Source organism: Emydura macquarii, unplaced genomic scaffold (assembly GCF_026122565.2).
Source record: "Emydura macquarii macquarii isolate MOO-44397 ecotype Brisbane River unplaced genomic scaffold, CSIRO-AGI_Emac_v2 contig_746, whole genome shotgun sequence".
NCBI lineage: Eukaryota > Metazoa > Chordata > Testudines > Chelidae > Emydura > Emydura macquarii.
In genome coordinates this window covers 1,094,683-1,230,893 of record NW_027130883.1, presented here as the reverse complement: position 1 = coordinate 1,230,893, position 136,211 = coordinate 1,094,683, and the positions used below count along the sequence as shown (strand labels likewise).

Genomic DNA, 136,211 nt, shown 5'->3' with positions numbered 1-136,211 from the left:
AGAACGTGGCGAGCTCGCCGCACGGCCCAGCCTTTCCTCTGCCCGTATTCCCGCCCTGAGAGCTCGCCCAGCTGCCCTGCGTCCCGTGTTTCACCCCAGGTCACTGCCTGTCTCCGCCAGGCAGAGCTGCAGGAATCCGGCTCGTGGCCCGCCTGGCTGTGGCCGGATTCGAGGGTATCACAGACAGGTGATGACATTGCTGACACGTGTTGTTCATTCCCCCTCCTGGAGCTGGGAACAGACCCCAGGAGTCCTGACTCCCGCTCCCAGGCCCCCTTACACAGTCACAGCCCTTCACATGGGCTGAATCAGTCGCCCTTCTGCGGCCAGGCCGAGAGCTTCGTGGAGTTGGAGCAGCTCACCTGTCGTGTGTTTTTCTACTGTCAGTAGCACAGCCTCCCCTTGGGCACTCAGCTCCCAAATGATGGGCCAGGCAGGGCCACGCCCCACTGCACTGCTGGGGAAGGAGCCAGGAGCTGTCTCTACACAGAGATTGTGGGGAGCAGCTGAGGCAGCCCCTTATCAAATGGGGTGCCAGGGGATCCATCTGGGAGGGGGCTGCTCTGGAGGGGGAGGGAGGGCTTCACAGCTGGATGAAGGGCCAGACAGGGGCATTGTGTCAGGACACAGGGGAGGGGGGACGGTTCCTAGAGGGGAGGTTGAATGCCATGGGGGAGCGGGGGCGTGTGTCGCTGGGGTCAGGACGGGGGCAGCAGCAGGGGGATCTGTTACCTGGTGGGGCTAACACTGAACTGTGAAGTTACCCTCCCCCCCAGCCCATAAACAATCCACCCCTCCCCCTGGACAATGCCCCACTGAGCTGGCAGGACCTGTTCTCAGCACAGCCCAAGGGAATGCAATGCCAAAGGGCCAGGCTGGTGCCAGCAGTGGGATTTGACCCCTAGCTCCCCTGAGCTGGGCCAGCGGGTTTCAGGCCATAGGGAAAGCAGTGAATGTGGAAGGAAAGTGAGAAAACATCCGTCCAGCCCTGGTGATTCCAGCAGCAGCTGGTGGCGAAATCCCAGCTCCGGCGGCAGGGTTTGCAGGGGGTCCCCATGGCTGAGGCGGTGTCCCCGAAGCTGAGGGTCAAAGCAGGGCCGCTTTGTGCCAGGGTCACGCTCCCCTCGCAGAGCTGGGGCTGTTTGCAGCGGCTCCGCAGGGGCGTGTGTGTCTCTTTGTGCCACACTCCGTGTCTGTGGCTGTCCCAGCCTCCTGCCTCCCCACTGTCAGGGACAGTGAGTCTGGTAGTAGGGGCCCCGCCAGGATTCCTGGGTATGACTCAGTGGCAGGCCAAACCCCAGCATGGGTCCCCTGTCCCTAGGATGCAGGTCCCAAGCTCAGCAGCTCAGAGAGAAGCACCCTGGGAGCTTTCCCCACCACAGCAGAGTGGCGCAGCGGAAGCGTGCTGGGCCCATAACCCAGAGGTCGATGGATCGAAACCATCCTCTGCTAGTTTCCTTTTCTCAGCTGGAGATCAAAGAAATTCCCCCCCCAGCAGATCTTTTGTAGCTATCGCACAGCACGCGTTGCCTCCGCTTCCCCACGGGCTGGTTTTCCTTGGGGCAGCGACAGCCGGTCTCCCGAACTGCCCCCACTGCCAGCCCCACCTCCCTTCCCAACCCCCACCCCAGCGCTGTCCCACGCCTGGACCCAGCCGGGGCCGTGATGTACCGAGGGAGGGGGGAGCCCGGCCCGGCCCTTCAAGCCTCCTGCGCTTCCCCCCCCGCCCACGCGTCGGGAAAGGCCAGCCCGCCTCCGCCTGCATTTGCGCCCTCTCATGCCCCCCCCCCCTGCAGGTGCAGACCCCCCCTCCCCGGGGCAGCTGTGGAGCGGCACCTGGAGCCCTCCTGCCCTGCGCGGGGAGGGGGGGGGGCACAGATGCGGGCTTCCCTCCCCCCCTCTCCCCCCGGGCACCGGAGACCCACGGTATGCCACTGGCCAGGCGCTGAGGAAAGGGACATGGGGGGGGGGGCTGCGTGGCCCTGGCAATCTGGGGGGGAGGGGATCTGGGGGGCCCTAGCAGGCTGCAGGGGAGCGGATGGGGGGGGGGGGCGCCCTGCCAGATATGACTGGGATCGGGGCTGGAACGCTCTTTCCTCCCGGCACCTGCCCTGCACCGGGGGAGCCCCCTTGGTGTGGCTGCAGCTGCTGCCCTCACCCCAGACAGGACAGATCCCGCCTGGGGCTCGCCGCTCTTGGCCTCACATCTGGGGCGTCTGCAGCCCCTGTATGGAGGGGGGCTGGGGGGGGGGGGTTCCCATCCTGTTGAGAGGCAGCCAGATCCTGCCCCTCCCCCACATCCCACTGCCCCAGCTGCTTAACCAGCCCCTGTCCCTGCCCAGAGACCCCCAGGGCCCTGCCCCCCAGCCTGGCCCTGCCCCTCCCCATTGGATCATGGCTCGCTGGCTGCCCCATCAGGTCCTGGGCCATGCAGGTCCCTCGCCTCGGCAGGCCTGGGCGGGGCCAGCCCAGGTGCCCCTCACCCGAGGACGACCCCAGCAGTCAGAGCAGGGGGACAAGGACGTTCAGCATCTCGGAGCAGGAGAGTCAAACGGAGCCTGGATCCTACCCGGGAACTGCTGGTTTATAGGCAGCTGGGGCAGGGTGGGCCCAAGGCCTCAGCTTCCAGGGAAGTCCTGGTGACCCCAGCCTGGGGCCCCCTCCCATGGCAGCAGCTGGCAGCGCAGGGCTGGGAGACGATTAACCTGGCCAGGCAGGACCTGCTGCAGGGTGCCCAGAAGGGCTATAGGGTGTGTGTGTGTGTGAGCCCCCGTCCCAGCACAACGGGCCTGCACATTGCCCACCCCCACCCGTCACTGCTTCTGCCTGGCAGCCCCCACATAGCCTGCCGCGCCCAACAGCAGCTCCGGCCCCAGGCAGGGCTGGGGCGTGCGTATGAGGGCACCATTAGGGGGAAGCTCACAGCCCTGGCACTGCTGCGGAAAACGTGGGGCTAACCCAGGCTCATTCAGTAGCCAGGCAGAGGGTCAGATGTGAAAGGTCTGCGTGGCTGGGTCCCGACTCCCATGGCCCATGGTTTGACGGATGGAAGAGACAGGAGAGGGGTCGGGATGTCGGGGGAGAAGCCCCTGAGCCTGGGGAGCAGCTGGGGAATCACATGCATGGCTGGCAGGTCTCCCCACAGGGCCCGCGCCCTCCTGTGCCTTCTGCCCAGCTCTGGCCCTTTCCCCAGAGCACTGGGCGGGGTGGTCGGATTGATCACTGCCTGCCGGGGAAGGGCAGATCCTGCAGCACACATGCCCCCTCGGCTGGCAGCTGGCCCCATGCCTACCCAACCTCCAAGAGCAAGCAGCTGCTAGTACTTCCCAGCTGTGGTCCCCGCTGCTAACTGGGTGCCTCATTGGGACCCATGCGTGACACATCTCTGGGGCCAGGGACCCTGGGTCCTGCCTGATGGGCATAAATGACCAGGCCGGGGAGGGGACGGGGGGGGCTGCTCCTCCCTGGCAGACGCAGGAGGCTGGTGAGGGCTCCCACGTACCTTTGGCCGTTTCTTTCTCTGGGGAAGGCTCTGGAGAAGGGGAGCTGGGTGGGGTGTGGTGGGGGGGCCAGATCGCTCATTAACAGACAAGGAGGCGCTGCCCCAGTTTCTGTTGAGGGGCTAACGCTCACTTCCTTCACCGATGAGCCGGGCCCAGCAGAGCTTCCCGCATGGGGCACATGCTGCATTTCCAGAAAAGTTTCATTCCAAATCAGCCCCAAAAATCAAATTGCCCCCAGCCCGGCTGGTGTCAAACAAACCCGTGTCAAGCATTTGTGGCCAGATGGGCCCCTTGGATCATCCAGTGCGACCCCCTGGCCAGCGCAGCAGGGACCAGCACCAGCCACCCCTGCACCGAGTCCAAGCACTCGAGTTAGCCCAAGTGTTTCAGGCCTCGGGAGCTGGGCCACGTCCGCAGTACGGCTACTGCAGTGAGGGGACGGGCGCAGCCGGCGCTGGAGTTAATCCACCTCTCCGAGCTGTGGCGAGGGCGCTGGCCAAATCCTTCTCGCCCCCTGGGTGCAGCGACAGTGGGGGTCAGGGAAGCAGCAGCGGTGTGTGTTTGTGTGTGTCACAGAGCTGTCGAACTAACTGTTCAGTGTGGACCAGGCCTGGACTTGTGAGCCCCATGCAGAGAAGAGGCAGAAGCAGGTGCCCCGGCCAGCCCCTGGGGTGGCAGGGAATTGATCAGCTAAGGCCGACCCAGCTGACTCCAAGAAGTAAAATGACGCATTTCAAATGTTGCCAGACTGCCTGGCTCCGGGGCAAGCCCAGGTGGCAGGTTACATGGGAGCTTGAGGAGCCAGGGAGGTGGGTAGGGGGGCAGGTGCACCCCATTGGCTGGCAAGGGGGGCAGGTGCGCCTGCCTGGTCTCCATTGGAAGCGTTGACAGATCGCTTGCTTGGTCCCATTGGTGGTTTCTGAGCCCAGGGCGCTGACAGGAAACAGACCAGCAGCTCTAACAAACGCCCGCAGCGTGGGGACGCGTGCTCATCCATCACCCCCGGCCAGCCCAGCACCCAGCCCAAGCCAGCAGTGGCCACTCCTTTGTTTAGGGAGCCCTGCAAAAATCTGCCCCCGCCAGCCGCCGCACCCATGCTGCTCAGGCCTGGTCCCATCCAAGCCAGCAGGGACGCGGCCAGTACGCTGCAATGGGCTCAGACCTTGTGCCCCACTGCTGGGGGAGTCCTACAGCTCTGGGGTGGGAGCTGTGGGGCTAGGAACATGGGATAGGAGCCGCAATGTTTGGGTGAAGAGTCTCTAGGGCCAGGGAACACAGGATGGGACCCCCACTGCTGGGGGAGAGTCTGTGGGGCCAAGAGCTGTGGTAGTTGGGGGGGGCGGGGGTGTCTATGGGGCAGGGGAACTGACCAGTCCTTCGCTCCAACCCCGCCGAGACCAGGGGGCTGCTGCGCAGCATGTGGGGCCCTGCTGGGTCTGTGCCCGGCCTGGTGGGAGCTCTCCAGGCAGTGCTAGACCCTGGGGCAGGCCGGGCGGCAGGGACAGACACCAGCACTGCCAGCAGAGACGTGGGGTGGGAGAAGGGTTTATTGGGGGATTTCCAGCCTGCTCCACGCTCCCCCCGGGGCCTCTCATTTGTAGAACTCATGCTCCTGCTCGTCCTTCTTGATGACGGTCTTGTAGGCCTTCTCGAAGTCCTTGGCCAGCACGATGTAGCGGTTCTCCCGCACTGCCAGCATGCCGGCCTGCACACAACGGGCACACGTGTGAGAGGGCAACGCCGGGCACAGGGACCTCCCCCACCCTGCAAACAAGGGGCATGCGCATGGTGGGGGGGCGACCCGAGGCACAGAGGATCCTGTCATGTCAGAGCCAGGACTCCTTCAGGGAAGGGCTGCCATTCCAGGGCAGGGGGTCCCACCAGCTGGGGGGTCTTGGGGGAGTAGCAGGTCACCCCCGAGAAAGGAGCAGGTCACAACGCACAGGGAGCCACCCCCAGGCACCCAGCCCCACACTCACCTCCTGGCAGATGGAGTTGATGTCGGCACCCGAGATCTTATCCGGCCGGGCCACATCTGGACAGGAGTGAGGGAAACATCTGCACAGCAGCTGGGCTGGGTCGCGGGGAAAGGGTCCCTGGGAGCCCCCCATGCCCTGACTCCTCCCCATGCAGCTGGGGGCCAACGAGGCTGCCGGGGGCACCGAGGTGGGTGATCCTGCCGGACTCTTCACAGCCTCCCCTGCCCCCCGAGGGATACCACCGCCCCCCACCCTGGACAGCCCCCCAGACCTGCCGCTGTTCCCAGCAGGCTGGGGGGAGGGGACCAAGTCAATGGGCTTGTGAGGGTCGAGGGGGGGAAGCGGCAGCCTGGCGATGAGCCCAGAGCCCCGGACAGGCAGGGAGGACGCGTTGGGGGCTGGAGTTGCTGGACAGGTTTGCTTGGCAAGCGCCCCCCATCCCCACCCTGACCCATTCTGCACCCCATTCTGCACGCCCTTCTCCTGGCGCCCCCCATCTTGCCATGCGTCGGAGGGGACAGGACAGCTCCCTGGTGCCACGTCAGCCCCCGCGACCTGCCCCCGCCCCGGAGGCGGCCAGAGGATGCGCTCTCCAGCAGGGTCTGCCCAGGGAGAGGGGGGATTCTTGGGTGGGTGTGACCTGGGGAAAGTGGGGCAGGGCTGGGGATGGGACCACCAGCAGGTCCCAGCTTGGGACACCGGGCCCACCCCGCGCAGGGCAGCGCAGGGTTGACGGGTACCTTCCTCAGAGCTGGGACCAAGTCACCCCTACTACCCGGACATGACATCCTCCCCCATCCCCTGTGCCAGGCGCAGAGCAGGTCTAACCTCCCTGCTTTGTTTCCCCAGCTCTGTGCCCAGCAGCCTGCGGGATGCAGCCGCCCCATGCCCCCCACCCTGTGCCGGGCCCCCACCGTGACACAGCCTCCCCGCAGCACCCCCAGGCTAGGCTCTGGGCAGGATACAGTCCTCCAGGTCCACCTCCTCGGACAGGTTCATCTTGCTGGTGATGGTGGAGAAGATGAGGCGTTTCTGGCGCCGGTCGGGCAGGGGGAACTCAATCTTGCGGTCAAGGCGGCCGGGCCGCAGCAGGGCGGGGTCCAGCGTGTCCGCCCGGTTCGTGGCCATGATCACCTGGGGGGCGAGCGCACATGATCACCCCACCAGAGGGCCCACCTCCCGCTCCCAGTGGGGATTTCGGGCCCCCCCCCAGATGCTGCCCCCTCCAGAGAGCCCCCTGCCTGCCCTCCCCAGGTCCTGCCCCCTCTGACCTCACTGGGACAGCAATGCCCCTGCCCCCCAACTGGTGGGACAGCAGTGCCCTCAACCACCATTCAGCCCCCTCCCCCCCCGCTTTGCTCCCTCCAGCCTCAGAGAGAAATCTGGGGCTGGGACAGCAACGCCCCCCCCCCCGGCCTCCATCCCAGCCCCAGCCCCCCATCCGCACCTTGACATTGACGTTCTGGTCAAAGCCGTCCATCTGGTTGAGCAGCTCCAGCAGGATGCGCTGCACCTCCCTGTCAGCTGGGGAGAGGGGCATGGCCCATGAGTGGGTCGGCCAGAGAGCAACGCCCAGCATGCCCACCCCCACCTCTTCCCCCTCCCCTCCAGCCCCCCACTGCCACCTGTCCACCCCTTTTCCTCTCCTTTCAATCTCCACCATCGCCCCTGCCTACCCACCCTGACCCCCAGCCTGCCCCACAGTCCCCCGATGCCCCCATCCCACTGCCCACCATGGGCTCCCCCCAGCTCAGTACCCCCAGGCCAGCCAAGCCAGCAGGGAACAGAACCTGGGGAGCGAGGGGCTCGTCCAGATGTGACACTGACACCTGCAGGGGCTGCAGCTCTCTGCCCCCCCAACGGGGGCTCAGGTCCAGTGCCCTAGAGGGGAAAGGACCCCATATCTCATTCCCTTGTCCCAGCCTGTTCCCCCCTTCTGCCCCCCAAGGTCACATGGGATTTGGCATCCCTAAAAGGGAAAGACCCCACTGTCCATTCCCCACCCCTCTTCCCCCTGTGCCAGCCCTGGGGCTAGAGGGGCAAGCCCAAAGCCCCACCCCAACTCACCCCCGGTCTGGGCGTCGAAGCGTTTGGTGGCGATGGCGTCGATCTCGTCGATGAAGATGATGGCGGGCGCATTCTCCTTGGCCAGACGGAAGACGTCCCGCACCATGCGCGGCCCCTCGCCCAGGTACTTCTGCACGAACTCCGAGCCCACCACGCGGATGAAGGCGGCTGGACAGATGGACAGACAGTGTTAGCGCCCAGCTCCCCTGCTGGGCAGCGCCTCCCTCCAGCCCTGGCAGGGAGACACACTCCCCATGGGGCAGGAGCTCCATGGGGTGACCCAGAGATTCCCTGTGCCACACAATGCTGGCACTAGCCCCATCCCAGCTCCTGGCACCTTCAACACCAACCCTTCTGGGCACAAAGCTGGGGCCTTTCCAGACCCTGAGCTGGGGCCCCAGCTTGCCCGGCATCTTTGTGCCAGAGAACCCAGGCATCCTAGACAGGTTCCCACAGTACCAGCTGGGCACTGATGCTCCCCATCCCCTGTCCAGCACCCTGCTCACCCGTGGTGTGATGGGCCACAGCTTTGGCCAGCATGGTCTTCCCGCAGCCGGGGGGCCCATACATCAGGACGCCCCGAGGGGGATCAATGCCGATCTGAGGGGGACAGAAGGGATTACAGGGGGTTCCCGCATCCTCTGATCTGCGGGGCCCAGGAGTGGGCCGGGCACTGGTCACACCCGGTGCTGCCCAGAGTCAGGAGTTGTGTGCGTCTCCTGTTCTAACCGCGACTCGCCAGCCCAACTCCGAGCCCCCCCGGAGCCCGCTACAGCCCCCAGACAGTGACAGGAGCAGCTCTGCCCCTGGAACCCACGCTGGGCCTGCAGGGTTGGCACGGCCCCCTCACTCCGCCCTAGGGTTTCCTAGGCAGAGCTCAGCCCTAGCGCCAGGGCAGCTCCCCCAGGATGTAACCCCAGCCTGCCCCTGTCTCGCTCCCCGCCCCACTCACCTGTTTGTAGAGCTCGAAGTGGGTGAGGGGCAGCTCTACGGCCTCCCTCACCTCCTGCTTCTGGATGTCCATCCCGCCGATGTCGGCGTACATCACGTCCGGCTTCTGATCTGTGGGAATGTACCGGGACTCAGCACAGCCAGGCCTGGCAACTCGTGATCCCTGCCCGCTCAGCACGGCCGGGGGACCCTCGCCCTCCCTCCCCCCTCCACACCCTGGGGCAGGCGGCTCCCAGCCCCCCCAGCCCCACCAGCATGGGGCAGGCGGCTCGCTGTGCCACCAGCCGCCCCTAGGACTGGTGCAGGGAGCCCCCACCTGACGTCAGCATCATGATGCTGCTGTCGGCCTCGGGCGGCAGGACGTCCACCAACGCGTTGCTGTGCTTGTGCAGGGCCACCGAGGCATTGGGCTTGAGCAGCTCCCGGTCGATGGTGCTCAGGATCCGCACGTAGTAATTGGAGCCTGCAGGCAAGAGGCAGATGGGGGTGAGCCTGGCACAGCCGGGGCCCAGCCCCGCCATGCACAGCTCTCCTCCCCCGTGTTCCCCCTCTTCCTGGCCCACCCAGCAGCACCTGTGGTGGAGCCCACGATGGCCGTGTTCTGGTCCACGGCCTCCAAGAACTGGCCGATGACCAGCGGGATGCTCTGGATGCGCTTCACCTCCTCCTGCGCATGCAGGAACTCCTTCTTCAGGTTCTTCTGCTCGTCCTTGATGTACTCCTCCTGCACCTCTAGGAATTCCAGCTCCTGCTGCAACTTCTACAGAGACAGACAGTCAGACAGCGACTGCCACAGCCCCTCCTCTCTGCTCTGTTCAGGTGCCCACAGTAGCTGCTAGAGAAAGTGGTTCCCTGGCCACGTGATGGGCACCAGGCATCTCCCTGCTCAGCATTGCGGCTGGGCGCCCTGCAGGGAAGCGGGTTCTGGGGGATGCTGGAGCAGCAGAGGGGAATGGAACTGGAAGAACCAAACCCACAAAAAATTACTGGGGCCCAGATCTCCGGCCCAACTCCTGGCCATATGACCCTGGTCAGAGGTCTCATCAGGTCCCAGCTCCTGTCCAAGGGCACCACCTCCCCACCATCCCAGCCCCCAGCTCACCTTGTAGCGGCTGTAGAGATCCTCCAGGTCCTCTGGCTCGGGGGCCAAGAAGGACAGGCCGGTCTGGGGCCTCGAGATGGCCAGGGCAGGTAGCTCATCCTAGGAGAGCCACAGACAGGCAGGATGAGAGCCGGACCCCTCCCCCGAGGACCATGACCACAGCCTGGGTGTTGGGGGGAAGCCCCCTCTGACCAGTGAACGTCCCACACCCGATATGACCCCACCCAGCTGCCAGGGTGCCATGCGCTGGGGCCCTGAGCCCAGCTGGGCAACAAGATCTAGACACTGCCATCCCCCTTGTGCGATGGGGGGGGGGGGGGAACAAAGGGACTAGATAGACCAAATAGGGGAGAGAAATGGGAGTGGGGTCTAGTGGCTAGAGCAGGGGGGTTTGGGAGTCAGGACTCCTGGGTTCTATCCCTGGCTCTGGGATGGGAAGGGGGTCTAGTGGTTAAAGCAGGGGGGACTAGGAATCAGGCAGAGCAGATAAAAATTAGTTTTTCAAAATCTAAATTGGATTTTTTTAATTAAAAAAAAGGATTTAGAAAAACTAACCTATTTCAAAATAAATTTGAGATTGACAGTTTACACAAAATCCTAAATATACTATATTCTATTACAATACTTTCAATACAATTATGCAGAGTTAAGCAGTACACATTTGCTGATATATTCCATAGAAAATCCAGCCACCAAACCAATGAACGGCGCTGGCTGGAACCAGACTTTGGGGAAGGGCTAAACCAGTTTTGCCAGCAGTAGTCTCTCCTGCAGTGCAGAAGACATCGCTTTCACTGCCGTTTAACTAGTTCCCTTCACTGGCCAGTTTATTCCACGTTAAGAAACCCAGTGGGAGTTGAAAAAGTAGGGAAGCTTGTTTTTCTCTTCCAGTTGCTGAATTAAAACAGCCTGGGAGAGGATGAGATCTACTAGCTCTAAAATCTTGAACTAGTGCCGTGCGCAGGACTTTTTTAAATCCCACTCCTGCTCTTATGGCAGCAGGTCCTGCTGGACCCCAGCCCCGCTGCACGGCAAGATCTTGCAGGACACAGTGACCAGAAACAATCAGGAAGAAGATTATGTCACAGAGGTCACAGATTCCATGACTGCCGGAGACCTCGGTGTCATTTTCTGCTTCAGCCCTGGGGTGGCGGGGCCGGAGCTGTCAGCAAGTTAGGCCTCTGCCAGACACTCCAAGCCGCCTCGGGCGGCCAGGGACCCCCACGCTGCCAGCCGCAGCGGTGTGCTGGACCCCACCCGCCGTCTCATCCCCCCAGTCAAGCTCAGCCCCATTTTGTAATGGTTATTTTTCGTGAAAGTCAGGGACAGGTCACGGGCTTCCACGAATTTTTGTCTGGCCCGTAACCTCTCCCTGACTTTCACGAAGACCAACCCAGGACACAATCTGAAGCTGAACAAACCCCGCAAGTTCCTAGCCACACAGCAGCGGTTTCGCCAGCCGGCTCGACACCCCGGCCGGCTTTCAGGGCCAACCGTGTTTCGAGAACCTCGGCCCGTGTGCAGCCAGGCCGCTCGCAGGAGGTTTAGTCCATAAACACGCAGCTCCGACGCTGCTTTCCCACCTCCCCGCCGCATCTGACCTGCCGCCCAACGGGTGCAAACGCACGGACCAGCCCGCGCCTGCAAACCCGCCCCGGGCTCGCCCCTCGCTGGAGATGCAGAAACGAAGCGTCGGAATCAAGGCGAGTTCAGCGCCCTCGTGACTCCCGGGCCGGGTCCCTGCTCGGCGGGGGGGGGGGGGGGGGGGGAGCCCGGACTCCTGGGTTCTCTCTTTGTGCCGGGCCAGGCCCGCAGTGACTCGGCATCTCCGCCGGTGCGTGCCGGCCCACGGGGTCTCCCGGCCAGGGGGCGGGACTAATCCGAGCGGAGCCCCCCCCGGGCCAGGCCGGGCCGGGCCGGGCCGGGGGTCCCTGAGCCGTCCCTCCCCCGCCGGGTCCCCCCTGCCCGGCACCTGGGTTTTCTCCACCAAGATCCCGATTTCCTCCATCTTCCCTGCACCCGACTCTGAGCCTGAGAGAGGCACCGCAGGCTGCGCGGTGGCTGCTGGGAGTTAGAGTTCTTCCCCAGCGCAGGGGCTGCTGGGAGATGTAGTTCCCCCCCTTCCCGGCTCAAGGGCTGCTGGAAGCTGCAGTTTCCCCCGGCTCAGGGGCTTCTGGGAGTTGTAGTTCACCACCCGGCGCAGGGACTGCCGGGAGCTGTAGTCCTCCCCCTACTCCCATCTCCTTTTTGGGGATGCTGGGGTTTGTGGTTTTTATCCTTCCCTCAGCCCCTGTCCAGCAGTGCAACAGTTAACACAGAATGCTGGCCCCCAGCCATCACCCAGATGCATGATTAGCACCTGCATCTCCTGCAGGCCCTGGTTCATCTGTGAAAGACAGGATTTTCCGTCCCTCCCTCCTGGCATCCCCACAGAGCAATGGGAGAATGGGTAGTAGGGTGAAGCCGCAATATCCTTGGGGTTTTGTCCCTGCTTAGCAGTCCTGGTACACAGGGACGCTCCAGAGGCTCAGCAGAGCCCCTGCTGGGGCGCAGAGTTAAACTCCTACAGAATGGGGGAGGGAGTGGAATGGAGACAGGAAACAATCAGAAGCAACAAGTGAGGGATCCAGCCTCAGGAAAGACACAGACAGCAGGGCTAGGCGAACCCAGCAATGCATCCTGTGGGGTGATCCCTCTGGGGAGATCCATCCTACAGTGACACTGCAACCACCTGGGAGCCAGCAGCTACAGTGGAGAACCAGAGAGTAGCCGACACCTGCTGGAGTTGGCTGGTTGGCAGTCTGGGCTTGGCATCCAGCGACGTGAGTTCAGATCTCCCTACAACCAAGCACATTCTCTGCACAGACTCAGAGAGCCAAGGGACCCTTCTGGCCCTATTGTCTATGAATCTATCATGATGGGGAGTTAGAGATATAGCACTGGAGGGGTGGGACAGACCCCTGAGAGGGAGATTGCTGGCTTCTGTGAAAGGGGACAGCTGTGGGATTCATCAAGACCAGAAGGGACCCCTGTGATCATCTCATCTGACCTCTTGCATTACACAGGCCGTGGGACTGCTGTGAATTAATTTCTTTTTGAACTAGAGCAGAGCTTGTGTCCTCTGATGGCTGCTGTACTAAAGAACAATGAGCCCTGACGCACGTACCACAGGACAGATCAGCCGTCAGGCCGCTGTGGAAAGAGGTGGACCCAAGAATGGAAACTGCTTGGCTTCAGCAAGCAAACCTCAGCTGAAATGATAGCGTCGGTTATGTGCCTATGATGCCGGGTTTAGCTCTGCCACAAAGACTTGGAAGGCTGCAATGATCCCTCAGCGCTGATTTCACAAAGCTGGAAGTGCTGGCTTTACACCCAGACTAGAGCAGTGGCGTTCAGATCTGTCTGAGGCTTGGGCTGCACTTGAAATGCTGCTACAGCACTGCAATGTGGACACTCACTACAGTGACGGAAAGGGCTCTCCCATCAGCATAGTTATTCCGCCTCCCTGAGAGGCGGGAGCTGGGTCGATGGAAAAATTCTGTCTGCACCAGGGGTTAGGTTGGCATGGCGACATCTCCCAGGGCAGTGGAATTTTCCCTGAGACGTGCACCCCTGAGAGATGTAGCTATGCTGATGTCAGTTTTCAATATAGACTAGCCCTCGGTTAGCAGCAAAAGAAAGAATTTATCACTGTGCAGAGCAGTCATTTGAAGTCAAAGAAATTAGGACTGTTTCTCAATACATATGGATAAAGAATGCTGAGATAGCTCAAATAATGCCAGATTGATTTCAAGGCCACCTGACTTCTCCAGTCCCTTGTCCCCAGTTTCTTCCTATTTTGTATGTCTTTTTTATTATTATTTGTTACCATTGTTACCCCCTCCCAGCAGGTTCTGTCTGTGTAACAACGTCTGATTTTGTCTTGTCTGGCCTCTCAGTGTTGACAAGTTGTGAAGCTGCATAAGTGCACAATTTGATTGGTCAGCCAGTGACCCGTGCAGTATTTGGGTAACATACAAACTGCAAGTTGAGTATTTTGTATTATTTGTTTCTTTATGAAAATTGATTAAAAAATTAATCACCAGAAACAAATGAACAGAAAGAAAGAAAGAAAGAAAGAAAAAGAAATGCATCCAACCTTGTTTTCAAAATTGTCAGTGATGGAGAATCTCCCATGACCTTTGGTAAATTGCCCCAGTGGTTAATTACTCTCACTGTTCAGTTTACACTTTATTTCCAGTCTGAATTTGTCCAGCTTCAACTTTGTCACAGGGCCATGCCAGATCTTCCCCTGCTGCATTGCAGAGTCCATTATTAAATATTTGTTTCCAGTGTAGGTACTGATAGACTGGGATGAAGTCACCCCTTTACCTTCTCTTTGTTACACTAAACAGACTGAGCTCAAGTCTAGCATGCTAAGGCAGGTTTTCCAAGCCTTTCATCAGCCTTGTGGCTCTTCTCTGACCTCTCTCCAATGTATCACCATCCCCCTTGAACTGCAGGCACCAAAGCTGGACAGGGGATTCCAGCAGTTGCACCAGGGCCAGACACAGAGGTAAATAACCTCCCTGCTCCCCCGAGATTCTCCTGGGGACGTGGCTGGTGTGGCCCAAGTCTGGGCACCACCTCAAGAAAGGGACATCTCTCCCTGGCAAGCAAAGCTCTCACCATCACTGGCCTGCACTGGGTGGGCACTGCTGGCTCTCACAGTTCTCCTGACAGTGGGTGTTTGTCTTAAATCCTTAGCTCCTGGAGTCCTAGGAGTAGGGGGAACTGTGGCTTCCATCAAAAATGTTTCTAGCCCTGGCAGTTGTGGAGAACATGGTGCTGAGAGCAAAGGATGCCACACTGACCAGGGCCTGTCTGCGCTGGGGGTCAGGGAGCTGGGGTTATGGATATGGGATGGCCAGGGGGTCAGGGAAGGACCTGTCAGAAAGAGGCCAAGGAACTGGGTTACAGATGGGGGATGGGAAATGGATCAGGGAGGAGCCTTCTGGGTGGGACAGAGCAGGGGTACAAGTGGGGGAATGGGCAGGTGGTCAGGGAGGGGCTTGTCTGTGCTGGGGGGCAGGGAGCTGGGGGTATGGGTCTCAGAGAGCGAAGCTGTGCAGGCTGCATAAGTCCACTCAGACACCTGTAGAAATGCCTCCTGAGTCGGCACGGTCCCATGGCTCTGCGCCCCGTAGCTTGGCAGAAGCAGCTCTGCTCTGTCTCCACATGCTGAAGTCACCCGTGACTGCAGCATAGCCAGAGCCTGGGGCAGAGCAGGGGGGGGAGCTGCTCTGCCACAGATACGACGATGTGCTGAAAATTGTATCTTGCGGTTGGAGAAATAGCTCCCGCCTCGCACTGCCCTCGCAGCTGGCCCCACCCAGCTGGGTCTAGACTCTGCCAGGCCTTCCCACCCCAGCTGGCTGGTCTACCCTGGGGCCTCCCACCCCACCCGCATCAGTTCCACCTCACCCAGGATAAAGGTGAGACGTTACCCTGCCAGCAGAAACCCTCCCTAGTCAGCCACATCTCCAGCTCCTCTAGCCCTGGTGCCGCCCAGCAGCCCCCACACAGCACAGATGTGCTGAGCTCCCTGAAGAGCGCTTGCCCCTGCAACCAAGTCTGGCCTGGGCAGCCGCAGGTTCTCTGGCTGTGAAGCAAAGTGCACCATGACATGTCTCTGGCAGAACCCCAGGGGTCCCTGCCCCCATGCCCACCTCCCCCCAGCAATACTTTTCTGGCACAGGGAGCCAAGGGCATCCCTGGAAGGGAATCTGGTGCATTCTCCCACTCTACCATGCACCAGCGTGTTGCCGGGCAGGGGGAAGTGCATGTGGCTGGCTGATGTTTCAGTGGAGCATTCAGGGGCTCTGGAAGGGTGCAGGGGTCCATGCTACTCACTACAGGGGCCGTAGTTTGCAAACACCATTCAAAGCTCATTGTCGACGAGGCCTCGTGTTTTGTTCCTACTCGCGGCACTGCTGAATGGATCCCATTTTTACAACTTTTCTCACATTCAATGAGACACCCTGGCGGTGCTGCCGGAAGGGTTGCCCAGCCTCCCAGCTCACATAGTGTCCTGCTCCTTAGCTTTCAAAAACACAGTACTGAGAGACAATGAGAGGTGTCACTGCTTAACTCAGAAGGCTTGTGTGAGGACTTGGTGCCCAAGCAAGGGGTAGCATGGACGGGTGAGGAGTCCATGTAATTGCAGGGGGGGGAAGGCAACAGAGGACAATGCCCTCTACTGACTGTGCTTCAATCCCAGCCCCTACACCATTGGGTTCATCACTGCCAAGACCAGAAGGGTCGACTGTGATCAGTGATTCTGACCTGCAGCACAGCTCACGTCAGAGAAAGGCCCCGACACCATTCCTAGAGCAGAGTATTTAGAAAAACAACCCCTTGTAATTTAAAAATTGCCAGTGATGGAGGAGCCACCACGGCCCTTGGGAAACCGTTCCCTTGGTTCATTGCTCTCACGTTAAAAGTGACGTCTTATTTCCAGGCCTGCTTCAACTTTCCCTAGGATGGTGTTGGGCCTTTCTCGGCCAGCCTGCAGAACTCATTACTAAAGAGCTTTTCCCTACGTAGAACGTAGAGTTCAAGTCACCCCTGAACCTTCTCTGGCTTGAACTAACCGGACACAGGCACGTCTCCCCACTCCTGAAAGGTAGCCCAGCCAGAGGCTCCCTCCTGCAGCCAGTGGGGCTAGCGCTGGGCACCTGGGGCTGGGGGCCTCCCACCCCAGGAGGGTGCCCAGAAAAGCATGCTGGGTGCTGAGGCCCTGCCCTGCCATCCCCTGGGAGATCGGAATGAGCCACGGCGCACTCAGGACTCCCCGACACAGACACTTTCTCCCATTTGCAGACCCCGCATGTCCCCAGGCCCGGAGCTCTGCACATTGCTTTATTGAGACCAACCTGAGAAATGAAGGGGAAATAGAGGGCTTGGGGACGTTGTATCAAAAAGCTACTGGAGGAGGAAAGGCTCCTTGGAAAGTCCAGTGATGAGACGCCAACTGCACTGGCTCAGCGCAGGCCCTGCTGCATCCAGCTCCTAGCACCCCCAGGCAGCCGGCCCAGCGCCCCTCAGGTCCTGTCCAAAGCCTTGCTGCTGCAGGCACTGCTGCGAGTGTGGGCTCGATGCCAGTGGATCTGGGGAGGAGCAAGGCCCAGAGGGCTGAGCGGGAGGTCGTTACCTTCTGCCTGGTGCTGCCAATGCTGCTGCTAGACATCATGTGGGCTCCTCGGTGGTGGGCACTGGTCAGCTGCTCGCCAGGCACGTGGGCTTCAGGAGAGCTGCAGGGAAGGGCAGAGTGAGAACAGGAGTTGTCCAGTCCAGTTCAGCATGCCACGCCCCGGGCTGGACACTGGGGTCAGGTAACGAGCGCGTCCCCAGTCATCACGCTCAGAGCCCCGCATCCACCTGTCATTGAGCGCGTTTCTGGGCGGAACCAGTCTGTGCTGCTGGGGGTCTCCCTGGCAGAGGAAGTCAATAGCTCTTGGGATGGGACGGGAGAATTTTCTGCCTGAAGAAAAGTCTCTAGTTCCTTGGCAGCATGGGCTGGGCAGATGCCTAGTGGCTTTGGGAGCCTCCTGGGCCCCCTCAATGCGCCTGGAGGGGCGTGTTGCTGTGGCACCGCCATGGCCCTCTGAAGGACAGCATGCAGAAGGCTCCCCAGGCTGTGCAGTGGCTAGTGATGCTGTGGCCTAGAGTGGGAGCCCCGTGGCTGAGATGGGGGAGCTGAGGTCTAAGCCAAGACAGCAGTCTGTTCACCGCAGCGCCCTCTGCCAGGCTGACCCATGGCAGATCTGTGCAGCCTGACCTCTGGCAGCCTCACGCTCCAGAGCACTCCCTCCGGGCAGGGCACCAGAGTGGCTGTTTGTCTGAGCGGGCACTTACGTGTGTCTGGTGGGGCACGGCCATGCTGGGGCTCTCAGCTGCACCCCATGGCGGCTTGGTTGTCGGTGGCCTCCTCTCGTTCAGGATGTGTGAGATGGTGCCCAGGGCCTCGGCCAAGCCCTGCAGATGGGCGCCACTCAGACCGTACAGGGTGGAAGCTGCACAATAAATATGCTGCATGGATCACGCCCCGCAGCACGCAGCCCCCTACCTGCACCACCCAGACCCTGGGATTACAGTCCTCTACTGCTGCCTGCTGATGGGAACCAACAAAGCATCCTCCCAAGCCATTGGAATAACAGCCCACTACTGCCACCAGATGATGCTAACCAGCCCTTTCCCAGCCCAGCCCCTGGGATAACAGCTTGTTACTGACACCTACTGATGGGAACCAACACAGAGCCCACTATGCCCGGCCCAGCCACTGGGATAACTCCCTGATACTGCTGCTTGTTGATGGAGTTACTCCATTCGTGCATGTGCCAACTTGGGACAGTGATTCTGGGTCTCTACAGGCTACCCCAGTGATGCTCCCTGCCCCCAAGGAGAAAATCCCTGAGCTCAGGGACCCATGGCTGGGCCTTTGGCACTGATTCACTCCCTCACGCTGGCCACAGCACCAACTGGGGCCTGATCCACAGAGGTGCTGCCTCTCCCTAGCCAGGCCCAACAAATAGGCCTGCAGACGCTGAGCCCCTCTGGGATTTGTTTGCTGCCGTCAGGACCTGGCTGGTGACAGAGCAGCCCGATGGCAGCCTTGGACCCATGGGCCCCAAGCTGGCCAGAGCCTACCTTGGGTGATTCTCAGCTCCTCCCGCGCAGCATCCAGCTCAGCCCGCAGCACCGTGCAACCCAGGCAGCAAGGCCGTGCCCCCGGGCAGGCCGCGCCGCCCTCTGGTGCTCTGTCTGCACTGCCCTCTCCGTCCCACGGGGAGTCCAGGGATGTCTCCAGGGCATCATCAAGTGAGGGGCCGTCCAGCTCCGGGGACACATGGCCGACATTCCTGTGCTGGGGGCTGCAGGCCCTGTTACCCTTAGAGCCGGTGCGCTCTGGCGGCACGAGGCCAATGGGCATCTGCTGCTCACACGGGGCGTGGGTCACAGGCAGCTGTGTGGCCATTGGGGAGACCCCATTCTGAGCCTCTGAGACGCTGCTGCCCCCTTGCGTGGTGGCTCTAACCTGTGGCATGCCATCCGTCCCCATGTGCCCCCCCGGGCCAGCACCATATAACTCAGTCGTCTTTCCAGCTGCTGGACGTGGCACTGGGGCAGCATTCTCCTCCGCTCGCTGCAGGCCCCCGGTGCTCTTCAGTAGCTCTAAGCCATTCTCCACTTGCGCTCCCTGCGCACAGCCCTCTTTGTCGCACTGGGGCTGGGGCGCAGCCGGCTCAATTGCCCCCGAGCTTGGTCTCTCCATCAGCAGGGTGCATGGCGTGGCACCTCGGGGAATAAATCACCAAGAGTTACTGCTTGAGGGAGCCAGGGCCCCTTCTGGAGGTGAAGGGGCTGGGCACCAGGGAGTTGGGTTCATCCTGGCTGTGCCCAGATCTCCTGGGATTCTGGGCCAGTCATGGAGGGTCCCTGGCCTCGGCTCTGTAATGGGGATGAGAGCATGGCCCTGCCTCATGGAAGGGTAAATGCAGGAGCCCTTGGGACCTTAACACCAGACACGAGCTCGCTGGAAAGACGAGGCCCTGGCAGGCATAAAGTCACTCTCCTCTCCCCCAGCATGCTCCAGCCCCGTATGACCCACCTGTGCATGTGTCAGCTGTGGATGCCGAGCTGAACAGGACTTTCCTGCCATAGCTGCCACAGTTGCCATGGCTCCGGGCTCCAGAAGTGAGCGGGACCATATGCCCTCCCTGCCTACACTCCAGGGCCATCAGCATCAGCGCAGTAAGACCCGCTACTGGCTGTCCCGGGGCAGAGGGGCACTTTGGGTTCTGTGGGCACCGAGTCACCCCTTAAGGGACGGGTGTATCTTCCATTAGTCCCCCCCCGGAGCCTACCCTGGCTGACCCCCAGAAACCTGAGACCAGCCCCATGCTGCGGCCCACCCAAAGCTTCAGAGACAGCTGCATCTGATACTGGGAGAAGGAGGCCTCACCTAACAAGCTGCTGCTCCAGCCGTTTTCCTGCCTGCCGATCCTCTGGGGTGCCCTCTGCCGCTCGGCCAACAGGGCCCGCTGTGCCACACTGATGTCCCTGGCCCTTTCCTGGGCTGGCACCAGCGCCTGAAACAAGAAATGTCCCTGCTCAGTGCCCGCTGGTCCAAGCACTGTCCCTGGCGTTGCACAGGCCCATGCTGAAGGGCACAGCTGGCAGCAACAGGGGCCGCACAATGTAACCTGTGCTGTGGACTGGGCACAGGGCAAGTGTTCCACCTAGTACCATCACCCTTCAAAATCACTGTGCTCCCACGGGGCGATGCCAGGGCAATACACAGGATCCCACGTGCTCACCTGAGGCTGCCACCTGGGCTCCTGCGGGATGAGCTGGAAATCCTCTGCCAGGGCCACAGCATCCTGGCCGCTCTTCGGGCCACGCTCCCGCACCCAGCTCTGCATTTCTTCAGGCAGGAGGCTCAGGAACTGCTCCAGAACCAGCAGCTCTTGCATCTGCTCCTTGGTGCGGGTCTCTGGCTGCAGCCAGTGCTGGGAAAGTTCCCACAGGCGGCCGTAAACCTCCCGGGGACCCTTGGCCTCCTGGTAGCGGAAGGCCCTGAAGCACTGGCGCTGCGTCTCTGTTTCGTGGCGGTGCAGGATGGCTCCCTTCACCTTGGCACCATCACCAGCCTCACTGGCATACAGACTGGCCTGGGCCTGTTGAGCTTCCCCGCCGAGGGGGGGCAGGAGTCGGGCTCCCTTCAGACCTCTGGGCCCCTGGCAAGCATCAGTCACTCGTCTGGAGGAGGTGAGATCGTGCTCAATGCCCCCCCCTTCTCCATCTCCCCGTGGGGCAAGGGGCGGGTGGGGGCCTGGCAGCCCCTCCCGACACCGCTCCCCCCATGGCTGCTGTCCGTTCAGCGGCTGCTGTGGCACCAGCCAGCGCAGGATCTCGTCTGCCGTCCAGTACTGCACGGTGGGGGGCACTTTCCCCGCTCGCTCCAGGGCCCCCGGGGGGGCAGGGCCGGCTGCCTCAGCCTCCTGCCCCTTGGCCTGTGTTCGTACAGTCTGCTCCAGCAGAGCCTGGAACTGAAGCCCAGCTCCGGCTCCCTCCCGCGTCACCGGCTCTGGCTCCTGCAGGGTGGGTGGGGGCTGCACCAAGGCCCCCACCATCTCCAGCTGCTTCTGGAAGAGCTTCTCCAGGAGCTGGGCCTGGAACTCCCGGTCCTCACGTCGCATCTCCCGGTCATGCTGGATGAACTCAGCCAGGCTCTGCCTCTCCTCTGCCCGCCAGGCACCCGTTCGCCTTGCCCGCTTGAGCTCCAGCTGGCTGCGCCCATGCTTCTGGCTGGGAACCCGTGGCGTCTCCAGTGGCCCGTCCTCCCGTACCTTGCGCTTCCTGGCCCGGAGATGCACGAGCCGGTCCAGTGCCGAGACCAGCTTCCGAGAGGCCGGCTGGGGCTCCACTGACACTGACGGGGAAGGGTCTGGGAAGAACGACAGTGCAGAGGGAGGGCCTGTGGTGCGCTACACCTGGCCTGGCCCAACCCCTGCTGCTCCCTTTTCTGTACAGCTCCAAGCAGCAGGGGAGCTGGGCCCCTGATCTCAGTCAGGCTGGGGGAACTATAGGGATCATGCATGGAAATAGAGGCACAGAGATACCCTCAGCTGAAGACAATGGTGCCCAGCACAAGGAGAGGGAAATCCAGGAAAGCTTCTCCCGGTGGGCAGGCAGAGGAAGGCAGCACCAGACACCAGGCACAGTCTGGATGGGCCTTCCCCGAGGGCTGTGCACGTGAATCCTTTGCCAGGGCTAGTTCCCAAAGCGTGCCAGGCCCTGGAATGCTGAGTGACAATGGTTGGGGCAGGAGAGGCATGGCCAGGCTGGATCAGTGCCAACAGAAAGAGTCCCACAGGGAGTGAGCTCTGGGAGGAGGCTGGAACTGGACAGTAATTCAGCGGCATTGAAATGCCAAGGTTAATTGGTGCCAGGGTGATGAGTGGCTCTGTTCCGCTCATCCCCCCTTCAAGGCCTGTTCAAAGAGACTTTGGGGGAGCAAAAACATGGACCCCTGAGGATTTCCTAGGGAAAGGCTTCACCCCAGAGACTCTGCCCTCCACTGGTGTACCTCAGGGGTCCTCAGAGCAGCCCAGATCTCAGCATGCCCGTGGGGACATCTGAACAGCACTGCTGGACCTTGGACTGATAGAGCGCAGTGTCTTGTGTGTCTTCCCCTTGCTCGTATCTCTTCCCATCCCCCACTAGTCATACCCCTACTCTGCCTTGGATCCAATTCTGAGCCCAACCACACGCACGTCAGCCTGGCAGTGTGAGATGGCCCACCCAGCTCGGTCAGTCTACAAAGGATGGGGAAGGAGGGACCTGTTGAGAGCAGCCAGATGACATCCCACACCAGGGGCATGAGCCAGAGGCTGGAGAACAGCTGTGGTGGCTGGTCCACCCACCCAGCTCAGCCGTCTGCAACTGACCTGCTGCTGGTGTCACGAGCACATCAGCAAAAGCCGAATTCCCCCATCTTCGTCAGCTTAGATCCACCCCTCGCCCTGTGTCTATTTATCAGGGGGAGGGAAAGTAATTGCACAACTCCTGGCTGAGTTCCACAAGCCCCCAATGGCTGTCGGATGGGACAAGGGCCTCCCAAAAACACCCCCTCTTCGGGAAGGAGCCTTGGCCACAATTGGACACTGGTGGGTTCCAGGAGCTCCCCAAAGGGCTGCCTGATGGTCTAAGGGCCTCATGCCAACACCCCCTCTCCAAGATGAAGCCTTGGCAGAATTTGGATGCCAGTGGGTTTGCAGAACCAGTCCATTTAAATCTTCAGCTGCTCTAGGTTTTGTTCTGTGATCTCTCCCCCATGTCTCCCCACTGGTGTGAATTCCCTGGGCTGTTTGCCACTAGGCTCAGCAGAGCTCTGCACTGGGAACCCTGAACCACTACACGGCCGCTTGGCATTGGCTGGTGACAGGGCCATGTTATCAGTCCCACCACCCAAGCCCATTTGTTCCATCCAAATTAATATAACAGGGCCTCTCAGGGATCCTCTTTGGGAGGCCTGAGGCTTCCCTTCCCAGCCCCTGGCTGCAGGGGATTGAGTCCATCTCAGAGGACATGACCGAGCACTCTGGGGGAGGGCCCCTGTAGACAGCACCGCAAGAGAGTCAGGCTAGCCAATGGCAGTGAGGTTACCCCAACCCCCTGTATGGAGTCCCCTGGGCCGGGCGCCTCCAGGGCAGCAGGGCTCAGCTGCACCAGCCCATGACAGTTCGTGCTCCAGCTCATCTGCAGGCACAGGGCCAGCTAGAACAAGGACGTGTGCCCAGCACAGCAGCTGTCACTGTCTCCCTCCTTCCCCCCCCCCCTCCCCCCCCATGGAGCAGCCACAGCTGTGTCCCAACTGCTGCTTGCCATGGCAGCAAGATTCTGGGGTGGCTGTGACTCCAGGGGCCGGGCCAGGCTGGGTTCCCAGTGTGGCACTTCCCAACAACCCCTCACCAACCATGGGGGCTTACCAGGCTCAGGCGGTAGCTCGTCCGCAGATGCCTCCTCCTCCTTCACCTGCACCTGCACAGTCTGCACCTCGCCCAGCGGGGCCTGCGCCTCGGGGAGCACATAGCCCAGCTCCTCAGCCCCTTGGCTCTCTGAGGCAGCAGCCTGGGACCCCCAATGGTCAGAGGCTGAGGCCTGGGACTCCCAGTGCTCAAAGGCAGCAGTAGCCTGGGAATCCCAGGTCTCAAAGGCTGGTGCCCCCCAGCTCTCCGAGGCAGCTGTTCCCTCCTGCCTGTCCGCAGCACCGGGTCCCTCTCCGCTCTCTGCCAGGAGGCTGGAGCGGGTGCTATCACAGCGCTGCATGATCTGGTCCATCTCCTCGTAGAAGGGGCAGCGCATGGGTGGCCTCCCAGCCGCATTGTTCTCCTTGGCCTTGCGATAAGTCACCTTGAGGCCTTTCATCTTCTCCCGACACTGATCGCCGGTGCGGTAGATGCCCAGCTCGGCCAGGCGCTGGGAGATGCCGTCATAGACCACCCTGTTCCTGCCACGCGAGCTGAGGTCGTGCGTGGTGGCTGCCTCTGCCCACAAGGCAATCAGCACCTTGATGTGGTCGGCTGGCCAGCTGGCCGCCCGCTCCTGAGGCTTGTCCCGGCGCATTGCAGCAGAAGGGGACTGGACTAGTGGAGGATCTCCGGGAAAAGACTCCAGTGCCCAGCACCAGCCCAACACAGGGACCTCACTGCGTGACACACCACGATCTGGCCAAGCCAGGCTCCTGGGCCTGCACTCTCTGCCCTTCTTCCAGGTGTCACAAACTGTGCAGGTTGGTCCTGGGGTCCTCACGGCCCATGGCTAAGGGACTGGCACCGGGCACATCCTACCTCTCCTGACACCAGACACAGGAGATTCCCTGGGGAGGGGCTGGTGACTCCTGATCCACAGGGTGGTATCAGCCCTGGAGACGTTTCCATCGGTGTCAGCGCCGTGGAGAATGGATCGTGGCAGAAATGAGTGTCCTGTATGGAGCAAGAGATATGATCAGTGCAGCCACTGTCACTTGTGGGCTCCACTCGCCCAGCTACCTGCCCACCCCCTCAGGTACAGCCATTTGGGTCCCAGCACATCAGCCATATGTGGCAGGGAGGGGATAGTTTTTACTGGGCCATATGCTGCAGGGCAAGAAGCCAAGCTGGTGAGGTCCTCCGCAGGGCAGAAGCTTTGTGGGTTGGGGAGCTCAGGCAGCGCCCAGCTTGTCCTCTCACCTGCAGCAGCTGGGCCAAGAAAAGGTATGATCTCTCCTGCCCGTAACCCAGTGCCCTGTCCCCAGCCCAGACAGATCCATACCCGAAATCCCAGCTCCCAGAACAGCCTCAGGTGAGCATGCTCCAAATCCCATGGGGGGCTCCATCTTCCCAGTGCCATGGGTCCCCGCAGGACCATTGCTTTCCCCTCCTGCCCCCGGAGTTCCACCCTTTGCTCTGACACAGAGGAGCTGAGCTTTTTGCAGTGAGGTGGTGCCTGAGCACGGCTCCCTTGCTGGGTAAGGCTAAGCTGAGCCCAGGCCCTGGGGGCTCATAGCGCCAGGCAGCGAGGGGAGTTCTGCACGGTGCCAGGCAGCATGGCGAGGGGCTGTTCTCCGCAGGGAACGGGCCCAGCAGTGACTCCATTGCACCCCAGGTGGCTCTGGCTCCAGCCCCGAACTCGCTGGGAGGTCAGAGGCCTGACCCAACCCGAGAGGGGCAGAGGGAGCGCTGCCACATAGCCTCTGCCCGGCGCTGTCCATGGGCACTTGGGTAGGACTGAGCCCTGCCTGCCGGGCCTGCCCCACGGAGCCAGGGCGCCAGGCCCGCGCCAGGAGAAGGAGGCCGGGGTGCCTGCCCCAAGTGCAGAGCCCAGCAGCACCTCAGGGAGGGAGCCACAGGCAGAGCCGGCGCCAGGGAGCACAGAGCGGCCTAGGGCTGGGGGAGCCCATAGACCAAGCGGGACCTTCTCCAGTCCGGCCCGGGGGGACATTCAAAGAGATGGCGGGGGGGGGGGGGGGGGGGCGAACGGCCGGTCCCTGGTCGCGCAGGGGGGGGGGGGGGCGGCGAACGGCCGGTCCCTGTGGCTCGCGCAGGGCGGGGGGAGGGGGGCGAACGGCCGGTCCCTGTGGCTCGCGCAGGGCGGGGGGAGGGGGGGGGGAGGGGGGCGAACGGCCGGCCCCTGTGGCTCGCGCAGGGGGGGGAGCGAATAGCCCCTAGGGATCGGTACCAAGCCCCTCCCCCCCCCGATGCCCACCCGGAGCGCAAAGTGGGGGCAAGAAAGACCCACCTACCGTTGCCAGCCAGGGCCCCGCGTGGGGGGAGGAGGTCGCTTGGAGGCGGTGCCTTCTCAGGAAGTGCCCGGCAACAGCCGCCAAAGCCAGGAGGCCGCCCCTCCATTGCCTGGTCAGCCTGTCAGTCAGAGAGGAACTTGAGCGTCTATTGGCTGTACGGGCAGCCAATCGGGGAGGAAGGGACTAGCGAATGGCCATGACATCTGTCAATGTAAACTGGGGCTCAGTGATAGGCTGAACCTCGAGTGAAGTGCGGGTAGCGATTGGTTGATTCCCCCTCTTCGTCACGAGCGGTAATCCTATTTCCGATTGGCAGAAAGACCTGTCAATGAGCAATCTCTGGGAAGGGATTGGACAGGTTCCCCTGTCATGCAGTGGGTGGGCTGGCATTGCTTTTGTCCCGCGCCCTCACCTCCCACCAGCAGCCAATAGGCCTGCGACCCCCCTCCTCACCCCCCACCCCCCCCCGCTGCCGTGGGTTGGGCGAGCCCTGTCCCCGGCGTCTAGGGCACCCCCCACCACCCCTGCCGCCGCTGGGTACGGGCTGGTCCGGTTCGTGCAAGGAGCGGGGCTCATGGGTCGGGGTGGGGAGGGGGCGGCTTTGCATTGGGGCGGGGAAGTGGGGCTGCGGGGTGGGGGTGCGAGGGGTGTCAGGTGGGGGGGGTCTGCGGTGGGGGCAGGGGGTCGGAGGGGTGTCTGGTGGGGGACAGGGGTGGGGCTGTCTGTGGTGGGGGCAGGGGGTCGGAGGAGTGTGTGTGGTGGGGGGCAGGCAGTGGGGGAGGCACTGCCCCAGCCGTTCTAGCTATGCCCTGCGTGTCCCGTGCTGACCCCCGGGTGTTTCCGTCTCTTCTCTAGGAGGACGCAGCGTTGGGGGAGAGGAAGCGCTCCCTGCCCTTGGCCTGGGCTGCCGTCTCCTTGCCTGGCCCAGCAGGACGTGCCGTCGGTAGGGTTCCCTGAGCGCAGGCTGTGTGTCTGGGCGGGGAGCTGTGGCCTGGTTCCAGCTCCTCCTGCTTGGCTGAGGGCGCAGCTGGCGGGGTGCAGCCAAGCGCAGGCTCCCAGGTTTGCAGGCAGGACAGGGCTGGCTCAGGGTTCAAGTCTCCGCTTTCGCCTTCCCTGGCCTCGATCAGGGCAGCTTCATGGGTCGCCAGCAGGGCTGATAGGCCTCTGAGTTCTGTCCCTCAGTGCCACGGTGTCTGCAGACATTCCCCTGTGGTTGCCTGGTGGTGCCCAAGGTGGGTTGTCTGGAGCCCCCAGGTTACCAGCACATTTCCCCCATCCCTGGGCACGTGTCTGGCCCTGTACCCCCGGGTGTATGTGTTACCAGTATGTCCCCCTCGCCCCCACAGTGTATGCATTACCAGCACATACTGTCTTATCCCCCCCAGGTCTACGTGTTACTAGCACATACCCCTGCTTTTCCCTGGTGTGCATGTTACTAGCACAGACCCTCTTATCCCCGCTGGGTGCAAGCTGCTTCCATAGCAGCCAGCTCCGTGTGGTGCCAGCTGCTGAGTGATTCCCGCCCCACCTGGTGCGATGCGTAGGGACCGGCCCCCGGAGCGGGCAGCGAGCTGGCCGGCTGACCACGTCATGGTTCTCATCTCCTACTGGGCGGAGGCAGCTGCTGTGCACGACCTGGGTTCCCATGGCAGGAACAGGGTGGTCTATGACGGCATCTCTCAGCGCCTGTCCAAGCTGGGCATCTACCGCACTGGGGACCAGTGCCGGGAGAAGATGAAAGCTCTGAAGGTGGCTTATCGGAAGGCCAAGGAGAACAACGCAGCTGGGAGGCCACCCATGCGCTGCCCCTTCTACGATGAGATGGACCAGATCATGCAGCGTTGCATCAGCACTCGTTCCAGCCTCCTGGCAGAGGGTGGTGAGGGCTCTGGTGCTGTGGACCGGCAGGAGGGCATGGCTGCCTCGGAGAGCTGGGCGGCACCAGCCTCCGACCATTGGGGGACCCAGGCCTCTGAGAGCTGGGGATGTGATGAGCTCGGCTATGTGGTTCCTGAGGCACAGGACCAACTTGGCGAGGTGCAGGCTGTGCGGGTGCAGGTGAAGGAGGAGGAGGCATCTGCGGACGAGCTGCCGCCCCAGCCCGGTAAGCCCCTGTTGTTGGTGAATGGTCACTGGCTGTGGGGAGTCAGCAGAGACCCTTCTGCACTTCCATGGTAGTGCAGGGTCTCTGTGTGGGATCCTGGCCTGTTGCCTGGAGGAGTTCTAGTTTCTCTGGCAGACCTGCAGGGGGTGGGAAGTACCGGTGCAATGGGGGTTGTGCCAGGCCGCTGTGCCATAGGCCCTCACTCTGCATTGTTGTTCTCCCCAGACCCTTCACCATCAGCATCGGCGGAGCCTCAGCCGGCCTCCCGGAAGCTGGTCTCGGCACTGGACCGGCTCATGCATCTCCGGGCCAGGAAGCGCAAGGTACGGGAGGACGGGCCACTGGAGACGCCACGGGTTCCCAGCCAGAAGCACGGGCGCAGCCAGCTGGAGCTCAAGCGGGCACGGCGAACGGGTGCCTGGCGGGCAGAGGAGAGGCAGAGCCTGGCTGAGTTCATCCAGCATGACCGGGAGATGCGACGTGAGGACCGGGAGTTCCAGGCCCAGCTCCTGGAGAAGCTCTTCCAGAAGCAGCTGGAGATGGTGGGGGCCTTGGTGCAGCCCCCACCCACCCTGCAGGAGCCAGAGCCAGTGGCGCGGGAGGGAGCCGGAGCTGGGCTCCAGTTCCAGGCTCTGCTGGAGCAGGTCGTGCGAACACAGGCCAAGGGGCAGGAGGCTGAGGCGGCCGGCCCTGCCCCCCCGGGGGCCCTGGAGCGAGCGGGGAAAGCGCCCCCCGCCGTGCAATACTGGACGGCAGACGAGATCCTGCGCTGGCTGGTGCCACAGCAGCCGCTGAACGGGCAGCAGCCATGGGGGGAGCGGTGTCGGGAGGGGCTGCCAGGCCCCCACCTGCCCCTGCCCCCACGGGGAGATGGAGAAGAGGGGGGCATTGAGCACGATCTCACCTCCTCCAGACGAGTGACTGATGCCTGCCAGGGGCCCAGAGGGTTGGGAAGAGCTCGACTCCTGCCCCATGTCAGCGGGGAAACTCAACAGGCCCAGGCCAGCCTGGCTGCCAGTGAGGCTGGTGATGGTGCCAAGGTGAAGGGAGCCGTCCTGCACCGCCATGACACGGAGACCCAGCGCCAGCGCTTCAGGGCCTTCCACTACCAAGAGGCAGAGGGGCCCCGGGAGGTTTACGGCCGCCTGTGGGAACTTTCCCAGCACTGGCTGCAGCCAGAGACCCGCAGCAAGGAGCAGATGCAAGAGCTGCTGGTTCTGGAGCAGTTCCTGAGCCTCCTGCCTGAAGAAATGCAGAGCTGGGTGCGGGCGCGTGGCCCGAAGAGCGGCCAGGAGGCTGTGGCCCTGGCAGAGGATTTCCAGCTCATCCCGCAGGAGCCCAGGTGGCAGCCTCAGGTGAGCACGTGGGATCCTGTGTATTGCTCTGGCATCACCTCGTGGGAGCAGGGTGATTTGAAGGGTGATGGTACCAGGAGGAACACTTGCCCTGTGCCCAGTCCACAGCACAGGTGACATTGTGCGGCCCCTGTTGCTGCCAGCTGTGCCCTGCAGCATGGGCCTGTGTGATGCCAGGGACAGTGCTTGGACCAGCGGGCACTGAGCAGGGACACTTCTTGTTTCAGGCGCTGGTGCCAGCCCAGGAAAGGGCCAGGGACATTGGTGAGGCTCCACGGGCCTTGCTAGCCGGGCGGCCCAAGGCACCCCAGAGGGCCGGCGGGCTGGAGAACGGCTGGAGCGGCGGCTTATTGGGTGAGGGCTCCTTTCCCGGGCATCGGGTCTGGCTGTCTCTGAAGTGCCGGGTTGGCTCCAGCGCAGGGCTGATTTCTGGGGGCTCAGCTGGGTTAGGCACCAGGGAGGACTAACAGGAGATGCATTAGTTACCCTCCACGGGCTGGGCGTTTCCACAGCATCCAAAGTATTCCTCTGCTTCGGGACAGCCGGCAGCGGGTGTTGCTGTGCTGAGACTGATGTGTAGCCAGGGCCGGGGCAGTGAGGCTTGTGTCTGGCTGTCCTCACTCCCTATGGAGCTGAGTGTGCCGTGGACACCTCCCGAGAGGCGGGGGGGCTCTGTTTGTGCGCCCTTCATCCGGATATGTCGGGGCGAGCTCTCACCTGGTGCCTCCTCTTATCAACATGGGGGGAATGTCCAAGTGCCTGTTTGCTGTGACATCGGGGTGTCAGCTGAGGGTTCCTGTGTTCACCCGTCCATGAAGCAGGGGCATGCTCTCATCCCAGTTAAAGAGGTAAAGCCAGAGACCCTCCATGACTGGCCCTAGGTCCCAGGGAGTCTGGGTGCAGCCAGGATTAACTTGGCTCTCAGGTGCTCAGCTCAGCCCGTTTCCCCAAACTGGGCCCTGGTTCTCTCGAGCAGTAACTCTTGGTGATTTGTTCCCCCAGGTGCCACGCCATGTGCCCTGCTGGAGCAGAGACTGAGCCCAGGGACGATCGAACCATCTGCACCCCAACCCTGGTGCGACAAAGAGGCCTCCGCGCAGGGCCAGCAAGTGGAGAATGGCTTAGAGCCACTACAGAGCACCAGGGACTTGCAACGACCGGAAGAGAATCCTGCCCCAGCGCCACATCCAGCAGCTGGAAAGGCAACTCAGCCATGCGGTGCTGGCCCGGGAGGGCGCCTGGGGACAGATGGTGTGGCCCAGTACAGAGCCACCACAGAAGGGGGCAGTGGCATCTCAGAGGCTCAGAATGGGGCCACACAGCTGCCTGTGCCCCACCCCCCGTGTGAGCAGCAGGTGCCCACTGGCCTCGTGCCCCCAGAGTGCACCGTCTCTAAGGGTGACAGGGCCTGCAGCACCCAGCGCAGGAGTGTCAGCCGCGCATCCCCAGAGCTGGACGGCCCCTCACTTGGTGATGCCCTGGAGACGTCCCTGGACTCCCCGTGGGACGGAGAGGGCAGTGCAGACAGAGTGCTGGGGGGTGGCGTGGCCTGCCCGGGGGCCCGGCCCCGCTGCCTGGGCTGCACGGTGCTGCGGGCCGAGCTGGACGCTGCGCGGGAGGAGCTGAGAATCACCCAAGGTAGGCTCTGGCTGGCTGGGGGGAGCCATGGCTATGGGGGGAGGCCTTGGTGCTCGGTCCGTGAATCAGATGCTGCCATCAGGGGCTACATTGGCACAATCTATGGCCTGCTTGCTGCACCTGTGGGGCTGGTCCTATGGGGGCTGAGCAGAGGCTCCTTGGGCCAGGGGAGGAAAGGGGCAACACCTCTGGGGATTGGGCCCATGCTGGGACTGTGTCCTTGGGATGAATTGAGCCCCGTGCCTCCGTGCCAAAGTCAGTCACTGGCGCAGCCTGTAGAGACCTAGGGTCACTGCTGTTATCCCAGTGGGTGGGTGAGGGAAGGGCTAGTTCCCATCAGCAGACGGCAGTAGTGGGCTGCTATCCCAGGTGGTGGGTGGAGCAGGCGGGAGGCTGGGCGCTGTCCCCAGCTGCAGGGCGGCATTCATGCAGTGTGTTTGTTGCACAGCTTCCACCCTGTATGGGCTGAGCGGCGCCCACCTGCAGGCCTTGGCCGAGGCCCTGGGCACCATCTCGCGGATCCTGAACGAGAGGAGGCCACTGACAACCAAACTGCCCTGGGGCACCTCCGAGAGCCCTGGCATGGCCGTGCCCCGCCAGACACATGTAAGTGCCCGGCTGGATGAACAGCTGCCCTGGTGCCCTGCCCTGCCCTGCCCTGGTTGGTGGGAGTACACTGGGGCACGAGGTTGCCAAGGATCAGATGTGGAAGTTCCCGGTATCTACCCCGTTGACTTCCTGCCTGTCACAACTGAGTCAGTTCCTTGCCGTACCCTCTACCCCTTTGCCCAGTGTCTGGCTCATCGTGTCCCTCCTCTCCCAGAGTCCCTCTCTGCCTGGTGGCTGCGTATGCCCATCCCCATGGCACTTGGGCCCGACCCACCCACCGAGGGAGGGATGGGCAACGGCAGGCTCAGAGCTCCCCCTGCCCTCCTCCCCCTGGGTCTGTGCTAACCCTGCCCCCTCTCACTCCTGGCTGCTCGCCCTGCTGCTGGCAGGCATCATCCATGCTGGGAGGGACTGCGTGGTTTTTCTGGTGAGTTGGGACCATTCCTATCACCCAGTCTGACCCCTGGTACGACCTGGCCAGAGAGAGCCGGGGACTCCTGCCCAGCTCTCAGCGGAGATGCAGGTTTCCCTGCAGGACGAGGCTGTGATGGACTCTGGCCTTGGTCATTGGGTGCCTCTGTGGGGCCCGCTGAGCTGTGGGTGCTCAGCCCCTTTGTATGCGGGGCTGGGCCTGGTGGATATCAGAGACCTGTGGCTACTGCTAGCAAACAGGGCTGTCCCCTGGCTTGGGGGCTGGCTGTGGGGTGGGAGGTGAGGGCACAAGGGCCTGCCTCTGCCTCCCAGGGGCAAGTGCTGATGTTGCAGTGACTGGGCAGGTTTCCAGGCCCCCTCTTCTCTGCTTGGTCTGGGCAGGGCCCTGCCAAGTCAGGGGGTCGGAGGAATTTCCTGTGTCCCTAGCAGTGTATATTCACTTCCCCAAGGCCCTGACTGTGGCCTCCATCTCTGGGGTGAATGCTGCTCTCTGCTCAGTGCTGAGCTCTGGGGTGGGCCAAGCCCTGCCAGGGCCCATTCTGCCTTCTCCGCATTGGTGCTGGCGTCCAGGTGCAGATGCACCTGTGTGATGCCACAGGCAGCTGGAGGCCAGGCCAGCGCTCTGCCTGCTTGACTGCCTCCTCCGCTGCGTCTTCCCAGGGAAGAGTTGGTAGCACCCCCCCCCCGAGATGTGCTCAATGACAGGTGGATGCGGGGCTCTGAGCAGGATGAACAGGGACGTGCTCGTTACCTGACCCCAGTGCCCGGTGCGTGGGGTGACGGGCTGGACTGGATGACTCCTGTTCTCACTCTGCCCCTCCCTGCAGCTCTCCTGAAGCCCAAGTGCCTGGCGAGCAGCTGTCCATGGCCCACCGCCGAGGAGCCCACACGATGTTCAGCGGTAGCGTCGGCAGCACCAGGCAGAAGGTGACGACCTCCCGCTCAGCCCTCTGGGCCTCGCTCCTTCCCAGAGCCGCTGGCATTGAGCCCACGCTCGCAGCAGTGCCCCCAGCAGTGAGGCCTTGGACAGGACCTGAGGGGCGCTGGGCCGGCTGCCTGGGGGTGCTAGGAGCTGGATGCAGCAGGGCCTGCGCTGAGCCAGGGCAGCTGGCGTCTCATCACTGGACTTTCCAAGGAGTCTTTCCTCCTCCAATAGCTTTTTGATACAACGTCCCCAAGCCCTCTATTTCTCCTTCATTTCTCAGGTTGGTCTCAATAAAGCAATGCGCAGAGCTGCGGGCCCGGTGTGTGCGGAGCATGGGCAGAGAGAGCCCATGGGTCTGTGCTGGCTGTCGCTGTCGCTCTGGAACAAACTCTTCAGCTGTATCTCCGCTGGCCAAGCAGCAGCCTGCCGACCCTTAGTACTTAGCCTTGCTCTGCTGCCAGCATGGTGGTTGTCTCTGTGATGAGGCGGAGGACACCTCCACCAGAGCAGGTGGGCTTAAACTTGAATCCCAGCTCCCAGCAGTACAGGGCACTTGGGACAGTGCTGGCTTTGACCCTTAGGATGGCACACACCAGCCTGATCTTTGTTCCAATGGACCCACCTTCGTGGGAGATGGGCAAGGAGGCAGCTGGCACCCCAGGCTCTGTTGGTGCCCAGTGCCCTCATAGCAGACCCTGCAGTCTTCACCCTTCTCCAGCCAGAGGAACCTAATGCTTTCCTGTCTCTAGCCAACCCCAGCTGGCAGGGGTCAGAACTGCAGCAAGGGGAGAGAACGGGTTTGTGCTGAAGGGCTTTGTGATGCTCTCCTCAGGGAACCCAGAACCACAAGCCCCTGTGTTACTCCTCCACCTCAGCAAGAGAGAGCTTTGCTGGCACTTCAAGTACATGGCAGCTCCTTGCCATCCCAGTCTGTCTGCCTCACCCACAAATGCCTTGAGATTCTGCCAGTCTAAACCTTGCTTTGCAGGTATCCCACAGTGCCCCCCAGTCGCATATCTCTGCAGAGTCCAGTCCCTCTCACGGGATGCTCTCAGAAACTGTTGCTCCCTCCAAAGAGACAGAGCCCGCACCTACCTGTCAGCTCAGCTAAGGTCCCACACTTTACTGCACAGCACTGAGATGGTTTTGTAATAACAATCCGCTTATTAATAAAGAACAGATTGAAGTGATACCAGGCAGGAATAAGAGATAGAAAAGGGTTACAAACAAAATAAAAATAATATGCTTTCTAGTGCCTAAAACTGAATTCTAGCAAACCAGATCTTTGCCTAAAACAGTTCTTGGCTCCCAGAACCTGCTGCCCTTCAAGCCCAGAGGATCTACCATTCAGAAGCCCAGGGCATACTGTCCCTATGTTCCCTCGGTGATGGATAGCTGAGGGGGTTCTCTCCCTTACTTTTCATAGTTCAGTGAACATTTGCAGTGTTTTCCTTTGGTGTGAGGGCCACATAGAGATGTTCTTCCCTACTATGTGGGCAGAGACCATGCTGCCTCCCTCCTCCTCTGGTTAGTTTGCTTCTGCGGTTGGCTTCATTGCATTGTTTACCTTAGATGCAAATGTATTTCCGGCGTCTCTGGCATTACCTTGCTCAGTTTGCATTGGAGACACAGGCCAAACGACGCTCGTTTGTCTAAGGCAGTCTTGTGTGTCCGCTGCCTCCAAAACAGATTTTAAGGACCTATTTCCAGCGCCCGCCCATATACAACTCGTTATACACAATCCGGCTGTGCAGTATGCAGTGACAGTCGTGACCACCATGTCACCAGTTTTTATGAGAGACCCTCTGAGACACTGTGTGGCTAAATATTCTGACAATGGGCGGGGTTGGATGCCCTTTGCCTGTTGGCAACCAAGGGTCTCTTAGGGTCACACCTCCCCTCTTACTGTGCGGCTGAACTGGAGGTTGCGGGTCTGAACCCTTGTTCCTGGAGATGGCATCCGCTGCTGTGTTTTCTTTCCCTTTAATAGGCACAACTTCTGTGTCATGTATATGGAGTGTCATATTCCACCACAGCAGTTTGGAGCTGATGCCTTTGGTTCTGTGTAACCCATTAGACGGCCAATTAGAACCTGGAATTTTGTGTTGAGATAGAGCCTGAGTTGGTTGGTAGCCCATAAAATAACAATTTATGGGAAAGAGTCATTGACATCGCCGAACAGTTTTTGCTCAAGAAAGCAAGAGGATGCTTTGCTACTTTCCCCCTATTTGCATTGATACTACACTTAAACCACTGAGTGATGCAGCTGAATTGAGTTCAAACATTTTGTCAAAATCTTGACTGGCCAGACCAGTTCTTCTGCCAGGACTTTCTTTATCAGAATCTTCTTGATGAGCCTCTGTCCACGCAACTTTGGTTTTGTCATCTTACAGAAGCCTGCAATCATGGACACAACGTCCCTCAATCCATGCACAGATCATCAGGAACAGTTAACCAAGTCTGTGAAAGGCTGAACCTTCTTTTTGTCTAAAGCACAGGCCAGGTAACAATAGCTTCCACTTCTGAGGGAGCAGGAGAGAGTTGGTTGTCCTCTTCCCATTGTCCAAAATAAGGAACTGTTGCTGCTCCTCTCCATTCCCAGGTGCTCTGGTGAAGGACAGGTGTGGCTAACATTAGCTCCCCGCGAGGCATAACAGGCACCACCACTTTTGAGTACACTCCCTGTACTATCTTCCCTCCACCACCACAAGGCTTTCCCCATTTCCCTAGCCGGGGAAGCCTGGAGATGGCTCCCCTGGAGCTTTGTAGGGCTGGACCTGCTCTGCTGCGAATACCTGCTGGCTGCCAGCTCTGAGAGCTGCCTCCTGCACTGGGGCCATCTCCTCCCACCTTTGCTGTTTCTCGGCCTCCACGATTCCCTCCTTGCATCACAGAGCAATGTTCCTTTTTGCTGCAGATTGCTATGTTACCAGCCTTAGACGTGGCTCATATGTCAGTACCTGTGAGCATGCCTGCTGGAATGTATCCCAATGCACCAACTTCCAAAACACCTTCTAGCCCTTCCTGCTGCAGGTGCACATTAGCCAAAGGAAAAATGGTTTTAAATTTTCCCCAGGTCAGGAGTTCTGCCTTTCCCCCAGGTATCCTGTCTGTCTCCCTGACCATGCCCTCTCTGAGCAGAGATATCTGGGCACCAGCGTCCCTCCAACCTCAGCATTCTTTGCTATTCATTTGGCAACCCTAAAGTCAGTAGCAACCTCCAATGGGTCAGACCGTCCACAATTCATCAGGAACCTCTCTGGCACTTCTTCGGGTCCTGGGTTTACCACAGCTGCACTAACCTGGGCCGGACAGGGCGTGGGTTGGGCCAGGGTTCCTTTTGCTCAGGGCACTTGTCCCTCAGGTGTTCAGTGGAGTTACATATGAAACACCTTCGTGGACTGTCGTCTGTCGCAGAAGGGGGTCTGCCAATGTGATTACCAGGAGGGATTGATTCTGGGAAAGTGAGTGCCTGGGCTCCCAACCACCCTCTCTTTTCCCAGCGGTAAAACAGGGTCCCCTCTACACCTGGCTTCTGCCCTTCTCTTTGTGACTGACGTTCACTGGATGCTCTGGCTTGTACATAGGAAATAGCCAGATCTGCTGCTTCCTGTACAGAAGCCAGGGATTTATCCAAAATGGCTTCTCTGATCTCTTCAGAGCACGTGTTCAGGAAATGTTCCTGGGCAAAGAGATCAAATAATTCATCAGTCTCAGCTTCTTGCCTCTTTGCCCATTTTTTCATCAAGTCACACATCTTATTCTCTGTGGCTCACTTTATCACACAGTGTGATGTTTCTAAATCTTAACCTATGGACCTCAGGGATCATTTGAAACCTTTGCAATGCAGCCTTTTAAAATTCAGTGTATTTCAAAGCCTGGTCAATTTCCATTTCATTAAATACATTTAATGCTTTACCTGAGAGCTTTGCAACAAATGTGGAAACCCTCTCGTCTTCTGGAATTTTATGCAGTTTGCAGAGTCTTTCAAAAGTAGGAAGGTATCTCCGTACCTTCTGATTCTTTGGGGGTGAGCATAGCTTGTATTCCTTCGGGAGGACTGATGACTGCTTGAGGTTTTAGTTCCCATAGTTTGAGCTCCTGTTGGCATTGCTTCTCTTTCACCTCCATGGTTCACTGGTGGCTAGCTATTTCCACTTTCAGCATTCTCTGATGTGCTGCTGCTGGTTGTTTTTCTGTCTCCTGCTCTCTGGATCTCATTGCAGCTTCCCACTGCTGCTGTTCACATCCTTTGTCTTTCTGTTCAGGCTCCAGTCTGGCTAGTTCTGATTTCATAGATGTTTCGCTGTTGCTCATTTGTTCTGTTTCCTCACCTGAAATAAACAGAAAACACCAAATTCTAACCATTTCTCACTTTTCCTAGACCTCTTACTCAGAATCACTTAAGTCTAGTTTCCCAGTGCTTGACATGTAATGTCAGTCAACCAGCAAGCTGTGTGTAAATACTGCATTCAACTACACCACTGTGACACTCTCCTCAGGGAACCTAAAACCGTCAGCCCCTGTGTTACCCCTCTGCCTCAGCAAGAGGAAGCTTTCCTGGAGCTTAAACTATGTGATGGCTCCATGCTACACCAGTCCTTCTGCCTCATCAACAAACTCCTTGAGACTCTCCCTTTCTAAACCTTGCCTTGCAGGTTGAACTTCAGTTCCTGAGACATCTTTCTGCAGTGTCCAGTCCCTCTCACTGGTCACTAACAGAAGTTAAGTTTGCTCCCTCTCAGGAGACAGAGCAAACAGCAGCCTGTTAGCTCAGCTGGGATCCCACGCTTTAATGCACAGCACTGAGATGGTTTTGTAATAAAGCAAGGATGTGTACTAATAAAGAACACAGATTTAAGTGATACGAGGCAAAAATAAAAGAAACAGGATTACAAACCTCATTTGCGTTGCAAAAAACTCATTTTCTAGTGCCTAAATTTAATTCTAGTAAAACTCAATCTTTGCCTAAACCAGTTTCTGACTTACAGCAGGCTAGCAGCAGTGCTCCCCTTCAGGCCTAGAAGCTCTACCGTTCACAGGCTCAGACGGTGCTGCTACCTGTTTCCCTTAAGTGGTGGAGAACTGAGGGGTTCTCTCCCCTTTTTATAGTCCAGTGAATCTTGGAAATGAATTTTCCTTTGAAATGTAGCCCCAGGTAAAGATTTTCTCCCCTGCTGCGTGGGCAGACACTATGCTGTCTCCCTTCTCGGGTCAGTTTGCCTCTCTGGTTGGCGTAAATGCTTTGTTTCCCTTAGATGTAAATATATTTCCATTGTCTCTGGTGTAACCTTGCTCAGTTTGCATTGGAAGCACAGGCAAACAGGCCAGACAATGTTCATTTGTCCAGGGCAGCCTTGTGTATCCACTGCTTCCAAAAGAGATTTTAAGAACACATTTCCAGTGCATGAAAGGAAAAAGGGACAAGGAACTCCTTATCCTTTTTAAATATCTTCCCGTTCCATTTCACCGTGTGTGCACTTGTTCTTGTGTTAGGCGATGAGGTAGCTATTTAGGAGGCAGGTTACCATTCTCTGTGTCTCACATCTCTCATTCTTCTTTTTGAATGATGTCACTTTCTTTTTATCTCTGGCACAAGGAATCTCTTCCTTTATCCACCAACTCAAATAATTTTCATTGCCCTTTTCAGGGCGGTTGGTATTGCAGCTATCTTAACCTCAGCTGCATCCAAGTGAGGACATACCAAAAGTTTATAAAATAACGGCCCATGAGAGAAATTCTGTGCCTGAGGAATGTTCTCAAATGGTGGAGGAATTCCACGTTCTCATGCAGTCCTGTTGAGTCTCTCTGCAGTGCAAATACTGCTAAATATTTGGAACTTTTCATCCATAGATCTCAAAGTGCTTTCCAACGAACAGTGTCACTGTCCCCACGTTACTGATTGGAAAACTGAGGCACAGAAGGGACATGATTGTGTTCTTATGTATGAAGTTAGGATCTGATTCTGATGCTGCAGGGAGAATCCAGGGAAAGGGGGATCTACCTGCCCATGGCGCCTCTCCAAGGTCGGTGTGTTTGTCTGGAGAAGAGGAAAGACAGGGAAAGAGAAGAGAGTCTGCAGGAACAGGGAATGGAGAGAGAGAATACATGAGGATGGAGAAGGAATAGGGGAGTCAGAGAAAACAAAGATGGGGACAGCTTGGGGAAAAGTCTATACAAAGAATTCGGTGCTGTAAGGGGCCCTTAAATTAAATGAGTAATGGGAGACAAATGGCCGCCCAGTTCTCAATGCACCTCAGCTTTGTGCCCCCACAACTTGCCCCACAGTAGCATTTCTGAGGCCCCCCATGTGCCAAGCTCCTTTATAGTCCGCTTTCCATGGACACTAACACAGTGAAGGCCTCTGAAAGTGACTGACTGGCCTGGAGCATGGAGCCCTTTATGTGGTCAGTTCCTTTAAGAGATCTTGACTTCACCAATGACTCCAGAACCTCTGCCTTCTCTGTCTCTTCATCCAGCCCCCACCCTATTCATCTCTCCCTAGTAGGAATCCAGTGCAGCCCATCCCAGTGGCTAACCACAATTTCTCACCTCATTCAGATTCATTTTCCACAGTCTCTCAGTGCGTGGCTAGCATTGATTCATTGCCCAGACTACTGCGGCTCCTCCTAGACTCTGGAGTTGATTACACTGTCCCACTCCCCCACAATGCTCAGGGGGTAAATTTCCCAGCCTTGGCTCACTGAGTTCATGGCGCTGGATGGATGGAGTCACTCTCTGGCCTCTTTCAGGACAGAAGAATTTCCAGTCCAGAGGGTCACATGCACAAAGAGCTTGTCTACACGGTGGAGGAATGCGCTGCACAGGGGTGTCATTTCAAAAGTGCGCTAGCACGCTATGCATTAATTGGGCCTTGCAGGCCCTGGTGGCACACACTGTTTGAAACAGTGCTACATAAAAGCACACCAGGGAACCTTTAGTGTGCACTGGCAGGGTCTAAATGGACTAATTCATGCACATCTTAGTGCACTGTAGAATCACACCCCCATAGACTGCATTAGCCCACTGGGTAGACACGGCCAATAATCATCACACAGAGTTTGCAGTTCAGGCACTACTGCCACTAGCTAAAGGTGAAGGATGCTTTGTGATTCCTAAGTGCTCTTCGCCCCTCCTGTACACTTTGTTGTAGTGGAGTAAGGATGGGGTCATGCTTTGAAATGGTTGGAAGGTGAAGTTGCTGCCAGGGCAGGCAGAGAAATCAGAGGCCTGGGTTCTGCCCCCAAATCTTGTCCATTTTATTCCATGTTAGCTACAATGATGTTAAGCACATGAAGATTCTCTCCTCCATCTTCTCCCCCACAATATATAGCCCCCTGCCAGTATTCCCAGCTCCCCCTCCTCTTCCTGTCCCATTAATCCATTAGCACTTTAGACACCAAAAGCAGAAAAGGGCCTTTTCTCCCTAAAACAGAAGACAAAAAAACCTACCTTTTTTTTTTGCATTAGAAAGTCAAGTCCCGTCTTCCCTGGTTTCCTGACAGATCCATGGGGGAGTGGAGGTCTAAGCCCTGGTCTTGCAATGAGCTCCATGTTAGGTCAATTCTGTTGGGCTCCTTTGAAAATCTCATTATTAAAGCCCTACGTGACTGAGACCCACAGGATAGGGTCACAGTTCTCCTTGCTGCCTCTCTTTCTGCAATGCTCCTGGCACCTAGCGTACTTGCCACCAGCAGCCTGAAGAGGGTTTGACTGTGGGCTGAGAGCTGAACTCCACTGCACTGGCGGCCACTGAGTTAACACTAAAGGCTGAGTCATGTGACCTGAGACAAAGACAATCCTGCACGGGAAACAGATGTCCCACAGAGGGCTACAAATGGGACAAAAGGGCAGGGGGATCACAGAAGTGTGGGGCTGGAAGGGACTTGGAGAAGTTATCAAGTCCAGCCCCTTGTCACTGAAGGAGAAGCAAATAAGTCTAGACCAGCACTTTTCAAACTGGGGTATGTGTACTCCTAGAGGTACATGAGCTGTCATCTGGGAGTATGTGAGAGAAATCCTGCACAGGCAGACAATGCATTGTATTATCCCTTACAGGCTTCTTGTTTCTGTTTTCATAGGTATATTATGACCTATCTCAGAGGGGGGGACATGGTAGACTACAGTATTTGGAAAACCACTGACCTAGAACATCCCTGAGACATGTTCTTAAAAACCTTCAGTGACAGGCATTCCACAACCTCCCCTGGAAGCCTGTTCCAGAGCTTAACTACTCTTGTAGTTAGAAAGTTTTCCTCATATCTAACCTAAATCTTCCTTGCTGCTGATTAAGCCCATTACTCCTTGTCCTACCTTCAGTGGACATAGAGAACAATTGATCACTGTCCTCTTTATAACAGTCTGAACATTTCTGAAAACTGTTAACAGGTCCTCCTCAGTCTTCATTGCTTGAGACTTAACATGCGCAGTTTTTTTAAACCTGTCTTTATAGGTCAGTTTTTCAAAACCTTTGATCTTTTTTGTTGCTCTTCTCTGAGCTCTCTTAATTTTGTCCACATCTTTCCTAAAGTGTGGTGCCCAGAACTGGACACAATACTCCAACTGAGGTCTCACCAGTGCTAAATACAGTAGGACAATTACCTTGTCTTACCTACAATGCTTATTAATACACCCCTAGAACATTAGCCTTTTTAGCAACTGCATTTACATAGTGGATAACATATTGAATGAGTCAGCTATAACACCTAGATTCTTTTCAGCAGTGCAACCACATAGCCAATTCTCCTTTGTTTTGTAGTTGTAGTTCCTTCTTAAGTGAAGTACTTTGCATTTGTCTTTATTGAATTTCATCTCGTTGAATTCAGACCAATTCTCCAATTTGTCAGGGTTGTTTTGAATTCTAATCCTGTTCCCCAAAGTGCTAGCAACCCTACCCACGTCATCTGCAAAATTTACAAGGACACTCTCCACTCCATTATCCAAGTCAGTAATGAAAATATTGCATAGTACCAGACCCAGGATTGACCCCTACAGGACCCCACTAGGGGATGTGCCCTCCCAGTTTGACAGCAAACCATTGAGAACTACTCTTTGAGTATGGTCTTTCAACCACCTGTGCACCTACCTTATAGTAATTTCATCTAGACCATATTTCCCTAGTTTATGAAAATGTCATATGTGACTGTGTCAAAAGCCTTACTAAAATCAAGAGATATCCTGGCCACTGCTTCTCCCCATCCACTAGGCCAGTAACCCTGTCAAATAAGGAAATTAAATTGGTTTGGCATAAACTGTTCTTGACAAATCCATGTTGGCTATTCCTTATGACCCTATTATTCTTCAAGTGCTTACAAACTGATTGTTTAATAAGTTGTTCCAGTATCTTTCTAGATATCAAAGTTAGGCTGACTGTCTATAATTCCCTGGGTCCTCTTCGTTCTCCTTTTTAAACTATTATTGCCCTTCTCTAGTCCTCTGGGAGCTTATCAATTCCTCTGGGACCTCACCTGTACTCCAGCAGTTCTCAAAGATAATTGTTAATGGTTCCAAGACTGCTTCAGTTCCTTAAGTATGCTAGGTTAAATTTCATCAGGCCTTGCTGACTTGAATACATCTAACTTACCTTAATATTCATTAACCTGTTCTTTGCCTACTTTGGCTTGTTCCTTCCCCCTTCTTGTTAATGTTAATTGTGTTGAGCATCTGGTCACCATTAACCTTTTCAGTGAAGACTAGTGTCTGGTTTTTTTCAACCACCTCATCCCTCTTCATATAATCAGTTATTCTCTCCTTCTCCACTAAGTAGCGGAGCTACACTTTCCTTCGTTTTTCCTCGTGCTCCTAATGTATTTAAAGATCTTCTTGTTGCCTTTTATGTCCCTTGCTAGGCGTAACTCATTGTGTGCCTTAGCCTTTCTGATTTTGTCCCCGTGTGCTTGTGTGGTTTTGTATTCCTCCTTGTCCTTCTTCATTTTTAAGTCATTAAAGAGCTCCTGATGGAATCATATTGACTTCCTCCTATTCTTCCTTTCCTTCGCATTGGAATAGTTTGCCTTTAATATTGTCTCCTGGAGAAACTGGGTGCTCTCCTGTAGTCCCATTTTCCTTAGATTTTCTTCTCATGGAACCTTACCTTCCAGTTCTCTGAGTTTGTTAATGTCTGCTTTTTTGAAGTGCATTGTCCTTATTCTGCTGCTCTTACTCCTTCCTTTCCCTAGGATCATGAAGTCTATCATTTTATGAGTACTTTCACCCAAATTGCCTTCCAGTTTCGCAACCAATTCCTTCCTGTTGGTCAGAATCAAGTCTAAAATGGCTGATCCCTAGTTACTTCCTCCACTTTTTGAAACAAAAAGTTGTCCCCAGCACATTCCAAGAACTTATTGGCCATTTTGTATTTTGCTGTATTACTTTTCCAACAGATGTCAGGGTAGTTCAAATCCCCCATTACTACCAGGTCTTGTGTTTTGGATATTGCTGTTTTCTAGAAACATAACTCCAAAAGAAATAAAAACCCAGCCTCTCTTTTTTCTCCCCTCGTCTTTTTTCTTATTTATTATTAACGATGAGCCACAGCTTTGCCTCTCAAATTTATGGTCTTATATAAGTGAGAGTAAGGTAGGTGAAAGTCTGTGCTGTGTTGAATGAGTTGTGTTGATTTGTGCAGGTGGCAGATGAGGGCGTTTGTGCTGTTGTAAGGGGCTATCTGCATTTGGGGTTACTGTGTGTGCTGGGTTGTATTGTTGTGTGGGTGGATATGTTGATTTGTGGCTGAGTGATTGTGCTGGGGGATTTTGAGTTGATCTGTGCAAACAGCAAATGAGGGATGTGTGCTGCAGTGGGGCTGTGGGTGTTTGGGGCTATTGTTTGAGTGGTTGGGTTGACTCATATCTGTGTTCTCCTGGGAGATTTTGTGTTGAGTTGTACGGATGGCAAATCAATCTTTGAAGAACTGTAGCCTTCGGGCCATGTTATCCACCATGTGGCCAGTCTCCTACATATCTCTGACTCATTACAATCAATGAAATTGCTGCATGTAAATTAGCTGCAGAATAAGGGTGGTGACTGGTTCTCTCTGATGGACAATGGTCTAGGACTCTTGGCATGGTACAGATACATGCCTTGCCATTTTATTAGCTATAGCTTTGTACTGTGGTTTATCTAGGAGCCCCCGTTATGGCACAGTAGCCCAGTGTGATTCATAGATTCCAAACACCAAGATGGGACCATTGTGATCATCTTGTTTGACTTCCTGTGTAACACAGGCCAAACAACTTCCCCCAAATAATTCCTAAGCACATCTTGGTAAATTTTAAATCAAGATCAGATGTTTTTCTATTTATGGAGAATCCATCCCGACCCATGGTAAATTGTTCCAATAGTTAATTAGTCTCACCGTTAAATATTTATGCTTTATTTTCTGTTTGAATTTGCCGAGCTCCAACTTCCAGCCATTGGGTTGTGTTCTTTCTTTCCTGGTAGATTGAAAAGTCCTCTATTAAACAGACTATGATCAACCCTTTAATCCTCTCTTTGTTAAGCTCAATAGATTGAGCTCCTGGAGTCTCACAATAAGGCATGTTTTCCAAGCCATTATTCATGCTCATGGCTCTCTTTGGAACCCTCTCTAATCTATCTGTGTGTGTCTCTCCATATATCCAATTGATGGTGCTGGGTGCTCTACAGACACAAAACAATTTGTCTCATTATTTCCTTCTACTGTCCCATTGGTCTGTATCCACCTGTTGTCTCTCGTCTTATAAACTGAAAGTCCCTGCCACAAGGACCTGTCTTTATCTTAGATTTGTATAATGCCTGGCACAACGGAGGCTTGGTCCATGACTGGGGATCCTGGGCACTACGGTAATACAGAAAACAACAAAAGATGGTTCCTGGCTCCCATATCTTCCAGTGACACTCATCGTAGCTTCTGTAAACAATTAGCAGCTAGGATCTGGGAGAAGTAGATATGCACAGATCATAGTTATTTATTAACAGTGATGTTTCTTCTAGGCAGCCAAATCCCTTTGCTGGTAACTGTAGGACTGTGGCCACCACCCCACTCTATTTCCCCTTCATCAGGGCACGTCTAAGAACTCCGTTTCTAGTCGCCTTCGCAGCCCAAATCCTTTAGTTCACTCTTCTCCAAGCTGGCAACAGACTTGGTCTCACACAGAACTCAAAAGTCCCAAAACAAACACAAAGTCTTCCGTCAGCTCCGGCTTCACACAACCTCCTGCCTGGGCTTCTCTAGCTTTCTGCCAGTCCTCTGGCAGCATCAGCTACTTCACTCTCTCCCTGAAGCTGTCTGCTGCCTTTTCTATCTGAATCACCTCCTTCCACTCAGGTGGGCTCCTCTCCTACTCAGGGTCAGCTTAGCCCCAGCTCTCCAGCCCATGGGCAGACCACCCTTGAACAGTAACAGACAGAACCGTGGCAATAAAAAGGGACTTGGACACCTGATTCCCTGAGGTTGCTTTGTAAACTTCAGCTAAAGACTTGTAATTTGTCACCCTAATGTGAGCTGTAGCAGAGGGATGGTGTGCGAGGCTGACAGACGCCCTTGACAACCCAATCTTCAGCGCATGCTAGACAAAGGGCAATTTTGCCACAACTTGCCCTCCTTTGTGCCAACTTCGTTCCCCACTTTCCATCACTCATCCAATCTCTGTTCTCCACTTCTGTTATCAGCCAGTCCAGGCACTGGGGTTTTCCTTACTTCATCATCTCCCCCACTCAGCGGCCTCAGCATGGAGCAGGGCACTGGGGGAACCATCTGCCCCACTCCCGAGAGGAGCAGAGCAGTGGGAGAATGGCCTCCCCCGCAGCTTCCGTCCCAGGTGGAGTCTCTGATGCGACAGCAGGTGGTAGCTGCGACTGAAACGCTCCCCGCACTCTGCGCACTGGTAGGGCCGTTCCCCCGTGTGGATCCTCTGGTGCTGGGTGAGCGCCGAGTTCTGTTTGAAGCTCTTGCCACACTGGCGGCAGGGGAAGGGCCGCTCCCCCGTGTGCGTGCGCTGGTGCTGCACAAGGTTGTAGCGCTGCGTGAAGCTCTTCCCACACTCGGTGCAGGGGTAGGGCCGCTCCCCCGTGTGCGTGCGCTGGTGTTTGATGAGGGTCGAGCGCAGGCTGAAGCGCTTCTCACAGTCCCCGCAGGGGTAGGGCTTCTCCTGCGTGTGGACGCGCTGGTGTGTGATCAGGTCCGAATTGCGTCTGAAGCGCCTCCCGCACTCAGTGCACTTGAAGGGCCTCTCGCCCGTGTGGATGCGCTGGTGCATGATCAGCGTTGAACGCTGATTGAACGTCTTCCCGCACTCAGGGCACTGGTGGGGTCGAGTTCCTAAGTGGGCTCTTTGGTGTGCCAGCAGCTCTGCGCGCTCCTTGAATCGGCTCCCACACTGGGCACATTGGTAGTCTCTCTCTGGCGGGGGAGATCTCAGGGGCTGAGCGGGCTCTGAGCCAACACCTTCTTCTGGCATGCAAGGCTGCTCCCCTGAATGGACTCTCTGCTGCTCTGACCCAGCCCCACTGCCCTGCTCGCATCCTGCACCCAGACATGGTTTGCCCCCTGCATGCGTGCGCCGGTGCTGGGTGAGCGCAGAGTTCTGGCTGAAGCTTTTGCTGCAGTCCCTGCACAAGAAGGGCCCCTCCCCCGTCTGTGTGCACCGGTGCTGGGCCAGGTGCACACTCTGCATGAAGCTCTTGCCGCAATTCCCGCACCAGGAGGGCTTCTTGCCCATGTGGATGAGGCAGTGCTTGGTGAGCGTCGACCTCACAGTGAAGCACGTTCCGCACTGATAGGGCCACTCTCTCATGTGCGGGCACTGGGGCGTGGCCAGGTCTGAGGTGCGGGCGAACCGCTTCCCACACTCACCACACTGGTAGGGCTTCTGGCCAATGCAACACTGGTGCTGGGTGAGCTCCGAGCTGGTGCCAAAGACCTGCCCGCATTCAGTGCATGGGTGGATGCTCTCCCCAGTGCGGATGCACTGGTGCTGTGACAGGTGTGAGCTCTGGGCGGAGCACTCCCCGCATGGGCAGGGCCGCTTGCCCGTGTGGATGCGGCGGTGCTTGTTGAGGGTGGAGTGGACGCTGAAGCTCTTCCCGCATTCCCCACACGGGTAAGGCCGCTCCCCCGTGTGCGTGCGTCTGTGTGTGGCCAGGTCCGAGGTGCGGGCAAACCGCTTGCCACACTCCCCGCATTGGAAGGGGTGCTCCCCGGTGTGCACCCGCAGGTGCTGGGTGAGCGACGAGTTCTGGCTGAAGCTCTTGCCGCACTGGCGGCAGGGGAAGGGCCGCTCCCCCGTGTGCGTGCGCTGGTGCTGCAGGAGGTTGGAGCGCTGTGTGAAGCTCTTCCCGCACTGGGCGCAGGGGTAGGGCCGCTCCCCCGTGTGCGTGCGCTGGTGTTTGATGAGGGTTGAGCGCAGGCTGAAGCACTTCCCGCATTCCCCGCAGGAGTAGGGCTTCTCCCCGGTGTGAACGCGCTGGTGCTGGACGAGGTGGGAGCGCCGTGTGAGCTGCTTGCCGCACTCCCCACACTTGTGGGGCTTCTCCTCTGTGGGGCTCCTCTGGTGCACCACGAGGTCTGAGCTCTGGCTTAATCGCTTCCCGCAGCCGGTGTGCTTATAGCTTTTGTGATGCAGCGTGATGCGACCGTTCAAGTTCCCAGACCCTCTATCGCAGGGAGTGGATTCAACTGGTCTCTTCCCTGGAGCGTTTCTCTGTTGCCTCTCCGGCTCACACCGAGTGTCCCAGGCTTTTACCCCCGCAGGACTTGAGGAAATAACTCCTCCTGATGGGAGCCCATCTGATTCTGCACCTGCAGGACCTTCCTGCCAAGGATTCCTCTCCTTGCTTTCCGTCTTCACTGCACCACCTGCCAAAGCTAAGAGAGAATCCAGGTGAGAGTCACTCCCTGCACAGCGGGGAAGGGAAGAGACAGGAGTGCCAGAAATGAGCACCAATTGCCGAGACTCAAAACCCACCGCACCCAAGTCTTTCCACTGAGATTGGAGACCTCCTGCAAGGGTGAGGATGCAGCAGAGCAGAGATATGGGGAAGAGGGAGGTGGTTTTGTTTCTCTTCCAGACACTGGGGATGGAGGCAGAAGGTTGTAACTTTTAACCCATTCCTCACCTGTGCAGGGGCCTCCGGGGATCTCCATTTCCTCAGCGCTCTGGGGACCTGGGCTCTTCAGCTCCTTTTTTTGTTCCATCTGGGAAATGACGTCAGGAACGGGAAAATCTGTTCGCAGGAGAGAAAAGGAGAACGCGTTCAGCCAGGGAAGAAGGCTGCTCGAGTTGCTAAGGCCCAGCAGCCAGTTTCTGACGCTCACAGGTTTGTGGTGAGACCTTGCTGTAACCTGGCGCGGCTTCCCCCAGCCCCCAAGGGCACACGGCCATGCCCACAGTCTCTCTTCGGCACTTTCATTGTCCAAACTTAAACACAAACATTTGCTCAGCTCACCTTTGGCCACGTTCTCCAGGGGTTGTCCCCCAGTACCTGCCAGGTTCCCACTGCTTCGGCGCTTCGGCAGTCCTGCTGTTCCTGCTTCCTAGCGCTGACTCACTGGGCCTCCCACCCTCCCTCTTCTCCACAGCCAGGTGCCCTCTTTTAAAGCCTAATTTGGGTCAGCTGCTGAGGCACAGGTGTGCTGGTCCCGCTCCCTCTTAAAGGGCCAGTGTCACCCTGCAATATTTACATAAATCCACTTCTTAATGTCTGTGTGAACACACACCTGAAGATGGAGGATTAGCCCTGCTGACGTGTGTCTGCTGCTTATCCCTGGGAGATGTGGAGGGACAGTCCCTGACACAGGTCATGGGGACGGTAAGGGCTGATCCCCCACAAACCAAAGAGCCCCGAGTTTAGGTTGACCCAGCCAGGCCAGAGAGTGAACAGCAGCTAATACCTGCAGGGGATGAATCCTCATCCAGCAAGCCAATGTTCCTGTAATTCTCCTGCATGACATCCCTGTAGAGGTCCCTCTGCTGCTGGTCCAGCAGGGCCCACTCTGCCGGGGTGAAATACACGGCCACCTCCTCAAACGCCACCGGCGCCTGGAACAACAAGCATCCCCTGCTCAGCATCTACCGCTCCTGGGACAATGCCCCACCTGCCCACAAAGTGAGAACGTGGGGTGGAGGCATCGGCTGAGGCACATGGACGAGGTCCTCAGTGCCATGGCCACTCTCCGTGCCCTACGTTCCTCAAAAGCGTGGTGTGTTGGGACTGTGTGAAGAGGGAGCTAAGACGACGTGGGGAGGGAACGGAGAAAGACAGAAGCACTGAGGGGCAGCTTGTGAGGGATGGGGCAGCTGTGATGGAGAATTTACAATAAGATGAGCCGTGAGGGTCTGGGGAACTCCCCATCCTCTGTTCTGTCCCTGAGCCTCCCCCTGACCGGCACCTCACACATCCCCGGTTAGTGGCCTCTCTCTCTGCCTCCTCTGAATGGCAGCTACAGCCTGGCCTGAGCTGTGAGTCCCTTATGTAGCTGATTCCTGTGACTAACTTCTCTGTGTCACACGCTTGCTGATCCCCACCCCCTGTGCATACAGACAGTGAGCCCAACGCCCCTCTCTGCCCCATAGATCATTGCTTCTCCCGAAAAGCTCAGCACAGCCAGCTGCCAATAGTGACTCCTCCCACTCTACCCTTAGCTCTTCTTCCTCAACTGTGTGTTTGGATGGCAAGGATATTAGTCCCACCTGCCCTTTTTTACCTGAACCTGGCCTTCCCCACACAGTTCCCACTACAAGACAGGGCACCCCACAGCCAATCTCCTCACAATGCCCCGTGATGTAGGGCACTGCTATTATCCCCAACTGGAAAATGAGGAACTGAGGCAGACAGCAATGACCCAAATCACCTTGCAGAACCTAGAGACTCAGAGAGGAGATAAGTGATGGAAATCCCAGCCAGGTGCCCTTCGGAGGGACATGGAAGTGGAACCCACAGGGCAGCGTATGTTGCACATTCATCCCTTGCCTGACTCGCACACAGCTGGAGTCTGTTACAAGGCAAGCTACAGGCCCTAGTTCTTTACTTCAACCTGGAGATGTTCATGCTTTCAGCTTGCTGATCCCAACCGAGATGGCAAGTGTTACCCCAGAAACCACCAAGTTGCAGCTTATTCCACAACTGCCCCATAAGGGAAATTTCTCCTCAGGCCCTCTTTGTCAGTGATTGACCTCCATCCTGAAGCAGGAGGGATTATAGTCTGGTAACGGCACTCTTTCACGTCACTGCCAATCGATATTGCTGGTGAATTCTATTGGTTTGGCCGGGACTGATTTATACAGTGAGTCGATGGTGTTGGGAATTTCACCTTTTGTAGGTTTGTACAAGTGACTAGAGCAGATGGGAGAGATCAAATGAAACGGGACCAACTCAGAGGGAGAACAGGGATTTGGCCAAACGCAGAAATAAAAAATAGGTCAATGCAATATTGAGCTTCAAGGCAGAGGAGACTCTGTAGCTTCATTGCGACCCTGGTTACTGCGTATAAATGTGGGCACCATGCTGCCAGAAAGACACTGACAGGGAAGTAGAGCAACAAAAAGGATGAGGGATCTGACGTCAGTGGATTAACATTTGCCCAGGTGCAAGGAGCCACATCAATTTAAAAGCACATGGTCTTCCTATTCCAGACAAGGTACTGCTGCCCATTCCTGCCCAGGCTGACCTGTGAAGCCACAAAGACAGACAGGAGATGCAGCATCCAGGGGCATCTGACCTTAAAGTCTATGAGTCTGTCAGAAGGGACTATTATCATCATCTCATCTGACCTCCTGCACGTAGCAGGTCATCTGAGCGCCTCCAGAAGGACGCCAGTTTGGTACAGCACAGCAGGGGTGGGCACTGGTGCAAGCCAGGATTTAAATGTGACTACTTTTGGAGGGTCACTTTAAACACCAGCCCCCACCCAGTGCCCCCAGATCCTGTTGCCTCCCCCTCTCCATCCCCCCAAAGCCCCACTGCCTCCCCCACACCTTGTCCCGAGCTCCCTTCTGCACACACCAGGTGGACTCCAAACACTGGCTGGAGGCTGCACGCAAGGAAGGGATGGGACTCAGGAGGCTTCCCCGTGCCCCCACTGGCAGACCTACTGTGCTGCCAACCCGGCTTCCCTGCTCCGGGCGCCATCTAGTGGGACTCTAGCTAGCTGCAGCACCTTTCCCAGGCACATCCCTTCAGCCCTGCTCAGCCCAACTCCCACCCTGGCAGAAAGGGGGGAGGATGGGCTTGGGGGAGGAAATCCTGGGGCAGGTGGCCAGGGCAGAAGCTGGGTGCGGTGGCAGAGGCGGAGATGAATATTGAGGGGGGCCGTGCCTGTTTGCCCCCCCTTATGCATGCCCCTGGGTGCAAGGACAGGGCAAAGAAGATTGACACGCTTGTTATCCACTTGCCCCTCCTAAAAACTTGCCAGCTCTCATATTAGATTAGAGTGAGAGATGCTTAAGACCTTAAATAGATGCTTACTGAGCAATCTCCTTCACACATTTTCCCAGCTGCCCCTTCATGCCACATGACAATGGCCAGAGCTGACTCGTCTCACCTGGGGCTGCCGCTGCTCAGGCTCCTGGGGGATGAGCTGGAAATCCTCTGCCAGGGCCACGGCCTCCGCACCACTTTCCGGGCCACGCTCCCGCACCCAGCTCTGCATTACCTCAGGCAGGAGGCTCAAGAACTGCTCCAGAACCAGCAGGTCCAGCATCTGCTCCTTGGTGCGGGTCTCTGGCTGCAGCCAGTGCTGGGAAAGCTCCTGCAGGCAGCCGTAAACCTCCCGGGGCCCCTCGGCCTCCTGGTAGTGGAAGCCCCTGAAGCGCTGGCGCTGCGTCTCCGTGTCGTAGCGGTGCAGGACGGCTCCCTTCACCTTGGCACCATCACTGGCGTCCCCCAGTCGATGCCACTCAGTCACCGTCTGAAGCTGCGCCAGCCAGCTGGGGAACTCCCCGGTCACCCAGCACTGCTCTGCCATGGGACCTTTCTCTGTTTGATCCACTTTGTCCCATGGGTTAAGGACGGCTCCATCCGGCCTCTCCACCTTCAGGGTGGCTGGCACCTCCTGCCCTGGCACAGCTTGGGATTCGAGCCCGCAGCCAGCAGCCCCTCCCTGCTGGGTGGCCATCTCCAGCCTTAGGAGACTGGCCTTGGCACCAGCCTCCAGCCCGTGCTCCAGACCTGCCCCCCTCCGTATGCAACTACCCGGCCAGGGGCCAGGGCCAGCTCTGTGCGCTTCAGTCTCCAAGCCCTGGAGCAGCTCCTTGTCCAGCGCCAGCCTCTCTGGGGGCAGATGGGGAGAAGGCCCAGCGTGGGCTGCTGCAGAGCCAAAGGCCCTGGACTCAGCCCGAGGGTTCTCCTGGGAGAGGGGGAGTCATGGCTGGGGCGAGAGCAGCAAATGGATCAGAGAGAGACCCCTACACCCCAGGAGGGACAGGGCTCCCCTGCTCTATAGGGGCTGCCCCCTAGTACCCAAGGACGGACATGGCCCCCCACTCTATAGGTGCTGCCCCCCTCAGTGCCCCAGGAGGGGAAGGGCCCCCCACTCTATAGGGCCTGCTCCCTTAGTGCCCCAGGAAGGGACAGCCCCCCCGCCCCCAGCTCTATGGGGCAGCCCAGCCCAGCCCTCCCCACACCGCCCGCCCCCAGCACACAAGGCCGGCGGTCCGGCGGGTCCCCTAGCGGCGGGGGGAGGGAGGAAGTTGGGCTTGGTCAGAGAGCTCCCCCCCCCCGCCCCAGGCTCCGTGCCCTGCTGCTACTGGAGGCGCCATTGGCAGAGCGGCCTGTCCGCCCTCCGGGGGCGGATGACAGCTATTGGCCCGGTTGCATGTCCGTCAAGGCGGGCGGCAGCGATAGGTCGGGCGGGTCCGTCAGGGGCAGATGTCAGCCATTGGTCGGGCGGCCTATCCGTCAGGCGGGGCGCCTCTCCCCCAACAGCACTCGTTGCGTCACATGGCTGCCACAGGCCCCGCCCCCGCCCCGTTGAAAGCCCCGCCCATGAGGTGGGGAATGTCAGGGCAATGGGTGAATGGATGAGGAGTGAGCAACTGCTGGCTTTACCCCTGCAGCCCAGCTGAGGCTCTGCTCCCCCTGCAGGGGCTGAGCCCATGTGGGTCCCCTGGACCCTCTGCCATACCCAGCGCTGCAGGGAGCTGGTGTGGAGCCCCACACCTGGGTCCCATCCTGGTTCTGGGAGGGGAGTGGGGTGTAAGGGTCAGAGCAAGGGGGCTTGGCAGCCAGGACTCCTGGGTTCTATCCCTGACTCGTGGAGGGGCGTCAGGGTCTAGTGGTTAGAGCTGAGGCTCCTGGGTTTCAGATCCCAGCACCAGCTGGAGTGAGAATGGCCACGGGGCTATGTTCAGCCCCCCTAGTGCAGGCTTGAGGCAGTTGACCCGGGCTCCAAGACTTGCTGCTGCAGGATTTTGTTTTTGTTTTGCAGTGTAGACAGATCCTGTGGCTCTATGAGAAGAGGTGCTGGGGGAACCTGGGAGTTGAGCAGGGCTTTTCCTGGCACCAGCAGCAGTGACAGGGAGAGGCTCATGAGAGTGGAAACCCACAGCCACAAGGCCCCTTCCTCAGAGCAGCTGGCCCCCGCTACAGCTGTAGATACAGGAGTAAATCAGGGCCTTTCAGCCCCCTTCCTCCCCCAGATTCAGAGGAACCCCCTCAGCACTCTAGGCTCAGTGGCTACTCCTGGCTGCTCCAGGGACTTGGCCCTTTGGCTACATTGTTTGGCAAAAGGCCACCCCTTCTGTGGTATGTCAGTCCCCAGATGGCAAACAAACCCTGCAGTGTCTTCACCCCAGTCGGGCCCTGCCCTTCCTTCCTCACCTTAAATTTGGGCACAAACAGGCACTTCTGCCGGTTTCATTAGCAAAGAACAAAGTCAAATGCAGGTTAAGCTGAACGAATAGGACTTTATTAAACCCTGGGCACTGCTCTGCCCATGTGGCTGAGCTGCTCCCAGCCTAACGCCACCTCTTCCCCTGGAGTCCCGTCAATAACCCCCAGGCCACCAATCTGGTTACATCTTCTCTATTTTACAGACATTTTCATATAAACAAGTCATTGGGGCCCAGATGCCCACCTGTGTCCCCTCTGCCAGAAGTTGCCAGCACATAGCCAAGCTGTACCAGTGGGGCTATGCCAGCACAAACCGCAGCTGCTGGGTTTTTGTAACAGAAATAAACCAAACAGGTTGGAGCGGCCAATTAGCCTCACGCCTGCCATCACCTGATCACTGCCCACAGGTTGCATCCCTTCCCTCATCTTGCATCTGTCCGTGATTTTGCACTGGAAGCTCTTTGGGGCAGGAAATGTGTCTGTGCAAGACCCAGCACAATGGGGTCCTAATCCTGCCTGGGGCCTTGGGGAGCGACTGCATGTTAACAGCTTAGGTAATGTACTGATGATGCCCCAGTTAGGAGAGAATCTGGTTCCCTCTCCCACAGCTGTGGTCACTCCACGGCTAATGAGAATAAACAGTCGCTAAAGCCAGCTGCTCTGATGCCAATACCCACAGGGAGCAGTAAGAAGGGGCCATTACACAGAAGAACTACACCTGCCATCCGGATATCAGTGGGGAGGCAGACTGGGCGGGGTTGGCATACTTTCCTTTGGTAGCTGCCAACTTGTTTTCCAGGATCTAAGCTTCTGCTTGGAGCAGAATTAAGTCCGCAGCCTTCATAATGGTGAAGAAAACCTTCCAGACGTGACCTAACGTGTAAAACGACGTCTGCAGACAACCTGAAAAAACAGATGAGAGTTGGGAGAGCTGTGCCCAGTAACATCAGTTGGTCATTGGTGCTGATGTCTAAAGCTAGCTAAAGCCACGCTCTGAGATCCGGAGGTCCCAGGACCAATCTCCTCTGGAAGTCTTGTTACATCAACACGCTTAACAATTCCATGGCTGAGCGCTGCATGCTGGGAGTGGAGGGGGGATGAAAACCAGCACAGGTCTGCTGTGAGTGGCGTCCCTGACTGCGGCAGGCAGAGTCTGGCATAGCCCCAGCACTCTCCTCCCCCCACCCTGGCACCTGAGTGAAAGCTGCTGAGAACAGCCTCTGCCCCCCTTGTCCACGCATGTCTAGTCTGGCAGGAGAAGGGAAGAGGACAGTGAGCCATCCAGCTTGAAGAAATCCATTGATTTAAAAACATCTGAAGTTGAAAGTGATGCCGACACCCAGCTGCTGCATCTCAGCTGCACCCTCCACTGGTGAACACTGCCGTAGCTCTGCTAGCGTCCATGGAGCGAGGCCAGTTGGCACCAGCTGGTGTCTGGCCTCTTCTTGTTACACGGGATGCCGTTAGGTCACGTACTCTGACCTTGGACAGCACTAGCAGAAGGGGACCGTGATCCCACGAGGCCTCTGTACTATTGTACGTGACAATTAGCGATATCAGAGAGCACAACAACCCTGTGCTAGCCAAAGACCTGTTCACCAAATCTCCTGTCAAGTCAGCCACGAGTTCCAGCCACAGCACGTGGAATCCAGATGTATTAAAATCATACCCCTCTTGTCTAAAACTCTGTATACAGGAACCAGCACCAAAGCCACTAGGGAGCTCTGCTGTTATACAGAATCTGCTCTTCTTTGGGTTTGAAAGGTACATTTTAGTGATTTTTTCCCCTCTGATTTTTATTCTGGTTATGAACTTTAACATGCAGAATTAGTATCAAAAGATATTTTTGGGGGCTTTAAAACCAGTGCAGTGGGACAGCACCATAAAACCTGGAGCTGGCTCTGGGTGTCTGTTTGGAACCACACATGGGTGACAGAGACATGGGAAAGGCTGCGTCATTGAAGGTGGAAGGACCCTTCTGCCTGGCTTTTATTAGACTCCAAACACAAGAGCTAGATGTGACCCAGAGGGATGCAGGAGCTCACCAAGGGGAAGGGGCTGGGCTGCCCCCTCTGGCAGTGTGTGTCCAGCCCACCGCTCTGGGGCAGCCGCTCCAGTCTCACATGACTCTGGCATGTTCTCAGGCAGGCTCACTTTGCATATCATTTGAATTCAGCAGCAGAAGGGTCTAAGTGAGCCCTGGGCAGCAGAGCACAAGATCTCTAACAATGGGTGACTGCCTGCATAGATCACCTTGCAACTCCAGTATTTCTCTGCACCCAGCTGGCCTGTCTCAGGCTTTGTGTACCGAGAGGAGGCCCTTGAGAGCTGTCTCGAAGCCATGAAAGCTGGACCCGATCCCACTGCGGTTGAAGTCAATGGGATTCTTTCTGCTGGCTCCCGGGGGAGTTTGAGCAGGACCAAAACCTCCTTCCAGCTGAGATTTCCAATGCCACCACGAAGGTCTGGATGGATGAACAGGAGTCAGGCACCCAAATCCCTTAGGTAGCGCTGAAATGCTCTGTCTCCATGTTCGGTGAGATACTGGAAACCAAGTCAGTGCTTCATAGTGTCTCCAGTGCTCCACATACCAGTATCTTCTGGTTCTCTGCGTGCCCCTGGACTGATTCAATCCCTGGGACAGGAGAGAAAAGGAACTACTGAGGCCCAGTTGCTGGGAGATCCATGGCAGCAAAGACACAGGAGCACTCGGACTCTGCCCTAAAGCTGGATGGTCACCGAGGCAGGGAATACTTTCTGTGGGGTGGAAAGGACCAAGGGGGGCACAACTCCATGCTGGGGCTCCCCATCCCGCGGCTGAAAGCATCAGGCAGCCCCAGGCCAGGGGTGGAGCTGGGGGGTTTGTTGACAAAATATATCAGGGAAATGCCGATTTAGGGGAACCAAAACATTCGTTAGGAAGGATTTTTGGGGAGAGGGAATTTCTGGTCAAAGCCAGCGAGCCCCAGCATAGGCGACAGCTACAGCACTCGGCGGGCTGGGGGACACCCAGCCTCTGACTACGCTGACTCTATAGCACAGCCCCGCTGGGGGCTCTTGGCCAGTGGGTTGCAGAATCACGCTCTCTCCCTGCGGCCCCACCACACGGAACAGCTCCAAGAGGAAAAGACAAGAACTTGCCATATAGCCTGGTGCTCCGAACTCTCCCCACAGTCAGACAGAATAAGGGCTTGAACCCAGGTCTCCTCTCCCCCACGTAGGGGCCCTAACCACAGAGGTATTGGCTCAGCCGGTAGAGCCCTTTCTCTTGCAAAGTTTTGTGCAACATTTGGCAAGGCCCCATTTTCGCTCCCACACAGAATGCAAACCCGGGTCAGACCCCGCCAGGTTCCCTCGGCACCCTGGTTTCCCAGCCAGCCCTCGTTGTGATGCTGTTAAAGCTGCAGCTGCGCCTGGTGGACACAGCCGGGAATCCGGCGCGGTCTCCTCTCGGAATGAGACGCTGGGAAAGCTACAAGGCTGATCCCTGGAATGACTGATCTCCGCTGCCCATCACTCCCTATCCCTCATCCGTCCCCTTCGTGGTCCCCAAAACCCACCACCCAGATCCCTCCCATCCCTTCCACAATCCCCCCATGAACAACCCTCCTGCCCCTTTCTGCTTCCCATCCCCCGTACGACTGACCGCCTGCATGCACCGCTCCTACCCCTGCCCCCATACAACTAGCCACCCCAGCTCCCCCGCAGTGGGTCCTCTGCCTCCCTGTCATGGGCTCCAAAGGTCAGTCGCCCTGGGACTGGACCCTTCCTTACGACCTGCTCACAGCCAGACAATTATCACTGCCCAGAGCAGTGGCCACCCCAGGGACTCTCCCCGGCACGGATCCCTGGGGCACTGCCCTAGGGGGCCCTACTCCTCCTGGATCCCTGGGGCCCTCCCCACTGTGAATCCTCTGGAACCCTGCGCTGGTGCAATGGCCCGGGGGCCCCTGCCCCATATCAACGCCTGGCACAATGTCCCTCCTTCATGCATGTCCCGTGTGCTGCCTCAGGGGCCCCCTCCCCTCCGCAGGCCCCTGGCACGCTGCCCCGGCTCTCCCCCCTCCCCCCCCGCAGGCCTACCCCCCGTGGATTCTCTGGTGCGCGACGAGGTAGGAGCTGCGGCTGAAGCGACGGCTGCACCGGGCGCACTGGTAGGGGCGCTCGCCCATGTGGGTGCGCTGGTGCTGGAAGAGGGCGGAGCGGGCGCCGAAGCTCTTCCCGCAGGCGTGGCACTCGTAGGGGCGCTCGCCGGTGTGGGTGCGGTGGTGGGTGACGAGGGTGGCGTTCTGCGAGAAGCTCTTCCCGCACTCGGTGCAGCGGTAGGGCCGCTCCCCGGTGTGGGTGCGCAGGTGCTGGAGGAGGTTGGAGCTGCCGCTGAAGCGCTTGCCGCACTCCCCGCACGGGTAGGGCTTCTCGCCCGTGTGCACCCGCTGGTGCTTGTGCAGGTCCGAGCTCTCGATGAAGCGCTTGCCGCACTCCCCGCACGGGTAGGGCCGCTCGCCCGTGTGGATCTTCTGGTGCCGGATCAACGCCGAGCTCTCGCCGAAGCTCTTCCCGCACACCGGGCACTGGAAAGGCTTGTCCTCCTCACCTGCGCCCTGTGGCCGGGCGTGGCGCGAGCGCCGGGCCAGGCCGCCGTGCCGCTCCGGCCCCTGCCCCAGCTGCAGGATCTGCTGCACAATGAGGTCCTGCAGCTTCCTGATGCCCCCTCTCTCCTGCCGCCTCTTCCCCAGGGCGGCTCGCGGCAGCTGCTCCAGCCGGCGCTGGCCCTTGCAGGCCCGGCGGGGGGGAGGGTTCCCTTTGGGTCGTGCCGGTACCAGCCCAGGCAGATCACCCTTCTTGGGAGCCTGCTCCTGAGAATCGTCCTCCTTTGCCGCCTCCTCCTCGGTCTTGATCCCGTCAGCTGCTAGGAGAAAGAAATCCAGCCACGCTGTCCCCTCTGTGCAGTAAGCGTAACAACCCTCTCCCCCCTCTGCCTCACTGTCCGCTTACAGGGCGAGCTCTTCAGGGCAGGGAGAGACCCTCACAGTGTATCTGGGCAGTGCCCAGCACAACGGGGCCCTGATCTCAGCTGGGGCAGGGCCTGTCTCTGGCTGTGTCTGGGCAGCGCCCAGCACAATAATTGGGGCCTCTGTGCCTCTATGCGTGGGGAAGGGACACCCGGGGAGGAGAACCCGCCTACTGAACTGAGACGTCGCGTTGCTAGCCGATCTGCTGACGGCTCCGGCACCCACCAGGGATGGCTGGGCTTGTGGACAGGGCCAGGCCTGGCACTCAGGAGAGCAGCATTGGCTTCCCAGCTCTGCAGCACGCTCCCGGCCTGACCGTGGGCAACTCTGAATTGCCATGGGCCTCCGCTCCCCACGTGGCCAATGGGGTGATGATCCCTGGTGTCGGTGCAGCCCGAGTCCGGCAGGGCAGGGACTGTCTATGCCACACCCTGGCCAGTGGGACCCAGAGCCTGGCTGGGGTCTCTAGGCACTAGCTCACTACTAACCACTGGTCAGTCTCTGCTTGCTGGGCCTCTAGCCCCCTAGCTGAGTCCTCCCCCTGTGCAATGGGCAGCGAAGAGGTGAACTGGCCATGGCTCTTGCAGGGTTTCTTCTCGTCAGCTGTGACAGGCCAGGATGATGCCCTCTGGGCCCTGCCCTCTCTGCCGAGCAGGCTGTAGGGGAGGGGAGGTGCCCCCTCCCAAATTGCACCTCCTTAAAATAAAAGCCAGTGTGATGTTGCCTCCCTCCCTCCCCAAACCACGCCCTGCCCCATGCTCTGCACCTGCCTGGCAGAGCCGTCCCAGATCCCTTTTGCGAGAAGAACCGGGCCGCCTCTTGAGTGACAACCTTGGTGACCATCACAGGACAGAGCGTGGCTTGGTGCCAGGGGCCAAAGGGGCTGGATTTGGTTCCCAGTTCCCAATGGGCTGGCCAGACACCAAGGCAAGGACGGAAGGGCACTCAGCATCCCACTGGCCCTGCCTCCACCATGCTCGCTCTGCCCACGGGGGTCCCAGCCTTTCCCGACAGTCATGGCTGGCCACAGAGCGGGTCTCGCTCACTGCTCACCTCCACGGCCGCCACTTGGAGTCTCCATCTCGGGGCCCTGGGTGTCCGGGACATGCAGCTCAGCCCCTCCTTCCAGCCGGGAGATGGCATCTGGGCTGAGGGTGGGAAATCCTGCTTGATGGGAAGAGATTGGGGGAGCTCACAATGTGCCACTGAGAGCTGGTCCCACAGCGGGAAATACCTCACAGGGCGGGTCAGACCCCACAGGCTGGGAAATTTCCCCACGTGGAGGGACGGTGCACAGCAGTCCATAACTCCAGCAGGGCCCAGCCCCAGCTCCAGCACCAGAGCCGCCTTCCTCCCTTCCCTGGGGTCAGGCAAGGATCCGGGCTCCTCTCTGCCCCCAACACCGCAGACAGAACAGGGAGTGTGACTCCTCACCCAGCGAGCCAGGAACCACCGGCGTGGCGTTCCTCAGTGCATCCTCCTTCCTGGGCATCTCCTCAGAGGAACGCATGACCTCCGCCTTCAAGGTCTGTGGGGACTGGAGCAACACGCAACCCTCACTCAGTGCCCACTGCCCCGGGGACCATCCCCCACCCAGCATCTCCCGCTCCCGGGACAATCCCCTGACAGGCCACTCCTGCTCCTGGGACCATCCCCCACCTGGCACCCCCTCCTGGGGCTATCTCCCACCTGGTGTCCACCGCCCAGGATCATCCTCTGACCGGTGCCCCCTGCACCAGGACCATCCTGCCCAGCAACCCAGATTTCAAGACCATTCCTTGCCCTGTGTGTGCTGCCCTCAGGACCATCCCCTGCTGGCACCTGCTGCTCCTGAGATCATCCTCTGCTCAGCACCCACTGCCTCAGCATGATCTCCTGCCCAGCCCCTGCTGCTCCCAGGACAATTCCCTGCCTGCCCCCCAATACTCCCGGAACAATCACCTGCCTGGCCCCCAGAGTCCCCGGGATGATCCCACACATGGTGCTCGGTGCTCCCAGGACAAAGCGAAGCTAAGGGTTTGGGACATTTGTAATAGTTCCTCTCTCACCTGGGCTTCTCTTTGCCTCCCCACCTACATTCCCTCCAGATCAGGAACCTGTATGCTCACCTGGGGCTGCCATCTGGGCTCCTGCGGGATGAGTTGGAAATCCTCTGCCAGGGCCACGGCCCCCTGGCCGCTCTCCGGGCCACGCTCCCGCACCCAGCTCTGCATTTCCTCAGGCAGGAGGCTCAGGAACTGCTCCAGAACCAGCAGCTCCAGCATCTGCTCCTTGGTGCGGGTCTCCGGCTGCAGCCAGTGCTGGGAAAGTTCCCACAGGCGGCCGTAAACCTCCCGGGGCCCCTCGGCCTCCTGGTAGCGGAAGCCCCTGAAGCGCTGGCGCTGCGTCTCCGTGTCGTGGCGGTGCAGGACGGCTCCCTTCACCTTGGCACCATCACCGGCCTCACTGGCAGCCAGGCTGGCCTGGGCCTGTTGAGTTTCCCCGCCGAGGGGGGGCAGGAGTCGGGCTCCCCCCAGCCCTCTGGGCCTTTGGCAGGCATCAGCCATTCGTCTGGAGGCGGCGAGGTCGGGCTCAATCTCCCGCCCCTCCCCATTTCCCTGTGGGCCTAGGGGTGGCGGGGGGCCCGGCAGTCGCTCCCTATGAAGCTCTGGCATCTCCTGCAAATGTTGCTTATTCACCATCTCCTGCAGTCCCTGCCGCCCCCAGAGCTCATCACTCACCCAGGCCTGCCCCGAAAGGTGTGGGTTCCCCACTGACTCTGGCTCCTTCTTTGGGGCAGGCCCGGCTGGCTGGTCTTGCTCCTCAGCCTTCACCTGGAGCTGCACCACCTGCTCGGGCAAAGCCGCCCCCAGCTCTGTGCCCATTTTCTGTGCTGTGCTGGGCTACAAATCCAGCCCCGGCCTGTGCTCCAGCTCCTCCGGCCGCCTACGGCGCGCGATGTCCGGCTGCGCTCCTGAGCCTCCGGTGCCTCGCGCTGACGTCCGTGCTGCCCGCTCCTGAAAGGCGGGCGTGCGAGGCTGCGGCAGGAGGTCTCTGGGCCACGCCGCTCCGGCAGACGGCCTGCAGACAAACCACGTGTGATTGTGCCGCCAGGCTGCGACTAGCCCCCCTTGCCCCACATCTCGGTCCCTTTCCAAACCCAGGAACATCACCAGGCTGCAGGGAGCAGAGGCCCATGCCCCGGGCAGGGCAGGGTGGCTTGTGGAGCGAACGGAGCAGCGACAGCGGGGCTGTATGTGGCAGGGAGGGGAAATGGGGCAGGGAGCTGATGGAGGTCCCCCATCAACAAGGGACCAGTGTTAACCCCAGGGGAGACGCCTTTGAATCCCAGTAACCAGGCAGAGAACCACTCCACCAGCGTGGGTGAGCCGGGCAGACAGAACCAGCCGCCGGGGGCAGGGCGCGCACACCCGGGCATAACCCACAGCCAGCAGGGGCCAGATCTGCAGGGCCCCTGGCCTGTCCTGCAGGGGCCAGGCTTGGCCGGGCTCCCCCGCCGGCTCCTTGGCCCAGCAGAGGGAGGGGTGCGCGCCAGCGCCCCGCCAGCCCGTGCCCACCCTCTGCGCCCCGGCCCCGGCCCCGGCCCCGGCCCCATCTCCTCCGGGGCGGAGCTGGGCACGACGGAGGGGCGGCTGCGCGGCCATCCGAGCCCCGGCTCCGGCAGCGCCGACTCCCGCCCTCCCACTCACCGCGAACGCCCGGCGCCGAGCGGAGCGCGCAGCCCGGCCGGGGGCGCACGGGCCAACCCGGGGGAAACTTAAGGCTGGGCCGGCGAGCCCTGCCCGTCCCCTCCGGGAGCGCTTCCCCTGCAGAGGGCGCTGGGAAATGTAGTTTGCCGACCTCGGGTGGGGACCCGGCGAAGGGGGGGTCTCCCACTTCCTGCCTCGTCCGGGCCGGGAGTAGCGGCTGCAGGGCCAGCGGCAGGGTGGAGGGGTCCCCGCGGGTGGGGAGCCCACAGGCGGGGAAGGCAGCAGGAGGCTGGGGGAGCTTAGCAGAGGGTCCTGAGTGGGTGCGTGGAGATCCTGTGGGGACTGGCGCTGTGGGAGTGCCTGTGCCAGAGGTACCCAGACTAGAGGGAGGCTGCAGAGAGAAAAGGCTGGCTGGCTAGCGGGACAGCTAAAGACACAAACAGATTGATATGGGCGAGGGGGAGGTCAAGAGAGGTCGGGCCAGCTTCCTAAAGCTACTTAGGGGTTGCTGCGCTGTGGGCTGCGCCGCCAACTGATTTTGGAACCTAGATCTCATTTTCAGAAGTGGTTCGAGGCCCCTGGACTCACCAGGCGGGACAGAGCAGCACTGCCAAGCTGCCACCCTTATACGCCACAGGTTTAGCACGGCGCTATCCCCGCTCTCACTCTACAATTGCTCCAGTAGTAACCTCCTCAATGAGCAAAGCCCACAGGATTTTGGGGCACTCCGGGGATCGTTGGCTTTGGTAAAGGACATGTTGCTGCAGAGCAAGACGGAAGCCAAGAACATGAAGGAGTGAATGAAGTTTGGAGAGCGTTTGGCAACCAGCTTGATTATAAAAGTTGTTTTATTGCTACGTATATAAAACTTATGATATAGTACAAGGAGAGAAAAACAACCAAACACTTACAATATTACACGATTTCAATTGGGGTGTTGGGGAAATTTAGTCAAAATTTGATTACAAAAGTCAGGTTTAGAAAGTTATACCTGGAGAAAGACAGAGAGAGGGAGAGTTGGGGTCTCCCCACCCAGTGCGACTTGAACTGGTCGAAGGTTCCCAGGAGACAGGCTGTTCAGCTTAGGGTCTGGAGTGCTTGAGACAGGCAGAGCCCCCAACACAATCAGTCAGGAAAAGGTGAAGCCCCAGTGGAACTGATGCAGCTTTTGGATCCAGGCTTTTGGATCAGAACAGAGGTTTGAACTTGGGTAGGGGTTTTGTAGGGAAGAAGCAATGGTTCAGGGGAGAACACCAGGTTTGTTTATGGGTAAACAATGACTCAAGCGAGTATCCCAGAGTTGGTTTTTTTTTATGCTGGACAATAGGAACCGATCATTCCTGGCTAGGGGCAGTGTTCCTTCCAGGGAGCTCACAATGCAATCAGGCAGATTCAGTGTTTTGGATATCAATAAAGGATCTATGACTAGAATTGGTCTGATAACTGCTCAGCTGGGTGTGTGCAGGCATGGGTTCATTAACATCTGGAGCAGAGATCTCCCATCATGCCATGCTTCCTGCTTCGCTGATCCCAGAGTTCAATGCGGTCCCTGCCTTGAAGCGTGGTTCTCCGTTCGGTATGCTAATAGAGATGTTTCCTTGTTCCATCTTTGATGCAAATGAGTCTTTCTGTTTTCCATTTGATGTGCTAATCGAGATGCCTCCTTCTTACATCTTCAGTGTAGCTAAGGCTAGGGGAGTTGCCTTAATCCTGTCACCCTTGTTTGGAGGGGTTTAGGTGTGTCTCCCACTGCCTTTTCATTGCTTTTGGTAAATCGGTCTCTGATTGGTTCTGGTTCAAGCAGAGGCTGTGGGGGGCTCAGGTGAGTCAGACAGTTGGGGTTTTGTGCCTTGGTTCCCCAAGAACACAGAGCTGACAGGTAACACACCTGGTTGCCCCTCAGGCTTCTTTTCTCAAGACTAAACACACCTTGAGTGCTGGCTGGAAAGGGGATCAGAATAGTCAGTGAAAGCACCACCTCTTTCTATTTGATTCCTCCTCTAGTCAGACAAGCAGGACTTTGTATGTTCCTGGTAAACAAAGAGGACGGACTCAAAGAAAACACCAGGCTCCATCATCAATTTCTCCTCCGAGCCACTCAGGTTAAATGGGGGACAGCCTGCGCTGAATTGTGTCATGTTATGACAGTGAACAGCATTCACTAACATACTCTCGCTGGACTTGAGACACCCTGTTAGCAACACATCTCCCAGAGCTGGGAATGGAACCCAGGCATCCTGAGCCCCGCTCCTCCCCCACTCTAACCCACTAGACACCACTCCCCTCCTAGAGCCAGCAACAGAACCCAGGAGTCCTAGCTTCCGGTCTCCACCCCCTGACTCTAAACCACCCATCTGCAGAGCCCTTCCCCTGGATACTTGGGTCCCCTGCTGCTGCTCCAAGCCCTGAGACGACACGCTGTAGGATTGATCTTTTTTTTTAATTTAATATTTTAGGTATTTTGACAATTTTTGAGTCTTGGCTGGATTTTATTTAATTTTCTCCCACCCCAAACACTCCATAATATTCACACTCCTGGAATGCTCGTTCGCCTCAGTAAAAGGTTCCCCTGCACAGCCCAAAACACACGGCATCTGGAGTCTGCAGAAGAGTGTGGCGGTGAGTCAGGGATTCATGCTCTGTTCCCCAGCAGTACCCCCTAAACAGCCCCCCTCCAGCTCTGTCAGTCCCCCTCAATCCCAACCCACAGCCCCCTGCTAGCTCAGAGAATGGCTGCTCTAAGGAGGTGTTGGGGACTCCCTCTGAGATTCCACTACCCAGTATAACACTGGGGGTGGGGAGCAGACCTGAATGGCCAGACTCCACACCCCCTCCACAATCCCATGGGACCCCCTAGGTCTGGACCCGGGTGGGGGATAGAGCAGCTAGGGCGGACTCTGCACCCCAGCTTGTCTGGGTTTGATGGAGCAAAGTAGTCTCTGGGTACCCCTGTCCTAGGGGAGAGGTGGTGCTGGGGGCTTATCTCCCCTAGTGGGGGATGGGAGAGGGGTCCCCAATGCTAATCCTGTCCCCCAGCAGCCATGTGAAGGGGCAGTGCCCTGCTGCACCTCAATATGCTATAGAGGGGAATATGACCCTTGCACTCCGGTAGCTGGGAGAGGCATCAGTCTCCTCTGCACCCCAATACCCAGGAAAGGGGGCAATGGCCCCATCACCGCAACAGCTAGGAGAGATGACAGTTCCCTCTGCACCCCAATACCCAGGAGATGGGGCAATGGCCCCTGCACCCCCATATCTAGAAGAGGCATTATTCCTTCCTATACCCCAATACCCAGGAGACAGGGCACTGCCCCCTGCATCCCATGAGCCAGGAGAAGGGGTCATGCCCCCGCTGGTCCCCAAACCCAGGAGAAAGGCTGAGGGTGATGGGGCAGGATCTGGGCTTGGGGGGGCAGGAGGGGAGTTCTCAGGGGTCTAGTTGGGGGTGAGACTCAGGTAATTTTTGGTTTGGGGGGAGCCTGTTCAGCTCCTGCCTCCCAGCAATGGTGCAACCGGCCTCCCAGTAATCGTCGTCGTGGAGGTCTTCATCTTCCTCATCCTCCAACTCCATCTCGTGGTCATACTCCTCCAGATGGCCCCTCAGGCAGCGGTAGCAGAACTCCATCCAGCACTCCGGGCACTCCACCATGGAGCAGCCTTGCCCAGTGTGGCTCACCAGGGCGTGGCACTCAGGACAGGCCCGCAGCGAGGGGCAGCCATGGACAGACGACCCTGGGGCCTGGATCTCGGGGGAGTCGTACAGCGCGGCCTGTAGGGAGCACTGGGGGTTGGAGCACGAATCGCCTTGGGGAGGGGGGCCTGTCCAGTCTGTCCGGCAGCCCCAACAGAAGCAGTACAGCTTCCCAGCCCGCTGGGAGCAGGGCAGGCAGGGAGTGCGCAGGGTCGTGGGTTCCAGGCACTGGATGAGGTTCTGGCAGCGCGGGCACTGGAGAGAGAGATAGGGGGAGTGAGCCACTGGGTGTGATTGTCCCCTGTGGTCTATTGTCCTGGGCTCTGAGCTCTCAGTGCCCCAGTGCTGGGGCGCTCAGCCCAGCCAGTCGGAGACACCCTCCATCCCCGAGCACCATAAACGGGGACTTAACAACTGTAGCCAGTTTCACAAGGTTACTTGCTGGGAATTTCCTTAGTTTTTGTTTTAATATAGTATCTTTCTTTCTATCTATCTATCTGCATATGTACCCATCGATCCATCCATCCCCATACCTGGTGTTAGTGTTGTTCTGTCTCAAGTTGACAGAACAAGGAGCAACGGTCTCAAGTTGCAGGGGGGGAGGTCTAGGTTGGACATTAGGAAAAAGTTTTTTACTAGGAGGGTGGTGAAGCATTGGAATGGGTTACCTAGGGAGGTGGTGGAATCTCCATCCTTACAGGTTTTTAAGCTGAGGCTTGACAAAGCCCTGGTTGGGATGATATAGCTGAGGTTAGTCCTGCTTTGAGCAGGGGGTTGGACTAGATGACCTCCTGAGGTCCCTTCCAACTCTAATATTCTATGATTCTATGATTCTATACACACCCATTCATCGTTAATGACTGAGACCCCCCAGGTCCCAGCCCAAGCCACATCTGGGCGGGAGGGGGTGGGGGGTGGGGGCTCGGGTCCCCCTCACTTCCTCCAGGACTCACCTGGCGGTAGCTGCCCCTGGCTGCTTCCTGTGCCAGGATTTGGGTCTCCAGCGTGGCCCGCTCCTCGTCTGAGAAGAGTCCGAGTTTGCACACCTCCTGCCAGAGCCACGGGGCGTCTGGGCAGCTTGGGCAGCGGAACGAGATGATGCCCTGGAATGGGAACAGGGGACCCGGATCAGCCACCAATTCTCCCCTGTGGCCCCCGGCAACTCACCTACTCCACCCTCATCCCTTCCTAGCTCCCCTCCCCTTTGAACCCCCTGAACCCCCCTCTTCTTCCTGTCACTCCGCATCCAATCCCCCTCCCCTGGCACCCCCTCCAACCTGCCTCCCCATCACTCCCTTAATCACCCCCCAAATCTCCCCTGAAGCTCCAGCCCCACCTTCCCACCTCTCTGCCCCAGCCCCCGCATTCCCCCTGCCCAGGCCCCGGGGGTGCTTACCTGGTCCAGTAGCGCCCGCACCCATCCATGCAGCCCGGCCACGTTCACCCAGTGCCCGCAGGACACCTGCCCTCGCAGCACCCCGGGGGACCCCGCGCCTGCAGGGAGAGAGAGGGAGGGGGTGAGACGGGGGAGGAGGGCGAACCCCCTGGGAGCGCAGCTCTTCCCCAGGGGTGACCCCAAAGGGCCCCAGGGAGGAGGCGTGGGGGAGGGGCCGGGGTCTCACCTGGGGTGCCCTCGGGGGGGCAGATCACCTGGAACTGCCCGGCTAGCACCCGCCACTGCCCGGACGCCATCGCAGGCTGCCGGGGCCGGGAATCCACCCACTTCACTTTTCCTTTCACTTTCTCTCTGCCCAGGCCTGGACTCCCCGCCCCCCTTCCCCCCCAGCTCTGCCGGTGCCCCTCACTCCCGACCTGCATCCCCCCAGCTAGCCCGGCCCTGGACTCCCCCAGCCCCCAGCTCTGCTGCCCTCACGCCGGGCTGCTCGCAGGGGGCTGCGGATCGGGGCGCGGGGCCCGGGCAGAGCTGGGGGCGGGGCCGGGGGGGGGGCCGGGCTAGCCGAGAGGCCGAAAGGGAAAGTGGGTGGATTCTCGCCGGGGTTTTCCAAGCCCCGGACGGACGGTCCCGGCAGCCTGCGATGGCGTCGGGACAGTGGCAGGCGCTGGCCGAGCAGTTCCAGGTGATCTGCCCCCCAGGTGAGACCCCAGCCCCTCCCGCGTGGGGCTCTTTGGGGGCCACCCCCGGGGAAGGGCTGGAGCAGCTGCCCTCCTAGGGGGTTTAGGCCCCTCCCACCTGTCTCACCCCTCCCCCTCTCGCCCTCCAGGTGCGGGGTCCCCCGGGGATCGGCGAGGGAAAGCGTCCTGCGGGCACTGGGTGAGCGCAGCCGGGCTACAGAGATGGGTGCGGGCGCTGCTGGACCAGGTAGCCACCCCCGGGGCCTGGGCCGGCGGGCGGGTGGCCGGGGACAGCAGGAAGAAGGGGCGGAGGGGAGTGCGGGGCTGGGCTGGAGCATCAGAGCAGATTCTGGGGCCGGTTGAGGGAGTGGTGGGGAAGGGGGGGTTGGTTGGGGGGCGCCAGGGGAAGGGGAGGGGGTTCAGTGGCTGAAGGGGAGGAGGGATGGGATGAGGTAGGTGCAGAGCCGGGGAGAATTGGTGGCTGATCCGGGTCCCCCGCTCCAGGGCGTCACCTCGTTCTGCTGCCCGCGCTGCCCGGGCGCCCCGTGGCTCTGGCAGGAGCTGTGCAGACACGGGCTGTTCTCAGACAAGGACCGGACCACGCTGGAGGCCCAAATCCTGGCACAGGAGGGGGCCAGGGGCAGCTACCGCCAGGTGAGTCCTGCGGGAAGAGAGGGAGACCTGAGCCCTCCCTGCCCGGATCGGCTCAGGCTGGGATCTGGGAGGGTCTCAGCAGCTAACGCTCCCCTCGTCTATCCCCCAGTGCCCGCGCTGCCAACGCCTCGTCCAGCGCCTGGACCCTGGGACCTTGCGCACCCCCTGCCTGCCCTGCTCCCAGGAGGCCGGCGGGGAGCTCTACTGCTTCTGCTGGGGCTGCCTGACGGACTGGAGGGGCTCCTCACCCCACACTGACCTGAGATGCCCCCTGCAGGCCGCACTGCATGATGCCCCCAAGATCCAGGCCCCGAGATCGTCCGTCCATGGCTGCCCTTCGCTGCGGGCCTGTCCCGCGTGCCGTGTTCTCCTGAGCCACACGGGGAAAGGCTTCCCCCAGGTGGGCTGCCCTGAATGCAGATTCCGGTTCTGCTACCGTTGCTTGGGTCCATGCAAGGGACGCCTGTGTGCCTACCCCATCGCTGACCGGCAGCTGGTCTGCGAGGGGGACGCGGTGACCCTAACTCCCAGGGGGAGCCCTGCAGTGGCTGGTGGCATGGGCTAGATCCTGGGGCTTTGGAGAGGGGGAACTGAGACCAGGGGGCTGCTGCAGGACAGGGGCTATCTCTCCCTCTGTCTGTGCAGCACCTGGCGTAGTGATGTCCCTGGCATGGCTGGGGAATTTAGGTGCCACTATGCTGTAATAAAGCTAGTAAGTTAATTGTGTGTCTGAATGAGTGACTCAAATCAGTAATTAATGAATGGGGGAGAAAAGGGATCTTGGATCCTTTTTAGTATTACTATTAAATGAAGGAAATTCCACAGCCAAAATCTTTGATGTGGTTGGATAATGATGGTTAAAGTATCAGTCATTTACATGTATGTAGAGAGATTGGGGGTGTATGGAGATGGATAGATAGATAAAGAGCTAGATGGGGTGGATAGAGATGTGCATGGGGATGGCTGCCTGGCTGGGTGTGTATGGGGATGGATGGACGGGTGGATACATAGAGAGATGTCCATGTGGACAGAGAGACAGATACTAAATTAAAACAAAAACTGAGGAAATTCCCAGCCATTACCCTTCTGACAATGGCTACAATTGTTAAGTCCCCTTTGTAGGGTTTGTGGGTGTGTGTCTCTGACAGGCTGGGCTGGGAACCCCAGTTCTGGGATACTCGGAGCTCAGGCCAATAGACAATCACACTCCAGTGGTCAATGCCCCCTCCCCGCCATCTCCTACCAGTGCCCGTGCTGCCAGCACCTCCTCTAGCATTTGGACCCCAAGACCCTGTGCACCCCGTGCCTGCCCTGATCCCAGTGGGCCGGGGTGTGTGAACTGCTTCTGCTGGGGTTGCTGGATGGATTGGACAGGCCGCCTGCCCCAGGGCGATTCCTGCTCCAATTCCCAGTGCCTCCTGCAGCCTGTGCTATGTGACACCCCCTGATCCAGGCCCTGAGATTGTCTGTCCCTGGCTGCAAACCTGTATCGAGTGCCGCACCCTGGTGAATCACCCCTACCGGGTTAGGCTGCCCCCTGGTTGTGCACCAGGAGTACTGCATGGCGTTCTGCTACCACCGCCTCAGATGATCATGGCACATTATCTGCAGCACGGCGAATTTGTGCATGGTGGGTATGGATCCTGCCGCTGCCCTGTCAGCCTGAGGCAGGACCTGTGTGGGGAGAGCAGGGCCTGACCGCAATGGGCGCGGGGAATGCAGTTCTTCCTGGCACTTGCCCTGCGCTGGGCTGAGTGTCACAGCCGAAGGGCTGGGCGCCATCCCAGCATCTCACCAGGGTCACCAGATCCTCAGCTTCTCCCTTGGCCTCTCATAGTTCTTCAGGGCCAGAGCTCATTCTGTGCAGCACTCGGCACAAGTGGGGAAAAGTCACAATAAAGAATCATAAATGATGTGCCTGAGTCCTGGATTTAGAGGGGAGTCCCACCAGTTAACTCCACGGATAACCAAGTGGCAGGGAGTTGTGGAAACATAAAGTTTGTCACAAAGACAGTTTAAGCATGTAGCTGAAAGCTAAGAGGCAGTTAGGAATGCGCTGACCGTTAAGCATGGTCAGCAAGGTGTGGGCGAAAGTTTTCTCAGACACTAAGAAATAAGATAAGTAAACTGCCCTACTGTCTCTTTCTTTTAACTGAAGTTCTATTCTTCCATTTTAACAATAAGCTATGCGCATGCCTTCCTTTGTAACCATATACGGAAAGTTCCTGGTATACGTATCACTGTTTGTGCAAACTCACGGTTATTTCGTCTTTGTATTACGCATGCTTAATGTATAACATGCTGTATAACAATGACTTGGGAATAAATCTGTATAAAAAACCCCACGCGACGCAGATCGGGGGGCGCAGTTCAGCTAAAGCTGTTGCCCCAGGTAATTACCTTGTAATAAAGGTCTTTTCCTTGCCCACCCGAACAGAAGTGAAGACTGTGTTTTCTTCTACAGAGTCCCACAGGTTAACCCCACAACTGACCAAGTTTACAGCCAACATTATTTCAGAACCAAGCATCCAAACGTACTTTAAGATGCAGAGTTAACATATATTTTTTTTACTCAAATATACATGCAAATTGAACTTCTGTAACTATTATTCCACTCTTCCTGCTATGTCCCCATGGCATATACTATGGTCTCACTAGGCACATGTAACGTTATTACCTGACTCTTTCATTAAAAGAATTGCTATTTTTCTTCCGTACATAGTCAGAATCTCTTGTATGGTTTCCACAGTTCTGATGTCTTTATGCTTTGAATCCATTTCTGCAAACTAACAACACCTTTAATTAGAAAACACATAATACTTACACATCATTAAGAAATGATCATGGAAATTTGGCTCCTATCTGTGATTTCCCAGCAGAGCTAGGCGCCTACCTGTCACAGGGACTTAGGCGCCGCGCTCTGTGAGAAGGGCTGGGCTTAGCACACTCACCCTGGTCTACATCGCCCACTGCCTGGCTCAGGCGGCTCCTTGCCTAGCATGTTGGTGTCTGCGGGTCCCACTTGGAGGCACCCAACTCTCATCGGCACAGGGAGCCAAGGTGCCTACGCCAGGCTTTGTGGTCCTTGAGGTGTTCCTGGGACTCTGTAGGTGCCAGGTGCTGGGATCCTGAGCACTGCAACACCCAAGATCCTGTGTGAATCCAGCCCTCCAGCCTTCTCCACACTGCTAAAAATAGGTGGTGTGACCTGCTGGGCCAGCTCAGGTCAGAGCTATAGGCCAAGTCACTTGTGTGTGAATATCAAAGCCATGTGAAGTGTACTGGTATTCATAGACTAATTCACTCATGTGTGAATAGGTATTGTTTTCGCCCATCTACATCATGTTGATTGCTACACCCTGTGATTAGATAAAGTGTGTGTCAGTGTTAAAATGTTTGATGTGTAACCTTCATGAAAACTAATGAAGGATTGTTGTTTGTTATTACAAACATCAACATTTATGTATAATCCTGAAACTAAAAGTAGTCCTCAAAGAAACCTTAGAAATGTTAATGAAGGACTTAATGGCTGCAGCAGGAAATGCTAATTTCAAAGCAAGCAGCCTAATGAACGGAGGTCAAAGATTCAAGTTGGATTCCTCACCCACCCTCAACAAAGGAAACCCAGGTGGGTAAAAATACACTTGTCAGCCTGCTCTCTGTGTAATGGCGCTATGAATATGGATTCAAAAAAGGATCCCCTAGCTCTGAACTTTTTGGACATTCACAAGGAAGTGTTCCAGATGCAAGACAGAGATCCCTAAAGTTGTTTCGGGCAACCCTGTGAGACTCCTGGAAAACCAGCACATTACTACATCTCTGCTATCATTTTGGAATACTTTGATTAATCTGTTAATGTATTTCACCTGCTTTAACTTCTCAATAACTCTCATTTCTTTTTCTTAGCTAATAAATCCTCAGTTAGTTTACCAGAGAAATCAGCTGCCAGCATTGTCTTTGGTAATAACCAGAGTACCAGTTGATCTGGGGGTAAGTGATTGATCCCTTGGGGTTAGGCCTAACCTAATGTGGTGTGATATTTGGTATAGCGACCCAGATGACAAAGTCCAGTTTGTCTGAGTGCAGGAGGCGCTGGAGAGTGTAAGAGGACTGGCTGTGATTCCGTGGTAACACTGGACAGTGATCCATTTGTTACTGACTTGCTGAAATCTAATTATAGAATATACCACCAGTTTGAGGCGTCTGCCCTGATTTCTGCCAGGCTGACCTGAGATTGGCACTCATAGTTGTGATCCATTCCAGACAGCTGGACTTTGTTTGTTTTCAGTCTTGGGGTCGCTAAGGGGTGGGAACTAGTCTGAGGTAAAAAACTCACTGAGGACGGGGCTCTTTGGTTTTCGCAGTGAGGAAAAGGCGTGAGAAAATCTCTGTATAAACTCAGAGGGCCACACGTTCATATGTGTATGTGCCAAAGTACCGACGGGCAAATTTTGCATAGAAAACTTCGTCAACATGAATAACAGTGACATTCCATCAGTGCCCCTCAATCCTGACCCGCAGCCCCCTGCTGCCCCTGTCCAGGGCTCCTGACCCCAATCTCTGCCTGTGTCTCTCAATTCCAAGCTGCAGCCCTGGGCTCCCCATCCCCCAGCTCTGCCTTTGCCCCTCAACCCTGACCGGTTGCCCCATCCCCTTTGACAATGAAGTCACTGCTGTTTGCATGTCACTGAGCAACTGGAGGTTCCAGAAGCCGGCTAGGAACCGACACATCAGGTCCTGGTCTCAGTTCCGGGTGGCTGAGCCATGGACCAAGGGGCACTGTGCCTGCTGCTGAGTGTCCAGTGGTGGGGTCTATGGGGAGGGACCCATGGGCAGCATCCCATGTGGTACGAAGTGGGGATGGAGACCCCCCTGCAATCCCACCCTCCCCTGGGGATAGCAACAGGGGCTCTGGATTGGCCCGGGCTGGCTTATTGGCCCCTGGCCCTCACCCTGGCACTGGGCATACTGATCATCACGATCCTGCTCCCCTGGTGGGGCCATTCACCAGAGAAAGTAAGTCAGGGCCTGAGTTTAACTGGGTGAGCCCATGGGACTCCCTGCCACTGGATTGTAAGAAGGGGTGTAGCCTGCGGGACTTCCTGGCACTGGAGTATTAGTAGGGTTAGTCTGCAAGACCCCCTGCCAGTGGGCTGACAGTAGGGTTAACTTGTGGGACTCCTTGGACTTTGGAGGGGTTCTCCTGCTGGATTCCCTGACACTTGGTGTCAGCATCCTGACAAGTGCAGCAGGGCCCAGCCTGAGACTAGGCGTAATAGAGGTGTTGTATGCAGGTTCCAGGCCGGGGTCGATACCTAGGGTCCAGAGTCCTGGTCAGGAAGTGAGGTCACAGCCAGGAGCAGGAATGGTCATGGCAGCTACCGGAGACCCGCACTGTGCCTTGTCCCCTTTCTGGAATGCCCCTTGGGTTTATATAGGGCAGGGAGCCAATCAAGAACCATGAAGGCTGCTGCCTGTCAGACCCCTTGAGGCGGGACGTCCCATGCTTTGTGTCTGAAGCGGGTCATGGGCATGGAGAGCGACCTGGTTATAGATGCAGCTGGGGGGCAGCACGGAGGTGTCTGGAGACCTGCCAGGCCTTAAATTTGGTCATTAGTAGGATGAACCTGTGTGGCTCCCTGCCTGTGGATTATTACTGGGGTTAATCTGAGGTACCCGCTGCCATTAGAAGGTTTCTCCTGCAGGTCATGAGTGGGGTTAACCTGGGGGACTACCTGACAAAGGGCTATCAGTGTGGCTAACCTGCATAATTCCATGCCCCTGAGCTATTAATGTGGCTAAATGGAGGAGGTCCCAGCTGTGGGATGTATCTGGGGACACCCTGCTCCTGGTTTATAAGTGGAATTAACTCCTGGGATCCCCTGCCTCAAGATGGGGCTATACGCCCTTTGCCTGTTGAAAAGTGGAGTTTAGTGCCCTGGGGGAGTGGTGTGACAGGTGCTGCAATGATAATACAAACTCCCTGCTATTAGTTTATTATTGGGGTTAACCTCTGGGACTACCTGCCACATGATAGTACCAGGATTGGATGGCACTCAGCCTGTTTGTATTGGGGTTAAGCTGTCCATCTGCCCTCCACATACAGGCTCACTCCTAGGGCTGGGACGGCTGCAGGGGCTGAACCCCAGCCTCCTTCCCTGCATTTCTGTCCCCTCTCCAGCCCCAAGCCACGCCCAGGGCAGATGGACCTGGCCCCAGGGGCTCCAGCGATGCTGCGCTGGCCAATGTGCTGCACCTTCTGGACGGTGTGATGGAGAAGATGGGGAAGCAGTTACAGTGCTTGGAGAGGCGGGGACCTGCCCAGCATCGCTAGGGACCCCTGAGCCAGTCAGGACCCCAAGCTGGCAGCCGGCTGGATGGGAGCCTTCTTCTGGACTGACTGCAATAAAGAGCCTTGGGAGCTGGAGCCTTGTCTCTGAGTCCTTGGGATTGGGGATTCACCCTCATGCTCCAAGACACACCACAGGAGTCAGGAAGAAAAGGCTGCATTCCTCTAACAGGCCTAATCCAGGGCAGCAGTGAGGGGCGGCTGTTAACTGGGCTAGATCCTCTGACCCTCCTGAGTCAGCCAGTCCCCGCCGTGGAACTGGATGGAAGCCGGTGCCCCCTAGAGAGGAAAGGCCCCGTATCCCGTTCCCTGCTCCCCTGAGCCAATCAGTCTCCTGCCCTGGAGCTGGAGCCGAACAGTGTCCTGGAGAAGGGAAAGGCCCCCTGTCTTATTCCTATAAAATCCGATTCAACTGCAATCAAAGTGCAAGGATTTAAAGACACAGGACACTGTTTTCTAACCCACAAACTGGGTTTTCCATCCCTTTAGGATTCTCATTTATTAACATAAAACAAACTGAACAGAAAAAAACAGTTATAAATAACACCACCTGTGACAACACTTTTGTGTCTCTTTGCTGTGGAACAGTGTTCCTTTTCATCGTCAAACCTGGCTTTTTCACACAGGGCCCAATGACACCCAGCGGGTGTATCACTAAAAGCAATCTGCAGAACTGCCTGCCACAGGGTAACGACAGCATGGGGCTGTTGAAAAAGTCCGTTGCCAGGCTGCCAGCTGGGTTCACCTGTAGAACTCCCTGCCACAAGATGTTGCTGAGGTTTAACCCCATAGTACGGTGAACCAGCAGGACTCCCTGTTTCAGGACCATGGCAACAGGGTTAAACTGAAGAACTCAAAAGATATTATGACAGGGATTTAATCCCAGAGACAAGCAATCAAGGGGTAGCCTGTGAGACTCCCTGTCACAGGACATATGACTGGGTTTAACCCATAGAAAACTCCCAAAGGCAGGCTGCTGGTCTGAAAGACTCCTTGCCACATGATCTTGGGAGTCTGAAGGTGGAAAGTTACCTGATATATTTAACTGGGCTGTAAACCTTGGACAGAGCTAGTGGGCAGGGAAATAGGCAGGATAACCTGCTGAACTCCCTGCCACAGGATATAAGGCTGCATTTTAGCCTGTGGAAAACTCCCTGAGGAGGCAATTAGGAGTTAAGCAGTGGAATTCCCTGCTACATGATATGGCTTGGGAAAAACTTGTGGAAAAACTCCTGAGGTAGGTCATTAGAGGAGAAATAGCTTTTAGTACTCCCCGTCACATTACGGGCAGCACCGACCTTTGGAACTGCCCATCCCTGGCGAAAGGGGGCGTGAGAATGAAAGTGCTGGTGCCCCTGCAGCCCCTTGGGGGAAGAAGGCCCCTAGCATGACAGACTCAAGTCCATGGGGAAGTGCTGGGGGTTCAGTGCCCCCCAGGAGCTCCCCCAGTGGGTCTGGGGAGCTGTGCAGGCTGAGCAGGGTGCTGGCGGCCTCCTGTGTGGCTGCCCGGCTGTACTCCAGTTCCACAGCTGACCGGAGGAGCTGGGTTCCAGGCAAGTCCTCCCTGAGGCTGCAGGCCGGCTCCTCGTACGGCAGCTCCAGCAGGGCACTGACTGCGTCGTGCTCTGCCTGCGAGAGCCACTTCATGCCGTAGGGGGGCGGGGAATGGGGCAGCGGGTGGGGAGGAGGAGAGGCCTCGCGGACTGACATGATGGGGGCAGGGGTGCTGAGACAGAGATTCTGACAGACCTGGAGGGAGCAGACAAGAGAGAGGTTACTTATCTGGGCGAAGGGGGACAGTTACCTGCAGAACTCCCTGCCACATGATATTGTGGGGCGAGTTAACGCTAGACACTCTTGCGGCAAGCCTGAGGGTTAGCCTGTGGGCAGCAGGACACACAATATGACTGAGGTTTCAACCACAGAACACTCTTGGGAAAGGAAGCTAGTAGTAGGGTTGACCTGTGGAACTCCCTGCCACATTACTAGTAATGGCATTTAAGCCATGGGAGCCACTTGAGCAGTCTACTATTAAGTTGCAGAAGTGCTGCTGTGTGGTATTAACCTGTGGAACTCATTGCAGCAGGGGAGGACTACAGAACAGCCACCTGCTGTTATTGGAATTTAACCCTGTGTAATCCCCTGGGGGCAGGATAACATTTAGGGTTAACCTGCAGAACTGCCTGCCACATGATATTATGGGGTCTTAAGACATCCAAGCCACCATTTTTGGCCAACGCTGAGGAGAGGGGACCCACCCGCTGTGCCCTGCCCACCCCCTGGGGGCACTGTACCTCCTGGGAGGGGCGGGAGAGGTAGTTGTAGATCCGGTGCCCTGGGGGCATCAGGGGATCCGTGTAGAAGAATTCACTGGAAGTAATGGGAAGCAGGAGACCTGGAGCACAGAGAAGGGAGGGTGAGATTGTGGGGGAGGGGAGGGTGTGCCATGCAGACCCCTGTCTCTCCCGCCCGGGGCCAGGTTCTGAACCAGCCATAAAGAGGGAGATTCTCCCTCCCTCCCCCACTCGGCCTCCTACCTGATGTGAAGGCTGGCCCCCCTGGCAGGCCAGAGCCCTGGGGCTGGCCCTCGGGGGGCGCTGGACCGGCCCCTGATGCGGAGCGAGACAAAGCCACATAGTAAGGGTAGAAGGAGGGATGGGAGAGCGTCCGGGTGGAGAATGAATGAGCCTGCCGCGGGGAGAACAGAGAGAAGTCAGGGCAAGCAGCGCGCCCAGCTCTGAGGGCGCTTCTCACTCCTGATCCACTGCTCCCTGCTAGCCCAGCCCTGGGCTCCCGCCCCAGCTCTGCCAGCGCCCCTCACCCCGGATCCACAGCCCCCTGCTGGGCCAGCGAGCGCTGCAGAGCCCTGTTTCTGACTCTCCCTTGTTCACAGGTCTCCCCAGTTACCGTCCCAGGCTCCCAGGAGCTCTCGTAGGCAGCGGTTTTCTCAGATGCTGTCGGGTTTGGTGCCATTCGGGACAGCCCGGCTGGGTCAGTCCGGAGATCGGTGTCTGTTGCTTCGTGGCTCAGCCCAGTTCCGGAAAGGTGCCCTTTAAATAGAGGGGATACCCTGTGAGTGCTGGTGGACGCCCAGGAACACGATCAACTCTTGGACATACAGATCCCTTCCCTGGCTTGGCAGTTCTACATCAGCTGGGCTGCGGCTGCCTCTGGGGTGGAGGCCGGCAGCTGTTTATACATGGGTCCCTGACCACGCTCTGGAGCAAGAGACGGCTCTGCTGCACTGGGGCCAGCACTAACTGGGAGTGGAGAGCGCCCCCTTCTGAGTCCCCCACCCCACTCCCCACAGCATGACACCCCCTACTGAGCTCCTGTCCCGCTCCCTGCAGCACGGACACAGATATTGGATTGGATGAGATGAGCCCCACATGCCTGGTATATATCAACCCCGACACCCCCTACTGCCAACCTACCTGTACAGCCGGTGAGCGAGCCCCCGCCCGGGGCAGGACTGTGGGCCCAGGTCCTGCGCGGGAAGAAGAGTTGCCGGCAACATGGCTGAGGCCTCATAGACTCATTACTCACCACGGGCTCCTCCTGCAGCCTGTGGGTGAGAGAAGAGACCGGCTCAGCTTGATTGACCCTGTCTCTCCCCACCCCCACAGGCCCCATCCCCCACAAGCCCACCCCCACTTTCCCCATCTTCTCAAAATCCAGCTCTCACCAGCCCCCGTCCTCTGCCCAGTCCGACCCCAACGCCTCTTCCTCCTCAGACAAGCCGCTCTCACCGTCCTCTTCCCACAGGCCGTGCCGGGGGTCGGGCTCCTCAAACAGCATCCTGACCCTACGAGAGAGATCCCCACGCTCCTGAGTCCCGGCAGTGTCTGCAGAGGCCCCATTCCCTCTGGTCCTCGCGCCTGCCCCGCTAAGGGAGACTGAGGAACAAGCCCCATTAGTGGGGATGGCGTGGGGCAGCGCCAGGGAATGCAGCGCTCATGTCAGGGGACAGCTCAGGGGGCCTGTGGGCTGGGACCTGGTTGAGCTGACGCGAAGCCTGCTAGCCCAGCCCTGGGCTCCCCATCAGCTTTGCTGGCTCCCCTCACTCCTGACCCCACAGCCTCCCTGCAGCCCAGGCCTGGACGTGCCCAGCGTCTAAAGGGCCAACTCAGATCTCAGCATGCCGGGTGCCGGTCTCTTTCCCATCCAGCTCACACTGACCAGTCTCCCTAACCCCACTTCCCAGCCCCCAACATGGAGACCCCAGAGAGTGGTGGGGCTGGATCTGCAGCGACCCACACACAGGCCAGGGAAGCTGCACAGGATCCCCACTCATCCCTCCCTTTGCAAACCGCCAGCACCTGCAGCCCCTCACCTGTGGGTCCTGCTGCCCCTCGGGCTGAGACCTGGCCTGGAGCCTGCAGCCAGTGGGAACTCTCTGCTCTGGGGCTGGCTGTGGAAGGAGACGCCGTGATTTGAACCCTCTAGACAATAGTAGGGCCTGGCTCCACCCGCCCCAGGGGGCTTCGATCACAGCCCAGTTGGCGCCTGGTTAGCACCGTTGGGTGGCCCCTTCCCCTGGATTCAAAGGGCCTTGGGTGGGGCCCTCTGGCAGCAGGATCGGGGCCACTTCATTCAATGGGCTGCACTTGATTGTGGAGCTTCCTAAGGTGGGCCACGAAGTCTCAGCCCCTCCCCCATCCCGCGTGGGGCACTCACAATCCAGAGACACCCTCAGCTCTGCCGGTGCCCCTCACTCCTGACCCCGCAATCCCCCACTGCTCCAGTCAGCTCAGCAGGCGCTGCACAACCCCTACTAAGATCAAGGTCCTGTGGTGCACAGGGAGCAGGCACCGCACAGACCTTGACCGTGGTCAGGGCCCCGTGGTGCAGGGTGCTGCACAGACAGAGCAGCTTCTGCCCTAGGAGCTCACACTCTCTCCTGCAGGGTTATTTATTCCCACCTTGCAAGGAGGGGAACCGAGGCCCCTGCAGGATTTGTCCCAGGTCCACAGGCCTCAGGGGCGGAGCCGGGACCAGAACCCTCAAGCCCTGGGTCCCAAGCCAGGCCTGCCTGCTTGAAACACAAACCCCCGGAAGGGGATCCAGGGGTGCTGAGAGCCCAGGGCCTGTCTGATGGGCCCAGCTGGCTCTGCTGCCAGGGATTGTTTGGGGGGGGGGGAGTGTTGATGTTGAGGGACTGGGGGTGGTGGCCAGGGGCCAGTTTTTGATCACAGCTGGGAGTGGCTTTTGGTGAGGGCATGGCCACAACCCCCGCCAGACACCCCCATGCAGAGACACACACCCCTACGGCAGAGCTACAGAGAAACACCCACCCCCAGAGCCGTCCCTAGGGTAGGGTGCATCTGGGCGACTGCCGTGAGCCCCCATGCTTTGGGGGGCCCTGCTCCAGACCGGGCAGGAGGTGAGTGGCTGCAGCACTCCCGGCTTCACGCTGGGTCCTGGCGGGAGCCGGGCAGGGGCGTACCAAGGGAGCGAGGTCTCTGGGTGCCGGCCTGCGGGGGGGAGCACCAGGCCGGCCCTTCACAACGCGCAGCTGCAATCTCCCCACAGAGCCTCCTGTGCCCCCTGCGCGTCATGAAGGGCTGGCCTGGCACCCCCCACAGGCCGTGGGGTGAGGCTGCCCCATCCAAGCTGGCGCCGGGCTGGAGCAGGAGAGGTGGGTGCTGCGTGGTGGGTAAGTGGAGTGGGGGGAGGCCTGCACAGGAAGACGTAGTCAGCGTGTTCCCCCCCCCGCGGGGATAGACCTCCCCCTCTGGGGCAGCGCCATCTTGTGGGAGCCCTGCCCTGCGTGGGGGGGGCGCATGAGGCCTGGGGGGCTGCCCAAATGCAGACTTGGCCCCCAGGCGTCGGAGACCCAGGCTTGCCACTGGAGCCGGGCGGGGGCCCACACATTGTGGTTTGCCCTGGGCCCCGCAGCCCCCTAGGGGCAGCCCTGCCCATCTCCATAGTTCGCACCCTCCCTTCGCACGCGCACCCCATAGGGCCTGCACACACACACTCATCCCCAGCATCCTCCCGTGCCCAGCACCGCCTGGTGCATTGGCCCAGCACCGCCCACGTCCCTCCCCTCAGCCCCAGGGCAGCCCATGGTGCTGGGCGTGTCCCCCCATCCCAGGTGTGTGGACACCGGCCAGTTTGGAGGTGCCGGCTCCACAAACCCCCCAGTGCCAGCACACAACTCTGCTCAGCCCCAGCCCCACATGGCGACCCACACGCAGGCCTTAGGGGCTGCACAGGGTCCCAGCCTCTGACCACCAAGTTCCCTCCAGCTCCCCACTGCTCTGACCCCCAACTCCTCCAGCCCCACACTGCTCTGACCCCCCACGTCCTCTCCAGCCCCCCCAGTGCTCTGAGCCCCCCTCGTTGCCTCCAGCCCCCATAGCTCTGACCCCCCACAGGCACCCACCTTTTTGCTGCTCCACCCCACAGGTGAGCTCGGAGGATCAATGGGGCGGGGCTGTGGGCGGGGCGTGTCCCAGCTGCAGGCAGGCGGCAGGAGCAGCCGGCTGGAGAGGTGCAGCGGAGTCCCGGCAGACCCAGTCCCGGCGGCCCCGGCCCTGGCCCCAGATGTGGGCCAAGTGTGTGGGGAGGGGGCCCCGCGCATCTTCCTGCAGCACAGGAAACTGGGAGAGGGGTGGAGTGGCCCGTCCGGTGCCGGGGATGGGCTCAGCTCGGGGAGCTGACACAGCCTGAAACAACTGTGAGGAGGGGTGGGCTGCCTTGCAGATGTGTCTGGGCCATGTGTGCACTGAGCATGTGTCTGGGCTCTGCATGTCTGTGCACACTGAGCATGCCCGTTCTCAGCTCCCTCCAGTCTCTGCACTCTGTGCTTGTGCCATGCACTGAACATTCCTGCTCCCAGTGCCTGGCACAGACCCAGTCTGTCATGCCTCACGGTGCCCGACTGGAGCTCAGCGAGCCTCTCCCAGCAGAGTCCTGATTCCTCCTGGCTGGGTCTCTTTCACTGGCCTCTCTGGTGCCCTTTTCAGTGAGTCGGCTTGTCTCTCCCATCTCATCCCAGTCCTGCACCGCCCCCCGGGCTTCCTATCCCTGACACAGCACCGCCCACCACGCTATGCCCAGCTGGATGGGGGCAGGTGGGCTGATGGTCTGCAGGGGCATTTGTGGGGCGCTAAACTGCCTCAAAATGGACACAACGTTCCTGTTTCCCAGCGAAGCTCCAGTGTGTCCCAGGCACAAAGGCAGGCATCAGGCTGGGTACAGGACTGGATCTCACTGTCCAGGAGGGTGAGGAGCAACACTGGCGTCCTTGAACCACTGCGGGAGTGTGTTGCTCAGCATGTGTAGCTTGCCCAGGGGTTGGTGGGGATGCCTTGGCTCTGGCAAGCCCTGATGCCCCCTGCAGGGGTGAAGCCCTGAACCCTGGTGGCCCCAGTGGGGCTAAAATCCTGAGACTTACCCTCCCCCCGCTGGGCAAAAGACCAGACCCCTGACACCATGGAGTGCAGGGCTCCGGGTTTCTAACCACTACACCAGTGGTTTGCAACCAGGGCTGTGTCTCTATGTACTGGGGCGTGTGCAGAGGTCTTCCAGGGGGTATATCAGCACAACTAGATATTTGCATAGTTTTACAACAGGCTGCATAAAACACACTAGCGAAGACAATACAAACAAAAATGTCATATGGACAAGGATTTGCTTATACCGCTCTCTATATTATACACTGAAATGTAAGTATAATATTTATATTCCAATTCATTTATTTTATAATTAGCTGGTAAAAACTGAGAAAGGCAGCGATTTTTCAGGAACAGTGTGCTCTGACACTATGCATTTTGTGTTTGATTATATACGCAAGTAGTTTTCAAGTGAGGTAAAACTTGGGGAAACACAAGACAAATCGTAATCCTGCAAGGGGTACAGTAGTCTGGTGTAGAACCACAGCTCTACATGACACGAACTTGGATCAGCTGATCTGCTGCTGATCTGCCCAGCAGCCGACAGCACCTCCACAGGGGGCTTTGGTGGAATGAAGGGTGCCGCTCTACTCACCCCACTGGGCCAGATTGAGGCGCTTCTCTTCTGCCCTGGCTTCCTCAGCTTGACTTCCTCCTTTCACCCCACTCCTGCCTTCCTTCCTCCTTGGGCAAGTAACGCAAAGGAGGCTAGCAGGAAGAGCCGGCCTCCGTACACTGACCTCCAAGGGCAGAGGAGGCCAAGGCATGAGCCTCCAAAATCTGACTGGCCTAATGCTTCCCCGGGCAGATGCCAAAGCGCATTCACAGCTGCTGTCACCCCCACTCTGTCGCACGGGAGATGGGGGGAATCTCAGATCCAGGCCAGTGCAGAAAGCCGAACCCCTTCCTGCAGAGCAAGAGGAGCTCGGAAAAGGAAATACCGTGTTTCTACCCGGTTTTGATCCGGGGACCTTTTGCGTGTTAGGCAAACGTGATAACCACTACACTACAGAAACTCTGCTTAGGTGTACTGATCCGCTCTGCTGCTGAAATTCTATCCACTTGGGCGGCCCTTGCCTTGGCACCCATGGCTGGGCAAACCTGGAGAAAGCAGCAGCAGCTCTTCGAGAGCTCAGCTGGTAAAGGAGAGGACGGTAGCCGACTCTCAGGATGTTCTATCCATGCTGCCATTTTGACTCCGGCTTGAAGAAGAGCTTCTATTTCTTCACCTAGCTAAGAAAGAGCAAGAGAAGAAAGACGGCTCAGGCAGGCCGAGTAGGTGCAGAACCCAACAGTCTCTGCTTTTGCGGGGAAGCTGGAGATGAAGGCCTCAGGTCGGCTAAATGCAAAGCTGTGAAGCCCAACACCCAGCAAGCTGACCAGCCCTGCTGCAGCCTGCCATTGAACCAGGGACTTTCTCCAGCTTCAGTCTGTCGAGCTGAGCTACTTCACCAGCAGCACGGGGGTCTCCTAGCCTATTACTGTTTTCGCTGTGTTGTTTTGTCAGCCGTGGCGCACAGAAAAAAGCTGTTGTGAGTAGCCCATGAAACAAGACTAACGTTTGCTTGCCTTTGTCACTTTGACTTGCTTTCTCATCCCATTCCTGCATTAGTTCCTGGGTAGACCTGCTGACTGAAGGGGACTGGGGCGCAGGGAGGAAGGTCGGCGGCTAGACACTGGCGGCAAGCGTGTCCCGCCGCTACTTGCTGCCCAAGCCTGTCTTCCTTGCTTTGTTTACTGGCCGCCAGGGACTTGGGACCCAGCAGTGGAGGGGAAGGAGGCGGGCAGGGCCACCCACGTGGGAGGAGGCTCTGTCCGCTCCTTTGCCACCCCTCTCCACGCTTCCGGCTTGACGTGCTGGCAGAAAGGGATTTTGGGGTCCAGAAGCCCTGGGGGTGGGGAGGGAGAAGCTGGTCAGTTGCCTCCTTCACGTGCAGGAGAACCGGTTTGCTCTGCTGGCCCCGGGGACTAAGTCGCCCAGGAAGGCTTAATGCTCCAGCCCAGCACATGCTGGGCAGGCAGGAGAGAAGCACAAGTCTCGCACCCCAGAGGGGCAGCCTGGATCCCATTCGCTCACAGACAGCCCACCATCCTCTCTCAAGGTGTCAGTGGCACCCCCAGGTCGGCCACAGAGGAGCACTGCTTCTCGTTGGACCACGTCCACCCACGGCTCGCTGGCAGGCCCCCAAGCCCACCACGCCAATCCAGCTTGACCAGAAAGGAGCCCACTCGGCCTGACTCAGCTTGGCTCCTTTTCCTTCCACCCAGAGCCCTCCTCCTTCTCCTGGGCTTCAAATAGCCATTCCTGGGATGCCAAGAGGGAGGCACAGGAACTTACCTCCCAGCAGCCAACAGCACCTCCACAGGGGGCTTTGGTGGAACGAACGGTGGCGCTCTACTCACCCCACTGGGCCAGATTGAAGCGCTTCTCTTCTGCCCTGGCTTCCTCAGCTTGACTTCCTCCTTTCACCCCACTCCTGCCTTCCTTCCTCCTTGGGCAAGTAACGCAAAGGAGGCCAGCAGGAAGAGCCATCCTCCGCACGCCAACCTCCAAGGGCAGAGGAGGCCAAGGCATGAGCCTCCAAAAGCTGACTGGCCTCACGCCTCTAGCTTCCCTGAGCAGATGTCAAAGCGCATTCACAGCTGCTGTCACCCCCCTCTGTCGCACGGGAGATGGGGGGAATCTCAGGTCCAGGCTAGTGCAGAAGGCTGAGCCCCTTCCTGCAGAGCAAGAGGAGCTGGGAAAAAGGAAATACTGTGTTTCTGCCCGGTTTTGATCCAGGGACCTTTTGCGTGTTAGGCAAATGTGATAACCACTACACTACAGAAACTCTGCTTAGGTGTACTGATCTGCTCTGCTGCTGAAATTCTATCCACTTGGGCAGTCCTTGTCTTGGCATCCACAGCTAGGGAAACCTGGAGAAAGCAGCAGCAGCTCTTCGAGAGCTGGTAAAGGAGAGGACTGTAGCCGAGTCTCGGGATGTCGTGTCCACACCACCGTTTTGACTCCAGCTTGAAGAAGAGCTTCTATTTCTTCCCCAAGCTGAGAAAAAGCAAGAGAAAAAAGACGGCTCAGGCAGGCCAACTAGGTGCAGATCCCAACAGTCTCTGCTTTTGCAGGGAAGCTGGAGATGAAGGACTTGCGTTGGCAAAACAGAAAGCTCTGCTCGTCTGTGCACTATCAACAGGTACAGATCTGACTGGCCACAGCAAAGCCCAGCATCAAATTGGAAATCTCTGGCTCATCACGCTACCACTCAAGGAACTGTGCTCTCTGAGCACTTGCACAATGGTCTTCTGGGCTGCTACTTCACTCACGGGGATGGTGTTTGTCAGCCATAGCAGACAAACAGGAAGCTGTTGTGAGCAACCCACAAAGGCAAGACTATCTTTTGCCTGCCTTTGTTAGTTTGACTTGCTTTCTCATCCTGTTTCTGCATTAGTTCCCATGTAGACCTGGTGGCTGAAAGGGACTGGGTCCCAGTGGTGCACAGCGGCAGTGGGTGAGTAGATCCTCGTGGCATGAGTGTCCGGCCCCTATTTACTGCCCAAGCCTGTCTTGTAACTTTGCTTACGGGCAGCCAGGAACTTGGGACCCAGCAGTGGAAGGGAGGGGATTGCCCCAGGAAGTTGTCTGCGAAATCATACTTACTTCTATAATAAAAGAAGAAAAAGTTTATTGATAAAGAACAGATTTGACTGATGTTAAGCAGAGTTAATAGAAAGAGAAAATGGTTCCAAATAAAATACATTCACAGTTTTTTAGTTACTGTGATGTAATTTAGCAGGTTATACTCTTTGTCTAAGGCAGTTTTCTCAACTACAGCCACTTCTCATGAGCAGTTGGTGACACTTGTTGGGCATCCACTGTTCATATCATGCGAAGAGCTCTGACGTCTTTGGTCCCTCAGTCATGGCTAACACATTTCCCTTTTTGCTTCTCCTTATATTCTCCAAAATTCATTGTCTTTGTCTCAAGAATTAGGATTATCCCTTCTGTCCAGACTGTGGGGTGTCCTCCAGTGTGCAGGGACCAGGCTGTTTCCTCATCCTGCTGCTAATTGGTGTTTACTTCAGATGCAAATGAGCTGCCCATTGTCTCTGACATCCCCATGCTCAATTTGCATTAGTGACACAAGCAAAGAGACAATTCAACATTCCTTTAAATAGGACCAACTGGTTATCAACTCTGCACTCCAAACGTATTTTAAGAACGTTTTCAGCACACATACACAACTCTTTACACATCCTCTGTACATATCATTCAGTGATATTCATGACCACTGTGTCACCAGCTTTCATTGGATATTTAGTAATTAACCATCAGAACAACTTACCAAGGGTTGTTGTGGTTTCTTCATTATGGACAATGTTTAAATTGAGACAGGATGTTTTTGTTAAAAATCTGCTCTAGGAATTATTCTGGGGATGTTCAATGGCCTGTGTTGTACAGGAGGTCGGACTAGATGATCACAATGCTCTCTTCTGCTTTGGAATGTATGATACAATATTCATTGCCTCAGAAGAACTTTCATATCAGGACTTCAGATCAAACTTTTGGTACCAAGCTACAGACAGAGGGATCACAAAACAGGAATGAATAGTGAGTGCCCTTAGTGACCACCTGAATGTCCTGCAGAACAACGTGCCTTTACTGCTTGCTTTGGTATGTCAGGAACTTCTCTGCATCCTCCCTCTGCTCACGGGACTGCTCCTCCTGGAACCTAGCCATGTATCTCATGAACATATCATAGAATTATAGAAGATTAGGGTTGGAAGGGAGATCAGGAGGTCATCTAGTCCAACCCCTGCTCAGAGCAGGACCAACCCCAACTAAACCATCCCAGCCAGGGCTTTGTCAAGCCGGGCCTTGAAAACCTCTAAGAATGGACAGGTAAACCCTAGGTAATCCATTCCAGTGTTTCAGCACCCTCCTAGTGCAAATGTTTTTCCCAATATCCAACCTAGACGTCCCCCACTGCAACTTGAGACCATTGCTCCTTCTTCTGTCACTGAAAACAGCCTAGCTCCATCCTCTCTGGAACCCACTTTCAGATAGTTGAAGGCTGCTATCAAATCCCCTCATTTTTCTCTTCTGCAGACTAAATAAGCCCAGTTCCTTCAGCCTCTCCTCATAAATCATGTGCTCCAGCCCCCTAATCATTTTTGTTGCCCTCTGCTGGACTCTCTCCAATTTGTCCACATCCTTTCTGTAGTGGGCGGCCCAAAACTGGACTGATACTCCAGATGTGGCCTCACCAGTGCCGAACAGGGGAATAATCATCTCCCTCGATCTGCTGGCAATGCTCCTACTAATGCAGCCCAATATGCCATCAGCCTTCTTGGCAACAAGGGCACATTGTTGACTCATATCCAGCTTCTGTCCACTGTAATCCCCAGGTCCTTTTCTGCAGAACTGCTGCTTAGCCAGTTGCTGTAGCAGTGCATGTGATTCTTCCGTCCTAAGTGCATGACTCTGCACTTGTCCTTGTTGAACCTCATCAGATTTCTTTTGGCTCAAACCTCCAATTTATCTAGGTCACTCTGTATCCTATGTCTACTTTCCAGCATATTTACCACTCCCCCCAGCTTAGTGCATTTTCTGCAAGCATGCTGAGGGTGCAAGCCATCCCATCATTCAGATCATTAATGAAGATGTTGAACAAAACCAGCCCCAGGACCGCCCCCAGGGCACTCCGCTTGATACTGGCTGCCAACTAGACACTGAGACATTAATCATTACCCAGTGAGCCCAATGATCTAGCCAGCTTTTTGTCCACCTTATAGTCCATTCATCCAACCCATAATTCTTTAACTTTCTGGCAAGAATACTATAGGAAACCATATCAAAGGCTTTCCTAAAGTCAAGGTATATCATGTCCACCACTTTCCCCACATCCACAGAGCCAGTTATCTCATCATGGAAGACCATCAGAGCCAATTTATATCATCATATCATCATGGTTTCAATAGTAGGACTGCAGAGATAGATGAGAACAGTAAGGGATGATAGGGACAATACCATAGGAATCAGATGCCAAAACAAAAACAAACAACCACACACAGCTACCTGCTTGTGTACATTTCCTCTTGCTTTCACATGATTCATTTATCTAATATGAATTGACTGATTTTGGGATGTTATTGTTCTCAGTTCTCAGAAATAAACTCACGTTACGTTGCAACCTCCCAGCAAGAGCATTTATGTTTTATCTACTCCTCTGTTCACAAGCCAGGAACCAGAACAGCTGGGGAGGGCGTTGCTCTAGAATTGGACTCTGGCCTCCGGAGTTGAGCCCCTGACAGTAGTACACAATAGCCTTGAGAGTGAACACTTCTGAACATCAGGCAGAGCCCTGCTCTCAGGCGGGGGGAGTTCTTCGCATCACAGGACTGGGGGAGAACATCCAAAACCTCTCAAAGGAACATTCACAAATGATCCTGGCTGCAGAGGACTCGGCTCTAGGGGAACTCCAAGGACTGAACTGCAATTTACAGAGCACCCAAGGGCAGCGTTGACTGCCAAATACTGCACTGGGAAAACAGAGCGCTAACCACATGATATTGCCTCTTAATTCTGGAGAACAAGCGAGACCCAAAGAGACAAACTGGTGGAAAGGAATCTGGCATCCCGACTCCTGGCTTCTATTCCCGTCTCTGAGATGGGAACATGGCCTAGTGGTTAGAAGAGATGGGCTGGGAATCAGGACTCCTGGGTTCTTTCCTGACCACAAGGCTCTGTAGCCTGAAGACTCTCAACATCTGGGAGCATAACACAGAGCACTGCCCTTGGACTGGGGAGAGTATCTAAGAAGTGCCTCATGTAGACAACCAGGGTAATGCCCAGCTGGGAGAGATCAAGCCCTGGTGTGAGACAAACAGCCCGTAATTACAGCCAGCTCCCCAGAGACCCGTCATCACTTCCCCGCATCAGCTTCCATCCCCGAAGGTATCAGCTCCTAAGAATACCCAGAGCAGTGTGGAATCATTACCGCTAATTAACACACCAGGGGATGGGTTGGAGATGAGAGCATAGAGAGCTCTGGGGGAGAGCAGCTCTCCCTCCCCCTTGGCTGTTCAAATGCCCACAGCGTGTCTGCTTCCCCATGAGCTGCTCAGAGACCTTCTTAGAATCATAGAATCATAGAATATTAGAGTTGGAAGGGACCTCGGGAGGTCATCTAGTCCAACCCCCTGCTCAAAGCAGGACTAACCTCAGCTATATCATCCCAACCAGGGCTTTGTCAAGCCTCACCTTAAAAACCTCTAAGGATGGAGATTCCACCACCTCCCTAGGTAACCCATTCCAATGCTTCACCACCCTCCTAGTAAAAAACTTTTTCCTAATGTCCAACTTAGACCTCCCGCCCTGCAACTTGAGACCGTTGCTCCTTGTTCTGTCATCTGCCACCACCGAGAACAGCCTAGCCCCATCCTCCCTGGAACCCCCTTTCAGGTAGTTAAAGGCCGCTATCAAATCCCCCTCACTCTTCTCTTTTGCAGACTAAACAGGCCCAGTTCCCTCAGCCTCTCCTCATAAGTCCTGTGCTCCAGCCCCCTAATCATTTTGGTTGCCCTCCGCTGCACTCTCTCTAATTTGTCCACATCCTTTTTGTAGTGGGGGGCCCAAAACTGGACACAATATTCTAAATGCGGCCTCACCAATGCCGAATAGAGGGGAATAATCACTTCCCGTGACCTGCTGGCAATGCCCCTCCTAATGCAGCCCAATATGCCATTAGCCTTCTTGACAACCAGGGCACACTGCTGACTCATATCCAGCTTTTTATCCACCGTTACCCCCAGGTCCTTTTCTGCAGAGCTGCTGCCCAGCTCGTCGGTCCCCAGTCTATAGCTGTGCATGGGATTCTTCCTTCCTAAGTGGAGGACTCTGCACTTGTCCTTGTTGAACCTCATTAGATTTCTTTTGGCCCAATCCTCCAGTTTGTTTAGGTCACTCTGTATCCTATCCCTACCCTCCAGGGTATCTACCACTCCCCCCAGCTTAGTGTCGTCCGCAAACTTGCTGAGGGTGTAATCTACCCCGTCCTCCAGATCATTAATAAAGATGCTGAACAAAACCGGCCCCAGGACAGACCCCTGGGGAACTCCGCTTGTGACCGGTTGCCAGCTAGACATGGAGCCATTGATCACTACTCATTGAGCCCTATGCTCTAGCCAGTTCTCTGTCCATTTTATAGTCCATTCTTCTGGTGCTTTAGCTTCTTCTCTCCAGGCCAATGTGCTTGGGCCAAAAATCCAGCATGCAGAGCATGCTGCCCAGGTGCCTTTGAATAATGTCACCCCACGGGCTGCCTGGAGAGATCAGGGTGTCCCAGCTGCTGCTGAAGGAGGCTCCCCACGGCTCCTGGGCAGAGGAATGGGTGTCTGGAGTAGCTGATTGAGGACTCTACTCCTGATTGGCTGGGGCGTAGCCAGGCATTTGAGCCGCTAGCTCCCTCTGCGATGTGGGTTCGTGAAGCAGCCTGAGCACTGGTGATGTAAGTGGGATCTGGATGGTCACAGCTCCTGGCTTCTCTTGCAGGTTGGGGTTAGCACCGCAGGAGCTGGGAGCCAGCGCTCCTGGGTTCTACTCCGCACTGCAGGGAGAGGAGCAGCCATCAGTTTCTACAGAAATGGCGAGGGCAGTTTAATTGCTATTAGCTTTTCTACTCATGCAGCGTCAGGCAGCACTGCACGTCCTGTGGCTGACTCCGATGGCCACATTGCTCTCTTCCGGCCTGACAAGTTCACAAGGTGTCCTGTACCTTACAGCTCCTTCCCCCTGCCCAGAGGCCACGTGTGTGATTCACAGGGGGATGTAGGTGTCAAGTCCAACATCTAGGTGACAGTGGCATTCACCCAAACCCCTGCGCAGCTGCCACCTAAAGACCCTGGGCACCTGCATTACTGCACTTGGGCATGTGCCCAGCCGCCTCTGTTCTGGCTGGAGCTGGGCAAATAACTGACTTTTGAATTCACACTGACAGTTCCAGACAATCTGGGTTTGGGTCAAACTCAAATTTAGAATTTTAAGCAAATTGAAAAAGTCCATTTTGGCTTGAACAAAATGTTTAATTTGACCAGAAAAATGTTGTTTCTGGACATTTTTCAAGGGCTAGATTGACAAATCAGCCAGAGGAGGAGGACTTGGTCCCCTTCTCACTTTTAGCCCAATCTTGAGGATGTTTATCTGGGATGTGGACAACCAGGATTCAACTCCCTCTCTGTTTGACATAGCAATGGGATTTGAACAGGGTTCTCCAACTTACGCTAAGGCTGCTTTAACCATGGGGCAATGGGATATTCTGCCTGAGATTGGTAAGTTTATGGAGGGGATGGTCTGATGAGACTGCTTGCAGTGACATGTGGCTGATCTGTGACTACTCGCAGCAAATATCTCCAATGGCCGGTGATGGACCACTAGATGGGGAGAGCACTGAGTTACTACAGGGAATTCTTTCCCAAGTGTCTGGCTGGTGGTTCTTGCCTAGATGCTCAGGGTCTAACTGATCACTAGATTTGGGGGCAGCTTGGCAAAGACCCTCGTGGTTTTTCGCCTTTCTCTGCAGCACAGGGCACAAATCACTTGTTGGTTTAAACTAGTGTAAATGGCAGATTCTCTGTAACTTGAAGTCTTTACATCATGATTTGAGAACTTCAGTGCCTCAGCCAGAGGTTCTGGGTCTATTAGAGGAGTGGGGGGTGAGGTTCTGTGGCCCGCAATGTGCAGGAGGTCAGACGAGATGATCACAATGGTCCTTTCTGATCTTACAGTCTATGAGTCTGAGTCTATATTCTGGGGTGGGTCATTCTCAGGCTCTCCTGTGGAAGCTGTTTCATTGTGTATAACTAATTATTAAACAGTCAGCGGATCACAGAATTGGGTGAAGGTCTGTGGCCTGCATTGTGCAGGAGGTCAGACGAGATGATCATAATGGTTCCTTCAGACCTTATAGTCTATGAGTCTATGACTTGTGCCTGAGTTGCCCACCTCCGAGGTGAATGCCCTAGTCACCAGGCTATGCAGTTGTTCTTGCTCTTTTTCTGGCCCAGTAACTAACCCTGGGCATGTGGCACAGACACCATTCTCTTGGTGGGGACCAGAGCTCAGCATCTCAGAGAGCTCTTCCAGCTGATGAGCTGACTTGATCCCAGCAGGGCAAGTTCTCCAGGACAGCAGGGCTTCCTTCTCGTCTGCCCCCATCTCTCATAGTCAAACATGCCTTAAAGAGGTCATGCTGTGTCTTCCTTCTGTATAGTGCAAGGACTGTTTCAGGCTCTGGGAGGAGAGTGGGGCCTACGGGGCTAAAGCAGAGGAGAGGTCCAGGAGTCAGCGCTCCTGGATTCTACACAAATCCTTACTGTTGTTTGTCTGTGCAGCGTTCAGGGAAGCTGGGCTCTGGGGATGTTCCTTAAGAATAAACAAGGTGACACTGAGAGTAGACCCGCCCTGGAGCATCAATTTCTTCTCCTGACAGAGACAGCTTGGTGAGGCTCCAAATAGTGGCGTGCTGCTGGGGACAATGTGGCAACTGTACAGTGGGGAAGGGAGGAGAATCCGTAGGGAGACCTCCCAGGAGGACAGGAGTCCATGGACCTTGGAGATCCCCAGCGCCTCTCAGCTCTGGGGCTGCTCAGCCAAGCTTTAATGAATGTTTTCTCAGTCACAGTCTCCTGGGGTTAATTAAGGCCAGCTCTGCAGTCCCGGAGGCCTGATTCCTGGGGTTCATCTTCACAGGAAGGTGTCCATTCCTCTCCAGATGCTGGGAGAGGCAGGCATCAGTCCTACTTGTCTGAGGTGAGGCTGGGTATCAGTGGAAGGGACTGGGGTTGTGCAGGGCAGTGGGAGTGAAGGATGGCCTGTGATGATGGGGAGCAGAGGAGAGTCAGGGATTGGGATGCAGGGCAGACAGGATAGCAGGGTGATCTGGGAGCAGGGACCAGAGAGGGAGGCTGGACATCATGAACAGAATCCTGTTCTCTCCGTCTGCATGTTCCTGCCCCTTCTTTCCCCCATCTGGGTACCTGGACTCTGAACAGAAAGACATTCCCCATTCCCCACTCCCAGTCTGTTCCGTGACCCCCTTTCCCATGGCCGGCCCCAATCCCTCCATCTCCATCCCCACACATCACCTTGTCTTTTAAGATGCTGTGAAGATGCCAGGGGAAGGGTCTCATGTGCCGGACAGTCTCTCTTCTGTAGTCCACAGTTGGACAGAGCAGCTCTGTCCTGGCCCTTTGTCCTTCCCCCTCCAACACCTGGATGGGAGTTCTCCAGAGCCTCCTCTAAGCCGTGCTGAACTTGTCACACAAACACATGGAAAGCAGCTCTGTCAATAGAGAGACCACCTCTGCAGGGAATGACGAGCTGAAACAGAGAGCTCACCGGGAGATAAGTTTTCTGCCCCTTTGAAAAATACTGATGAAATATCATAGAATCATAGAAATCAACTTTTTCATCAAATATTTTCAAGGTTTTAATTGAAAACATAAAAAACTGATAATCAAGAGATATATTTTCATGCTTTTGACCTAAAATTTTAAATTTTTGCTAGCCATAAACTAAAAGAGAAAAAAAATTGGATTTCCTCAAAAATATTTCAAGGGAAATATGACAGTTTTCCATGAAAATGGACCTCTTTCTTTTTGTTGAAAAAATAAACAATTTTGCATTTGAAAGTAAACCTATTTAATGGGAAATTTCCGACTCACTCAACTAAAATTAAGAACTGGTGGAAATTTTTTGAGTGAAAAGTTTGGTTGGAGGAGGAAAAATAATGACCCTTTGTTGGAATTGAAAATTTCTCATGAAAAACGGTGCTTCTCTCTGAGTTTAAAGGATGCCCTGAGATCTGGTCCCTCTTTCCCACAGCCATAGGAGTGGCTAGAATGGGTCAAAACCATGGTCCATCTAACCCAGGAGCCATCTATGACCACATGCTGCAGAAGCAAGTATAAGAACCCACAGAAGCAGGTGGGGAATCTGCCCCCCATGAAGATTTCCTCCTGAGCTCTAATAGCTAGAGGTTTCCCACAGCCTTGAAGCAGACAGTTTAAAATCCCTTCCACAAATTTTGCTTAGTATGAGCTAAATTAACTCTGGATGTTTCTCTTCCCCATGGAAATATTCAGTCCCACTTTTAATATTGCTATGTTTTAACCTCAGCAACATCCTATGGCAATCAGTTCCACCATCCATTTATACACTGAGTTCATGAGTATTTCTTTTGATCCATTTGGAGGGTTCCACTGTTTAATTCCCTGGAATGTCCCCTTGTTCCTGTGCCATAAGATAGGGAGAACAGAATCCCATGCTTTCTTTTTTCAGTCCTGTTTGTTGTTATATCATGCCCCCCCCCAAACAATCCTGATCTTTTCCATCTGTCTGCAGAGGAGAGTTTTCCCGTTGCCTGACCTGTCTCAACTTCTGCTCATTCCTGCATTTCCTGGGAGGAATTCGGGTGCCCAGTGAGACACACAGGATCCAGATGAAGACAAAGGGCTGTGAGTGTGTTTGTGGACTGGGGTCACTGGCTCTTCGATGAACTAAAGGGACTGAGTCCTATTAACCTCTCACTGTAAGGTAGGTTTTCCAGACCTCCTGTGCATCAGGGATATATGAATGACCCCCAAGGCCCAACCCACTATATACTAAGAGCAATCACTGTGTTGCGAACTCTCATGATCTTGAATCTCATGATATGCAGAGTTTTTAGGGTCATAGGACTGGAAGGGCCCTCCTGGGTCACTGAGTCCAGTTCCATCATATCATCCCCTTCATAAACTTATCCAGCTCCATCTGACCACTAGTTAGGTTGTTTGCCCCCTCTGCTCCTAGTGGAAGGTTATTCCAGAATCTCCCTACCATCTGGCTTTGGAGTTGCTGAATCTGTGAGCATCCTTGTTTTATCCATTTCCTTCATGGGCCTTGGGGAGAACAGGGCTGGCTGCATTGTCCTCAACATGCTCATGGCACTTGGAACTTGGTATTATGATAAGGACTAGAATCCAATCTCATGCTTCATGGTTTCAATCAATCACCTGCAAGGTTCAGGAAGGAATTTTTTGTGCTGGCTGATGTTTGTAGTCTGGATTTCACCTTCCTCTGAACCATCAGAAGTCAGCCACTGCTGAAGATGGGATGCTGGTTGGGATGGGCTAATATTCTGAGGTGGTCCAGAAAAGCCTCTGTCTAGATGCTGTCTGCTATGTCTTGATCATGTGCTCAGGGTCTAACTATTCATTGGATTAGGGGTCAGGAAGGAATTTTCACCCACATCAGATTAGCAGTTACTTCGGGGGGTTTCAGCTTCCTCTGCTGGAGTGTGTTTTGCCTGCTGGGATCATCTGAGTCAGTCTCTGCCTTGGGCACACAACACTTTGGTCACTTAAGGATTGGAATGCTTAGTTCAATTGAAGTAAATGGTCTCCATGTGGGGGTATTTGTATGAAACTGAATGGCCTGTGCTATATAGGAGGTCAGGCTAGATGATCTAATGGTCTCTTCTGGCCTTTAACTCTATGAATCCTCTGATGGCTGGAAACTCTTTTCTAATTTCCAGACTGAATTGAGTCCTGGTCAGTTTATCCCCATTTATTCTTGGGCCACCATTGTTCTTAACTGCAATAGATTTTCTCTCTGTTTACCCCCAATATATTTATTCTTAAAGCCCAGCTCCTAAAATCATGGGATGAGAATTAATTTGTTTAAAAGAACTAAGTAAGTTTCTGGGTCTTGTGGTTGAAGAGGAAAGTTTGGAAACACATCCCCTAATAGCTCAAAAACCCCAGTAGAAGAATGAAAAGGACCCAACTTTTATTATTGTGAAAAATCTAATGATTTTTAAATGATCTTGTGAGTTTCGGGGGTCCTGACACATGTTTTTGCAATACTTGGAGTTGGCAAAATACCCTATGCCTAACTTATGCAAGGAGCCCTATTGAAGTCAATGGGAGTGGTGGGAAAATGCCTATTCATTTTCATGGGAAAGTCTGAAAAGATTTCATTGGCATTAACATGTTCCAATAAACCCCAAAAAAACAAAAAACAAAAACAAAAAAAAAACCCACTTTATTTTTATAAATGAAAAAAAAAATCTTTTTTTCTGTTTTCAAAAATCATTTTTTAAAATCAAAATGTTTGCTGCTGAAAATAGGATTTGGTGAAAATGTTTGGTTTTCAAAAGCAGTTTCCAGAAAAATGAAACCATTTATCTAAACACCCGGATTGTTACAGAAATCGAAAGGATTTAACAGGGTTTTGTTTTTCAAATTTTGGTTCTGGTTTTAAATAAAAAACTCAGAGAAGATTTTGTCCTAAATGCAATAGTACTGTGAAGATTTTCCTTTTCATGACAAGCCTTTTTTTTCCTGGAAATTATGTTTTGATGAAAAACATCAACCAGCTGAAAAGGGCTAGTCCTGGGCATAAGGTCAGGCAAATGATTATGGGACTGAGAGGACAGCGAGCACCTAGCATGGCTGTCTATATAAACAGGCTGAATAAGCAGGGGATCCCCCAATAGGAGCAGGGAGTTTCTATTCCCTTTCTATTTGGCACTGGTGCAACTGCTGCTGGAATAATGCATCCAGGTTTGATATTCACAGGTCAAGAAAGATGATGATAAATTGGAGAGGATTAAGAAAAGAGCCAAGAGAACAATTAAAAGATTGGAAAACCTGCCTTATAGTGAAAGACTTTGGGAGCTCAGTCTATGTAGCTTAACAAGGAGAGGGTTAAGGGGTGGTTTGATCAGTCTATAAGTGTCTACATGGGGAAGTGAAATTTGACAATGGAGAGTGTCAAGGTGCCCAGTATAGGTCACAGCTGAGAATGCCAAACTCAGGACAGACTGTTGGGAAATAGCAGACACTCCCCAAAACTGGTGGTATATTCTATCATTAGAGTTCACCAAGCCGGTAACAAAAGTGAGCTTCTGTATCACTATACTAATTCAACAAGGAGCCAAAAAACAGTCCCTTTGGCATTCTAGCCCCTGGGTTTCTGCCCAGACAAAGTAGATTTCTGTGATAAATGATTATTAAAACCAGAAATCACATATTAGGTTTTTCCAACTCCAAACAGCCAGACACTCACCCAGATCAATATGTACTTCAGGATCTCACCAAATACCACATTGCAGCCAATCTTTAGTAAACTAATTAAGATTTATTAATAAAATAAGAAAAGAAGAGAATTATTAAATGGTTAAAATGAATCATATACATTACAGTTGATTTCAGAGTCTGTAGATCAGGATAATAAGCAGTGATGTTAAATCTGCTATCTTGCAATAAGTCTCTCTGGATCACCCAAAAGATTGGAGATCCTCAGTCCATTGTTCAAAGCTTCCCTTTTGTTAGAAATCATAATCCAGAGATGTGGAGCAGGAAAGAGGGCAGGGGGCAATGTCACAGTTTCATTTTATACCCCCAGTCCATGTGCATGGAAAATTACTGTCTAAAACATGGAGTCAGGGAGGTGTCCTCAGGAGGGGCTTGCTGGAAGAGTTGATTCTTCTTAATGGCCCATCAACACATGGCTGATGAGTCTTGATGTAAATCTGCCTTGCAGGTGTTACCCAGGAACACAACATACTTGAGATACAAACACATAGCAAATATTCATAACTTCATATACAATGATGACACACAGATTTCAACAAGACAGCATTGTTCAACAGAGCACAACTTTTCCAATGGTACCTTACAAGGCATACTTTGTACAAGATTTATTGCAATTCTGTAACAGGGGTGACTATATTGATGCAGACAGTCATCTTCCTTTTTATACTGCATCACAGAGAGCTCTTCAGTCTAGCAGACAAAGGAATAACAACATTCAATGGCTGGAAGTTGAAGCTGAGCAAATTCAGACTAGAAGTAATGTGTGAATTTATAAGAGTCAGGGAAATTAACCATTGGAACAACTGCCCAAGGGTTGTGATGGATTTTCCATCACTGGACAGCTTCAGATTAAGATCGGATGTTTTTCAGAAAGATCTGCTCTAGTTCAGTCTCAGTTATTGGACCTGAAGCAGGAATTAATTCAGGGGAGTCCAGTGACTCCAGGACAGAGCTTTCGGGCTCCTGAGCCCTCTGTTTCCCTCTGAGAGCTCCCACAATGAGTCATGTTAGTTCAGTCTCCTGCAGAGACTAAACCTCAAGGAGCAATTCAACCCAAGGAGTGTTTGCTGAGATGAAGGGCAGCCTTTTCAGAACAAGGCAAAATCTATTAGTTATTTGGAATCCAGCATCAGTGAAGTCTTAGCACAGCCTGGGAAAAGGCAGCTTGGAACTGAGTCCATGCTGGTGGGAGCCATGGTTGAAGATCCATGCTCTACTGAGATCCAACTTCTCCCTCTGTCCCTGTGTCCCCCCGCTCTGTTGGCAGCAGCAGTCTTAAAAGCCATCAGTTCCCAACTGCCTTTCCTTTCTTTCCCTTTGCCTCCCTGCAAGGTGTTGAGGGAAGTTGCCTGCTCTTGGGCTGCCCCAGTCCCTAAGTATTAATGCTCCAGTCTTTGACATTTCCACAGACCAACGCAGGGTCTTTCATTCATGTATGTTGTTCCCAGTTGGTCTTGCTAACACAAGGCAGCACAGGTGTTACACACACCTATCCGTTAGCTCCCTTGTCTCAAGGAGGAAATCAGCTCTTCCCTGCAATGTGTAGCCATGTAAAGTGGATCGGGATAGGGTCACACACATCATCCATAAACACGTTACAAAAAATCCCCCGCTTCTTCCCCACCCCATAAGCCCATTGCTGATTTCCTTCTCCTCTCTGTTCAGGTGTCGCCACATCCCTTCACCATGGATGATGCCAACCAGACGTCCACCTCAAAGTTTGTGCTCCTGGGCTTGTCCGAACGGCAGGACCTTCAGCCACTGATTTTCGCAGGGCTCCTGGCCACTTATCTGGTGAACCTGGTGGGCAACTCCCTGCTGCTGGGTGCAGTGTGGGCTGACCCCCGGCTTCGCAGCCCCATGTACTTCCTCCTTAGCCAGCTGGCCGTGGTGGACATGAGCTTCGCCTCCATCACCCTGCCCCAGGCCCTGGTGCACACCCTGACCCAGAACCGAGCTATCCCCTTTGCCAGCTGCATGGCCCAGCTTTTCTTCTTCCTGGCTGTGGGCAGCATGGAGGGCTATCTGCTGGCTGTCATGGCGTATGACCGCTATGTGGCCATCTGCAACCCCCTGCACTATGCCACTGTGGTGACACGGCCCCTTTGTCTCAAGATGGTGGGAGCCTCCTGGGCCGTGGTGACCATGCATTCCCTGCTGCACACCTCCTTGGCTGCCCGGCTGCACTACTGTGGTCGCCGCCTGCAGCATTTCATCTGTGATGTAGCACCCCTGCTGCTCCTCTCCTGCACCCGGCCCTTCTCCAATGAGCTGGCAGTCTTCACAGAGGGTGTCCTGGTGGTTGTGGGACCCTTTGCCTTCATCCTGGCTTCCTATGTCCGCATTGGAGTCGCTGTGGGCCGCTTGCGCTCAGCCCGCAGCCTGCACAAGGCCCTCTCCACCTGTGGCTCCCACTTGGCCGTGGTGACGCTCTTCTATGGCACTGTGGCCTGGCTCTACTTCCGCCCAGCCTCCAGCTACACCCTGGGGCGTGACCGGCAGGTAGCCGTCTTCTACACTGCGGTGGCGCCTGCCCTGAACCCCCTCATCTACAGCCTGCGGAACAAGGAGGTGGCTGCATCCCTGAGGAGGGCAGGAAGGAAGGTCCTGGCTCTCTGTGCATGAGTCCAGCCCACAGTCCCATCACTGAACCAGAAGTGACCTTTCTGCCCAAGATTCATTGCTGCTGCCAGAATGTTGGCTGCGGTTAGTTACAAATACTCTGGATGGTCTTTTTATCTCTATAAATGTCTGATCCCTGCATGAATCTTGCTAAGTTCTTGGCCTCAATCCATGCTGGGGTACTGAGTTCTGCCATCTAATCCCATGGCATTTTGAAAGCTATTTCCTTCTATCAGTTTTGAATTTCCCCGTCAAAACCAGGGCCAGCCCCGATCTCCGGATGGCACCAAATTGTTGTGATGATCCCACATGCTGCTTCTTCAGCCTGGGTCTGCACAGTGACTGAACACTGCTCCTAGCTCAGAGTCTCTCAGGCACACTCCAAAGCACAAAGCCTGTGTTTGACACTGTTCTTGTGCAGTGGGGCCTGTTGCAATAACTGGGGCCTCCAGTTCAGAGCTCACCTGTAGCTAATTGGATAAAAGTTTATAACCATTGCCTGGAGCAGGGGTTCTCCCAACACATTTCTGATGGCCTCATAGTGCAGTCGCCAACTCTTGCTGGTGGCTGCTCTCACAAACACGTCTCCATCCCTGCCTCCTGCGGCCCTTCAGTGAGATCCTGCCGTGGGGAAGGTGAGTCAGGAACTCACCAGCCGCTTGTGGAGTCCCAGGCTCCCTGTGTCCCAGCCAGATGGGAGCAGGGGAGCTGCCCAGGTGAGTTCCCCAGTTACTGAATGCTGCAGTCGCCTCCACTGACAAAAGCCACCTACGGCACTGTGCACGCCAGCTCCACATCTCTCCAGAGGCACTGCCCGGAGTCCCGGAGAAGGCTGCATGGTGCAGGGGGCAGATCCCTGCTGGCAGCAGCAGTGCAAACACCAAGTGAGCACATCTTGCTGTCCTTGGTAACAGCTATTCAGGAGCAACATAGAATCATAGAATATTAGAGCTGGAAGGGACCTCAGGAGGTGTCTAGTCCAACCCCCTGCTCAAAGCAGGACTATCCTCAGCTAAATCATTCCAGCCAGGGCTTTGTCAAGCAGCAGCTTAAAAACCTCTAAAGATGGAGATTCCACCACCTTCTTAGGTAACCCATTCCAGTGTTTCACCACCCTCCTAGTGAAAAACTTTTTCCTAATATCCAAGCAGCTGGGCACTGCAGAGGGGCCGCTGCTTTGCTCCCTCATCTCAGGCTATGCTTTGGAGGCTGTCGTGGCCGCAAAACAAATCCACTGGTACCCTCATATGAGAAATGCTGGTTTAAGTGATCCAATGCTTGACTCCTTGCCAGCCCCCACCTTTTGCTTGTGTTTGGCTTCTGGAAAGCAGGGTGCAGAGATCCAACCTTGGCGAGGTTTCTCTTGCAAGGTAAGTGTGTGGAATCTTTGTGTTTAGGAAGCACATAATATGGTGCTGTCACTAAACTGAGGAGGGAAATGGTTGTTTGAGAGAGACGGGAAGAATAAAAGAGGCCCCCAAGGATGACAAAGATTAGCAGGTTTTTGTTTTAATTACTTGGCCACTCTGTGTGATGGGCTTGTTGTTATTTAGTTTCTTCTAAGGTTTCTGTGTTGGCCAAATCCTGTTTTTGTGAAAAACATGAAAGAACAGAGCCACCCCCCCTGCCCTCTTTCTACCAAGAGGCACTTCAACCTGATACACTGTACCTTTAGTCAAAAGCTAAAACCTCAACTGACTCTTATTGTTCTACCCTTTGAAATGTTCACTTCAGTCTTTCTAAAATATCCATTTACTGCAGAATAATTCAAGTCTGTCTTTACTTTGTATAATTCTATTTGTTTTAAGATTGTTTCTAAAACCACTCCACTGACAATTTTATCTGTTAATTTTACCCACTTTCAAAATATTTGTAAAAACACTATTGTAAGTATAAGAAGCCACAGGGTGAAATGTAATATACCTATCTAATTGTGAAAGACACTGGCAAAAATGAAATAATGTTTCCTTTAAAAAAAAGATATATATATATATATGTGAATTCTTCAGCTAGGAGTTGGCACTGAGTGATTAAAGTGTGAATGGCTGAGCAATTGAGGTGGGTGTTGACAGGGAGAGTGATTGAACAAATGGTCTCAGTAAGGGATGTCAAAACACAATGAAGAAAACACCAGCCTCACCTAAAACGTTTGAGGACGGAAGAAAGGAACGAAGATAATAACTTTTACCACTCATAGACTTACATGAGGTCTTTTTCCTATAAAATGGAATAGAAAGATGAAGACTGGAGGTTTGGATCTACATCACCACACCAGACAGGAGTACCGATACACAATGACAGAACCTTGCTCCTCACCCTCGTGCTACAGTCACCTAGCCAGTGAGTACCACAAGCACCAAGAGGCTGATAACTAGAACATCTGTGAGACTCCTATGTATGTGTAATTTGTCTCCCTGGCTGCATATGCCTGTCTGCGTGTATGAATGTGAATAAAAGTACCAATTGAACCATGTGTCAACGAAGTATACTTTATTAACTAGAATCTCTGTAATTGTAGTATTGATTCAATGTTGATACTGTTTTCCTGGTATTTACATTATTGATACTATTTCACTAAGTAAAGCACAATATTGATATTGTTATAGTGTTGATACTGTTTTCCTGGTATTTACATTATTGATACTATTTCACTAAGTAAAGCACAATATTGATATTGTTATAGTGTTGATACTGTTTTCTTGGTATTTGAACTATTGATTCTATTCACCAAATTTTGCATTCACAATAAACGTGGCTTGTTGCCTTATCCCCTGAAAAAGACCCTGTGATATTTGTTATTTGAATACTATCTGCTGCCTCTAACCTTTTCCCTAGTTCATTGGCTGGCCAGGGATGGTGGGGGGAGAGGGGGGATAGTTTAGCTTTTGAAAAAAACTTTCTCTGTGCCTTTATAAAGGACTGACAGACAGATACAGGTAGAAAACCACAAAACCTTTCTTGGTGCAGGGAGCCAGGTTTGCTGTTCAGGTTCTGTATTTCACAAATTCCCAGGTCTGGGAATGTCCACCAAGAGCATTTCTAATGAGAAGATGGATGCAAAGCACTTAGGCTGCACAGAAGTTCATTGGAGGTAGGGTTGGAATTAATCATATTTTGAGGATCTTTTGGGAAAAGAGACTTTACTGACAAGGTTTGTCTCTGTTCTTATTTCACCTTATGGTGTTATTTAGATGAATTAGTATTTATTTTTCTAGTATATTAATTAAACCCTAAACATAATTTAATCAATCATAAACATTAGTGTCACCTGACTTTTCCCTCTTTTGGCATAAATGAACTAAATTTGTGGCTTTCTGTAAAGTGGAGAGAGATTACATTTGTGGAATTCAATCTCTGTATTTGTGGGTGGATGTTTTCTCTCACCTCTCAGTGCAAAAGTGAACTGAGGCGATGGCTACACTGCAGAATTATGTCAATCTAACGTATGCAGTTATCAAATCACTTGTGTGTGTGTACAGATTAGGCTACATGTGTCTGCAGTGCATGTCTTCACCAGGAGTGCTTGTATCTATCGTAATGTCAGAGTGGGGTATTTGGGGAAGTCTCTCAGGGAGGTGGATTAACTATAACGGGTAGTCCAGGAGTGCTGGAAGATCCCTGGGAGTCACCAGCCCCAAAACGGAGGCCCGGCTTTGCACTACCTCCTCCCCCAGGAGTCCCGCCCATGCACTGCCTCTTCCCCCCAAGGGCCTAGCCCATCCTCCTGCTCAGTCGCTCATCCCCCCACCCTGCCATCACTCATCCTTAAAGCAGGTAAAAAGCAAGAGGACATAGCCCCCCCACTTTTAAAAATGGTGGGACCATGGCCCCCTGTTTCAGCACCCCTGTGGTATTCGATTATTTTTTGTCAAGGTCCAAATTTCTTAGTCAAGGTACAGCCAAGGTCCAAACTCCACAGAAACATTTTTCACACCGCAAGTGCCCCTGTTCTACAAACACACACCGTGGTGTGGAACACAACAGGGCCTATTGCCGGGGGGATAGCCAGGGTGTCAATACTTGCAGGCCAGACCAGACCAGACCAGACCATGCCACTCTGGGGCTGACATGTTACCCAGGGGGGCAGCTGCCCCCACCCGCGGCGCTGGGCACTTCAGCAATGGGAAAAGCTGGGGGAGGGGAGCAGGGCCGGCTGGGGGGGTCTCCCCGAGGGGGCCAGCGGAGGTCGGGATGAGCTATTGGGGGGGAGGCTCAGGCTGACGCCGGGACCCTCCCGCTGCCGACCCTTACCCGGCCTCAAAGACAAGACAACCGGAAGTGCCCTGCGTTAGAGACGTACTTCCAGAATCCATTCTCCTCAGAGCGGAAGTGACGTTTGCAGACACGCATAGCCACGGACACGCCCATCCCTCAGGAAGCGGAAGTGATGCAAGAGCCCGCCCGGGGCCCGCTGGGAAGCGTAGTTCTCTCTCACGCTCAGCCTTCCATTGATAGAGGAGGCGTGTGCGCGTCACTGCGCCACGCCCCCGTCCCGCTGCCTGATTGGCGGCGGCGGCGGCGGCGGGATTGGGGAGGGGCGTGCTGCCGGGGCAGGAGCGCTGCTGAGGGAGCTAGGAAGGGGCGGGGCAGTCGGAGACCGAAGAAGAGACACGGGGCCGCCACCTCCAGCCGGGCGTCGCTGTCTCCAGGGTGACGGAGGTGGGTGGGCCGGCGGGCGGGAGCAGGCTCGGGGCTGAGGCGCTGCCCACCCGCCCCGCCGTGTCCTTTATCCGGCTGGGGGCAGCGCCGGGCTCTGCCGCCCCCCAGCCCTGAGCCGCCGGCAGCCGGGGGCGGAGAGACTCGGGGGCGGCCCGAAAAGAGACTCGGCCCCACGGGCTCCGGCGCCGCAGGTCGGGCCGCCCCTGGGGATCGCCTGGGCCTTGGGTGCCGCCCTCAGGCTGCCGGCCGCGGGGCAGCGCTGGGGGTGTGTGAAGAGGGGTCCGGGCTGGGAGGCGGGGCCCGTCCTCTGCCGGCAGCAAGGCAGGGGAGGGCCCCGGAGGAGAAAGTGTCCCCCGGGGAGATGGCCCGGCCCCAGGTTGTGCAGCCCCCAGCCGTGCCCCTCCCCACTGCCCGGGCGTCTCCCTGCCCCATCCACACCCCGCTCGTCTGACAGCAGCTGCTCCAAGGCTTCCTGCTGTTACTGACCGCGGGCTCAGTGACCTCCCAGACAGGGTCCCGTCAAACCGAGAACCCGATTTCCTCCCCTAGTCAGTGTCCCTATGTCCCCTGCCGACCTTGCTTGTTTTCTGTCATATGATCAACAATTTTTGGGGTCTGTTTCCTCCCCAGTTTGCAAGGATGGATCTAAAACTTCCTGTGTGCAGTGCTGTGGTAGCCAGGGCGGTCCCAGGACCCGAGAGGCTGCCCCCTTGGTTTATATATAAACGATGGGTTGGCAGATTTTGCCTTTTTCCGTATAATTATCATAAGTCCATTAAAAACAATCGCAGGTTTGGAGGTATCTCCATGTTCAGTTGCAGGAACGACTCCTTTTTTGGAGAGAATTTGTTGCCTTGAGTCATTCTCCATCCTGGTGGTTGCCGTGGGTTAAATGATCAACTTTTCCCTCTCATTTGAACCTCATTTCTTTCCCCCTTTCTCTCTGTTAAAATGTTAGCTGGTGAAAGTGATTTGCCCTATATTTAATACGCACCAGAGCCAGAGTCCTCCCCCTGTTTGGGGCAATGGTGTCTCCCAGCTGCTCAAAGAGCAGTTGTCTGGACCCTTTTCCTTTCCCCAAAGGGCACAGGATGAGAGGTTCGCTCTGTGACTGGTTTCTTGCTGCCCGAAGCAGTGCCCAGAGTGGCTGAGAATCTCCGTGCTACTGTATTGAGCCTTCACTGTCCCCTCACCACGGTCACCAGTAGTATCCCAAAACCCCAGGATGAATAATCTCCAGGAGGGGTTGCTTCCCCAGCACTGCGATGTAGTCTCCTCTGGGGTGGGTATCTGGTGGCCATTATTTGCCAGTCACAGGGCTTGGAAATGTCTTAAAAGTTCTGGCTACTTCCTGCTGTCCATTTTCTTATTAAAGAAGCATCATCCAGGGTTCCTCCAAGCTGTGGGACTGGCCAGCAGGGACTGCTGATAAATGGATAGAAAATTATCAGATATTGATAGGAAATCATCACAGATTGTGTTTTTCTCCCCCCTTTCAAAAGTGCAGCAACTTCAGGTTTTGAAGGGAAAAGGGGGAAAATTACTCAGTTGTTCTCTCTTTCTCTCCTCAGGATATTGGCATTGAACTTTCTGGATCAGATGCTGCTTCCTCCATTGTGATCTGGGAGCCCAGGCAGAGCAGCTGCTGCTCCTGCAGTAGGGTCTGAGCTAGCAAGTGACCTTGAGTAAAGCCTCCTCAGTGCCCATCCAAGGTGAGGACTTTCTCCAGCTGTAATTAGCCCCACAGGGCACCCATAGGCTCTGTCCACACCAACATCTGTCAGCCAGAGGGGGAGAGATTGGGGAAGGGAGATACAAGGAGATACAAGGAAGTCACAAAGGCCACAAGGAAACCAGGGTCCAACAGAGCATTCCCATGAAAGAGAGAAATAACACATGCATTGAGTGTGAGAAAACCTTCACTCAGCACTCATCCCTTATTAAACATCAGAGGATCCACACGGGGGAGAAACCTTGTGAATGCTGTGAGTGTGGGAAGACCTTCACTCTGCACTCATCCCTTATTAAACATCAGAGGATCCACATGGGGGAGAAACCCTATCAATGCTCTGAGTGTGGGAAAACCTTCACTAAGCGCTCAATCTTTACCCAACATCAGAGGATCCACATGGGGGAGAAACCTTATGAATGCTCTGAGTGTGGGAAAACCTTCGCTTGTAGCTCACACCTTATTAGACATCAGCGGATCCACACAGGGGAGAAACCCTATCAATGCTGGGAGTGCAGGAAAACCTTTGTTGAGCGCTCAAGCCTTATAACCCATCAGAGAATCCACACAAGGGAGAACCTCTATGAATGCCATGAGTGTGCGAAAACCTTCCCACTGCACCCACACCTTATTATACATCAGAGGATCCATACAGGGGAGAAACCCTATGAATGCTGTGAGTGTGGGAAAACCTTCCCACAGCGCCCACACCTTATTATACATCAGCGGATCCATAAAGGGATGAAACCCTATGAATGCTGTGAGTGTGGGAAAACCTTGGCTCGTAGCTCACACCTTATTAGACATCAGTGGATCCATACAGGAGAGAAGCCCTATGAGTGCTGTGCATGTGGGATAGCCTTCAGTTAGCGCTCAGCCCTTATTACACATCAGAGGATCCACACTCGACAGTGGCCCTAGGAATGCTGTGAGTGCAGGAAAACCCTCACTCAGTGCTCACACCTCATTAGACATCAGTGGATCCACAGAGGAGAGAGAACCTATGAATGCTCCAAGTGTGGAAAATTCTTCTATTAGAGCTCAGCCCTTATTTATCATCAGAGAAACTGCAAGGCAGATAAAGACCATAAAACCTTGTCTAGGGCTGAAAACAGATTTTGTTTTCCTTTTGCTACTTCTCACATAATGAGCTTTAAGGCAGCATTTGTGTCACCATGGTCTTTCAGTCCCCTCAGCTTTTTTGTCTGCTTTTCCCTTTTGCAGCTTTTCCACCCCCCCCCCCCCCCCGGAGATAAATCCCACAGTCTTTTTCATGAATTGCTCTGTCTTGTGTCATGGAAGTGTATGTCCCTCCAACAGGAATGTTAATCAACTTCAGGTGGGGGAACCAAGGGAGACAGTCAAGATGCTGGATTCAATGAAAGATGAGACCACAGGAGGGGAAGGTGAGTGGCAGCTCCACTCCAGGCCATGGCTCTCTGGCATCCAGTTCTAGGCACCCTGAAGTGTCCTAGATAGAGGGAATAAAAAAGCAAATGGACCTAGCCCTGTGCACTGTCCCTCTTCTGGGAGAAGACCCTTGGACATGTAGGAGCCAGCTTTGGAGCGGGGTTGAGGATCCCATGGGACAGAGGGCAGCTGAAGTCCCTCCAAATTGTGAAAACTTAGGCAATGGAGCATGAAAGAAAGGCTTCACATCCCACACAGCATCAGCAGTGATGGGTGGGTGGGACTGAGCTGCATGGGAAGCAGCACGAAGGCTGGGAGCGAGGGGCTTGGGGAATATTTCAATCCTTTTTTTGTAGCTATGGTGAATGCAGCCTCTGCTCCAGGGGCTTCCCCAGCGCTCGCATGTTTCTTTGCAAAATAAAGCTTTTAAATTGAAAGGAATAAAAGGGAATAGTCCCATGCTGGTGCCGCAGTTGAAGGAATGAAAAGCCCCGTGATTCCTCAGAGGGATTTATTTTGACTCCCTTTATTTCTATGGCTGCTAAAATATAAGGACTGAGCAATTTCCAAGTTCACACATTAGGGTTGTGGATGCTCTAACCTTCTCTCAAAAGGAATAATGGTTTATATGTGAATGAGTGAAGACAGCTTCCCAAAACTACTTCCAATTTGTTCTTCTCTAAAATGGGTGATAATGGGCAGCAGGGAATCTTCCTAATCTACCGGAGTATGTGTGTTCCACTGTCAGTTCTCCATTGTTTTCCCTCACTTCTTCCCTATCAAACAGACCCCCCCACACACACACTGTCACATGTCCCCATCCTAGCCTTCCTTCTCTCCCACCAACACGCTATGGGATACAGACTCCCTGTCACTCAGACAGATTGGGGCTTGTTTCTCCATCTCTCCACCAGGAAGAAGAGAGGGTGAAGGGTCAAAGGAGACAAATTGAGCTATATGGAAATGGAATAGCCTTTCCTCCTCCCATTAAAAATCACCTAAAGCTCATCCACAAAATGCTCCCATACTGGTAGATTCAAACCATGAAACTTTCCCCAAATGGCTGTGTGTGTTAACTAGGTCTATCTCAGGGCTGGATGGCTGCCATACTCAACTGCTGCTCATGTCCTGATTTTGACGTGTAGCAGCCACAGTTATTTAGTTTTGTTCCATTACCCCTCGCATTCAGCCATAGGGCTGCAGGGAGGGAAAAAAAGGCAGTTAAGTGTACTCTGCTAGCGCAACTGATTAGTGCACAGCACTTCTAGAGCAGCACTATGTGAGGTGATGCTGGGGTTGTGAGTTCAAGCCTATACTTTCATAAATCAAATAGCTTCCCTTAATCCCCTTGCTCAGTGGAATATAGAATTTCAGCCAAGGAGATGAGGAGGAGGGGAAGAGGTGAGATGTGCTCCTTTCACTTGTTACCTTGTCTACAGAGTGCAGGTCACAATGCAAGAACCTGTGGTGCTCTGCCACTGCCAAACCTGCTATGCCAGATCCCTCAAGAAGAGCCCAGTGGCCTGCCCGTTCTCTGGTCACTGCCTCCCCCTCTGTCTGCTCCACAAACCACCTTCCTGAACTCCCCTGGGCTCTGGCATTCAAATGGTTCTGGATGTTGATGTGTGGTTCATGTTTCTGTTGTGTAGCTTTTGTTGATGTGCATGTGGGTCCTGTGCAGTGCTGTGGGTATGCTGCCACAGCTGATAAAAACATCCTAGATAGGAAGCAGCAGACCCCAAGGCAGCTCATGTAGCTCAGTTGGGTGTGTTAGTCTGAAGATCTAAACATTGCTGGTTCATGCCTAGGCTTCGCCAGACCCTTTCAACTTTCTGGATAGAGTGTCATGATCTTTTCTGGCTGTGCCTTTGCTGGACACCAGTTCCTGATTTCCAGCTTCCTAGCAGTAGAAGAGAGCATGGGGTTCTGCACCTAGTGGGCCCACCGGGCCTTTCTTTCTTCTCTTGCTCTTTCTCAGCAAGGGGAACAAAAAGAAACTCTCCTTCAAGCCAGAGTCAAAATGGCAACCTACGGAGGACTTTCTGAGCACCAGCTACAGTCCTCTGCTCTACCTGCTGAACTATCAAAGGGCTGTTGCCGCTTTCTCCAGCTGCGTGTGCTAGGGCAAGCACCACCCAAGTGGATGGAATTTCAGGGAGGGGCAAAGCAGCCTAACAGAGTTTCTGTAGTGTAGTGGTTGTCACATTTGCCTCATACACAAGAGCCCCCGGGGTTGAAAGTGGGCAGAAACATGCTCTCTTGTTTTTTCCTGCTATCCTTGCTGTCCAGGAAGGTGCTCCTTCTTCTGCCACTGGCCTGTACCTGAGATTTCTTCCATGATAGAGGGCAGTGGCTTTAGCTAAGAATGTCCCTTGGTGTTGGCCTATGCAAGTTGGAGGTGTTAGGCCAATCGTCTCCTAGAGGCTTGTGCCTTGGCTTCCTCTGTTCTTGGAGGTTGGTATACGGAGGCCAGCTCTTCCTGGCAGCCTCCTTTGCATTCCTTGCCAAAGGAGGAATTGTGGCAGGAATGGGGGGAAAGAATCAAGTCAAGCTGAGGAAGGCAGGGCAGAAGCTAAGTGACCCAGTGCTGCTAAGCAGGGTAAGTAGGGCGCCACCATTCATTGTGCCACAGCCTGTGGCATTGCAGTTGGCTAGTGGGAGGGAGAATCCTGTGCTGGCCACTTGGCGTCCCAGGGAGGAGTAATTGGAACCCAGAAGAAGAAGGGACGAAGTGGGTGGAAGGATTAGCAAACAAAGTTGAGTCCGAGTGGGCATGTCCCAGTGCTCCTTTCTGGCCAAGCTGGATGTGCCATAGTGGAGCCAGAAGACTGCCTGTGAGTTGTGGGCAGACTTGGTCAAGAGAGAACCGTTGCTCCTTTCTGGGTGACCCGAAGGCCCCATGGATGGCTTTGAAGGGGGCGAGGTGTCTGGCTTTGAGCTAAGGGATCCGGGAAGCCCCAGCCTGCCCCTCTGTGGACTGAGTCTTCTACTTCTCCCCTTTTGGGAAGAAGAGAGGCTGTGTGGGGCACAAGAAGGATAAAAGGAGATAAATGAGCCCAGACAGGAACGAGAGATTTTCTTCTTGTGAGTACAATTAATCAACATTTCATACTTGAAAAGCTCCAGCACAGGGTTAGCTCAATTCACCAACCACTAAGTGCACTAAACTAGATAATTCTGCCATTGAGACTGATGGTTTCCTTGCGCCTCTCTCTCCCCAATGGGGATTTTAACATTTAGAAAGGAGAGTTTGGCGAGCAAAGATTGAGGGGGAGTCAGGGGGTCCCAGACTCAGGGCATCAAGGATAAAAGCAGGGGCAGGACTCTAGGCTCTGCTTGAAGGATCCTGGCACAGGTGGGGAAGAAAGAATTGTAGATTTGTGGATTCTGACCTGCACCCTGGAGACCAGGTAAAAAGTGAAGGGGGCATTTTTTGACTCCTCCCCTCCTCACTGTCCTGTGGGCTGGAATTCTATGGGGCAAAATGAGCAGATAAAGCCATTTGGTTAATGAAAACTAGGGCTCCAGGTGAGGCTTGAACTCACAACCTCAGCATAGCTCTACTCAGCACTGCCCTATAAGTACTGTGCACTAACCAATTGCACCACTGGAGCACCTTTTTGTGTGTATTTTTTCTCCCAGCTCCAAAAGTTGATATAGGCAGAGATTCAGCTAAAATGTCATATTATATGTTTTCTTTAAAATACTCAGTTATTTTTCTACATTGATTATTTATTTGTCCCTCGCTCAGCTCTGTCCATCAACAATTTAACCTAGGCCAATGGCTCCCAACCTTTTCGAGTGTGTGTACCCCTTTTCAACCTCCAAATGTTTTGTGTGTTACCAGAATAAATTAGGAAAGCCAATTTGGTATTACCAAGAGAACTTTAGAGTACAGGATTACCCCTAAAAATTATTGGCAGGGTAGTTCACTCTACTGGAATTTCCAGGGAGACAATTCTTCCTTGAAAGGACATGGATACAGCCCTCCAATCAAGATAGATCACATAAGCTGTGATACTTCGAAAACAGATATCAAATTTATTTAGATGTGAATGGTTACATTAAATAGAAAGAGATAGAAATCAAGCATGACTTGTAACCATATAACAATATATCTATTTATCAGAATACAACTACTAGAACATATATGGTAGCAGAAAGACTATAACTTAACACTAGAATACTTAACACTATTAATCTAACAATACATTAATTAATAACACTATACATATATTATTACTAGAAATCCTTACCAATCGTTCATCCATCAAGCGTTTGCTAGGCGGTTGCTGGATGGGGTGAGAGGGAGAATCTCACTCAGACCACAAGCATCCAACTTTATTGACATGCAGATTCAAATGGCCTTTACTTAAACATCCCTTTGTTCGTCAGGGAAGGTCCTTCTGCGCTGTCCAAAGCTTGCTAAGAGAGTTACCTCAGGCCCAGGCTCGATCACTCCCTGACCCCTGTGGTTTGACAGTCCCGACCTGAAACCGCAGGAGCCAGCAGGACCATACAGACTGTACAGGAGACAACCTTCAAGAAGACAGGAGTCCTCTGGGGTCATGGAGACTAGTGTGTGTGAGGCTAGGGAGGCTGATTTTAGTATGCATGGTGGAATATTCTCCCTTATGTCTCAGGGACACAGTCTGAACTGGGTTTCTAGTCCCATTGAGAGCCAGGGGCAGATTCTCTCGCCATTGAAAGAGGCTGGTGGGAAAGTGAAGATCGGGGCCTCGTTATCAGCATCGAAAAAATGTCACTTGCCCCCATTCATAGTCCAGTGAAAACCGGATCCTCCTGGGGACCCAGCTCAGGGGTAGGGGGGTCACCGGGGAGGTGAGAGCCTGGTACTGACCCCACCAGCACTGCTCCACAGCCCAGATCCCCCCGTCAGGGTTATAACTGACCCCTCCCTTCCTCCTCACAGATTCTCTGGCCACCCCCACAGCCCAGAATAATCCACCCCCCACCCCACAGCAATGTCTCCCTGAGGTGAAGCCCTCACAGCCCAGAACACAGGGATCAGCGTCAAATCTCTTAGGGTTGTCGGGCAGATCCTGCCACTCATCTGCCCATCTCACATGTGTCTGGATTCAATGTCACATTTGCTGGAGAGAGAAAGAGAGAGAATCAGAGCGTTAGCGGCAGAGCTCGGCCCTGGGGGAGGCTGGGACCATTTCTTGCAGACCCCGTGTGGCTGGGACATTCCAGGATCTCTGGGAGATGCTTCTGTCCTGGGCACTGGTGACTGAGCAGAGATGTCACTGCAGCTCCTCAGCCGATGTAATGAAACCACTTCTCTACCTTTTACGTTGGTTATAGAGGCTGCAGCTTTTAATAGGAGGATCCAGAGGAGGCAGGTACCAGCTCAGCACCCCAAAGGGAAACTCCCTCCATCAAGGCACCCTCCACTCCCAGGCCAGGGACAAAGACGCAGCACTGGGAAAGAACCAATGAATCAAGGCCAGTGAGCGGCTTTGGGTGGGGTAGCCCCTTTCCCAGCCCAGAGAGAAGAGAGGACTGGAAGTGGTAGCGATAGAGAGACAGCATCTCCCCAATCCACAAAGCAGCTTCAATGAGGGAGCCCAGCCATGCCCAAAGGAAAGGTGGGATGTTGGAGAAGAGCCATGGGAAGAGTCTCTCTCCCGCCAGTGAAAAGGGGAAGGACGTGACGGCCATGAGGGGAGAGATCTCGCTAGTGACTGCCCTGAATGTAATATTACAAAGGCACGTCAATGTCAATACAAATGACCAGGTCACTAGTAAGGAGGTTTGGGTGCTGGGCAGTAAGTCTGGTTATTGGTGTGTGGGAGAGTTCCCTTCATGGGGATTTCCTGTTCATTGAAGGAAAATCTCCACCAGAGCTTACCCTTCGGTGGAGATCCCAGACATTTCCCCCTTTTCTGCTCTAGCTCAGAGGGCAAAGAGTCTGAAGGGGAAAAGGGTCAAAGATTACAGTACATGGTCTCTAAATTGTAACACCATTCCGGGGAGCTGCCTCTGTCCTGAGTGCATGAGACCAACTTGCAGAGATGCCCGGCAGTTCCTCCCCCTGGCTGCCAGGAGCAGCTGCAGTGGTTTCAGAAACTGCCTTTTCCCAGCTGCATTTCCCTGCCCTTCCTGCTGGGGCTGCTCCTGTCTCAGGGTTAGAGGAAAGTCAGAACCTGAAATTGCAGGGAGGGGAGTGAGAGGAGGGAGGCAACAGATAGAAACCCTCGGGGAAGCTGTGTATGGAGCCCAACCTGGCAGCTCGTCTCCCTGGCCTGGGAGAAGAGAAGGGAAGGGGATAGTGGAGAACCTCTCGAGGCCAGAGAGTGGTAAACAGGAGGTAGCATTGGGAGGAGTAGCCCCTTCCCTAGCCCGGGGAGGAGGTGGCAGCATCAGAGGGTGACCCTCTAACAGAGGAAGAAGCGAGCGGTTCAAGTGGCAGAGCTGAGCCCAGTCCAGCTGAGAAGAAAGGTGGGATGCTGATGACAAGCAAGGGGAGAAAACCCCTCTGAGGGGAAAGGAGAGGCATGTGGCTACCCTCTAGACTGAATATTTCAAAGGCAGGGGGATGTGTATGGAAATACCAGAGTCAGCGTTAAGGACCTTTGTATGTAGGTGAGAGAGTGTTTCAGTTCATCGGCCATGGGCATGAACTCAACATTGAGGTGGGCGTCAGGATTGTTCGTTTGACACCTGCTTGGGATCTCCTCAGTATTTCATGTTTGTATTTTTATTTTTAGGGGGGTGTCATGGTCGGTGTTGGTTTCATTGGTAACTTGAACAACAAGTTCATGAATATGTTTTCATGGGATTTTTCTCTTCATTTAAAGATATCTCCATGTGAAATCTCACCTGGTCTGTATGACCCTTGGGATTTCCCTCTTTTTCTCTCCAGTGCAGAGTGCAGAGTGTCTGGAGGGGAAAAGGATGAAAGATTAGATTTCATTCTGTCACATTTATAGTAACACCCCCATTCTTAACTGACATAACTGTGCTTTAGTTACACAAGAGAAAAATTTGGAGACAGACACCCAGATCTTTAATAAAAGCTAATCTGAAACATTCTATTTTCTGTTTTGTTCAGGCATCTCACATCAACAGAACCAATATCCATTAAGCCTCAAAACCACCTGGGGAGATACTATTTTAAGACAGATTCCTTGTTCCCTCAGCCTCCAGACCCCAGTTGGGCTGTCTCATTCTCCTTCTGCATGTTGTCATAATCTAGGCCCAGATCCTGCGAAGATTTTAGCATGAATGGAACTTTACACCCGTTGCTTCATTTGACATTAATAGGATGTTGAGACGTTGCAGGGATTAGGGCTCTGAACTTCAGGCTCTTTGGGTCTATTTACTCAATATCTGTACAGAGCTCAGAACAGCGAGGCCCTTGTCCTCCATAGATGTAAATACAAATAAAAATTTTTTATAGATGGGGAAACTGAGGCAGGGGAGAGGGTTGGCTCAATAGGTCTGATTCAGCCCTGCATTGGTAAAGTGATGGGGTGGGGAGCAGGTTGTGGTTCCCCTATTCAGTGGCTGCAGGAGCCAGGGTACATCTTGGCAGAGGCTAGGGAAGCCTTGGGGTCCAGCCTGAGTTGCTTCCATGTTTCAGTGACTGCTGTGTGGCTTTGCCATGGAGCAGAGTATCAGAGGCACAGCTTTACCCTGGCCACCCCCCTCTATCCCTGCTCTACCCCCTTACTCTTCCTCCCAGCCCTCCACAAACAGCTCTGCTCCATTCCCCCCCACCCGCTCGGGAAGGAAGTAGGAACACTCCTTGAGCCTGCAGCTACTGTATAGGAGGCACCAGAGGCTCCTGTTCTGGACTGATTCGCTTGGGTTTACAGCTTCCCTCCAGTGACTTTGGCCCACACAAGCTGCCATACAGGGCCAGAGCACAAGGATGGGCTGGGTCCACATTTCAAAAGTGGCCTTTAATTTAGGCTCTAAGTTCTGGATGCCAGCCTTTCAGCAGCAGGGGCCTGGTTCTTGGTGGCGTTGGGCACCTGCAGGACCTACTGATTCTAGCTACCGCTATGGGTGCCAACCAGCTCTGGAGCATATGCCCGGTGGTTTTGTAGTTGGGAGAGAGAAACTGAGGCATCCCAAATTTTGCTATATTTTTACAGAGTGAATCAAAGCGAGACATTCTTATGCCTGGGTCCCTGCTACATAGGTTCAAGGTCTCTCCTTTCTGGCTTTTATTAAATAGACACATACTGTAATTATGAACCCATTGGCCTCTCCCATAGTCTCAGAGACACACCCTGATTTCCCTCTTAGATTCCTTCTCAATACCTTTGAACTTCCTCCACATCTCCGTTACAGCAACATTTTTCTGGGAGAAATTGCTGAGTCTCTTTTCCAGCTCAGCAGAAATCTCCACTGGCTGCTGGAACTGCCCTGCCTCACATCTGGAGAGAGAGAATTGCACATTGTGATATTTCATTTACTGCTCATTAGAGAGAGAGAGCCACATACCTGCTCAAGGTGCTTCTGATGTCCTAGAGGAGAGAAAGAAAAAATCTCAGTCCCACCTCATAGATTCATAGACTAAGGTGAGAAGGAACCATTCTGATCATCTAGTCTGCCCTCCTGCACAACGCAGGCCACAGAGCTTCACCCACTCACTCCTGTAATAGACCCTAACCTAAGACTGAGTTATTGAAGTCCTCAAATAATTATTTAAAAACTTCACGGTAGAGAGAATCCACCAGCAAGTGACTGGGCCCCATGCTGCAGAGGAAGGTGAAAACCGCCCCAAGGCCTAAGCCAATATGCCCTTGGGGAAAATTCCCGACACACACTTGGGATCCCAGGGAAGGGATCTGGCAAACATGGAGAAAAGTGGCCCTGCCTTGACCCCACGGTCATGCATTGGCTGAGCTAATGGGGCTTTTCCATCTCTAATATCAATGTGTCTGTGTCTCTGCAAAGAACAAGAGTCACTCACATTTCACCAATGCACAGACTGAGTTACACGGTGATCTCTGACTGCTGGGCACCTGTGCCCATAACTCAGCAGCTGTCCTGTCCCTTTGTTGGGATGTGGGATGTTTCAACAGTCTCACCTGCAGGAATTCACTCGCTAGCTTCTGACATTTCCCTTCTATCTCACGGATCAGTTCACTGAGATGGGAAATCTCCTGGGAGAGTTAAGTGACGTTTTCATTTTGTATGTTCGCAATCTCCTTGTCCAGCTGGGCCAGTAGGAGTTGCTCTTATTCCTCCAGGAACTGCCGCAGTTGCTGAAATTCTGAAACAACCTTCTGCCTCTCGGTTTGTGTTTGCTTCTGTACCAAAATAGGGTAAAGTGTGGTTAGGGACATGGATGGAGCCTGGGCACCTTTCATGGAGTATGAGTGAGCAAGAGGGAGACAATCCTAAGGATTCTGACATTTGACTATATGCTGTGGTTACTAGGGAAAGGATTCTCACACTCCTTCCCCTTTGGCCCCTGTATGTCTGAAAGGGATGTTTCCATGCCTGTCACAGTTAGCATGTTATGTTATTTGTGGTCTCTGGGGAGTCAGATCAAGAGCAGCAGGATGCAGGACTCAGCACTACATTGCCAGAGATGCCAGGGGAGAAAAAAGAAACCACCATTTTAACACCGCAGGAAATGACCAGACCCAGGGGGCAGCACTGCATGGGGTGACATTCAGTTCACTTTGGGAGGATTTCTTGAAAAGCCACAAGGACTAAAAATTAACTCTAACTGAAATGCCAGCTTAGGGCTTGTCTGCAATGAATCTAACACAGCAATCCATGATCAGGAAGAAACACACACCCGCTCACATTCAGCGAGGCCACAGAGGAATCCACCTACAATGGACCTCTCACCGCAAATCCCTGCAGGCTAATAACAACGGGCACCTACCATATACTCCTCTTTAGTCACTTTAAATCCAAGGAGCTTCTCTCTCTCTTCCCTCAGAGTCTTCAAACGGGCTTGAATTTTTTCCTGAAGAAACAAATGATTTGGGAAGTTTTATTTGGATGGTTGAGAGGGGTTGTAGTTGAAGTGTTTCCCCCCACTTGTGGACATGCCCCTGGAAGTAGGGAGCAGCATCTGGCTTCTCCCTGTGGGTTCTTCTCAGAGCAGGGACCACCCCTCCCCTCCTGCCGGGAGCAGTCTTGAGCCCTTTTCCCAGGCTAGCACTCTTTTGCTGGGCCTTCAGGCAGGGCTGGCCAACAAGCAGTCTAGCACCGGGCCCTCAGGCAGGGCTGGCCAGGTAAGTAGGCTGCTCTCTGGAGCAGTATGGAGGGTGAGGCTCTCTCAGGGCTGTTAGGGAAGGGGCACCCGTCTCCACTGCATCCCAGCCCAGGGCCCTAGCAGTGGCAAAAGGCTTTGCCACAGGGTCGGCAAGGCTCCTGCCACAACATGCTATCCAGGTTGCCCCAGACTCAGCCACGAACTTGTAGCTACCCCTGGGCTTCTTCCTCCCTGAAATCCCTTTTACCTGCCTCCTTTGGGTCGCTGGGGCATGGTAGTCCTACGAGGCCCTTCTCATCCACGGGTGGCAGCTCTCACAGCTCCATGGGTTCATCCCCTGGTGGGCCCTCCTCCGGCCCCCAGACCCCGGGGTAAGACCAGCCATTCCCTTTCAGCATGGGTCTTTAGCCTAGCCTTAGCTGGGGGCTCAGGAGGAGAGGCATCCTTCTCTCTCAACCATCCTTTCTTGAATGGGCTTGCAGGCCTGGCTTTTAAAGGCTTAGCTCCGCCCCACTTCCAGTCAGGTGGTGTCCTTGGGGCTTTTAAAGGCCTGGACCCGCCCACCTGCTTCCAGTCAGGGTTTCTCATTTAGAGCTCTATCAGCCAGGGTGGGTCTGGCTCCCTCTCTGGGTCCCTTTTCAGAGGGGGACCGCCTCTCCCAGCTACACCACTCAAATCCCAAGATGACTGTTGGTCCTATCTGCTTTATGACATCAGGACCACCAAAGAGATGAAACCTCATTAATGGAGACTAGGATTGTGTCATATTTAGACAGGTCACAGGTTCAGGTTCAATGTTTCTAGTAATTGAGGGAGGTATCTCAATTCTAACCTAGCTTTATTGGTAGTTATTAATTGATTAGTAGTATAGCACATAACAGGAAACTGGAGTCACATGGGGGTGAAACAATAAACCTGTTTTTGAGAAGGTTTAACTAACAAGGTGATACAAACCCCAGAAGCCACTAGGGCTTTAAGTATGGGCTGGGATTTTCAAAAGAGCCCATCTTTCTTTGAATTTCAGGCCTGAGGATTGTACTGGTTGGCTAGAGCTGGTCTAAGCACTGGGGCAAACCTTCTTAGATACAGTGAGGCCATTCTGCTGGTTTAAAGCTGCCCAGTCCTAGTTTTGTGGAGCTCTATCTCTGTCCGGTAGGGACTTAGCACTGGATGTGGCTTTGTCTGGTGAAAATGAGAGAGCAGGAGACTGAGGATGCAGGAGGATGCCAGTGGGAGTGGTGCCTCCAGGCAGAATGATGTGGGGGGGACGCGTGTTGACAAAGGCAGTGGCTGGCCCATGCAGGTTAACCAATACAGGGATTCTGGGAGATCTCTAAAGGCTGCATGGTGAGATTAATGGAACCACACTGGCTATTCCAGACCCATGTACACAATAAAACAGTTCAGACTGACACAGGTCTGCTCCACATAGTGGTTAGTTTTGGTTCACACAGGTCTAATCCCAGGAGTGTTTGATACAGACTTGTGCTGTCTGTGCTTTTCTGTGTGAACTCAAGTTACTTGGGGTCCACACAGTGTTTAGCAGAGTGAACTCCTCTAGTGCAGGCCGGCAGCTGAGCTTCTCCCTCATGGAGCAACAGAGGAATTCAGAATCTTAGTGGGAAACATCATCTCCCTGCTGGGCCTGGGGCCTTTATCAAGGAGTCCTTCTCTCTTAATAGACACTCTTCCTCATTGGTCACTGATTGTGGGGTGGCAGCGTGGCTTAGTGGGTAGGGCCCTGGACTGGGGAAACTTGGGTTCTCTTCCCAGCTCTACCACTGATATGCTGAGTGACCATGGGCAACTCACTGTCTCTCAGTGCCTTGATTTCCCCTCTCACCCTGTGCCTGTCTTGTTTAGTTAGACTATAACCTGCTCAGAGCAGGGATTGTCCCTCACTGAGTTTTGTGCAGGGCCCAGATCTCATTTGGGGTCTGCAAGGGCTACTGTGATGCAAATAACAATAATAATAAGCTCTATGATATAAATCAGTAATAGCAACAACTTGTAACTTCACTTCTGCAGTCTGAAGGCCACATGCTCACATAGATTGGCCAGCAGTTCATGTGATTTAAACCTCACTGATCATTTAACAGCATCTGTTCTGTAAAACGTTCCCGTATTTCCCCAGTGGAAGCTGGTTTTGAAAGGATTTAGCATCTCAAATGAAAGTTCCCCATATCAGATATCTTTAAAGACTTAATATTTTCCCTTTCTCACCCCACTTATTTATTTTTATAACGTCTCCCATACAATGAAGGCTGTACGGAGCTAAATGACACAGTTACACCTGTGACAGGCAACTTGCAGCGAAATTAATCTGTAATTAAAATCCAAAGTTATTACTCATTAAACTTGACAGCAATTTCCTACCTTGTACTCCTGGGCAGCCTCCTCTATGGGAACCACCGTGTGAGCTCTGTGAGTCCGGGACAGATGACAAACCAGACAGATACACGTTTGATCCTCTTCACAGAAGAGTTTCAAAACCTCCTGGTGTTCTCCACAAACCCTCACCCTTCCTGATCCCTTTGCTGCCTGTAAACTCAGCCTTTTGGCTATTTCTACGACATTTGCCAGCTGCCTGTTTGGCCTGAGGTCTCTCTGTTGCACAGCTTCCCTGCACTGAGGACATAAGGGGTCTGTATCCGATCCCTTCCAGCACTGGCTGATGCAGGCTCGGCAGAAATTGTGCCCACAGTCTAGAATCACGGGGTCTTCAAAATACTCCAGACAGATGGGACAAGCAGTTTCATCCTGGAGATTTTCCACAGCCTCTGCGGCCATTTTTGGCTTCCTCTGGAGAGTGTAACAGAGTTAGTTTCACATTCCTGTGCCCAGAAATTCAGGCCACCTGCAGCAGGAAGTGGGTGTTTCCCTTCCTGGAACTGACTCATGCTGCTTGCTGAGTTGGCTGGAACAAGCCAACTGATAAAACAAGGTTACTTACCAGTAACTGATTTTCTTTGAGATGTGTTGCTCATGTCCATTCCACTATAGGTGAGTGCACGCCACCGTGCACGGGTTCCTGGAACCTTTTTCCCCTAAGCAGATCCCATAGGGCTGGCCCTGGTGCCCCCTGGAGTACTGAGCTCATGCCACGGTATATGAGGCACTGCCGGCCCTGCGGCCCCTCAGTCCCTTCTTTCTGCCAACTCCGGCAGCGGGGACGGGGGGTGGGTTGTGGAATGGACATGAGCAACACAGCTTGAAGAACATCAGTTTCTGTTAAGTAACCTTGTTTTCTTCTTCGAGTGCTTGCTCATGTCCATTCCACTATAGGTGACTAACAAGCCATACCTTTGGTGGTGGGCTGGAGTTACCGGTGATCTGCCCTCAATAAGGCTCTGGGCAGGAAGGCTGGATGCGGCCTCAACTGCACCTTATCCTTATAAAATACTGTATACGGGGGCTTCGAGATCAAGGCCCTAATTTTGGAGACCCTCCTAGCCGAGGTAATGGCCACCAGGAAGGCTATCTTCCATGAAAGCATGAGCAGAGGGCATGAAGCCATGGGTTCAACGGGGGGCCTCGAGAGGACCAGGTTGAGATCCCATGGAGGCACCAGGTCGCGGACCTGCGGGTAGAGCTTCTCCACCCCTTTGAGGAACCTGACCGACATGGGGTGGGAGAACAGGTATCTCCCTTCTACCAGCTGGTGGAAGGTGATCCTGGAGTATTTGCTCCAGCTAAAGCTCCAGGGTCTGGTGCTGGCCTCGCTGAGGGTTAACCTGGTGGCCATTTTGACCCTGCCCGTACTGGCGGCACAGGGGAGTGTCCGTGCTCCGGGAGTTGCCTCTTCTTCTTTGGCATCGGGGATGTTGCTTGGTGCTGAGTCGATGTCGATGCCGGCGGTGCGCTCTGCACCGAGCATATGCCTGGCACCGAGGTAGATCGGGACGCTCGGATGCTGGGCGGAGCGCTGTCTCCATTAGCAGGGCTTTTAACCAAATCTCCCGGTCCTTCTGGGTCCGCGGTTTAAAAGCCCTGCATATTTTGCATTTGTCTTTCCTGTGCTCTTCGCCCAGGCACTTAAGGCACCGATCGTGGGGGTCGTTGAGCGGGAAAGCCTTCCCACAGGAGGCAAACAGCATAAATACAGATGACTGGGACATAGCCTGGCAACTCTAAGCCCCTCAGGGCTTCTATTAAACTAAACTCAACACTACTTAACAACTACTTAAAACTAACTAAAGGACTACAAATAACAAAGAGTTCAAACAACGGGGAATGGTACTTGCAGAGAGCAAGGTTAGTTCCAGCAACCGTCACGGGTGGAAAGAAGGAACTGAGGGGCCGTAGGGTTGGTGGTGCCTCATATACCACGGCATGCGCTTGGGACTCCAGGGGGCACCAGAGCTGGCCCTACGGGATCTGCTGAGGGGAAAAAGGTTCCAGGAACCATGCAGGGTGGTGTGCACTCACCTATAGTGGAATGGACATGAGCAATCACTCAAAGAAGAACATGTGCGAGGTGGGGGATAAGAGTTGGCTGTTGGGAGAGGTCAGAGCTCTCACCTGGGATCTAACTAAGGAGATCAGAAGGAGAGAGAGACAGAGCTTGAACAATGGGATTCACTGCAGCTTGGCTGAGCTCTGGGCTACCCAGAATGGACCTTCTCTGTGCTACCTTAAGGACTTCCTATGCTGGGTTCCAGATGATTAATAAACCCAACCGTTATGACAGCGCTGTGCAAGTGTCACTACAAATGCTCGCTGAGGTGCATTAATCCCCGAAGAGTGGACAAGGGTTTATCAGAAGTCTGTCTCAGTTGGACTCGCTGTTGAGAACTAACATGTGAAGCAAGAGTGCTGAAGCCCAGTTTAGACTAAGGCCTACTCTACACTACCCTACTCCAGAAATTCGGCGGCAGTCGACAGGAGTTACGCGAGCTACGCAGAATAGCTTGTGTAACTCCCATTGACTTCGTAACTTCCCTTTAGCATGCCGTCTCCTCTGTGCTGCGCTACGCCTTTTGAAGAGGTGGTTTCATTGAGTCGACTTCCGGATCTACTGAGTGGGTCTTCATGTCCACTCAATCGATCTGAATAGATCGATCTGACGGTGGCAAATTTGCCGCCATCAGTGTGTACATAGCCTGAGAAGACAGCAAGGCTGTGTGGCCTACCCTGTGCAGGAAGAGTGACCCCAAAGGGTCTGCCACACTGAAGGGTTTGCTCCTAAAGACTGTTCCAAAGCTGGGTCATTGCACTGATCCTGGGGATCTGTGACAGTTGGTGATGGTGGGATGCTGAAATGCACCACTAGAATTGTGCAGTAAGTGACTTGCAGCAGTAAAAGGGAGGAGCAAGCCATAACCTGCTCCCGAAGAAGAACCTAGCAAACCTGTGAACCAAGAGGGTCCAGCAGCCACAAAGATAACAGCAGGGCATCCTCATGACCCACCTTCCTGTCCAGCAGGGTGACTTCATGACCTGGTTCCTCATCGATAGATTTGAAGGAATGGGAGTTGGAGCTGAAAGCAAAGGATCTACAGCTAGAGGAACAGAGAGTATCAAACCATGAGAAGCCTTGGGGGAAAACAGCGGAAAAATGAGGAGGAGAAGAGAAAGCACAAAGTGGACATGAAGAAGAGGGGCAAGAGCGCCCACGGAGGAGTAAAGTACCCTGGGATCCCAACTCCACAGAGTGCCAAGCTACCAAACTGTTGCCCCAGTTTAAGGAAGCGGGGGATATAGAAACCTGCCTCACTGCCTTTGAAGAGGCTTGGTTGACCCTGTGGATGGGCTCTGTTGTCTCATCCCCTTACTTGGCTCCAAAGCTAGGGAGGCGCACTGCCAGATGGATGGAGTTGATACTGGGGACTATGAACAGTTCACAAAGGTGCTACTGCTTAAGTCTGAATTGACTCCTGAGGCTTACAGGGAAAGGTTTCGGGGTGTGCAAAGGACCCAGAGTGTGTCTTATGTGGAAGACACTGCTCTGATGGAAGAGTATCTCCACAAATGGGGTAAAATTGCTGCTGTCACTGTGCTGGAGGACTTGTATAATCTGATTGGGTTGGAACAACTGTATCAGATCTGTGCCCATGAGCTTAAATTTTGGCTAGAGAACAGGAAGCCTAAAGGTCTGTGCAGTGCAGGCCAGTTGGCAGATGAGTTTGTGGACAGTAGGTCTAGGTATGAAATGAGACCCAAAAGGGGACTGGTGTAAGCATGGGGCCTAGGAAAGGGAACCAGTGGAGGTTCCCCAGAAGTGGGACTCGAGTAAATCCAAACCAGGGGTGATGGCCAATGCAGGCAGACCTCCTCCAAAGGATCTCAGAGACCTGAGATATAATATCTGTTGGAGGACAGGGCATAAGCAGGGAAAATGCCCAAGGATTGACAAAACAGTGGCCAAATGGGACCCTCAAAAGGTTAACATGGTGAAAGCCCGGGACAGAGGGGCTAATTCATCCCGTCTAACCAAGAAGGCTGCTTGTTGCTCAGGTTCAGAGAGTGAATTGTGTGACTGAACTTTTGGAGGAAAACAGTGACAGGGCCAGGTGCTTGGGGGCACAGGGCTGGTGGTAGAAGGGCTCCCGCTCCTGGCACGATTATACACGTCCTGTTGTACTCTCCTGGAGTCAGACTCATCTGACCCCCACTCATCTGACCCCCAGTGGGAGTGGAGGGTGGTGGTTAATGAGAAGACATTAGTGGAGTGGAGAGATTCTGGGACAGAGAGAACCCTCGTCGAACCCTGTCTGGTAAAACCCCACAAAATGCTGACGGGCTGTGTAACCTGGGGCATGGTTCCCAATGTGAAGCCATTTGCCCTGCTGTCCACAAATTCATCTGCTAACTGGCCAGCACTGCTCAGATCGTTAGACTTCCTGTCCACTAACCACATTTTAAGGTCATGGGAACAGATCTTATAGAGTCATCCCAACCCAATCGGGTTATACAAATCCTCCAGCACAGTGACAGCAGCAATTTTACATCAGTTGGGTCGGGGTGGCTGATAATTGGGGTTCTCCTGGATATCACCTCTGGCATCCTTTTGAGGAATGACTGTATCACTTGAAGACAGAATTCAGTCCCTCTTTCTGTACCAGCCAAGGGTTTGAACCACAGGAGCCAGAAGGCTGGGAGTGGAGGTGTCAGTAAAAATGCAAATAACTTGGCTGGTCAGGAGAAGGGGGGTTTCCCCCCTTGCTTGTAAACACAAAAGAGAAGCTGTTAGCTGAGGACACATGTCTGTCTATAACCAGACACTTGTCTCTTCACCTGTCAGACAGAGACACAGACAGAGCTTGAACAATCCCTACAGTTTGGCTGGGCTCTGGGCTAACCAGAATGGACTAAGCTTTAACCTTCCTTTCTCTATGCTACCCTAAGAACTTCCTAGGCAGTGTTCCAGTTGACTAATAAACCCGACTGTTTTGACAACGCTGTGTGAGTGTCATTACGAATTCTGGGTGCAGTGAATCAATCCCTGAAGAGTGGACAAGTCTCCACAGTGTGAAGCAGGAGTGCGGCACGCCCAGATGTACAGTTTGAGGAGGCGGTGAAGCCACGTGGTTTACCCTGGAGGAAGAATGAGACCCCTTGGGGGACTGGCACACTGACAAGATTTCTCTAGAGACTGTTCCAAGACTCAGCCGTAGCATCAATCCTGTGGATCTGTGACACTATTATGCTAGGGAATTCTGTGAGCCCAGTTTTCTTCTCTCACCCTTTTAAAAATCCTAACTAGGTAAGGAATTCTTCTGCCTGCAGGTTAATTAACAGAGGAAAGGGAAATCATCCCATAGACTGACTCACTGTACTCTGAAGTGTTACTGAATGACAATGAAACTAGGTGCCAAGAACGAGAGAGGCCTGAGATCAGAATTTTCTGGGTCAGGCCAGGCAGGTGGCCTGCTGCTGCTTCACCAGACCAAGGACAAAGAAAGATTCGTTCTCACACCATGAGGACAAAAATGACTCAGTTTTCCTCAATGGAACGAACTTACCCAGAGACAAGGAAAACTCACTAGCACCTTACAACCCCAGACATGCTTCCGCGTTATCACTATTGCAGTCTATAAGGCTAGCTGGCCTTTATTATATTTGCTGCTTTCCATTATATTTAGCAGTACTGCAAGGAACCTACAGGCCTGTGTCCTGTAAACCATTAGCATCAGCAAGTTAGCATAAGGCTTAAGGCCTATAAACTTTGAACAAATAAATGGCCCAGCAAAACCCCCAAGTATCGGGAAGCTGAAAATAGAGTGTTTAAGGGGAGTTTCTGACCACGGGTACATGATCCATCCACAAGAACGTCAAGGCAATTAATTAATGTACATAACAGGTAGATAAGCGACATCCGCAGATAACTAACCACAAGAGGGCCATGTTAGCAAGTATGATAATAAGTTGAAATTGTTGATATACTAACCTATAGAAAGAGAACACTGCAACATTAGTAAGGTGAGAAAATACAAATAAGAAAAAGGAAAATCCCCTACTGAATATGAATCAAACAGCGACATCAGCGTATTGTATTCTAAAAGTTACATCCCAGTCTTGGGGCAGTAGAAAAAAGAAATGTAGTCCTTGGGAGATGCCAAAATAGTGGCCACTAGTGATGAGAAGAAAGGTAATGATGATAAAAAAAGCTGATGGCAAACTCTTCAGGTTGTTCCACAAGGGATGGGGTGAGTATATGGCTGTGCTGATGTACATTGTGCAGTATCTCTATCTACCTTCCTGAGTTGGGTGTTTGTGACTGTGCTAAATGTATCAATAAACTATTTGTAAATATAGAAGAGTTCCTATAGTGTAAATGTTGCACCTGTGAACATTGGGGTTCCTAAGTATATAATAATTTGAATAATACTGGGCCTGATCTTGAAACAAGAACCTGTCAACTCTCAAAGTGATAACTGGAAATTCTTAAGCAATCTGTAGAATCAATGTATATATAATCTATAGATTGGGCTACACTATCAATGGAATAGGTCTGTATATCAGCTACCTACATGCACAGAGCATTTGGGGTGGTTTCTTTAACCTATTTTATTCTGACACAAACCTCATAAGCGGTGGACTCCAATGGTAAAATGTAATGGACCATAAGGAATTCATGAGACATACCCAAACTTCAGGGAAATCAGAATTCTGGAAGTCCTTAGAAACATTAGTCTCCTAGTATTGTGAAATTAAGCAGGACGGAAAGAAATACAGTGTAGGCAAAAGGCACCCAGCACTTACAGAGCTTTGGATCAGTGAAAGACATCGCTTGGAAAAGCTTCTTGTTAAACTAATGTGGGCTAATACAAAGGACACCCCTGAAGAACGAAGCAAGATCCCTGACAGGAAACGGAACTCAGCAAATGTGTAGATTTTCAGGCTAGAAAGGACTCTTATGATTATCCAATCTGACCTGCAAAGTTGCAGGCTACAGTTTTGCCCAGTAATTCCTGCATCAGAGCCAGACATCCCATGATTTTGAGACTTCAGATGATGGAGAATCCACCACACTCCTAAGTAAATCGTTTCAATGGTTAATTAACTTCACTTAAAATTTTTCACTTTACTTATAAGAACTTAAGAACAGCCATACTGGGTCAGGCCCATCTAGCCCAGCACCCTGTCTTCTGACAGTGGCCAGTGCCAGAGTTTCAGAATGTATAGAACAGGGTGATTTTGGAATGATCACCCATCTTCCATTCCTGGCTTCTGGCAGTCAGAAGTTTAAGGTCGCCTGACCATCCTGATCATCTTGGCTAATAGCCATTGATGGACCTATCATCCATGAACTTATCTAGTTCTTTTTTGAACCCAGTTATACTTTTGGCCTTCACAACATCCCATGGCAATGAGTTCCATAGGTTAATTGTGCATTATATGCAAAAGTACGTCCTCTTGTTTGCAATAAACCTGATGCCTATTAATTTCATCAGGTGACCCTGTCACGCTGTCTGAAGCGGCACATGCCTGTGATTGCTGACCTCAGGGCAGATTGTCAGAAAACAGGGCAGACACCCCAAAATGGTGGTGTATTCTATAATTAGATTTAACCAGGCCAGTAACAAATGTGGACTCTGGGATCATTATAGCACTCTTACCACAGAGTCACAGACAATCCCCTTAGACTCTCCAGCCTATTTTGCCACCCAGACAAACTGGACTTTGTGATAAAAGATCTCTTAAACCAAATATCACACCACCTCAGGCTGCTTCCAGTTCCAAGAGACCAGTCACTAACCCCAGATCATCTGGTAATCCAGATCTTATACCAGTGACAACGCTGGCAGCCAATTCTATAGTAAATTAATTGAAGGTTTATTAGCTCAGAAAAGGAAATGAGAGCTACTGAGAGGTTAACGCAGGTAAACTCCACACATGTGAGTCACCGTTTGTAATTGCAAATGGTGGCGGTGATGTAATAAAGTGCCAGTTCCTCAACAGTCTTTTCAAGGTACCTAGATTGTATGTGGGGATCTCAGCTCTGCATCTGGTAAACTTCCCTGTAAGAGTCCAAACAGCCAAGAGACGAAGGATCTTTCCTTGAATCCATCCTTATAGCCTCTGACAGAAAACAAGCTGACAGTGTCACTACCCACATGGGCTTTCCTTTGAGGGCGGTGAGTGAGGAACACACGTTGAGGCTTTGACATTGCATCATCACACACAATGCTCATTTGCTTTGAAATTAGCACTTTTCGGTTAAAGTTCTTCATTTGCATTCCACAAGGTTTCTTAGATGTTTGATGGGTTATTTAGATACAGAGTATACGCAGTGGAAGTGTTTGCTACTACATTATAACAGGATCCAGCTAAGTGAAAACAATACAAGTAACGTCCAATTAGTTTTCCTGAAGTTTAAACACCAACTATACTCTTTAGTCTCTTACCCTGAGTTCCATCTTTATTTGCCTGCTTCCCCCTCTCTAGCTGGTTGGTTCACACTGTCCCAGGAGCAGCACCCTATGCCTCTAGGGTCACTTTGTCCCCGTTCTCATGGTATTAGTATTTCTTTGTGTTTTCTTCTTCTTCTTGTTCAGGCAATGGGAGCACTGGACACCCATGGGATAGAACGTCCTTGCCACCAATGGTATATTTCTGGACCCAGCAGAGAAGGGGATAGACCAGGGGCACCAGAATGGAGGGGAAGGTGGGAGGGACATAACCCCAGCAGCAGTACAAACTTGTCTTAATGTTTGGTTCAGACTCAGAGTTGAGGGTGCGTCACGCTCGTCAGAGTTAACCTTGCGTGTCTGAGCTGCGGGATCAGTAATATCTAGGTCTTGCCAAGCAAATTCACAGCACAACCTTCCATAGCAAAGAGCACGGCCAGGACTGCCCGAACGGTCACACAAAGGAGCAGTGAGGGGGAAGCAAGCGCAGCCATAGGGCCTGACCATGTGCAAGCAGACAGACAAACAGCTTAGCCTGCACGGAGGGTCTATAGCCAGTAGAGGGAGCCCAAGTGCAAGGGAAGCATTCTGCCTTTGGCCATGAGAGCACGAAGCCGGCAGAGCGCGACGCAGCCCAGAGAGTGCCCGGTTAATAGAAAGGAAAATAAAGAATTTCCTTGTGAAAAGAGGTCCAGGAGCAGGGCCAGATTTCCAGTTAGGCACAGTAGGCACGTGCACAGGGGCCGCGTGGCTCTGCTTGGGGCCAGGAGCGGCTCCTGTCCAGGGCCTGTGGTGTACTGAGGGGGAAGCCATGCCCCTGGGCGCCAGCTTGTGGGGGGCGCTGTCCAGGCTCTCAGAGGAGGAGATGCCCCCCTGACATACCTCGCTGGTGCGCCGACCAGACCCCTCAGCCTCCCGTCCTCCTGGCTCCTCCTCTGCCCCCGCTCTGGGCACATTGAGGGGGCCGTGGGTACCCCGGGCGCACAGGGACCTGGCAGCCTTCCCCCCTGCTCCACCGGGCAGCCCAGGGGGCAGGCATATACAAACAGTGACCCCCGGGTGCCAGACACTGAAGGTACGCCACTGGCCTGGTGCTGGGCACAAGGCTCGTGGGAGAGGGGCGGGGGGAAGACTTGGCACACCACTTCCCAAAGGTTGCCCACCCCTGGTCTAGATACTGCTTAGTCTTGCCTCAGTGCAGGGGACTGGACTAGCTGAGAAATCAGGGTCCCTTCCCGTCCCACACGTCTATGATTCTATGGCTCCTCCAGCCAGTCTGATAACATTTTAACACCTGGCGCTGGCAATCCTGCGTTGACATTGATCAGTTTATGTTTTTAGGCCAATATTCTCCAGCTAAGGCTCCAATGACCTAAATATAAAAACAAACCTTCTCCTTAATCTTTTCAATTCACCCGCAGTGGAGGGGGGCTGTGCTCACTTGTTACTTGCGATCCTCAGCCCAGCGCTGTGTGCATCTCCGCACCTTGCCCTCTCTGTCTATTTCCCTTTCTATCAACTGTGCTGTTTTAGATATGTGAGGACGTTCTTTGAGGGTGCTTTCCATGGATCAGTGATACAGAATTAAGGCCTGAATGCTCAGTGGCACAGTATTACCAACTCAAAGCATTTAAAAATCATGGGTCAGCCCCCCCCAAATGAAAATGAGATTTTAATAATAACAATAACAATTAATAATAATAAATATTGGGTGGTGAATATTTGCCTTCTGGTTTCTAAGCACCTAGGCTGACCTGGGGTCACATTTTCAAGTTGTGTTTTGCAGCCAAGAGAGCTAGAAAACTTCCTTTCTTTAGAAAATTGAAAGCTCAGAGTATCACATAATCACATGCCTCCAGGAGCTGCATCTTTAAGAAACACCCCAAACTCATGATGAAATCATGATATCTGGCAAAACTGCTTTGACAGCTCTTTAAAAATCTGGGGGAAGTTGCTGAGTTTACCTGCTGAGAGGTGGGAAAGTCCATCTGCCTCTGGTCCTTGGTTGCTAGGTGTCAACGTCCTGGTGACTGGATTTGCCATTGTCATCCCAGATTCTCCAACGATATAGGGTCAGCCTCAGCCAGTCTTTTTTAAATGACCCGTAGAAGCAAGACAGCCAGGTGGCATTCATACCTGTGTCTCCTAGTCTGCCCTGAGAGCAAACAGTCCTTTCCCACCCATGCTGGGCAAGAATGCAACATACAGGGGAAACTGAGGCACACAAAAGATTAACAGAAATATTACAGACAATTCCCATTTCGTGACAGTCTCCCAGCCATGTAGCTGGGACCTGCAGGCTGGGACCTAATGATCATGATGTCCTGGCAGGCACTTGTTTGCAGAGAATGGTGCCTGCACCGGGAAAGGGCTGAGTTCAGTGGCACAGGGGAACAATACCAAACTCCGAGAGCACGGACTGGCAGAGCCCCTAGGCCTGGGTTGAGATCCATTGTTCATGTCTAGTAGCGCTATCACTGCAGGCTCACCACAGATCGAAGCATCAGTTCATGCTCCGACCACCCTTTAGAAGTTCTCTGAGAAGACCTAAGGGGGAAAGGAGGGAGATTAGGGGACCTCTTGTGGGGCCCCCAAGTTGGGACCCTGTGAGATAGCCCAGCGGGGTCCAGACTCCCTAGGCTAAGACCCAGAGGTATTATTGGAGAAAGGTCAAGGGGCCACGTGCCATATCTTACCCATCTCCAGGCTCAGGCCCAGGCAGCCGAGCTCCCATGCTGCTCTACCTGGATCTCCTACAGCCCATCCGGCAGGTCTGGTGATAGGCTCTGGGGGCTGACTTTGTATCTCCCCCTGCTAACTCGGGGCCGCTACACACTACCTTATCTTCATTAAGATTTTACCCCGTGTTAGCTAACTCTGGTGAAGAACACACCTTGTTTTCCTAGTGAAGAGCAGGCAGAAGAGACTCAGCCCAAGTCTGGCCACTGAGACCTCAGTCGGGAGAGGGTGTCCCTGAGCGCTGCAGCCTAGGACACAGGGAAAAGACTGCGGGGAGGTAGTGGGCATCAGCTGCTGCTGGGATTTCTGCTGCCCTGGGTTTGTATCTGTGAGCTGAGGCACACAGGGGCTCATCCTCCCCTATTCCCAGCCCCCTTCAGGGTTCAGATATCATAGAAGAACATGCAAGAGTAAATTTGTCAGAGATTCAGGCACAATCAAGGGGCTGGGACCCTGCTTTGAGGGCATAGGGGAGGGGGTGTGGAAGACTCCCCCAGTTTATACGTCTCCTTCTTCATAGCAGCAGAGCGGGAAGGGACATCTCCCACCCCCGGAGCTGTGACATCCCGGAAAGAGGGCAGAAGGCAGGAGTGAGAACGTCTCCTTTCCAAGCGACATGTTGGACATTGGCAGCGGGCCATGACAGCCCTACAGCAATGGTCCCCATTCCCCAGAAGGGAGCGGTTTGATACCTGGCTGAGCACAGACGTGCCTGGTGCAGTTCTATATTTCAAAATCTTTATAATCAGAAGTGAGTCCATAAGGCACTAATAACAAAAGGTTTCCTGGCACTATCAACACACATGATTATATATCATTCAGACTGATACACACATAATAGCCCAAGCGTTATAGATTTACGTGGTGAATCTATGCAGCATTTCACCGAGATCCTTTCTTTTAATTTCAAGTTTTTGTTTTAAATAATTCAGTTTGTGGTAAAATATTTTCAGTTTAGTAGAAGCTGAGATTCTCTCAAGGTCATCACTTGCACGGGGTCAAGCTAAGCAGGAATTGAATGTTTATCAGCAGGACATAGGAAAGTCAAACTTCCCTCTCTAGATAAGCAGCTAACATTCTCCTTGTTGTTTGCAAATAACAAATAATCTGTCCATCTAAAACCAAAGAAATATTTGTGACTTTGATCAGCATATTCTGACATTCACCTCGGCAGAGGTCCATAGGTCTGTTTCCTCTCTTTTGGCAAAGGGAGTTACTCCTGTTTTTCAATAGTGTAAATGAAGGATCAGGTCCAATTTCTATTTATTGGTTTTTTCCTAGTCTGTTTAGAATTATAAAGAACTCTTCAAAATATGTTTTCATTTGTGAGAAAAAAGAAAAAAATCATATTGCTACCCCCACATGCCCTGCTCACTTTCCAAACCCTTTCTGAGTCTTTTGGTTCATTGAATGTGGTAGAAACAAAAGACCAGGAGAGCAGATGCCACCAGGAATTATAGCTCATGTCTCTCTGCTTTATCAGAGCTGGTTCAAGATTTGACTTTTCCTGATCAGCTCAGTCTGCTAGAGAAAAGATCCACTCCTCCCTCTGCAGCCATGGTGAGTCCCCGGCAGGGAAAGCAGTTCATTTCCAGTGCACAGCAGGGACAGATTTGGGAGAGAAGCCCTGTAAGGAGTGCTAAGCTCTTTGGAGTTCTTTACATCGCAGGAAACGAAGGGTGGGGCATGGATTCAGGGAAGGGTTTGGCGGGGGCAGAGGAGCTAGGAGCAGGCTTCTTTCATTGAACAAACCTGCCAGTGATTTAGGTCCCATTCAGGGAGGTGGATCCTGCCTGGCGGGTCGAATCCTAAGTTTACATGTCTCCTGCTGTGCGGAATTACTGTGGGAAGGGACATCTCCCAATCCAGGGGACATGTGGGAGCCTGGCAATGAGGAATAAAGCGGGAGTGAGACCGTCTGTGTCTGTGCAATGTGGTGACTGGGAGGGAGGTCGGTGTTGCCCCAGCGAGTTCCACGGTACTCTGATAAGGCAGGTAATAAAGAGATTTCTCTATTGATAATTCACAAGGAGCTTTTCACCTCAAGGGCATCTTTTCTATAAATCAGTCCTTCCCAGTTCTCTGGGATTGTTTCAGGACTTGGCAGGAGGCCACCGACGTTTGTACGTGAGGCACGTGTTTCCCTCCTCTTTTGCGGGTTTCAGCTTCCCAACACACTGCAGTCCCGTTTGGTCCCTAGAGAGTCACGGGCAGCAGTGGCCTGTTGTGTGTGCTAAGCGGGTGTCCCGGGCCCACCCAGGGATAATATGCTAATGGAAGCCCTGTTCCTGCTACAGCCTTAAACAGTCCAGGGAAGCCCAGTGGTTCCCACTGCAATTGGCTGGCGACTCCCATCGGAACAACCACCATTGAAAACGTTTCCAGCCTTGTCCTACAGACACAGATGGAAAACCAATGAAAGCCTCTGAAATGTGCACGGTTGAATAAGAGCTTGTCTGCCGTCCCTAGGCATTGCCAGCACAGCTTGCCAGTGTAGACGCAGCGCGCGCTGCCAGCTCCTTCTCCACAGCTGGGAGCCTGCAGCTCCTGGGAGCGGCTCTCAGGAAGTGAGGCCAGGGGCAGCCCCTTCTGCAGACTGCCCCAGGACTGGGTTTTCCAGACGGTAACCCTGGGGTCCCTCCGGTGGGGCTGCCCTGCAGCAGCAGACCATGGGAGCTGCTGAGTGAAGCTGACATGGGGGTAGCCCATGTGTGAGCAGAGGGAATCCCCTGACCCTGAGATAGCACTTTCCCAGGGCCTGCCTGAGGGTTTCCTGGCCACGCAGCAGGACCAAGGCCCAGCCCAGCAAACAGTCGGGGGTGCTGATTGGCTTTTGAGAGAACGGGGTGAGAGCAGGAACTAACTCTGCGGGGAAGTGAAGTTTGGTTCATGTTCACGTGCCATTGCTCAGAACTACGGGCTTGTCCGCACGGGGGATCCATGGGGAGGTTAGTGCGCAGTAGCTAGGGTGTGAATTGAAAGCGCATGCGGACGTGGTTACTGCGCACAAGAGTGGCTTTGGGAGGGCTGGGTTTACTAGGAGGGTGGTGAAGCATTGGAATGGGTTACCTAGGGAGGTGGTGGAATCTCCATCCTTACAGGTTTTTAAGCTGAGGCTTGACAAAGCCCTGGTTGGGATGATATAGCTGAGGTTAGTCCTGCTTTGAGCAGGGGGTTGGACTAGATGACCTTCTGAGGTCCCTTCCAACTCTATGATTCTATGATTCTATGGGTTACTCCACTTGGGACAGGGATGAATCAGCCACACAGGTGCTTTTGGAGTGGAGTATGTGTGTCCCCACAGGGAGCTAGTGCAGAGGAGCTATTCAGCACTAGCTGTTGCAGACTTCCCTCCCCCCCATCCCCTCCCCGTAGACAAACACACACACCTGCACAGACTGGGGCTGGGCAGGGGGAATTTGAAAATCCAAAGCCAGCTCCCAAACAGCCAATAGCATCCGCTGTAGAAAGAATCTCGTGAGTTTTTTGGCTCTGACTCATTATTTTGGGTCTCTCAAGGTTGGCGGTCCTGTTTTTCCTGTGCAGCTTGTGGCTGGGAGCTCAGGTGTTCTCGCGCTCCTTTGTGACTTCTCAACATCCCAGCTGTATCTTCCAGTTCCCTTCCCTCCCTTCGGTATTGCCCCCGCCCTTGCTTTAAGATTATCATGTGAACAGCGAGTGCCCTCTTGTCTTGTGTGACTTGCACTGTTCTCTGGGGTCGGGAGTTCTTTGTCTCCATTCTTAGGCCTGGTCTACACTGGCGACTTAGGTCAACTTAAGGTCCCTTAATTCAAATTAATTACACCTGCGTCTAAACTGACGCCATCGTTAATTCAAATTAATGTGCCTGTGAAATTGACCTAATAAGACTACCTCTGCAAGTGGTGTAGTGCCTAATTCAAATTAGTTAAATAGAATTAGCGTCAGTGTAGATGCAAAGGGTCTTAAATCGAATTAATTGAGCTCCAGACTGTATCCCAAAACGCCCCACTTTGACCGCTCTGCACAGTCGCGCTATGCTGCTCTGTGGTCACAGAAGCAGGAAAAGTCCCCTCACCTCAAGCCCCGAGATCATTTGAATTTCCATTTCCTGTGCTTGCTGCCAGAGTTGGGTGAGCTTTGCCACTGTTCTCAGTATGTCTACTGCAAAGCCCAAGCGTGCTCCAGCATGGAGTCGACCAGAGGTCTTAGACCTCATTGGGATGTGGGGAGAGGAGTCTGTTCTGGCTCAGCTCAGAGCCAGCAAAAGGAATCTGGACATAAATGGGAAGGTATCACAGGGCATGCTGGAGAAGGGATATTAGAGGGACGCTCAACAGTGCCGAGTGAAGATCAAGTTGCTGCTCCAATCTATATCAGGAAATCAGGGAAGCTAACAGATGCTTGGGATCCTCTCCTAAAACATGCAGGTTCCATGATGAGGCGCATGCTATTCTGGGGGCGATCCCACCTCAATGCCTCCCCACAGCATCGATACCTCCGCTAGTTCACAGTCCATGAACAATGAGGAGGACTCCGTGGACAAGGAGGAGGAGAAGGAAGCTGTGGAGAGCAGGGTGCAGGGGAGCGGGGTGTCTGTTCTCCCACAAAGTCAGGACTTATTCCTGACTCCCGAGCAGTCCACCAGCACACAGGACAGCACAAATGATCCTGGGGAAGGCACATCTGGTGAGTTTTCTTTCTTCTTAGC

The 136,211-nt window shown here is 54.6% G+C and overlaps 8 protein-coding genes, 2 long non-coding RNA genes, 3 other non-coding genes and 1 pseudogene across 17 annotated transcripts; 4 read left to right on the top strand and 10 right to left on the bottom strand.

The window, feature by feature from the left end:
• Positions 1–3,723: 3,723 nt before the first annotated feature.
• Positions 3,724–11,713, bottom strand: PSMC4 (proteasome 26S subunit, ATPase 4). Its single transcript, XM_067542937.1, has 11 exons — positions 11,575–11,713; positions 9,603–9,701; positions 9,074–9,260; positions 8,817–8,963; positions 8,502–8,611; positions 8,056–8,149; positions 7,550–7,717; positions 6,930–7,006; positions 6,448–6,616; positions 5,483–5,538; positions 3,724–5,208 (listed from the first exon to the last, which is right to left on the bottom strand). The coding sequence occupies exons 1-11, from the start codon at positions 11,608–11,610 to the stop codon at positions 5,095–5,097; spliced, it is 1,257 nt and encodes a 418-aa protein (XP_067399038.1). The 5' UTR covers positions 11,611–11,713; the 3' UTR covers positions 3,724–5,094.
• Positions 11,714–16,041: 4,328 nt separating this feature from the next.
• Positions 16,042–25,496, bottom strand: LOC137149408 (uncharacterized). 3 transcript variants are annotated; one of them, XM_067542930.1, is made up of 7 exons: positions 25,425–25,496; positions 23,135–24,130; positions 19,961–21,090; positions 19,606–19,732; positions 18,291–18,938; positions 17,499–17,656; positions 16,042–16,894 (listed from the first exon to the last, which is right to left on the bottom strand). In XM_067542930.1, the coding sequence occupies exons 2-7, from the start codon at positions 23,769–23,771 to the stop codon at positions 16,886–16,888; spliced, it is 2,709 nt and encodes a 902-aa protein (XP_067399031.1). In that variant the 5' UTR covers positions 23,772–24,130; positions 25,425–25,496; the 3' UTR covers positions 16,042–16,885. The 3 variants fall into 3 exon arrangements, with proteins under 3 accessions (XP_067399031.1, XP_067399029.1, XP_067399030.1); XM_067542928.1 differs by having other exon boundaries at positions 25,429–25,483; XM_067542929.1 differs by lacking the exon at positions 25,425–25,496 and adding an exon at positions 24,459–24,969.
• Positions 25,497–25,884: 388 nt separating this feature from the next.
• On the top strand, positions 25,885–39,110 carry LOC137149409 (uncharacterized). Of its 2 annotated transcripts, none has more exons than XM_067542932.1 (8): positions 25,885–25,965; positions 26,284–26,371; positions 26,814–27,532; positions 27,758–28,887; positions 29,115–29,241; positions 29,890–30,525; positions 30,974–31,131; positions 32,394–39,110. In XM_067542932.1, the coding sequence occupies exons 3-8, from the start codon at positions 26,965–26,967 to the stop codon at positions 32,400–32,402; spliced, it is 2,628 nt and encodes an 875-aa protein (XP_067399033.1). In that variant the 5' UTR covers positions 25,885–25,965; positions 26,284–26,371; positions 26,814–26,964; the 3' UTR covers positions 32,403–39,110. The 2 variants fall into 2 exon arrangements, with proteins under 2 accessions (XP_067399033.1, XP_067399032.1); XM_067542931.1 differs by having other exon boundaries at positions 26,284–26,487.
• Positions 39,111–45,174: 6,064 nt separating this feature from the next.
• Positions 45,175–59,849, bottom strand: LOC137149448 (zinc finger protein 160-like). The gene is made up of 8 exons (XM_067542965.1): positions 59,746–59,849; positions 59,365–59,475; positions 57,383–58,208; positions 55,608–55,764; positions 51,012–51,815; positions 48,363–48,510; positions 47,588–47,695; positions 45,175–47,336 (listed from the first exon to the last, which is right to left on the bottom strand). The coding sequence occupies exons 1-8, from the start codon at positions 59,819–59,821 to the stop codon at positions 45,175–45,177; spliced, it is 4,392 nt and encodes a 1,463-aa protein (XP_067399066.1). The 5' UTR covers positions 59,822–59,849.
• Positions 59,850–60,383: 534 nt separating this feature from the next.
• LOC137149447 (zinc finger protein with KRAB and SCAN domains 5-like) lies at positions 60,384–61,341 on the bottom strand. Its single transcript, XM_067542964.1, has one exon. It carries the CDS (start codon positions 61,173–61,175, stop codon positions 60,384–60,386), a length of 792 nt encoding a protein of 263 aa, XP_067399065.1. The 5' UTR covers positions 61,176–61,341.
• A 2,756-nt stretch (positions 61,342–64,097) lies between these two features.
• Positions 64,098–67,488, bottom strand: LOC137149412 (E3 ubiquitin-protein ligase ARIH2-like). Its single transcript, XM_067542934.1, has 4 exons — positions 67,314–67,488; positions 67,088–67,185; positions 66,645–66,794; positions 64,098–65,946 (listed from the first exon to the last, which is right to left on the bottom strand). The coding sequence occupies exons 1-4, from the start codon at positions 67,381–67,383 to the stop codon at positions 65,428–65,430; spliced, it is 837 nt and encodes a 278-aa protein (XP_067399035.1). The 5' UTR covers positions 67,384–67,488; the 3' UTR covers positions 64,098–65,427.
• A 204-nt stretch (positions 67,489–67,692) lies between these two features.
• LOC137149414 (uncharacterized) lies at positions 67,693–69,364 on the top strand. 2 transcript variants are annotated; one of them, XM_067542935.1, is made up of 4 exons: positions 67,693–67,785; positions 67,914–68,011; positions 68,269–68,418; positions 68,528–69,364. In XM_067542935.1, the coding sequence occupies exons 1-4, from the start codon at positions 67,728–67,730 to the stop codon at positions 68,981–68,983; spliced, it is 762 nt and encodes a 253-aa protein (XP_067399036.1). In that variant the 5' UTR covers positions 67,693–67,727; the 3' UTR covers positions 68,984–69,364. The 2 variants fall into 2 exon arrangements, with proteins under 2 accessions (XP_067399036.1, XP_067399037.1); XM_067542936.1 differs by having other exon boundaries at positions 67,708–67,785; positions 67,914–67,963.
• Positions 69,365–77,695: 8,331 nt separating this feature from the next.
• LOC137149416 (uncharacterized) lies at positions 77,696–78,556 on the bottom strand. Its single transcript, XR_010918773.1, has 3 exons — positions 78,453–78,556; positions 78,202–78,332; positions 77,696–77,817 (listed from the first exon to the last, which is right to left on the bottom strand). It is a non-coding gene; the product is annotated as an uncharacterized lncRNA (long non-coding RNA).
• A 4,554-nt stretch (positions 78,557–83,110) lies between these two features.
• On the bottom strand, positions 83,111–83,183 carry TRNAV-AAC (transfer RNA valine (anticodon AAC)). The gene has a single exon. It is a non-coding gene; the product is annotated as a tRNA-Val (tRNA).
• A 1,742-nt stretch (positions 83,184–84,925) lies between these two features.
• On the bottom strand, positions 84,926–84,998 carry TRNAV-AAC (transfer RNA valine (anticodon AAC)). Its single transcript has one exon. It is a non-coding gene; the product is annotated as a tRNA-Val (tRNA).
• A 13,984-nt stretch (positions 84,999–98,982) lies between these two features.
• On the top strand, positions 98,983–99,921 carry LOC137149411 (olfactory receptor 1f45-like). Its single transcript, XM_067542933.1, has one exon. It carries the CDS (start codon positions 98,983–98,985, stop codon positions 99,919–99,921), a length of 939 nt encoding a protein of 312 aa, XP_067399034.1.
• Positions 99,922–104,475: 4,554 nt separating this feature from the next.
• LOC137149415 (uncharacterized) lies at positions 104,476–113,423 on the top strand. Its single transcript, XR_010918772.1, has 4 exons — positions 104,476–104,577; positions 106,149–106,289; positions 107,627–107,712; positions 113,045–113,423. It is a non-coding gene; the product is annotated as an uncharacterized lncRNA (long non-coding RNA).
• TRNAI-UAU (transfer RNA isoleucine (anticodon UAU)) lies at positions 111,237–111,330 on the bottom strand. Its single transcript has 2 exons — positions 111,293–111,330; positions 111,237–111,272 (listed from the first exon to the last, which is right to left on the bottom strand). It is a non-coding gene; the product is annotated as a tRNA-Ile (tRNA).
• On the bottom strand, positions 111,974–120,719 carry LOC137149410 (zinc finger protein RFP-like; annotated as a pseudogene).
• Positions 120,720–136,211: the final 15,492 nt, after the last annotated feature.

Bases quoted from the DNA above. Each gene is read 5' to 3' on its own strand.
- PSMC4 (XM_067542937.1), bottom strand. From the start codon at position 11,610: ATGGAGGAAATCGGGATCTTGGTGGAGAAAACCCAG. The intron at 9,702-11,574 runs GTGCCGGGCAGG...TGGCTCTCCTAG, and splicing joins TCTTGGTGGAGAAAACCCAG to GATGAGCTACCTGCCCTGGC. The intron at 5,539-6,447 runs GTATCCTGCCCA...ACTCCTGTCCAG, and splicing joins GGAGGTGGACCTGGAGGACT to ATGTGGCCCGGCCGGATAAG.
- LOC137149408 (XM_067542930.1), bottom strand. From the start codon at position 23,771: ATGCGCCGGGACAAGCCTCAGGAGCGGGCGGCCAGCTGGCCAGCCGAC. The intron at 21,091-23,134 runs GTAAGCCCCCAT...CGTTCTTCCCAG, and splicing joins CGAGCTACCGCCTGAGCCTG to ACCCTTCCCCGTCAGTGTCA. The intron at 18,939-19,605 runs GTGAGGCCTCCT...TTATTCCCCGAG, and splicing joins CTGGAGCAGCAGCTTGTTAG to GTGCCACGCCATGCACCCTG.
- LOC137149409 (XM_067542932.1), top strand. From the start codon at position 26,965: ATGCGTAGGGACCGGCCCCCGGAGCGGGCAGCGAGCTGGCCGGCTGAC. The intron at 27,533-27,757 runs GTAAGCCCCTGT...TGTTCTCCCCAG, and splicing joins CGAGCTGCCGCCCCAGCCCG to ACCCTTCACCATCAGCATCG. The intron at 29,242-29,889 runs GTGAGGGCTCCT...TTGTTCCCCCAG, and splicing joins CTGGAGCGGCGGCTTATTGG to GTGCCACGCCATGTGCCCTG.
- LOC137149448 (XM_067542965.1), bottom strand. From the start codon at position 59,821: ATGCGTTCCTCTGAGGAGATGCCCAGGAAGGAGGATGCACTGAGGAAC. The intron at 48,511-51,011 runs GTGAGACGAGTC...TTGTTGTTCCAG, and splicing joins CTGAGCAGCGGCAGCCCCAG to GCGCCGGTGGCGTTTGAGGA. The intron at 47,696-48,362 runs GTATTAGCTGCT...TCCTGCGAACAG, and splicing joins TGAGGATTCATCCCCTGCAG to ATTTTCCCGTTCCTGACGTC.
- LOC137149447 (XM_067542964.1), bottom strand. From the start codon at position 61,175: ATGGGCACAGAGCTGGGGGCGGCTTTGCCCGAGCAGGTGGTGCAGCTC.
- LOC137149412 (XM_067542934.1), bottom strand. From the start codon at position 67,383: ATGGCGTCCGGGCAGTGGCGGGTGCTAGCCGGGCAGTTCCAGGTGATC. The intron at 67,186-67,313 runs GTGAGACCCCGG...CTCTCCCTGCAG, and splicing joins CCCCCCCGAGGGCACCCCAG to GCGCGGGGTCCCCCGGGGTG. The intron at 65,947-66,644 runs GTGAGTCCTGGA...CTCTCTCTCCAG, and splicing joins CCAGGGGCAGCTACCGCCAG to TGCCCGCGCTGCCAGAACCT.
- LOC137149414 (XM_067542935.1), top strand. From the start codon at position 67,728: ATGGCGTCGGGACAGTGGCAGGCGCTGGCCGAGCAGTTCCAGGTGATC. The intron at 67,786-67,913 runs GTGAGACCCCAG...CTCGCCCTCCAG, and splicing joins CCAGGTGATCTGCCCCCCAG to GTGCGGGGTCCCCCGGGGAT. The intron at 68,419-68,527 runs GTGAGTCCTGCG...TCTATCCCCCAG, and splicing joins CCAGGGGCAGCTACCGCCAG to TGCCCGCGCTGCCAACGCCT.
- LOC137149411 (XM_067542933.1), top strand. From the start codon at position 98,983: ATGGATGATGCCAACCAGACGTCCACCTCAAAGTTTGTGCTCCTGGGC.